The following is a 124,923-nucleotide window of genomic DNA, read 5'->3' as shown; positions in this document are numbered from 1 at the left end:
TAAAAAAATAAATGTAAATTTTTTATTTATTTAAAATAATTTAGTAAACAAACAGTATTTTAAAAACAAACAGCAGAATAAAAAACTTTGATAAAAATGCATTTCTTGTTTTTATTTCCCAACCTGCCCCCCCACTTATGTACATTTGAGCCCAGGCTTGTCACACTGCCTCCCAGATATGCCACATACCCCCAGATATGCCACTCTGCCCTCCCCACATATGCCTTATATACCCCCAGATATGCCACTCTGCCCTCCCCACATATGCCTTATATACCCTATATGCCTTATACACCCTGATATGCCACTGTGCCCCCTGACATGCCTTATACCCCAGTATGCCTTATACCCCCAGATATGCCACTCTGTCCTCCCCAGGTATGCCTTATAACCCCTGATATGCCTTATACCCCCAGATATGCCTTATACCTCCCAGATATGCCATAGTGCCCTCATAGATTCGCAGACTCGTTCACAGACTAGTTTGCAGCACACTGACACAATACTTTTATTAGACAGGATTATTCCTCACTGCCCCAGGATTAAGATTCCCCTTAGTTTACACCCCTTGACCTCTAACTGCACCTTAAGTTACCCTTATTAAATTAATTAAATTAACTCACAGTCCTCAGCATTAAATTAACCCTAAAGACCCCAATAACCATAACTGCCCCTAAATTAACCCTAAAGACCCTATTAACCATAACTACCTCTAAATTAACCCTAAAGACCCCATCAACCATAACTACCCCTAAATTAACCCTAAAGACCCCATCAACCATAAATGCCCTTAAATTAACCCTAAACACCCCATTAACCATAACTGCCCCTAAAGTAACCCTAAAGACCCTATCAACCATAACTGCCCCTAAATTAACCCTAAACACCCCATTAACCATTAACCTATAACTATGCTATGGTGATAACATCACTTTTCAGGATGCACTATAATATCTTTTTATACATAACTACCAAAACCGTACATACAGATAATTCATAACAAGTTATTGTTCATACAGTGTACTTTATGTGGACAAAGGCTCTTTAGACAAGACGTACTACTATAAAGAGTAAGCTATTGTCAATGTATCATTTTCTAGGTTTATGGTATATATGGTGTGACGTTTTAATACCTTTCTGTAAATTAGTGCAATAATGTTGCATTAGGACCATGACTTTGAATTAAAACCACTTTGGTTTATGAATGGCACTTGTCCATGAACCAGTTGTTGCCTGTTTATCTATTATGCAGATATGTATAGAGAATCTATTAAGCCTATTGTAAGTGTAACTAGGTGAACAGGAAAATGTTATTCAATTAAACTCATTAGTGCTTAATACATTAAATATATCCTATTGTATGATGCATTATACATACAGGTCAGCACTCGCTATTTTGGTGTCATACTGTGAGGTGAATTGCTACGTCAATCAGACAGTGTGTGATCTGTAGCTTTCCATTTACAGATAGAAAATAAGTGTGTGCTTTGATAAAATATATTAAAACTTTTTTTTTACAAAAAAACACATAAAAGACATATCTATAATAAAAGAAGAAGAAAAATGTAAGACATAATGGCAAAAACGCTTGAGAAATATGCACTGTTCCAAAAAACAGTCTCTTAGAATATTGCTAAATATTCTATTATTTTAATTTGCAGTTCTACCTATACCCATGAATATAATATTTTGATGATTAGGTATAGCATGAGCACCAATACCCCCTTTTATATTGAATTTCCTCAGAAATAATTATGACTGTAAAGGACAGAGAATGGCATCCAAAAAATATAAGCAGAATCAGAAGGAGGATTATGGGTATCTGTGTAAGATGAAACAAGAAAGGCAAATCCGATCTGGCACAGGCAGAGGTGAAAACTGCTCACTTGATAAAAAAAGATATCCAATATATTTTAGATGCAGAGGTGAAATGTAACAAGAAACGGCTGGTGTGGAGACAAACGAAGGAGGTTATGTTTAGCTGGCTGTCTTCATGAATGCTCAAACGTCACACATAGTAAAAGAAACTTTAATGGAATAGAGATGTATGACCACTCTAGAACATATACCAAGATACCTAATTCATTCTATCAACTGTCCTCTTAAAACATGTTTCATTTTTAGTGCAATGAGAAGAAACCGGGAAGTCATGGGACTTTATGAATTTGTTACTTAATACAGCAGTAGTTCTACAGGACTGAAAATTGGAAAATGCTGTAAGGCTTCAAAAAAAAAAATAGCAGTATGGAAAAGTCCTTTTTGAGGAGCAGTGGGTTTTTTGATTAGCAAAAAGTATTGGTGGCAGAAGATTAAGATCAATAAAAGGGCTTAGAAGAAGGTTACTAGCAGAATACCTTTGAGGTCTGGACAAAGATGTGAAATTTGGATTATATATGGAAGTATATGGAGTGACACCAAAAATAATGAATGGGATTGGTAAATGCTTTTGAACGTCTATAGCTTAGAATAAAGGTGAGAGAAAATGCACATTAGACATTGAGTGTTCATAAGTTTTTCAAAGTTGAGGACATTCCAAGTCAAGATGTCATGATCTACACATAAAAGTTTAACCATTTAGTTTTTAAGTGAAAATGTTACAGGTAACCAGCCTCTGTACATTTATGTAACTAAGAAAGGTATTTAGAAGAATATTATGTTTCATTCACACAATTTATTCTATAAACACATTGAATGCTGTTTCTATTAGACTTGTGCATTCGGATTCATTTGTTTTGGTAAAACGAAAATGAGACCAGACCCCTCACAAATCGGATGAAAAACAAAGCAAAAAGCTCCGAATTTTCGTCCCACATTAACTCATACTCTCTCACACGCTGATTCTCGTTCGCTCTCTCTCTCAGGCTCCCTTTTCTTCTCTCTTTTATCTTCAATCTTCTTTCTTTGGTTGTATCTCCATGGGAAAAAACTGGCAACTTCTGCCAAAATGGCGGCGCTGTGGCGATGTCCTCCCTGATCATCCAGCGAGGATGTCACCAAAATCGCCAACTGAGGGCACATGAGGGCAATTTGGCAACCATAGCGGTGATGCCCTTTCTTGATCCTCCAATCGGTTATCTTCTCCAACTGGAGGATCAGGGAGGACGTCACCACACAAACTGTTCCCACAAAGTTGGAAGCATACACTTTATTTTAAAAATGTTTGTATGCTGTAGCATTAACGTTACTCTTTACTGGAACTAAGGGGCCTAAACTCTGAAAAAACACCGCAGATCAGGTTATGTTATTGTTATTTTAAACACAGAGTATATTTCTATAGTGTCTGTATCCCACTATTTTAAAATGCCCAGTCTCAACTGCAGTCATGTGCTGACATCTGGTGGGTAAGCTATATAATAGCACTTCTATAACCATAAAGAATTACAAAACCTATAAGAGTGACTGCAGGCATATCGTACAAGTTATCAAGTGAAACTAGAAGTGGTGTGCAGTTTCAGCACTGGACATTATTTATTCCAAAACTGATCTATTTAACAATGTGATTATGTTTGAGTTAACTCACTGCAGACAGTCGAAAAGGTTTGTTTCATAAGATTTATTCTCCATAATGCTTTCTGTGTTGATATTTAGAATTTTGACTTCTACAATATAGTTGAGCAAAGTATCAAAATTATCCTTTGATATATGTTCCCCCTATATTGCTGTTACATTTACAGTGCAGGCTTTTATCTAGTCCTGAGTCACTGAGCTATATAAGACATGGCCTCTGAATATTAATACTAAAGCTCTGGCAATAATATTTATGAGCTTCAGATGAGCAGTTGGGTGAATGCCATCATATCTGGTTTTTTTTCCCCAAAATCAAGTGGTTTATTTTCCTCAAAAGTATAGGGAGAGGTACAGAATAAAAAGGCTGGGGTTACAAAAGGAGGGGGGATAAAAGTGCACAATGAACTCTCCGCATATCATTACATCCATTCATAAGTTAAATGCCATCAGCCCATAGGCTATATATCTAGCACCAATACATCATACATATTGTAAACAAATGCAATTCCAAGTAATATTTTTGGATAAAGGTACCCACACGCATGTCTGACACTCCCTATAATTAGCCACCCGTGTTTATTCACATGTCTAGTGGGGATAATCTAATTGTAGGCAAATAAAAGTTGGGACAGCTAAGGTTTATAGTAGAGTAATGGGGCAGGTCCAAGTCCAGTCAACAGAACCAAGTAGCTGTGTATCTCTCCCTGTCCTCTGTAGTTGGAAGATAAGTCCTCCAATTGCCAGATTTTTCCACTTTGGAGTCCCAATCCCTAATTGTAGTGACCAAAGTTCACCTCTGGGATAAGGCTTTGGGCCAGGTGTCTGATTAATGATGTTGTGTAGAAGGGTATAGAGTGTGGGGTATAGTGAAGGAGAATATATACCGCATGGGCAGAGGCTTGTCACTGAGTTGAGAGATGGCTCGGTAGACGCCTCTCCGGTAGCCTTGTGTTTGTGGGAAATCCCACCATATGCTGCCAGGCATCTCCAACCTACCCATCTGTCCCTGTAAAGATGCTTTGGAACAGTTGTGGGGTCCGGTACCAGTGTGACAGGAGTTTGTAATTTGACCATTGAGCTCCTTTGTGTTCATGTGAAAACTTTGGACCATTGGTCATCTGCAATAATCAGTACAGAAAAGTTGGATATTTCCTGTTTAGGTAGGTTGGTCCGTCAAATCCCGAAAAACATTATGTTGCTGCAGAATTAAAATGATGAAATAGGTGATTCAGTGAGAAGGGATCCTCTCCAATAACGTGGGTGCTCTGGGAGAGGTGAATGTTTCTAACTCTATAACCTGACTATTATTTAAGAGTCTGCTGATGGTACAGGTATATGGGAGAGGGGACCCCCAGCAAAGCAAATGACCCATGACAAAAACCCAGCAGAAAGTCCAGGCTGTCTAGGAGTGGTAGCATCAGAACGAGAGCTCACTGGGTAAGTAATGTTCTCTGTGAAACATTCTATAACATTAATATTGGCTCACTTTTATCATTAATGGTCTCTATGGAAATACACTTTCATGACAGAGTGATGAATATTTATAATAAAATGGTTCATAGTAATGTGGGTTGACAGACAGATAAAGAAAAGTATTCTATTAAACCAGAAAAAACGCATGAATTTTTTTTTTTAGGTGTGAAGTCCTTATCACGCCTCTGACGCTCCTAGGTTTCAGTGGAGCAGTAAATGGCATTCTCTATTTCATTCATGTACAGACTGTATTAGACTTGACTACATGGTTGACAGCACTGGTGAGGGTATGTATAAGTGAATGTAAACACTGATAAGAAAAACAATACACTTTGTCACCAAGCTGACACTTATAAACTTATGAACTCTCACAGAGGGCACTAAGAATTTTCTCCTTATGGGGACTCCTATTATAATTCCCTACCAACCTAGAGCAAAACATACATACATGAACCAGAAAATTCTGTCTTGTCCAGTTGTGTTGTTGGAATGTACCTATTTTGTGCGAGTTTACAATTCAAATCTCCCTAACATAATATAATCTCCCCAATTGGAATTCATAAAGCAGGGCCACCCTAGTGTGACCCATGACTGGCCTGCTCTGGAAAATGGAAGTTCAGATGGCGACGTTAACTTACCCTACAATAGTAATTTGGCAGAGCGCACGGTGCGTAGGCAGAAGCCCGAGCCAGGTGCCAGGCAAGGCAAGGGTTGTGTGTATGCAATGTGTGGATTTTTAATGAACATGTTGGGGTGTAAGCTCATATAGAGTGAGAAGGCACTTGGCTGTGCATCCTGGGCCAAAAGAGGCCATCCCTCCTGAGCAGTGACAATCACCAAATGTCCTTAGTCTATTGATCTCTATGCATCAGAAAAAAATTAAACTGTTGAAACTGAGCAATAAATGTCAATGAGCAAAGGCATTGCTTTCGTGAGAGAGAAATAGATTTTTATTTATAAAGTGGCCCTGGAGATTAAAATCCAGGGAGTGTCTGTTTTTTTTTTATTTCATATCAGATTATAACAAAACTCCATCATATGTGATATGTACATTTTTACCCTGGGGTCTGTAAGTTTTAGAAAATGTTCCTGTTCAGTGTTAGTAAGTTTGGGGCATTTAGAGAATTTTAGGTTGTCCTTAAAGTGACATGCAGGTTTGTACAAAAGATCCTATCTTATATTAGCACACAACCAACACTAGGTTAAGGTAAAGTAGAGGAACTGCCATTAACTGAAGCTACTGCTATAAGGTGGCACAAGGTCACTGCACCTCCACCCCATATTCTGAATTAAATGTGAAGGCACACAGAGGGTTAATTTATTAATATCCTGCTTAGGACCACAAGGAGTCATAATTTGTCTCTAATCTCAAATTAGTTCCTATATGTTAGGCTAACACAGGCATCTACTGGTAGAGACATTTATGTTATATGGCAAGTTCTTTGCTTGCAAGGAACTAGGTTTTGGAAAGCAATTGGATATCCATTCAAAACATAAACAGACTCCCTGGTTTCTAGTGGGGGCAACCGGTGGATGTCTGCGTGATGCGCAAAGACAACCTCCAATGGTACCTGGCGCTCCCGCAAGGTCATGTGCTCCATCATAGAAGCCCCAGCGGAAGTGCCAGGTTGTCTGCACGCATAGTGCAGATGTTTACCGGCTGCCAGAGAGAAGGATCCAGGTCCCCTGCAGCGCTGTGGGGGATCTGGATCTTAGTCTTATAGTCAGACCTCTATTTGAGGTTCGATTATGAGACGACCTCGAATATAACAAGAGGGGTATTTTTCAGAGCATTTGCTCTAAAAAAAACCCCTTGTCTTACATTTGAGCAAATATGGTATAAAGAACTTTCCTTTACCTGTAACATAATGTAAATTGTTAAACACATTTGTATTGTAGATCTCACCCGCCATGTGTATGTGGTAGGAAGAGCACAATAAGAGCTGGACCAATCATCGAAGATCGCAGGTTATTTAAATTTCCTTAATACAGAAATGCGGGTTCCCCCGATGAAGCCAGCAAAACACGCGTTGAGGTGTTTGTTATTTTTACATACAGCAAAGAGGCACAATACTTAAATTAGGAATAAAAAAACACTCTAGAATTCATGATAGCTTCATTACTATGCTTGAAACTGTATCAGATCTCATTACTGTTAAGGCAGGCAGGGTAGGGCCTACGTGAGGATATACTATTTCCAGTACATGCTCCTATGCTGCAGTTTTAGCGTTAAATTAAAAGTTACGTTTTTACTATATACCGTATTTGCTTGATAAGAAGACAAGGTTTTTTCAGAGCAAATACTGGGGCCATTACATGATAAATCAAAACTAAAGGGAGGGGCTGGCTGGGAGAGATTCACAAGGGGGCAAAAACACAAAAGGGGGTTAATGACAAAGCAGTGTGGCAAATACATTTTTATTTGTTGTAGCTTAACCTGTCCAGATGTGGGAGTCGGTATGGCAGAGCCTGTCCTGGTGTGTGTGTTTGGGTGTTGGTGTGGCAGAGCCTGTCCTGGTATGTGTGTTTGTGTGTTGGCGTGGCAGCGCCTGTCCTGGTGTGTATGTGTTTGGGTATCGGTGTGGCAGAGCCTGTCCTGGTATGTGTGTGTTTGAGTGTCAGTGTGGCAGAGCCTGTCCTGGTGTGTGTGTCTGGGTGTTGGTGTGGCAGAGTCTGTCCTAGTGTGTATGTGTTTGGGTATCGGTGTGGCAGAGCCTGTCCTGGTATGTGTGTGCATTTGGGTGTCGGTGTGGTAGAGCCTGTCCTGGTGTGTGTTTGGGTGTCGGTGTGGCAGAGCCTGTCCTGGTGTGTGAGTGTGAGTGTGTGTGTTTGGGTGTTGGCGTGGCAGAGTCTGTCCTGGTGTGTGTGTGTGTGTGTGTTTGAGTGGGTGTTCGTGTAGCAGAGCCTGTCCTGGTGTGTGTGTTTAGTTGTCAGTATGGCAGAGCCTGTCCTGGTGTGTGTGTGTGTGTGTATGTTTGGGTGTCGGTGTGGCAGAGCCTGTTCTGTTGTGTGTGTGTTTGGGTGTCGGTGTGGCAGAGCCTGTCTTGGTGTGTATTTGGTTACACACCAGTCTGTTTTCTGGCACTTTACTTTCTATAGTATTAAAATAGAACTATTTTTTTTTTACTTATCCAGAGATAAAACACCCCCCTGAATTTGTAGTCACTTCAGAGGACAAGAATTCTAGGCCCAGAAATCAGTGAGAGGAAAAGAAAAGGTTTTGTGTTATTTACTATATTTCAATCTGCATATTTTATTGAAAAGGATTAGTGGCACTAAATTGTGGTTACAGGTGTCCCATGCATGATGACTTTTTTTTGTGTACTGATTACTTCCAATCCCATCACATTAGACACCAGGGAGTCTGAAGCACGGTTCACAAGTAAAGGGATGCACTGGGAGTGTAAGAGTGGCATGCGGGGGTCAATGGTTTTCTGGAGGCAGAGTGGAATAAAGGGGGTTAAAATGCATGTCAGGGAGGCAGAGTGGAATTTATGGGCGTATAAGGCATATCTGGGGGGCAGAGTAGCAAATAGGGGGTTAAAAGGCATATCTGGGGCAGAGTGGCTTATTAGGGAGGCAGAGTGACATATAGGGGGTATAAGGCTTTTCTGGGGGGGCAAAGTGGCGTATAAGGCATATCTCGGGGGCAGAGTGGCAAAAAAAGAATTAAAAACAAAAAAAATGTTTCTCATAGTTTTTATTAAATATGAAAAAATAGTTTACATGTGAATTAAAATGTACTAGTAAAACTTTTTTCCTATAGGATAGTCTTATATTCAGGCTTTTTCTTTTTGTCCTAAATTAATATTCAAATTTTGTGGGATCGTCTTATAATCAGGGTCGTTTTATAATAGAGCAAATACAGTATTTTCCTTCCTACCTCAAACCCACCTTCAATAGGGCTTTGTAGTTTTACTATAGTCTTAAACTGCCACCTAGAGATTGTAGATGGTATAGCAGCACTTACCTGTGACTATTGGTGTAGATCAAAAATTCTGTTTTCTTATTATTATTATTTATTGTTTTATATAGCGCCATCAAATTCTGTAGCGCTGTACAAAGGGTAGACAGGGCATAACAAGTAGTATGTAACATAACAAATTGACTAACAGAGACAACAGGTGAGGAGGGCCCGGCTCAAACGAGCTTGCAGTCTATTTATCATTCTAAACCATCTTAATTCAACTGACAATCATTGAGGCATGGCGTCTGATGTCAGAAATGGGGTATATTTGGAAAAAGGGGATTCCAGACCTTCGTCTAGGGGTAAATAGTAGAAATCAGGCATGTCCAAACTTTTTTCGAAGAGTGCCAGATTTGATGAAGTGAACATGTGCGAGGGCCGACCATTTTGCCTGACATTTTCTGAACCATTAAAATTAAATGCAAATTAACTATTTTATGCAAAGTTTATTGAAAACGGCATACCACATCTATCCCTTTCTCACTATCTCCCCTCCCTACCCCCCTTCTCACAATCTCCCCTCTCCCTCCCTACCCCCCTCTCACAATCTCCCCTCTCCCTCCCTACCCCCCCTTCTCACAATCTCCCCTCTCCCTCCCTACCCCCCTTCTCACAATCTCCCCTCTTCCTCCCTACTCCTCCTTCTCACAATCTCCCCTCTCCCACCCTACCCTTCTCACGATCTACCCTCTCCCTCCCTACCCCCCTTCTAACGATCTACCCTCTCCCCCCCTTCTCACGATCTACCCACTCCCTCCCTACTCCCCTTTGTAGGTCACTTACCGTCAACTCCTGTGTTGGGAGCGTGAGGCGTTTGTCTCGGGTGCCGGCGCTCAGCGTGAAGAGCCGGCACCCGAGACAAACGCCTCACGCTTCCAACACTGCACTCTGGGCAGCGCAGAGGCAGGCGGCGAGCAGAGGAGTCCTGGATTTCTGTCAGTCAGGGGGGCCCAAGAGGTGCCGAGCGGTCGTTTTCAGCAACCGCTCGACACCCCTTGGGCCCCCCTGACTGGCAGAACTCCAGGGCCCGGTCGCAGTCGCGACCCCGGTAGTTCCGCCACTGCCTACAATTTCTTCATCAGATGCCCTTGTGGATGTGTGTGCCGGCGCAGGGAGAAGGAAAGCCCAAATCTAGCGACGTCCGAGATCGTGAGATATGGGCTTTCCTTCTCCCTGCGCCGGCACACACAGCCACAAGGGCATCTGATGAAGGAATTGTGTAGGGGAGGGTTAGATTTCAACCCTCGTCTACAGTCAAACATGAACCCTGTTTAAAGTTACTGTAGACGAGGGTTGAAATCTAACCCTCCCCTACACAATTTCTTCATCAGATGCCCTTGTGGCTGTGTGTGCCAGCGCAGGGAGAAGGAAAGCCCAAATCTCGCGCTTTCCTTCTCCCTGCACCGGCTGATGACGCCAAGTCCCGTGGCTCACTTGGGGGGCCGTATCAGGGCTGGACTTTGGACATGCCTGGTATAAATGTACCTGGCTCAATAACAAGAAAATATTTAGTTTTTATCAAATATGAAAAATAGTTTACATGTGAATTAATATTTACTTGTAAAACTTTTTTCCTATAGGGTAGTGTTCAGTAGTAAGGCTTTTTTCCTAATTCATATTCAAATTTTGCGGGGTCATCTTATAATCGAGCAAATACGGTACTTTGGTAAATACATTATTTGTGATGTAATTAACACAATGTAACAATTTTTATTACTAATAATGGTAAACATTTTCTCTTTTACTGGATTTTGCATCTTCTTGGATTCCACATATAACCTAAAACATTTGTGAAGACCCAATATTAATAAAATGTTTGCTGCTACCTGTGTAATCTGTTGACTGAGTCAAGGAGACATTTTTTTCCTGTAGACTGTTCTAAAGCAGAAGCAGTTTGCTATACCCTAAATAACCATAGGGCTAGAATAAGTAGATACAGATAGGTCTTCAAGACGCTTCAGACCCAACACTGTCTTTGTATGTAGTTTTCTGTACACCAATGTATAGAGATTGTTCGGGTAGTCTGGGCCATGTGTTTATTTTGGCATTCTTGCCTTTTTTTTATCTTATTCGGAATTATTTGCACCTAATCTGTTCCTGCTTTTAAATAAATAGACTACTGCTGGAAGCATATATATATTTAATAATTGTATTGTCACAGCTTTTTGCATTACTAATAGGACAGAGAATAGAAATCCCTTTAAACTAGGCCTTCAATATTGGGAGAAGCTGCATTTTTATTTTTTAATATACTTTAAGTGATTTGATGTAATTAACTGGCATGAATTAAAATTATAGATCATATTTTCTCTGCAACCTGCAGTTGTGTGCTGCCACATAGTGGCTCTGCTATCTAATATATATACAAACCTGCTAATATCAGGTTGTCTCCATTCCACATTACCTCAAGTGGCATGAATGTGTGTACATCTGAAATCTGAGGAAGTCTCCAACCACTCAATGCAAAGCTGTATTGCCATTTTGTGTATAAGCCGTGCATTGCTTGGCGAACAGGCCACTAGATGTTTTAAAGAAATAACTTTTGTTGATGTAGAAACTCCACAAATGATACAAACACATTTTTTTAAAATAATTTATTGTCAGTAAGAAAGACTGGCTAATGGTAGTTTTCAGTAAAAACCTTTACAAGACCATGGCATCACAAATATACAGACACCATAAAAACCATGTTATGGTGATTTTGGTTCTAAACACGTATGCAGGGGTCCCCATTATACTTTCCAACTAGGGCAAATCTTTGAAATCTACAATCTCAATTTAGATTTTTTTTCCAGTCCCAAATTGCATCAGAGTAAGCATTGTTAATTCACAGTTGTTACTGTCAATTTACTTGGAAATAACAATGTGGTTGGAAATACAGCCCAGAAGGTAAAACCTCAATGGAATTAAAGAGATACTGTGAAGCCGCGGAAATCGAAAAAAGATCTGCTTCCTGGCACAAAAGAGAGACCTTAAAACTGCTAATGATCAAAAGGAAAAGAATTCCAAAAATATCTACAAAATCTAACTAATGCTATTTAAATCAAAACTGTACATTGCATTTACAGGTGGAACAAAAGGTTAAAATTATATTTGAAACTTTATAAATACACATTACATGCTACTATGTTGTAGTGGTATTTTTTTCCTAAAAAAAATATATATTTAAAAAAAGTAGACAGAAAAAGACGTTTTAAAAAATGGAGTGGAAGCAGCCTATCCAAATGGTTTATTTGTCTTCATAATTCTGGGAATGGCATTGGCACATATGTTTTAAAATATCATGGCCAGAGGTAACCATGCCTGATATCACTTGCCACATAAAAAAAAGCATAAAAGCAATGGTACATATGAAACAGAAGAACAAAAACAAATATATATTGAAATGTGAGAAATTATTACGTTTAAAACTTGAGCAATGTCCAGGCACTTTTTATGGTGTCAGACTTCGGTGTGGTGCTGGGGATCCAGAGACGGTATTGTCACATCTTCAAAGTGACCATCATCTCCACTCTCATAGTCACTTATCATGGCCTCTGACTCCATCTCACAGCATGCAGACACATCAGTGCATGAAGCTGCAGAAGTGTATCCAGACATGGACATGTTGTCCACCATGGGGACTTCAAAGTCTCTGTTATACCCTAACATGTAAGAAGCAGCATAAGGATCTCTATAACTATTGCCATCTCCACTGGTAGCGTTTTGAGGTTCTGCCATACTTGCTGAATATTGGTGATGAGGAAGGTACTTATTCAGGTTATATCTCTGATTACTTTTTGTTGATGAACCCAAGCTGCCCACACTAGGCATTTCTCTTGGTGCTTGCATTGTATCAAACAGTTCTGAATACTCTGGTGGCAGTGGTGGAAGCTCATCTGGCAATGGGTAGTCTTCTGGTGGAGGTGGGAAGTCAGTTTCTATGTCGTAGCCTCCTGGGTAGTAATCTGTTTCAATGGAAGCAGGGTCTGTGTAGAGAGGAGCTGTTTCTTCAGCAACTTCATAATGAGGATATTCCTGAATATCTGGCAATTGGACAGGAGGCATCCAGTCTGAAGTATCCCAGTGATAACCTGTAAATAGCAAGGATAATGCAAACATTAAGAAACAAATGATGTGAATGGAAAACATTAACATGTTAGTCATATCATACATGATTAAGGACACACATATATACGATTTAGAACACCTCATGCAAAGCATTTGTTGACATTCGTATTACTTTCAACATTGCTGTGATATGCTAATAAGCTGCACATTGGGTACGTATGCTCCTTCAGTGAAAGTGATGTGATATGCATGAGAGAACGCATTTTCCAGATCCATCTTCAATTACCACTTCTACACAAAGCACAAAACCATGTTTATGGTTTATCAATTAAATGCATATATTTCCTCCAGAAGGATGTAAATGAAGTCGCTCGGCTCAGATTTTTGTCAGGTCATCTGCTTTTAGCATCAACTTCTCTTATGAGCTATGTTGTCTTCACAAAATATTATGTAAAATGGTATTGAATGATACATTAAGAGCAGCCCTGATCCATCACTGTCTCTCAATCAAAGACTGGAGATCTGTGTCACCATGTAGGTTAACATGGCAGTTCAAATTTTGGTGGCTTAATGAATAGACTACTAAAATGGGGCCATTGGGTTAATATGCACCATTATGCAGTCGACTTTACACACACACATATATATATATGTTTATAGACTTTGTTTTAATCCTTTGAGAGTGCTTTGTATGGAAACTGCTGGTTACTAGCACCAGGCTTGGAATGGTGTGCAATGGACTTTGTGAGTATATATATATATATATATATATATATACATATATCTTAAAATGAAACAGGATGTACAGACTCAACATGAACGTCTCTGCCATAGGGAAAAAAATGTGAGAGGCCATTATGCGGTCCGAAAAATAGGCAATGCACAATAAAAAGTGAAGAGCTACAGTAGATGAAAAAAGCCACACGTGTAGAACTGACATCGCAAAAGCAATAACAGAGCAGATGTGGTGTTTGGTGAACAAATGAATAGACAGGCATAAAGGATACTTGTAAATAACAGCAATAATTAGGGATTCAGTCTGTTCAAATTTAGGCACGCATAGTCATTTGCCAGGAGCTACAAGCAGGCAGCTGGTGTGTAATGCCCAAAATAAAATCTATGCTGTTGAAACAAGTCCAGTAATGAGAATTTTCTGACCCTGTCCACATAAAGACATGAGAGCTAAAGAAGTTTCTCTCCCACGTTAAGTTGTAGAGATGTCAATAATGTATTTACAATCACAACTTGAATAATGCTACTATCTCATTGCAAGCTTATTAAGGCTTGTTCAGGAACATTTATAAATAAAAAAGTAGTAAATGAATCAAAAACAGGATTGATATAAAAGTAGAATTGTCCAGATCTAATAATTCTGCATTCCAAAGTCTATAACCAAAAGCTCTTTTACTTTCAGATTGTAAACTTTTTATAATTTCTAAATTCTAATTCTTCCTAATTTACATTAATCTGGTTGCATCTATTCTTTAACCATACACCAAAGTGTGCGCTTTCTCGTTGGTGAGTTGAACACAAAGACTGACGTCACAAATGCTGCAAGTACAATTACATGTACACATGTATTTCAATCGTGGGTTAAACAGAGCAAAACAAAAGCAAAGCTATTAGTATCATTTCACAACAACATGCAGAAGTCACCTCGTGAATTCCTGACATCAGGAACTGCAAAAGAATCTTTGAAGGCAAAGTAGAAAAAAATGGAGGGAAAAAATCATTACATTAGAAAATCAGGTTAGCCAACATATATCTCATCTTGCATATTTTTTTTAAATATGGTAGAACAGATAGAGGCAGCCCGTAACTCTAATTTTTGTTAAACCAGAACTTTTGGGTGTCTAAAAGGTAACTAACTCAGTTACACAGAGTTACACAGAGTTACACAGAGATGTCTATCTCATCGCAACTGATGAGATAGACATAAATATAACAAACATTATGAAAAGTCCAAAGAATAAATCCTCTTATCATATGGGAAGTTTTTTTAAAAAAAAAAAACATTGGAAGTTGTGTATATATTTTTTTTTCATGGTTTGACAAATTGTAGAGCGGCTTTTTTTCTTTATTTTTTTTTTTTTAATGGCATGTATAAGCATGCCAAACCCAACAGTGATAAATGTAATAACGGCATACTTTATTTTGTACATATTAAATAAATGCCTACAACGAAGAAATAAAAAAATCACACAGACACGGAATATCAAAGTAAAGCACAGCAAACACGTCTTGCATTGATCTCCGCTTTCATTGCCTCGGATGTATGACATGCTGGGCAGGCGCCAAGTCAAGGCCAGCTGCGTTACTTGCAGAAATTTAAGATGCTGAACTGTAGGTGAATGACTGCAGGATGTTTCATTCTGTCAGAACGGTGCTTTCAATGTGTTTGCTGACAGCTAAGTATTTGTATCAATTTATTTCTTTTATTGGCTCAAAGCAAATTAACTGAGCATCTGTTACTTGATCCTCTGAGTACAGTTCTCACTTCGCGCTGATTTAGAGACATAACTTTAAATCTTGCTTGAAATTAAAATCCAATGTGGCACAACGCAGAATGAAAGCATGCGAACTGTCTCCTTACTAATAAAACACCTAATTTGTTTACGGACGCCACTTTCGATGCCAAACAGATGCAATGAAAGCTAAGCAGCATGGAAATAGACTAGCACATCTTGCAGGAGCCTAATGGAACACTTTCATAAAACAAAATTATTTTTGGGCTGTAAAATAAGGGGTGCATATGAAACACATACAAGGCAAGAAGGTTATTACATGTACAAATAGGTATTTTATAACTCCAAAGGCATGCACACTCATAAAAAAAACACACGATACAGAACGCAAAACGTATTTACATATATATATATACCTTCATTTTCCACCGAGTCAATTACAGCATTGACAAGGTGTATAACGGTCACAATGGAAGCTTGTAAAAGGCAAGAAAAGAAAGACATTAAAAGAAGTGTAATGCCTGAACATAGTATGTGAAGACTGTACATAGGATAACAGACAGCTTTCCAGCTCATTATCTTCTATAAACCAGATGATCATGTACTTTAATGTTCTGTGCACTTAAACGGTCTGGCGTTGGACTGATCGCTGCATCTTAAATTAAATAATCACACACTTCTGTTCCCATAAAGTTTTGAAATAGGGGCTAAGGTTACATCTATATTTATATACAAAATGCACCTGTATTTTTTATTTTTATTTTCTTTACTGTAGTTTACTTTAGTTACTGTAGTATGGACATAATGTGTCAATATACAGACACAATAATAAGGTCAAATATACACCACTAAAGTATGGCAAATACTACTTTTTAAATGTAATCTTTCAACTACTACAAGGGTGTATAATACAATGGCACTTGAAGTGTTAAAATGATGCACTGCCTTCACTGTGATAGTACATTCAATAATCACACTTCTATTTTGTCCTTCGTTTCACTCTTCTTGGAGACATTGACATCTTTACACTAAGGACTGCAAAGATTGTGGGACAACGGATATCAACAGAGTGAAATCAGGAGATGTCTCTTCCCCAGCAGCAACTGAGCTGTCTGTAAGAGGTAAAGCGTCTATCCCTCAGAGTCTTACATTTAACGTGGGAGACATCTAAAAGGCACTGTTTGGGAACAAAAGAAACATTTCTAATTCTAAAAATCTGTTTCAATAGGCAGCAGTTTTTATATATTTTTTTTTTTTTACAGATCTATGAAGCCTACAATAACTTAAGGTTTGGGGTACAATTTTCATTTCAACAAAGTCAAGCTTTTCCCTTATGCCGCGGAAAGATATTTTAGCAAAACACCACAACTCTGCAGTTCCCGTCACCAGCAGAAAACTGGAACTGGATCATTTGTCAATTTTCAACAGGGCCTAAAGACAACGCATACGTCAACGTATTTAGCAGGAGACAAGGAACTGATTATCCTACTTCATACCTTTATGAAGAGTGGAAGAGGTGAACTAAGAATTATACAAATGCAAGCATATGCATGCACCTACTTAAACTTGTTAAAGGCTTGAAGCGCTAACAAAAATAGCACACACGTACTTAACTGTGAACATTACAATTTGCATGTAATTTAGTGACATCAAATTTAACATACAGGAAATTACAACATCAATTAGAATACACACAAAGTGGGGTATTTTTCTATTTTTTTTTATCTATCTTGTTTGAAGTGTACTCCTCAACTGTTCCTTCTAAACACATGAACGCCACAAAACCTATCCAAGTACACAGTGATGTCATGAGCCTCCTTTCGTCATCACAAAGAAAAAATTGGAGGCATTAAAGGGAACAGAGGCATTTTATGTATTTAATCAAAAGGATGGGGATGTAGATTCAAGGACAACTGAGATCCAAGGGATACCATCTTGGGCTGTTTGCTAAACAATACGCATAATCACTCTGGAGAAGACAGAGCTTCCAGGCAGAGAAATTATTATAGCTTCCAAATCACAGAAAATTAAATGGCTCAAGGTCATAATATTCCGAATATTAATGAGATTTAACAATACTTTGCCTGGCGTGAGATAAAACATGTGTTGATAAGGATATGTCTGTTAAACAGTAATCATATCGATGTATGATTAAATATTTATAAGATTAATTAGCCTGTTTTGATGATAATGATGGTAAAAAAAGATTAATATTTAGAGATTAAAATATTTAAAAAAAAACATCTAAAAGAAATAAAAGGTATATACTATAATGACTGTGATGCAACTAACATGCCATTGCTTGTGATCATGACATTATATATTCACGATAAAGGTATGATAAACATGTATATTCACATGCCCACAATTGTGTCACGTATGCTACAATAAAACACATCACAATCACAAAACTGTACATGTAATAGTAATCCCACATTGTTTGTAAGTAATAAAGGAAGATCAAATTAATCTTTAATGGATATAACATATATTTGACTATAACTATATAATGGCAATGGCAGTTTTGGATTATATTTAATAGGATTTTTTTGCAAAGTATAGTTAATTATAAAACAATTTGACAGTTTTTAGGCTTTACCTTCAGAACTAAAGGTTAAGACAAAACTGGTCAAATTTTATTTTCCTGATTTACATGGACAATTGATTTACTACAGGTACATCCTAAATGCCATTTCAAGAAAGTAACGTAACTACAGTCACGCTGTTTAAGAGCAGAGACAAATAAAGATTAGCATTGTCCTTCCTTCATTACAGATGCCATCAAACTTACAATGAGACACATCTCAAACTCTGCTTTCGCTCATTGGTGATTTGATCCATATGGGAACTGAGGTAGCAGCAATAGAGAGAGAGGAAACATCACCCTTTAAACCCAGTTCAGAAAAAGCCTGTGAAAAACATTACTATCTTAACAAGTTAAAAAAATATATATTATTTTATTATCATCTTTTATTTATATAGCGCCAACAATTTACGCAGCGCTTAATACAATACATAAGTTCAAGGGGTCTGACAAGACGAGAATTGACAGACTAAGAGAAACCAATACATTAGGTGGAGAGAGCCCTGCTCGCAAGCTTACAATCTATATATATATATTACAGAAGTGGAAAGATTTTGTGCAAAGAGCGCAAAGGAAAAGTATGGTACGGTACCTCTATCAACCAATGGAACCCTCCTTACGACCACTTGTGAGCTTACAAGGGATGACTTACTATGTAGTTGTTTTGCCTTAAAATGTATAAGTAACCAATTCTAAATGGAAGCTCTCTACATGTGCACTGACTATGACCTCCTATGCACCAGAGCTATGCAATGGATTATACTGTGCAGTAAAGGATTGCATTGGGATGCGGGACCCGCGGGTCCTGCCTTCGCGCTGCTCCCTCACAGCGTCTCTTCTCTTGCTCCACCCAGGAACACAGCGGAGTCACGTGATGTGACGTCACTTCCCGTGACTCCGCCTTGTTCCTGGGTGAAACAAGAGAAGAGACACTGTGAGGGAGCAACTCGAAGGCATCCTTGCGGGACTGCGCAGGAAATCTGCAGTTCAGGTAAGGGGTGGGCGTGATTGGTCACATTTGTAGCGGGAGTGGGCGGGATTGACCACAAATGTGGCAGGAGCGGGCGGGATTGGGCACACATGTTGCGGGAGCTGGCGGGAGTGGAACACACACATTGCGGGAGCGGGATTAAAAAAGCAGTCCCGCGCAGGGCTCTACTGTGCAGTGCTCGACAGCACCTTGGAGCCAAACGGTCTAAGCTATTTACCCTTATTGTAGTAGTTCTACAATCGACAAATTTCAGTAATTTGGTAAGTAAACATTTTCATTTTTGCACTGATAAGGCTGCAATTCGATCAGTAGAAGATATTTAGAAATGTGCACACACTATATAAATAAAATTACCTAATCGTATCCATCATATCAATGTGAATAAGTATACATCTCATTTCTAACACAAAAACATGTTCACTTGAACAGACCCCCCTCCATTTCTTCCCATGGAACTCGTCACATTCCCAAATATGATTGAATATTCTGTACATACCATTATCATCACAGGATTCTGATTGGAAGGAACTGAGAGACTGTATTTCAGACATACTTTCACGGGGATTGTAGAGCTGACAAGGTTTTTCATCTAGAGACTTCTTTGAAAGACATGGGTCAAGATCAGCCTTAGCTAGAAGCGTAAAAGAAGATACAATGTCAAAATGTTAAGGACACTCAATTAACAAGCTGTAACTTTGATAGGCCCCCAAGGGATGTGCAGGACGTGTTCAGTACAAGCGGCGCAGCAATGAAATGTGTTTGAAAGTGGTAATCAAAGGAACTATCAGAAATTAAATGATAATTACAACGACAACATGGAAGCAGTTTGGCATTTAACATAAGGAATAAATATGAGATGAGATTTTATGAGAAATGCCAATATTAATAGGAACATTGCTTAAAAATGTAATAGAAAAGATCAACTGGAATATATTTGAGGTCTCGTCTGTATTTTTGAAGTGTGGCAGTGACAGATCTGCCACGTTTCCAAAGTAATGGTATTAGATACTGACTATAATACGCAATCTGTACACATTAAACTACCTACTGCGAAAACTACCATGTGGAAACTACTAAAACTACTATCGATAATCATGACCTCATTTTATCTGCATGATTATTCCTCCACATCATGTTTCCATTATCTTGATCCACAAGATCAGATGAATTTGTGGATTATAAGAACCATGTTTTCCTGCAGAGTAACATATCACCACAAAGAAATCAACTGGACATTACAGTCATCGGATCCTTTAACGCATATGAGAGCCGAGCGGTCTCTTTACATTTTCATGGTGTGCCCATGTAAATGCATGGCATGATTTTGCAGAGCCTTCCTGACATGTGTTGAAGTACCACTGAGGATGACTGTACTCTTCAGACAATAATATAGTTCTGAATGAAAGGGTTCCCACTTTAATAACATCCGAATGTCTGACACTGAGCTTCCAGCGTTTACCAGTGTAAAATGAGGACTCTGCATTGAGCTAAAGCAATAATGTATTTTATTACCTTCACTTTCACTTGGGATTGACTTTTTATATAAACATTAATGTAAGTGTTTGTTGGGAGTGGAATTATACAGAAAAAAGTATTGGAGGCTTTAGGGAAAATTCTTTATGCAATGCTATTCACAGATTAGCCTGGAAAGTCTGACTGACCCAGACAGCTTACTGATCACGCAGGAAGGGAAATTCCAAGCTATGGTATTTCCTGAATGTGCATGCAATCCATCTCCCCACATAACTTGTGGAATCAGAATTTGTAAAACTTAAAGTTAAATTTGTTAAACCCAATGCTTATGGGAATGACACACAACACGTACAGTTTATTCTTCTAAAAACACATTTTGGTTTTCATTGTTACTGGGAAAAATATATTATATTATTCTTTTTAGAAAATATTTAAGTGTACTTTCTCCCAGCATTACATACTTTTTTATGCTGTTGGGTGATATAAAACACATTATCAATTGCGTTTGTGGCAAACCCATGGGCACAGGTAGATTCTTTGGACTTTCGGGTGACGTTCAAAGTTATGGGTGTGCTCTCAAATAATCAGATGTGGGAGATGGGAGGCAGCAAAGCATGCCAAAGCTCCAGTCTGGTAACCATCACAAAAAATAAACACGCAGGTTTCCAAGTAACAGCACACAACAGTTCACAGTACTTTATACTGATAAGCTTGGTGAATAAAGCAGACGACAGATAGAAATATTTGAAAAGAGTAGGGGAAGAGGCAGTTGCAGTTGAGCTTTAATTTCATTGCCAATTAAACTATGTACCTAGTTGCATTGGTGACGCTACCATATAAAAAAATAAAGATAAGATGCCTAGGACCCCTTAGAGGACACAGGATGAGCAGAACACATATTGTTGATAAAATGTTATATCTCTATGTTATATCTAATATTCTCTTAAAATCCAGATATGTCCCTGCCTAAAGGACTATAGCAGTCAAGTACCCTATTTGATGGCAATGGGTCACTACGCTTGATCAACACAGCTATAGCCCTAAAGGCTAACTTCAAGGGAGCTTCAAAAAAGAAAATATGCACACACATAAACCTTCAAAATAAGTTGCTCCCCAGAGTGCTAAAAGAACTAATAACAACTGTGCTTACCATCATAGTCAAAGTCCCAGCTGGGCTTTTGTATTGAGTCACTGTCCGATGGCGAGTTTGATGGGGGTGGAGGTGGAAGATTAGGAGCTACGCTGCAAACTGCTACAGTTTTCCTATGTCCATGTATTGAGTCAGGGTTAAACGTGCTGAATTCTGGGTGCTCTGGAATGGTTGATCCTTCAAAGGAATTTCGATCCAGGTTGTTCCTGGAGTCACTAGGAATGCTTGGAGTATATGAAATCGGTCGGACAGGCACCTGAGGTGGGATGTCTGAATACACATTTTTAACTTTGGGCTCCAAAAATGTTCTTTGTAAAAATGCTGAAGAAGCCGACCCAGCGTGTTTGTCTTCTGCTTCTGCCTTCCTCTTCTTTTTCTTATTGACCACCACACGGCACACTACAAAAATTACAACTAAGCAGAACACTCCTGCTATGAATACAATTATCCCAATAACCTCAGCCAATCCAATGTTCCAGGATGTTGATACATATTTGTTGAGCGTGATATCTGTGCAGTGCTTTCCACCATATCCATGACTACAGTTACAACTGTAGGAGCCATAAGTATTTTCACAAAGAGCGCCCTTAGGACAGGGGCTTTCTACACACTCATCCACATCAATGAGGCACCTTAAAAAAAAATCAAACCGTGTGTTAACATTCTGACCATAAATCAAAATGATATGAAGAACACAGATGGAAGCCCTACCTTTCTCCTCTGAATCCAGGTTCACATTCACATACAGGACCATCCAAACTGTCAATACATTTTCCGCTATTCTTACATGGGTTATCTTTACAGTAGGGGCCAAGCTGACATCTGCAAAAAAAAACATTCACAAACTGTACAATGGGTAGACTGGACATAGTAAGTAGCACATAGCCTAACAATTTGACATATAGGAAAAACAGGTGAGAAAGACTCTAACTGTTCACATATTTAGCTTGGTTGACCTCTTGCAATGAAACTGTTTTTTATTTCACTTTTTCAAAACCTTGGATTATCCCAACTTGGTTACACTTGAAAACCTTAAACGTGTGCTTCCATGTACAACTAACACTATCACTTTACATTTTATAACAGAAGGAGGTACTAACACTGACCACAATACACTGCTGATTCTTTACATTAATTGGTAAAAAAAAACTTTACATTAATTGGTAAAAAAAACTTAGGAGTTTCTAAGAGAATATATCATAAAATATTAATATAATCTATAATTCATGGCTAAAAATACACACTGTATCTCTATAGCAAATGGTCAAGCCTATCTTCTTTTTCATACGACGCCTTAAACAGAGAAATGATTACACTAGGAGCTTTGATAAGCAGAATAACTTACCTCTGGCCTGTGTAATCACCTCTACAGTGGCAGATGAAATCATCCTTTACCACGATGCAGGTACCACCATAAAGGCAAGGGTTTGTTGCACATGGATTGATGCCAATTTCACAATGTGTACCCGAGAACAATGAAGTACATTTACAGTAGTAGCCTGTAATTGTAAGAATAATAATAAAAGAAATGTAAACACACAAAGAAACTTATGTACGTTCAATTTTATATATGATGCCCTACCCGTCTTGGTGGGGTACATATCTATATTCACTGTTTACTGTTCCTCCAACTATATAGCCAATTCACAGACTCAACTTTATGAAGTTATTGTTTTTGGATAACTGCCCGGTGAAAGAAAATAACCCCTTCGGTATCATAAAACCTTGTATATACACTTTAATAATCAGGAATCACGGAGTCATCCACCACAGCTTTTAATGTATACATCATTTTTATCAGGCTTTGTGAAACAAAGTATAAAAACATTTCTTATTCTAGAATAATCAAAGGGAAGCAGCTCAGGTGGAAAATAACTCACCTCCATTAGCCACCGGAGAGCAAACACCTCCATTTTGACAGGGATTTCCAGAGCAGATATCAGCACTTGTTAGGGAACAACCTGGATAAATATCCACAGATTCCTCTATGTGAGCATAAATCTTAGATTTGCTATTTAGAGGGAGCTCTTGTCCATTTAGCAAAACAGAGTCTATGCATCCTCGGAATCCATTGTTAACTTGAGGGCCTCTCCCGTGTTTTGAGCCATGTCGCATATGACCACCAAAATACACAAAATTATCAAGGTTGAGCGTTCTGAGTGTGCCGGGGGCAGTTCCAGATGCAGTGTGGACACGATCCAAGACCAGCCTTGCATAATTGCCATCCACTTCAAGAGACACCGTGTGCCACTGTCCATCGTTGACATGTATACTCTGAACAGACACTATGCCCGGGCCACTGCCACAATCAAATTTATACTGTAGTTTTCCACCTTGAATCTGAAATATACAATAATAAGTCATTAGTCTCTAAGGGTGTATAATGCAACATATATACGGTGGCTGTGTATTTAGCAAGGAATGAAAAGATTGAGAAATAAATTGTAACAAATGTCGGATCATGTCAAAATTGCTAATCAATATAGCAGGCTTTGCTGATTGCTGTGAATACACAATCAAAGATGCAACATAAGAACCAAACACAATGAAAGGCAGAGACAGATCAATGCAATGTCTTTATAAAACAGCTACTGGTATACAATGGGAAGTATAACAGAGTGCCAATTTTCAGATGTTTGTTACATTGCCTGAAGAGTTTGCGCCGTTAGGTTAATCTTAAAGTAAAACACACCTCAAGGATGCTATAGTCGGTTCCTCTTGCATACATGACAACTGCGTGAGCTGAATAAGTTCTAAGCTTCATTGAGAGTTTCATTTCTTCCTTGTTCTCATTTTCCAGCAGCCGGTACTTGATATAACTATTTCCAGTAAATGTTACAGATGAACCTGCTAAAAGAACAATAACAAAAAGATATATACATATTTGTGCTGTTGATGTTATTTTCCAGTATACTGATCCACAGCTATGAAAACGGAAGAGCTGGCATCTGTCAACGCTCTAAATTAGAACACAATAAGCAAAAAGCGGAAGAAAAGCACCGCAGATATTCCATCCCTCATTGACAGCGCTGAGTTGTGCCAAAGTCTATTCAACAACAGATCCATTGTCCTTCATTACCGGTATATGTTGTACTTACATGCCACTGAATCAAGAAAAATAAAGTTATCCTAAAATCTGGATTATAATACACGTGCTTAAAGGGGCACTCCCACTATACTTAATATCCTTTTGTTATTCTCCTATAGTTACACGGAGTATGTGTGTAAAAACTTTTATTACTAATTGTACTATTTTTTTTTATAAAATTGCAAAAATAGAAGCTTTATAATTTGTTTGGAATACTGGTTATTTAGACATGGTACAGGTAAACTCATTAATAAGCACATAAGAGAGCGAGATGTTCATAAAGCTATCCTATATATCACACGATTCAGGGCAGATTAGGTGGGACAAACTGCTTGTTTTGCATCTTTACTTGTTATGTATCCATGTTCCAGCCCTGAAACTAATAAAGAGGTAGCCCTACCTACTTTCTTTCATTGATCAGTGAAGCGAATTACATGTTAAAACCATTCTTCAATGTGTGATTAGCGACTATCCGAGCAGTACCCTGTTCAGTCATTAGAACGGATGCCATCAAGAGAAGTTGGGGAGTTGTTCATTTTGTATGTATAAGTCATAGATAATTCCTTGACATTTTTTACAGTTTTAGTTTTTTCCATATCAAATAAACTTGATATAATAATTATTCAATACTTAAGTTAATTAAGTGCTGAAAATGCTTCAGTGTTTCAAGTGCAAAAATACAGAATCAGTTCTTGGTCTCATCTTAAATTCACGATAGTCATATGATATCCCATATTATTTTGGTGTAAGAGCCTCTACTACTTCTGCTGGGATGTAGTTTTCCTCATCTACAACCCACTGAATAAAGTAAAATGTACTTAGAGTAGTAACACAGCCTTCATCATTATGCTGTTAACCTAGAGCATTTTGCAAGGTTCTGTCGACCCCCTGCTATAACAAAATGTACTATATACACAAAAGCAAAGATCATACCGCTGCATTGTCCATGTCTGTCATCTTGGCAAACACATTTGTGTTTTCCTTCTTTCACATCTACAACGCATTCAGTTCCTTCAGGACAAGGGTTTCCATCACACATAGTGTTTAGAATAGGACATTTTCCACCTAAAGCAGAAAGCATGTTAAAATAACCAAATACACAAATATAATATATACCGTATTTGCTCGATTATAAGACGAGGTTTTTTTCAGAGCAAATGCTCTGAAAAATACCCCTCGTCTTATAATCGAGGTCGTCTACTAATCAGACCTCAAAATGTCCGGTGGGGCCATGCTACTTACCGGGCTTTGGTCGCGAGCAGCAGGAGAACAAGAAGCTAGCAGCGTGTCACAAAACTCTGCCTCCCCCCTCCTTCCTCTGGGGGCGGGGCCAGAGAAGTTGCACGCACAGCGGGCCCCTGCAGAAGTCTTGAGTGAGAGATCAGCAGTTCAGGTAAGGGGGTGGGGGGCTGGGGGGTTTGAGCGTGTGTGTGTATATGTGATTAATGGAATGAATGAGTATTTAAATGTTTGTGAATGAGTGTGTGTTAGTATGGATGTGTAAGGGTGGTGGTGGTAGCATGGCATAGGGAGGCTGTACTCACACTCCTATCATCCTAGGTTCCAGCATGTACTGGCTGCCTTGGCTTGATAGGGGTGTGATTGCTGTTAGCAGTTATATATATATCTCCAGAAATGCCTTTTAACCCCCTATATGCCACTCTGCCCCATGATATGCCTTTTAACCCCCTATATGCCACTCTGGCATATAGGGGATTAAAAGGCATATCATGGGGCAGAGTGGCAAATAGGGGGTATAAGGCATTTCTGGGGGCAGAGTGGCAACCCTGGGGCAGATGTGCATAACTGGGGGGGGCAGGTTGGCAAATAAAAGGAAATAAAAAAATATATATTTTTCTCAATCATAGCTTTTATTAAATATGAAAATATTGTTTACATGAATTAATATTTACTAGTAAAACTTTTTTTCCTATAGGGTCGTCTTATATTCAGGCTTTTTGTTTTTTTCCTAAATTAATATTTAGATTTTGGGGGGTCGTCTTATAATCAGGGTCGTCTTATAATCGAGCAAATACGGTAATTTATTTTAGTTCTTAAATGTTATTCTTACCTTTGCACAAGCATACAGACTTCCGGTGGTGCCTGGGCATGACAAAGCTCAGCCTTGCGGTGCTGTGAGTTGACATCATATTTTCATCTACAGATATCTTCTCATCACAAAACCTCAAAGGGCACTCTACATCAATGCACAGCTTTTGGAAGACACCAATGATTTTAACGCCACTGAAGTCTTCGATATCAGCAACAGATGCGTTTATCTTCTGGATAAGAACTTTAGGAGCAAAAAGCGTGTTGCCAGGTTTATCTACCACCAGTAGAACATCAAGGTTCGATGGTGGTTCAGAAGGTTGCAAGCTAACAATCTGAATGTCGATTTTGCGCCCACCCAATAAGTTTCTTAGAGTTCTTTGAAAGTTCCGCCAGTAGTCTCCAATGAATTCCTCCGGAGTCAGATTTGCAAAACTGAACGTTATGCTGTTATTAAGCATCTCCTGAGTTACCTGTCTGACCTGCACAGAAATATCTGCTGCTGTCGTAAACTTCCCATCAGTGACAGTAACGTTTAACAGATACTGGCCAACATCCAGTCGCTTATGAGCAATCAACTTGCCTCCAGTGCTCGAAACGGAGAAAAGGTTTTCTACTTTAGAATCCAGGCTGTATGTAAGGGTATCGTAAACATCTTGATCTGTTGCATGGATTTTTCCAATCACGCCTCCAGAATATTCCTCTCCGAAAGTTGAAATGTATATCTCTAGAGGTAAAATTGCTGGAGGGTGGATGCTCTCCTCAATCACTCGCACTTCAATATTGGTCATGGATGATAACTGAGGTTTTCCATTATCTGAAACCTAAAAATGCATGGGGGAAAAAAAAGATATAGTAAAGTTTAATGAGAACGGAAAAGAGAAACTTTTTTATTTACTTATTTTGTTATAGTTCTTTTTGATCTTGGTTCTATAAAGGAGACAGTTTGCACAAATCAACGCAGTGTAATTGCACATATCCTACAGAAGATGGCACACAAACATCCAAAAAAACCTCATAATAATACAATTATTTAATGCATTCTACTTTAATACATTTAATGAATATGAATAATAATTTACGTCTGCCACATTTTATCATATAAATTGTCAACATACAAAAAAAAATAGAAAAAAGTACAGGGGAAAATACACTATAAATAATTGTAAGGCAGCTAAGCCATTGAAAGGTCATCTCAGTTATGTACTTACTAGAATTATTTAAATAAAAAGACAACAAAAAAAAAAAAGATAAAACTCATGTCGATTAATTTGGTCAGTAATTACATAACAGTTATGTGGGAGGCACAATAAAATCCCAACTTCTGACAAATATTTGCGAACAATGTTCTGGGATTACTTGCATGGAAAGAATTCAAAGGGTCACAGGACATTCACAAAAGAATAATAGGTCTTCTGTCTGCAGGCTGTTATATTCATTATTAATGAACCTATCAAGTCTGTGATTAACAGAGTGCAGTCCAGTGCAATTTTTTTGCCCTGGCACACAAAGGGTTAAACCCACAGGATGTTTTTGTTTGCTTGTTTTCACAGCTTATTAATTGTAATTAACCATGTATTAAATGCGTACTTCCCTGTTTTATCTTGAAAAATTGGAAGTTTACATGAGCTAGTAATCACGCAGCCTTCACACCGGGTAACAATCCAAATAAATGAAATAATGTTGAAATAACAAATTCCACTTGAATTTGAAGCGACTGCTAGAGTACTGCAAGCCAGATATTGGGCTTAGTAACTATTTATGTGTTCCATAAGGTTAATAAATGAATATACATTTTCTTATGGAGAGATCTCATTAATTTGAAGCCTGTTGGAACAGCGCAATTACTATTAATGATGAGGAATGCTCCCTGGAGGCTTTTCTGGTTTGCAAAATATGGAAAAGTTTGACACGAGTATTATTATCGCTCTTGGGCTAAAACTGCCACTTTAATATGCGGACCGAACTATGTGGTGCTAAATGCACCCCCTTTCTTCTGACATTTTTTTTTTTTTATCAGGTTTATGTATTTGTTTCTTGCCCTTGGACCATGCAAAGCATAATATGTATCAGCTGATATTGTCACAGTAAAAAAAAAATATATCTATGTGATAAATATTGGGATGAAAGTTAAAATATATAATTTGATAAGAAGCAATCCCTTGTGACTGTGAATGTCAATATAGCAGAGGAGTAGTGTGGCGGTTTCTTTTTTTATGTTATAGCTTGCGCTGGGGTTAGAAGGGTTAACTTTTAGCTTTCTACTCTGCATTACATTTCTTTAGATATGTGTATATATATATATATATATATATATATATATATATATACAAAAGCTAAAATATATATATATATAGGCCAGGTTTAAAAATGTGTGCATTGTAGATATGCTAATAGCCTGTGCATTTTTTGCTGTTGCAGTCTAGAAAACTGCATATTCCAGTTTAAACAGGTCATTTAACAGCAAATCTTGTATTTTTCATCACCGTTAACACCAATTAAGATTTAAGCGGGTCATGGAATTCGGCCCATTATCCTTACCCATCTAATACCGGCTCTTTTAGATACTTGGTCCATTCATCCTCTTAAATAGCATATCATCCGTGGCTGATTGTTTTGTAAATGTGATCACCATGAGGAATAAAGTAGCCAGATAACAATAAAGGTGCTAAAAACTTCCAATAGGGATTAGAAACAAACTGAAGCTCCAAAAAACCCATCTTTGGAGAAAAAGTGGAGCCATAATGCGACTGGCATTACTCATGCTCTGTGATTAGAAAGGTTAATAATAGTTTAACTTTGTGCCAACACACTCTAAACCCTGATGGTATCTGTGCTTGCAGTGATTGCAGACTGCCTCCTCCTGTTAGTACGTTTCTTCCTGCGCTAACAAGACTGTCACTGTCTGTACTCCCTGCAGAGGAGAATGTGACCAGTCAACTATTGCGTCTCACTGTCTCTCTCCAAATATTTTTCGCTTTCTTACATGAAAGCACGACACAAATCCTGTTAACAAGGCATTTATTTTCATTTTTATAAAAATCCTTTAAATGTATGAATAACCAGCAATGTATTGTGTATTCCACGTGCTAACTGTGTGCAGCTCAGATATTAGTTCTTCGAATGGTCATGCAACTTGCAGGGTATGCAGTTTCAGACTTCCTCTTGCTGTATATCAAGTTTTAACCCCTTAAGGACAATGGGCGGTCCCTAAACCCATTGAAAACAATGCATTTTTGAGGCCGTACATGTACGGGCTTTGTCATTAAGGGGTTAAGGTCAATCTATCACATTTTTATTAGAACCATCCTAAAGTTTAGGCTTGGTTTCTATGATTGCCAAGGTTGAAAAATTGGCAATCTATGTGGATTTTAAGCACCAAGTATCAAATCAAATATGTTGTGGGTGCAGCCTTTGGTACTGTCCTTTCAGTTAACCAGACCGATTCCAGATTTTGTGAGCAGTATAGCTATGGTGAAAATATTTCAAGGAACATATACATTAGGTATGGGAGTGGAATTCATGTGCTTTTAAAGCAGCAATGGCACAGCATACTAAATTCTGGCAACTTTTTCTTTTTTTCCCCAAAATATAATTTTTCATTGGTAGCTGCAAGGCCATTCCTGTGTTAAGTCTCCTTGTGTTAAGGATGTTTTAGACCGCTTTCAGAGACAACAGAAGCTCATACCTGGACTTGAAGCAGAAAATGATCATTGATTTTTCGATTTAAAGCTGTCACGGTGGTAACTACCCCTTGCTGGTCAATCTGAAAAGTGTTTTCTTCATTTCCACTCAAAATAGTGAACGTAAAAGGTGGGCCATTGTGTGAAGAATCCTTGTCTGTGACCACCAACTGCAAAATGCTGAAACCAATTGGCTTATTTTCCTGTAAAAAAAAAAAAAATAATGAAAACATTAAAGTTACGTTATTTTCCAACTATATATGATAGCATAAACAAACATGATGGTGTGCTGCTCCAGTTTTTTTTAGAATATTGTATAAAAATCTTGTCACAAGAAAAATGGTTCAATTCTACGTACAATCAGCTTGGAGAAACACCATAGCACCAACATAAAGCCTGACAAGTGCATGAGAATTATGTTTAAACTTTGTTGCCGTAACCTACATAGCGTACACCCATGCATAAATGAGCTTGTTAAGGTTTCAGAAGGGATAACAAAAACTTTGGAGTCTAAATAAAAAATGACAGAGCACGGTAAAATCCATATTTGCAAATGCTTACTTTGCTGATCCTGTAAAGTCGAAATCCTACATTAATAAAACCAAAAGTACTTGGGAGAATTGCTTGTTAGTCACTATCGTGCAAAACCCGATGCCAAACCAATTTACATTTTTCTATAACAAGGGGAAAAAATTAGCCCTTAGCATTTTTTCATAATAAGGCAATACAGACTAGCCAATGCAAAGCTTCGTGTGTCTGAGGAATCAGAACAGCATTACCCCTTGAATGATTTTATATATATATATATATATATATATATATATATATATATATATATATATATATATATATATATATATATATATATATATATAGTCCAAGGAGGACATATGTTCAATCCTAGTCTAAATTAAGTATTAGAAACAATTCCCAATACTGCTGGATGCTCAAAAAGTTTCCATAAAAAAAAAAATCAAGTTACATTTTTATGGGAATGCTTGATTGTCATGTTGCTTCCATACAAATTTAAATAATCTAGGTTGTTTAGGAAACAAAAAAAAGGCCATAAAGATAATTTGCTTAACATACAAAAGATCACAATGTTTAGTTTAACTGGGACATCATCCTTGTCAGAATATCATCACGCCTGAGTGGGTTAAGAGTTCACAACCCATCATTCTTGCTCAGTCAAGTGGATTTGCTTAATTTTTTTGTACAGCCAGTGCCTAGCAGTGGGCCGGTGCCAAACCATCTAGCATTGCCAGGTGAAATACCGGCCTTTCTGTAACGGAGAAACCCCCTAAATCTGTAGTCCACAGCATGGTTGGGCTTTAATATCCCATTAACCACTGATATATAAAAGCTGTCTCACATACAAAAATCTGTTAAAACAAGGCATGGCATGGAGATTCAATCCCAACCATGGAACTGCGGACTACAGATTTAGGAGTTTTCTCCATTAAAGAAGAGCCAATTTTACAACTGGCTATGTGAGATGCTTTGCTCCACTGCTAGCTCGCACACAAGCCATTGGGATGCTATTTCAGGGATACTCAAAACAGGGACAACATTTACAGGTTTATTTGGCTAGATGAGTCAAATTTAAAAAAATGTAATCTCACAGATTTAACTACACATCGCAGTGGCACCTTGGCAGGAGAAGCCTAGGGGAATGACCTTGTATAATGCACAGATTATGTTATGAATTTACCAGCGAATAAACCCTGTAGTTAAAAAATACCAGTATGTATCTATATCGGTGTTATGTGTTTTTAAGGGCAGTCGAGGACAGACTTCAACCCAAATAAGAGATGCGTGCCTTGCTTTCATAAAGTCAGCTACATTTCTAGGTCTCGAACAACTGCAAACCTATCATTTAAACATATATAAAGACAGTCCAAAGCAGTGACAGACTAGAATAACTGCTACCCATCAAAGCTTGTGGAAAATATAAGCTGCTGGGCTGCGTTAACGCATAGCTACGCTACAGTATGCATTATGTTTATATATGTCTGGTTAGAGAAACCATCTGGCCATCATGGTTACATTTACTGAAAAGCGACTCCGTTAGATCTTAAATCAATGGGAGCTATTGTTTAATTTTAATACTAGGCCATGTAAATCAATAATTCAGTGATATGGTGAAAGACTCATATTAATTATTTGTATGAAGGATTGTTTATCCCGTTTGGTTACTATTCGGTTCGACCCTGGTTTTGAAGTTCTGCGACACTGATAAAGGCCATGTTTACACAGTATTTGCTTTCATCATGGATTTTTCTTTCCTCATCTGTCATATTTTGACACAAGCACTTTCGCTTGCATAAAACTCTCTCTGGATGTGACCTAACTCTTTGTGAGCCAGGGGAGTGCATAATCTATTCTAATGTTTTCCAAAGGTTTTGCCAGAAAAGTAAACTGTGCATTGTAAAGAAGGAGAGGAATATCTGCAAACAAGAAGCAACCTTAGCAAGCAACATTAACTCACAAGTTGATGGCAAGCTGGGATAAAAGGTAAACTGCAAGTCATCCCTGTACAGAGCATTCCAAAAAAATCTAAAATAATGAATTAGAAGGGAAAAAGGCAGATCCTATTAACCAAAAGTTTGATGATCTCTCCTCCTTCCCATAGTCCATGTGCAGAGGGGTGGGGAGCAATTAGAAATTGTACCGAGTCCACCTATACCTCCCCGATATTCTCAATAGCAAATGGGTTAAATATGAGAAATAAACATATGGAAGACATAGGCATAACAATGATATACTGTTAATGCTCCCCAATCACACATGCGCAATGGATCATTGGGGTAGGGTCATGGTTGGATTTAAAACTACTTGTACTTCCATAACTTTGATGAATGGTAACAATCCAAATTTTCACCTCTTTTGATAGATAACACAAATACTCTGTTGTTCAGAATTGTTTGCTTGTCCTCATGGCAGTTTAAAAGATAAAAAAAAACGTTGATTCGATAAAGGGTGCTGTTTTTTTTTTTTCCTAACATATTGTTTACCTTAAACCGAAGTTTATGAAGAAAGTTAATATTGAATAATAATTGTACTCTTATGGAAGCTGCTTTTTAATATATTAGAAGAATCTGAAGTGGTGTTTTGAAGCTCACCTGTATAATAAGGCTATAATTCTCTTGTGAGAAAATTGGTGGGTTGTCATTGACATCGGATACATCGATGTTAATAGTCGTGGTGTTTAGTCTGGGTGGATTTCCATTATCTTCTGCTTGAACAGTTAAAGTATATCCGGAAATCTATACAAAAGGATAGGGGAAAAAATCAATTACAAGACATTCCGGCCAAAATGATGAGTTTATTTCTGTGATGAAAGGGAGACATAAATCTTGAGTATTAAGAAGAAAACCAATTAATTCCTCAACAACCCAAGCTTCAATTCTTGTTTTAGTAATGTTTCTTAGATAATTGCTAAGAATAAAAGTTTAATATGACTCACCTTTTCTCTATCTAAAAGTTTATTCACTTTGACTTCTCCTCTTACTGGATCAATGAGAAATGTATTCCCTTGGTTGCCATCCATAATTGAGTAGTGTATGTGACTGTTCAAAGGTCCATCGGCATCATCAGCAACAACCTAGATAAAAGCCCATTTCATTTGACACATGTAACAGATTACAAGTGAACGAGTAATTCCTACTCATATCCCAGTTCTAACTTATGAAGACAACTTCCCACTGGGCATATTCCCTTCGTTTCAAAGTTACCTTAATGCCTCCTCCGAGTGAAAAAAAAGATAAAGCTAAAATACCTGGGGGAACATACTACCTTGCATTATACCTTACAGTAAAAACAGGTGTGCATGACAATGTGACTATTCAACCTTTACAAGAAAAAGGAGAACAAATTATGCAGCAATGGAAGCTCATAACGCTTAAAGAGAGACTAAAATATGTATTATTTCAAAATATGTATGCAAAATACTAAATAGACGTAAATTAACATGAGAAAACAGTAATGGATAATGTATAGCATAATAAACAAATACTAAGTCTCCAAGTATTTGGAAATATGTTTAAAGTTCTATCCTTTGAAAGCCACTATAAGAAAAATGTACCGTAAGAACAGACTGTCCAGACACTGCATCTTCACCGACAACAGCCGTGTACGTGCTGTGGCTAAAAACCGGGGAATTGTCATTGACGTCGGTTACATTGATGTTCACTGATGCAACATCGCTAAGAGGTGGCGTTCCCCCATCTGTGGCTTCTACTGTCAAGTAATACTCAGGAGACGTTTCATAGTCCAGACTTTCAATGATAAATATCATCCCTGTGAAAATGGAAAGTATTAATGAGAAAGGTTACAAGAAAACAAATCGACAAAAGTGTTCTTTTCTATTAGCTATGTAACCAAAACACATTATATATTACAGTAGAATACAAAATATTTGGTACACCCTTGATTGCATGGAACTAAAATACACAAAATATAAAAACCATTCAGGGGTACCCATCAGCTTCACAGTCACCTTGTACACTTCTTGTACTTATATGCAGCATCTACTGCATTAACAGGTCTTCATGCGTTATGATTGTAGAATGTTTTCTACTACTCCATGGAGCCACACATGAGCTTTAAATGTTTGTACCATGTCACCATGACAAAATGGCATCATACAATTTTACCCGTTAATTATGAATGACTGAAAAAATTACAAAATATTTACCTGTAACTGGATTTATACTAAATTTTCCATGTTCGTTGCCACTGATTATTTTATAGGAGATTTCTGCATTGACTTCTATATCCCTGCTAGTAGCATATACTTGAAGCACTTCGGTTCCAACAGCAATATCTTCTGATAGAGTTGCACCATATTCTCGGTGTTCAAACACGGGTGGGTTATCGTTGATATCCAAGACCGATACGACTACACTTGCAACAGAAGAAAGCTTTCGAGGTAATCCTTGATCTGTGGCTCTGACTGTCAGGGTATAAACTGCCTGTGATTCCCGATCCAGCATTTTCTCCAAACTAATTATTCCAGACAACTCGTCAATTGAGAATTGACCTTCTGCCGAGTTGACTAATGAATATTGCACCTTATGATTAAGTCCTACAATACAAACCACAAAAGTTAATTTAAATATATAATGTGGAGATGCTCCTCACATTTAATCAAAAGCCATCAGTAAAAAAAAGCATTTATTATTAAAATATTTTCAGCAATTTACATATAAAGCTTTAAAATGCTGAAAAAAAGGATAAATCTGACATTTGAAACAGATAAGATTAAAACATTAATGTTGTTAATGCCAAACCATTAAGCTATAGCAATTAGGATGTGTTGTGTTTTATTGACATGCAATTTACTTCAAGAACTAGATAAATAACATGCCACAAAGGCAAATCACATTATTTAAGTTTATTTTGAAATATTGGTGTTTCCCACAGTGCTGGATGGACATAAAAGTAAAAGTGCACGAATAGTCAGCGCTGGTACAGCTGAAGGAAACTTAGCTCACAAATACTGCACGGATTGTTTTGTTTTCCAGTGCAGGCATATCATAATATTCATTATTAAATGACATATAACTCTGACTTGCACCTTAAAGGAGCAGCCATGCTTCCTTGTTATTTTCTATAAATATATATACATACCTGCATCAGCATCGATAGCCTGCACTCTTGTCAGTGGCGTTTTGGGCTCCGTGTTTTCAAACACAGTAACAGTGTAGGGATCCGAAGAGAATTCAGGAGCATTGTCATTTATATCTTCTAAGGTCAACTCGATATCCGCCTGGCAGAACCTGCCACCTCCGTCGGAGGCTTTTACCCATAGATGGTATACTTCCTGAATCTCACGATCAAGAGGCGATGATGTCTTCAGCTCACCTTATGGAAAAATAAACGGTGGTAATGGTAAGATGAGTAACGTTTTAAGTATGAGGTGGAAACATAAACTGAGTGCGTGGATAGCCCATGATAATGCTTTGGGAATTCAGGCTTAAAACCACAACTCTCCTAAAAACTCTTCTGCTAAGTCCAGTTTTAGGGAATAACCTCTGTAATGTGCTTCTAACCCCACCTGTCGTCTCATCTGCAGTGCTTTCTTTTCTCTAATAATGCTTTCCATTAAGCCATGACCAGGAAAGGACGGGAGGCACCTTTTGCTTGCTTTATTATTTTTTATTTGTTTTTATTTTTATAACCTAATGTTATAATATCCTACTATTCCACTGAATACACTTTAGTATTAGAGCAGTGAGTTGATTTCCTCTCTGGATATGCAACGCTTACAAGTGGGAGGTTAGTGGCACAAGCCCATAGAAGCAGAATGATGAGATCATTCTAAATGATTGTAAATGTTTAACTTCCTACAAAGCACCACCCACGTAAACGCATGGGAAATCTTCCTACATAGCAGAGAATTCCAATTTCACAAGAGAATTTAGCCCCTGAGGAATTTTGAGTTAGGGCCAGAATTACGTCTCCCTAAACAGCCACCGCAAGGACTTTATTTTTCTAGAGCTTTAAAAGCACACAAATAAAATTATACCAAATCAGGTATGGGGAAAAATGATAATTCTGTCTTCTTAACTTTCTGAATAATTGATGGATAACAAATGTCCAAACCCATCACTCCCCTAAGATAGATGACAATGAGAACAGCATCAGACTTAATGGGGTTTTTCCTAGTTACCGGTATATCTAGGGCTCTGTAGCTATTCATTACAATCTGGGTAACATAATGCCCAAAAGAAGAGTTTACATAAGCAGAATTGTTGTGTGACTATTGAACTTATGTTCTGATGACATTTAAACAACAGTAAAATGTCCATCTTGATAAATGATAACATGAGATCAAACTATGTGGCCAACAAGCTGGATAACTAGTTATACGCAGAAGTTAATTGCATTTTCTAAACTGACCTGTGGGTCACATACACACACACCCTAACACTTTTAGTAACAATAATGTTTATTGCTAAATGAGAATCAGGAATTGATAGTTTCAGAGCAATTTTTTCTCTTGAAAGTTTGGCAATGTTAAAACACTTGCTGTGATTCTGAATCAAAAGCTAACCGTCTTCTCTACATCACTCTTTTATACATACATAGATAATACCTGCATTTCTAAAGGGCTCTTTAATAATATAACAGAAAACCTTTGCAAAAGAAAGTTCATATTAAATTGGTGAAACTGTTTTCAGGAGCATAAACATGAGAATACAGCGTAAGCACATAATTGTATAACTTTAGACATTATCAGCATGTTTGAGAGATGAAGACAAAGCAAGGATATGAGAATGGAGAGCTGCGACCATTGGATTCAATAGACTATTGTTACGAATAGCTGAAAGGGTAAGAACCGCTATTTATTTTTTTTTGTATCATATTAAAAGCATTAAATATTGAACATATTGTACTGTTTTCGGTTTAATACAATATTTTCAGATAACCTTCTATTTTACATAAGTTGAATCTACTGGGCAAAAAACCCTAAATCCTTATCTTACTGCCTTGTGGGTGAGTTTTAATCAGTGAATGGGACACTCTGAGAAATTAAAGCCTACAGAGAAAATAAGTAAGCAGGACTTCATAAGCACTGCCGTGAATCGGCTCTGTGTGGTGTTTGGGCAGGTAAAGTCATCCAAAGTATCACATGACTTCCAGGTCTGCAGATAAAGTTTTGGAACACAATTAACGTAAACTAAGTTTTCTTCACTGCTAAAACGGCAAATCCTTTCAAATACTGAAGTTTCTCATTGATTTTACAAAGCACTATGAAGGGACATCCTTTATGAGATTAAGAGATGAGCTGGATTGTTAAAATGACTTTCAACAAAGTTTTCTTCATTTATAACCAGTATCCTTTTCTTTAAAGTGGAATGCTCATTAATGCATCCCATAGACAGTTCTATGCTCCAATGATCAGTGTAAAGGTCTCATGGGTGACAGTTTCTACTCTTTAGAAACAGTTGTCCATCTAGATGTGATTTTACTTTACTTTAGGTTTGCATAAACATCAATGAAAGCTTTTGGTGGTCAGACTATGTTGGTGCGCACTCCAGGACTTTAGGTTTAGGTAGCAAAATATATTAATGAAGCTGCCAATGCCCTAATCCTAATAAAATAGATTTAAAGCAACAGTGTCGGTTTATGTGACATCTGTGACATCATCCTCTGATACTATATGCAAATTTCCCATGCAGCCAGAGCACGACAGTCACAGTCACGACTCGGGTTGAATAAACACTACCCATGAAGCATTATTTTAATATCCATTTTATCATAGTCTGAAAATGTATGGCATTAATATAATTGTTGCAATTATGTGACTATTCTTGCAGCTAGGTCTGGCTTTTGCCTCCAGAAAAGAATTAAAAGTAATGAGTTCAGTAAGACATAATTAAAAGGTCAAACCTAAGCATATTTCATTTATTTAAATGCAGGAACTATTCAATGTTCAAGAGCTTACCTGTAATTGCATGGAGGTGGAAATTCTCTGCACCTGGTCCGTGCAAAGTATACGTGATCTCTGCATTAGAGCGAATGTCAGCATCGCTTGCAGAAACCTGCAGAATTATTTTACCGGGAAGAGCATCTTCTGTGACGGTTTCAGCATATAAATTCTATAGGGAAAAGAAATAAATGTATTTATATTTATTTATAATACAATATATATATATATATACACATACACACACACAAAAACATGTTCCACAATCAATAAACCACCTATATCATTTAAAGGTATATTCCAATGTCCCATGCAGTCTTACCAATGAAGAATGCATATTAAAGTACTTGGTATGTACTTTTTTTTATTATTATTTATTTTTTTTGAGTGCCCTACTCCCTTCCTTGGTCTTGTTTTTCATGCCACTGTTGGCTGCTTTAAGGTATGGAAATACTCCCATTGAAGTCATTGGGAGCACATTCAGTCTCATTAGACTCCCTGGATCTCCTGTCTAAGCTAGCACTGGCTGGCCGAGAGTACATCGCACGTGGGGTTTAGGAAGCAGGAGAATTGTTCTTGGCCTTAGAGTGCCTCTTTAGCATTGCAACCACTACATGCTCAGTGCAGTTAAACATACACATATAGCCTGGTGGAAACATGATGGAATGATAAAAATATTTACCAACATAAAGGGGTTAAACAAAGTACCAGAATGAACTGTATTTAAAGAATTAGAAATGATAGGAGGTGGCTCGAAATAAAAATTAGCGTTAAGAGGTTATAGAGAAGCTATTTATCACATTGTGATTGGAAAGCTGGGCTCCATTGTCTTGCATGTTGAAGCCAGAGTTCTCAAGAGGGTCTGGAGACCCTCAAGCGAACTTTTCCAACTTTGTTATTTTTTTTAATTGGCAAAATCACTCGCAGTGGCGGTTGTGACTGCTCTCCGGAGAGGTCACAGCACTCCCTTGGGTGAGTGTTCAATGTTCCTAAATGCCTCAATAGCGAGGCATTTCAGCAACATTATTGAAGTTTAGGAGGCGATAGTCGATCATCTCCTAAACTCTTTTAAAATGGCCATCCATGGCCACACAGTGTATGGTGGATGTTGATGCCCCAAGTAGGGGCCAGACATGGCCCCCGATGCCGATCTCGGTGTTGCTTAATGCCTCGACATCGAGGTATTAAAGCAAGAATGTTTAAGCGAAGAAAGTGATCCTAGATCACTTTCTAAGCTTGTTTAATGAAATAACATGCCAGACACTTCATTGGTCGTCACCTGACCGTTTTTGCGTGACGTGCCTGACTCATCAATGGATATTAAGGGGCTAATAAACCATTCAAAATATAAAAACAATAAAACATATGGCTCTTGTAAGTTTAAGCACAACATTGTCATATTTTTATATATAAAAAAAACCCTATTTACCGATTGTGAGGTTCACCATCACAGTTTTCTTTGCTACATGAAACAACAAATACATGAATAGTTCTATAGACACAAAGCCTCGGGATGCTTACCTTGTCACACACAGGACTATTGTCATTGGCATCAAGGACTTTGACTTCCACTACAGCCTTGCTTGCAAAAGTTCCATCTGTTGCTGTTATGTTCAGAAGATAATTGTCTTTGACTTCCCTGTCTAGTGGCCTTTTCACATAGACTTTACATTCATGCTGCATGTTTTCAATGGCAAATTGACCAAGCGGATCTCCTCCTAAAGTAGCAAAAAAACCAACAAATGTAACAGTGTGTGCAGCGGGGTATAAAACATGCATAGCTATATCTAAAAACAGAAGGTTAATCTCCAGATGCAATGATGATTGGTAAATATCGTTTGGAATGGTTCAGAATAACGAGAGTTGTAGTTCTACAAGAGACAGAACCCCTGATTAGGAGTCAGGGCTAACATCCTCAACCAGAGTGATAGTTCAAGAAAACAAATGCCGTACTTGCAGTACAGAAATTGTGTTGTTTTTTGTTATTATTTTGTTATTTATTTTCCTTATACTGCTAATAACTATATTGAATTAAATGCAATTGTTATGAAAGTGCTTCAAGTGCCATAAGATTTTCAACCGATTCAACAAAAGGGTATTGAACCTACGTTTCAATAGAGCTAAATTCCACTACAAACAAATGTAGTCTTAAAAAGTTGACATTTACGAAGGTTGTATCCATAAAATATAACCCAATGCAAAAATGCATTTGTGGCACAGGAATTATATTACACATAAAATCAATGAAACTTAATTTGATGGAGAAGGCACCATTATGCTCTTAATAAATAAACAAACTGCTTATATCTGAAAAGGAATCTCAATATTCTATCAAGTTACTTAAATGTACTTGCCTGTGATATAGTAGGTGACCTCTTTGTTTATCTCCTCCAAGTCTTCATCTGTGGTACTCACAATGGCAATCACACCACCAGGTGGGTCATCTTCACTCACTGTTCCTTTATAGATTTCAGCAGTGAATCGAGGTGGGTTGTCATTCACATCTATTACTGTTACATCAACCACAGAAGTAGAGGACAGAACCTTATCACCATGATCATACGCAATGACAACAATGCTGTATTTGTTGTTTTTCTCATGGTCAAGTTCACCCAGAGTGCTGACCCATCCAGTTTCCAAATCCACCGAGAAAAGTTGTTTAATTTCCTGTGGTTCTTGCAAATCTGCCAGCATATATGAAACACGCCCATTGGAGCCTGAATCAAGATCAACTGCTTTTACTTGCACAACCTTTGTGCCTCCAGGAAGATTTTCAGCGATGATTGTTTCATACGGATTTGCTTCAAAAATTGGTTTATTGTCATTAACATCTTTGACTTGAACATTGACATCTACAGAGTAAACCATGTCTTGTTCGTCATGAACATTTTGTGCCATAACTGAGAACTGGTACCATTTTGTTGTTTCATGGTCTAAAGCTTTTTCAAGTTTTAATCGGCCATTTTGTTTGTCAATAACAAAAATGTCCTCAACATTACTTTCAGGTGTATTTCCTTTCACCAGAGAATACATTATGGGATAGCTGCTTTCTGCTTTCATGACATCAAGTTCTGTACCTATGGCAGCATCTTCTGAGATACTTAATGTATAAAATGGTTCTGAAAATTTTGGCAACACCACTTCAGGTGGGATAATCTTAATGAAGACAGGGGCAATCGATTCTCTTGAAGGGGATCCTCCATCAGTAGCCTTAACAAAGAATGAATAGACTTCATTTTCTAAACCAACCAAGCTTTCCTTTGTAGAAATGGTGCCAGAAAATGGATTGATTTCAAAATTTTCTTCAACAGTTTCAGATTTTGCTTCAATGGAATAAGATATATCGGCGTTTGCTCCCTCATCACAATCGGATGCTGTGACTTTTACAACTGTTGATCCCCGTGGTACATTGGATGCAATGCTTACTTTGTACTCGGTGGAGCGGAATCTTGGATCATTATCATTATAATCTGTAAGTATAACATTAACAGTGCAGAAGCCAACTTTTCCTCCAGTATCCTTTGCCATTATGCTTATAGGGATTACCTTGTTGGTTGGGTTTTCACGGTCAGGCCTTTCTGTAGTAAACAACTGGCCTCTTTCATTAATGTAGAAATTGTCTTTTGCAAACTCATTAAGAATATGGTAACTGATCTGCCCATATAGCCCTTTGTCCTCATCAACAGCTTTAAGTTCCGTAACAAGGGTATGCACTGGAGAATTTTCAGAAAGCTCCACTTCATATTCATTTTGTCCAAAACTAGGGCTATATAAGTTGGCAAACATTACAGCAACGCGAACCTGGGCTGAACTTCTGAAGACGCCATCCGAAACAGACACATTTAGGGTGTAAAGCGGATGCAGAGCTGATTTCCGTAAGTTAGAAACTGTTATTATACCACTTTTACCATCAATGACAAAATTCATATCCTCATTCCCAGAAAGTATAGAATATTCAAGTTTTTCAGTATCTGAATAATCAGGATCTGTTGCTTTAACGCAAGTGACAAAGTGTCCACGTCTAGCAAGCTCACTAAATTTAGCTTCATAAAGTTGTTGGGTGAATGAAGGTGGGTTATCATTAATATCAGTTATGCTAACCTTTACTATGGTGTCACTGCTTAAGGGGGGAACACCATTGTCAACAGCCCTTATTAATAAACTATACTCTTGGAACTCCTCATAATCCAAAGACTTTGTTGTTACTATGACTCCACTGACTCTGTCAATGTGAAAATACTGGGAAGCATTGCCATCGTTCCCAACCAGTTCATAGGAAACAGCATTATTCTGTTCAGAATCCGCATCTACAGCATTCACTTGCACAACAGATGTCCCAATTATGGATGCCTCAGACAAGGTGGCAGCATATGTTTTCTCTTTGAACACTGGTTTATTATCATTGACATCCTCCAAGATAATGTCAACAAAAACTTCGGCATGTGCCCCAGTTAGGGAGTCCGTGGCTCGTACTCTTAGTTTATAGGCTGGATGGGATTCAAAATCAAGGGGAGCAAAAACATTTATGACGCCAGTGTTAAAGTTGATATTAAATTGACTGAATGGATCACCATCTGTGATACTGTAAATGATTCGAAGCCCTTCTGGACTATTGGCTTGTACATGGACCACAGGGCTGTGAAGCTGGGCATTTTCAGCTATTTCGGCACTATAAAAAGGTTTTTCAAAAACTGGCATGGCTTTATTCATTACTGTAATTGAGACAGTAGCTTCAGCAAAAAATGATGGGTTTCCGCCATCTTTTGCTACTACAGTTATAAAATATTCCTTATTAAATGCATCAGGATCAAACATCTTTTTTATAGAGATCTCACCACTTGGTCCAATCTGAAAGTTCTGGGAATGCTCTTTTAAGGAATAGTGTATTTCTCCATTTTCGCCAATATCTCGATCCACGGCCGTTACGTGTCTTATAACATGACCCACTTCAGCATCTATCTGTACCATTGCATAATAAGGGAGGTTAACAAAAACAGGGCTGTTATCATTTACATCTTGTATGGTTAATCTCACCAAAACATGTGCAAGCCTTGGAGGAATATGCTCATCTGTGACTTCCACCACCAATTCAAATAACTCCTGCTGTTCACGATCAAATGGTATTCCAGTAGTTGACAATACACCAGATGTATGACTAACTTTAAATCTAACATCTGGGTTAAGAATTCGGTAGAACAAGGGTTCATTAATACGGTTGCCAACCGGACTAATAATAGTCAACGTTTTTACTTGAGTTTCGTTTTCCTGCACTTCTGCAGTGTACGAACGTTGAGTGAATTTCAGTGGACTTTCTTTGCTTTCCTTCACGTTAATCTTAACTGATGCAAGGCTTGAAAATTTACCATCAGAGGACCGTACAGTCAATTCATATCTGCTTCTTAATGGGTTTGTGCTTTGAACAGTTATAATTCCTTTTAGGGGATCAATTGCAAATTTTTCTCCAATGTTCCCTTCAACAATGGAATACATGAGTTCTGAAAAGGATCCAGAGTCGTCATCTGTGGCATTCACCGTAATAACCCTGACTCCTTTGTATGTTGGTATCAAAAGTGAGGCTTCATAGACATCTCTTGTGAAAACCGGTGGACAGTCATTGATATCCAGCACGTATATGGTAACATTAGCAGCACGCTCTGCAAATAAACGCGGATAACCCATATCGTGTACCTGTACCGTAAAATGGAATATGTTTGTCTGTTCATAATCTAGACTTGCTAACGTACGTATTGCACCAGTGCTGGAGTCAATAGCAAAATATTTGCGGACAGACGGTTCAACAATCTGATAAACAAGCAGAGCATTTGATTCTCTGTCATCATCAGTGGCCCGTATTACTAACGGAACATTCTCCTCCGTGAGGACAACACTGCTAGGTGATGCGGATTCGCTAATAAGACCTTTGTATTCAGTTTGCACAAAAACTGGAAAATTGTCATTCTCATCTCTAACATGTATGACAACAGTTGTGTTTGTTGACAATCCAGCCATATTTGTTGCTTGAACAGTAAGTACATAAGAAGGAAGTGTTTCAAAGTCTAGTTGCTTCTGAGTAATGAGGATGCCAGAGCTGGGATTGATATCAAATGAATCTCCTATGTTTCCATCCTTTATCTCATATACTACAGAGGACTGACTGCGGATGGACAGCAGTTGCACAAAAGTACCGATGCGAGCAGCTTCACTAATTTCGGCAGAAAACTCTTTCGTCGTGAATCTGGGTGCTGCGTTATCAGAAATTGTAACCGTAATATATACTGATACTATCTGGCTCATTGGAGGAACTCCACGATCTGAAGCTTTGATGACCAGTTCGTACTGACTGTTGACTGTGCGATCAAGTTCTTTTGCAGTCTTAATAATTCCCATAACTGGATCAATGGTAAAAGCGTTTGCTGTGTTCCCTAGAGGAGAAAAAAAAGAAGAAAGTATGAGAAAATATATTGCAAAACAACACAGTAATGCCAACATACTCTTGGTACACACCAATGAAACCTGAAAGCTTCAAAATTAACTATTTCAAATGTCATATGTTGGAGTTTGTTTTAGGCAAAAAATGCATTGATTAGGCTATAACCAATGCATTTTTCAGACTATATATGAAACGTTACCACTTGGTTGGTAATATTCCTGCATTATGTTTAGATATAAGAGAAATACGAGGACATCTCCGGAGGGTTCATTCACCATTCAAAAATGGCCTTCTAATACGTTTAGTTAAAAAAAAAAATATTGGCAAAGGTTTTCAAAATACCATAAAGCATAGTTTTTTTTTTCTTAATTGCAACAATGAAACTTCAGAGGTCGACTTGAGGTGCTTAAAATCAAAAATATGCTATTACATAGCTCTTAGAGAAGAAAATGTGATTATAACAGTCTGGTTACACAGTGTGTATTTGAGCTGGCTGATGAAAAGTAAGTGATGTGTGTTAACAAGGGGCTTTTTGCAATGAATTCTACTCTAAGGATATAATTAGGTTCTTTCAGCAATTTTTTTAAATTAAAAAGAAGATTGTCAGAGTGAGAGAAATGTTTTTATACAATCAATAGAGACAGAGATCTCCTCTTGCGAGTTGGTGGATGGTAAGACCCCTGCATGCTTAGTTTCAAACACTCTGTCATTCTTGGAACAGAACATTAAAGAGCTGGGGAAATATTGCAAGCATTTCAGGAATCCCTCTGCTATTCTGCATGAATGACGGAGCGTTATAATTTATTCCTCCCAAAGATTGAATGGAAAAATCTGACATTTAAAGACATTTGCACTGCTGAAAAATACGATTTATATTAACCCATCTAAGGCCCTAAGCTCTGAAGTCCACAAACTTTCTTTACCTCTTGTAATTTTCCTCTATGTCTTAGCTTGCTTGTCACATCATTATTTGTGCAGTCCTGCGTATGTCGACAAAATGTGCAACAGAATTCTTCATTTTGTTCTATCAACAATTAAAGTGTTAAGTAGAACTGATGTTTCAGCATCAGTCGTAATTTTTCTAAAAACTCAAAACAAAAATAAGGCTGGCCGGTCAATACTACCAAAGTATTTAAAGTCCCCAATCAACCTTCAAACCGTTCCTTAAACGCCGTGAAATAATTCATGCGCCAAAATTGGTATATAAAGTAGGATGACCAGACGTCGCCGGCAATATGCAAGGGTCTCAAGATTCTAAGCTTGGCTCTCTCCACCTAATGTATCGGTTTGTTTTAGTCTGTCAATTCTCGTCTTGTCATATCCCTTGAATATATATATTGTATTAAGCGCTGTGTAAATTGTTGTCGTTATAGAAATAAACGATAATAATAATAGTATGGGGGCATTAACTTTTACATATTGCTGACAAGCCCAGATAAAATGCTGCCCTTCAGTATGGGGGATGTATGAACCCATGGAAGGGAACCAACTAGCCAGATATACATCCCCCATACTGCAGGGCAGTATTTTATCTGGGCAGGCGGCATCAATACACAAGCGGGCAGCTGGGGCCATTACATATATATCAATACTAAAGTGAGGGGCAGGCTGGGGGCATAAATACACATAGTGCTGGCTGGGTGCGATACACAAGGGGGCATTCCCAACTCTGGGCTTCAAGACCAAGGCTTACTCTTTCCACATGTTTACAAATCAATAGATATGCCACTGCAAAAAGTAGATCACTGGTAGACAGCCAGCCCCATCGGAAAACAGGACCGATCCATAGCTCATGCTACAGCCTTCTGAGAATTAATTAAAATGCCACTCATATTTAATAGCGGCGACCACACTAATGGCTCCTAATGGTAGAGGGAACAAAATGCTATAGAAAGCCAATATAAGCAAATGAGTTTATCAAATAAAATGTGCTCCGTGAATCCTAAATTCCTGAGACTTTACGGATTTAAGCATAAAAAATAGATTGCTTGCACACATTTCTGTTACTGTTTAGCCAGAAGGAAACAATGGAAAAAAAATATATTGACAGACAAACTTTGGGTGTTTAGCTGAAAAGCCCATTAATATGACAATATGTTACCAAAAATGACAACAAACAAAAAAAATGCGCTTTTACTCAACAGGATATAATATAAAGGAATGCTTATTCGGTTTCTCAAGTCACAACATGTAGAAGATGACATTTAAGTTCCACTGATTCCACTCAAGATTATATTAGGTGTATATTAGGAATAATATTTACATGTTCCTGTCACTGCATCTAAGACTAAACACATAGGGTTAGCACTTTGTCGTTTGCCTTTCCAGCAGGCAAATAAATGTTCTCATTTAAAACTAATTCGGATCTCCTAGATTTTCGGCAAGGCTGCGCTTCTGTCACCGCATGAATGATAAGTTCCAAAAAGAATGAATTGGGGAAAGACTCGCCAGTTCTGAACGTGCCGGCCCCCACCCCTAATAAATAAACATAAGATTAACTTTGAAAGCTCAGTAATTAAGTTAAAATAATTAATATTTTATTGTTTAATAGCAATAATAATAATAAATCTATTAAACCTATTATATATTGATTTAAATATATTTGTTTGTTAGGAATGATACATCTTAAAAGCAATATTTATCAATAATTGAGCAAAACTGTGTTTATATGATACTATTCTGTTCAAAATGGTTGAATCAGAATTATTTAGAATTTTCTGTAGGAGGAAAGTGACCAGGCATAACTAAAGTACATATGAACAGTGAACTGCTGTGGTCTCCAGGGTGCTAAGTAGCCATAGTCTTTGCCAGAGCCTTAATAATTGGTTTTCTAATTACCATGTAATAAACCTTGTTAGTCAGTAAGACTTAGGAGTCCTCCAAGTGGTCTATTCCCTAGGGGCTTGGGTGTAGCCCCAGAAGAAAATCTTTAGGTACTAACTAATGAGTTAGTCAGCCCTTCTTACACAAAAAATACTTACTGACAATCCTTTCTGCCTTTGATCTCAGCAAGTCACACAGAAATACATAAAGTGTATACACACAACTCAGAGTCAAAGGATCAAATGGTACATTTTCCAAGCACTCCTAGCTCAAGTTCTTGCAACTTTATGTAAGTTAACCCATAGTTTACTACAGATATGACTCAGTGGTCTATCACTCAACTTAAAGACATTTATTATTGTAAGATTTTGATATATACTTTAGTATGTGTATTCTAAGGAACGATATAGAATCATATCAGTGATAACCACTTTTGCCTCTCCCTGGGAAGGAAATCCAAAAGCATATTCCCATGTTTTAATTTGCACCTACCAGACTCAATAGAATAAACAACTTCAGCGTTTTTTCCTTTGTCTTTGTCCAACGCGGTAACCTGCAGAACAGCTGATCCAACAGCTGCTGATTCATATACTCGGCCTTCATAGAACGAGCTTGTAAACCATGGGGCATGGTCATTCGTGTCAGTTACATTAATAACAATTCTGGCAAAGTTGCGTAAAACAGGAACATCTTGATCGCGTACCTGAAAAATGAAAGAACGGTAGGGTCAGTGGTGCAGTCCATTTGCAGAGTAAAAATCCCTACCTTGTTAGTGGAGACAGAGATTAATGGGATTACGATTTACCATCACTGTGAGGATGTGCTGCTGCATAGTTTCATGGTCCAATTTTTCAACGATGTATAATGAGCCGGTGGCAGGATCAATTCGAAACTTCTTTAGACTGGCAGGGTCGGTACTGCTCTGCAAAGTGTAAATCAACTTGTTCTTCTCATCTTTGTCTGTAGCCGTGACTTGCAAAATTTCAGTCTCTGGATTAATATCTTCTGGGATTAGAACTTCATACTTTGAAGTCGAAAATTCCGGCCTGTGGTCATTTGTATCTATCACTTTAATGAGAACCTGAATTCAAAAAAACAGAAAACAAAAAAGATTATTGGAGAAAAAAATAACTCAATCTGTAAGTGTATATCCTGACACTGGACTGTTTCGGTTACAATAAGTAACATTCAGTATAGTCATTAATTAAAATTACATCTAATTATTTTTCACATTCTCCAGAAATATTAGCATGCGTGTCCCCTTGCGGCACCTTCGCCATCCTACAAACTTGCTGGCACGCAGTGGTGGAAGAGGAGACCAATGTTAGGACTCTGCGCCTAGAGAGACATGAGCCAAGACCCAGGAGAAGGATTATTGTATGTTGGTGGTCTGCTGCTTCTTTCGTGTAAAGGAATTTTACCAGGTAATTCATTGTTGGGTACTTCTAATTGGTAGCCTAATATCAGCCTAATGTCCACTTTTGTTTTTACTGGCTAAAGTGACTTATCATGTTTGCACTGTTCTGAGACCACTGATCGTTGCTGCCCGGCCATCTCAAATAACCCCAACACGTGGACAACACTCTAGCTGTACACAGAAACGGATTTACCAGCCACGATACGTTTCCTCATGAATATTGATTAGACACCATTGAGAATAATATTGGTTTCATTTAAAATTATATGTTTGTGTTGAATGGATTGATTCTACAGAAAACGCGTAGTGCGGCATGTGGGAACTACAGCTTGTAGCTACATCTGGAACCATAATTGCGTACACTTTTTGTAAAGATCTTAACTTTAATTAAAGCTGGCATCAGTTAAACAATAACACTTCCAGTGGTAAACTTTTTCTGGAATTGGAAATAAATGTATAGTTTACAAAGCTCGGCTGTCCAAATGTTACAGTGTAGCCACATTATTAAAAATGCCAGGCTTTGAAAGACCGTATTAAATGGATTATACAGTCCATGCGGAGAGATGAAAAAAGCTCGGCCACTTGACAGTGATAGGAAAGTCGTTTCGAATGTTCCGTTTAGTTACATTTAGCAGGAGAATGGTGCCTTTAATCTACAACTATCTAAAGCCAGAAGAAAAAGCTCCCAAAGCCAATTTTTATGGTATGTGACCAAAACACCACTGATTATATTCAAGGGCGATTGACTTACATAGAAGGGATCTATAATCAGTTAGGCAAGTGTGAAAAGTATGCTTAGTCAGATGTAAGATAACACATAGGGGAATTAAAACTGCAACTATATACATGTATCCAGACAAATTAGCACAGACCATAGGACATAATAAGTATAATTTATGGAGCATAATTTGCGTGCATTTTCTCAAAAATCTGCTGCAGCCATGACCTTGTGAATGTTGTGGAACACTGTGTCTGCCAGAGAAAGAAACTGGAGAGGCAAGCAGTTCTCCGACAACTAACATTACAAACTACAGCTACATATAATACAGCCTGGATAGAGAAAAAAAATAAATAAAGCTTGAGGAACGTGCATTTAGATTTTCAGACTCAACACATTCTCAGAATTCTTTATTGTGAAAAGCCCCAACGATTAAACCTTCAGCGCTGCAAGATATGGAGGTCCACTCACAGAATTAATCCGGTTTGTGAATACATTGCAAAAGCCTTTGTGTTATGTTTACTGTTATGTTACTTCTCTCTTGACCCCTTATCAAAGATGTACGGCTAAAAAAGGAAATCTAATGAAAAGTACAAATAGCTTTCAAATAGGATTCTGTGGAACCAAACGACCGACCCACCCAATGCTTTAGACCCTTTCCCTGCCTCCTAGTTTTTGTTGTTGTCCAGGACATTTGTTTGGTGCTCCAGCACCGGCTTAGCGGACATCAGGGGGTGTAATGAGACACTTATATACATGCATGGAAAGCTTTCCTCTTTATTTTAATCGGAGCTGTTTCCTGCCACTGATTGGTTGCTTCAAGTGGCCAATCAGTGGCAAGAATGATTGGGCCACAGATGAGGAGGGGAATTGCAAGCTTCTCCCTAAGGTGAAGTTTTGTTTGGTTTTTTTTTGGTTGGCATTTTAACCTTTTAAAAATGCATATTAAAATACTTTATTATGCATTCTTCTTTGGTGAGGATGCCAGGGACATTAAACTGTCTATTTATTACCTGTGCAAGAGACTTCAAAGGAGAAAAATATGACACAAAGTCATGGGGTGAATTGATTACATTTTCTTTACTGCATTAAATAGGTTGAATTACACTGGGACATCATAAAACCCAAGACCAAAGGTCAAATACTTTATGATATGTCACAATGACAAACAGATGAACAGCTTTACCCTGAACATTGACATTTCATTTATAATACAAAAGAAATGCACTGCTTGTGCTCCCTAGTCGGCTCTTTTTTGTTTTGTTTTGTGAACTGCACTCCAGTAACCCTGTTTGGCCCTCCACACTAAATCCCAGCCCCCATCTTTGCTTCAGTGATTTGAGAGTTGTACGAGTAACTCAAAAGTCAAGGAAAGCCTAACCAGGGGATTATTCTACACAGAACAGCAATGTTTCAAAGGATGCGTTATGGTCTCTGCAACCATAGCAGCAGTATTAAATTCAGGTTAAAAAAGGGCCCAAAATAGGCATGTTGCTTTCTTATAAATAATGGATTCCTTAGATTTCAGCAAAAAAAAACAAAAAAAAACAGGATAATATGAAAGGTATTAATGCACAAGTATAAAAAATCAAGTTAAAGTGGACCCTTGTGGAATCATTTACGGGCTGGCTAATTTAAAATAATTACTTTCTTTCAGCTAACGGGAAAATATTTAAAGAAGTACTCACTACCATGTAAAATTAAGACATTGCAAGCAGTAAAACAAAATGTTGCAGAGGGTTTCTCAGAAGGGTCCATAGGAAGTGTATGGAGAATTGCAGCCGAGATATCCTCTTTATATGATATTCGTTACAGAGAAGTACAGAACTTCTGCCTGCTGTAGGACCTCAAACACCACACCTGGTCTCTAGTTCTGCTCTATATTCAGGATAACATTTTGTCTTCCCCCCGTGCACGTTTAAATTCTCCCAATGTGTGACCACTTCAAGCTGCTAATCAGTGGCAGGAAAGTGCTCTCATTGACATCAATAGAAGCACTTTCCATGTGCCGGGACCTGGACAGACCCCATTTGCAGCATTGTGCTGGAGCCGACAGGCAGAAAGTACAGCACATCACATTCATGGAGATGCGTTCGGCAAAACCCATCTCTTGCAGAGAAAAGAGCTGGGCTGAGGAAGGGGGCCAATGCATATAGGGGTCACTGCACAATCTCATTATGCCTTTGCAAGGGAAGCACAAGTAATTCTTTTCCACACACATTTTGCTTCATATGTCACTGTCAAACAACACCCCAATATGTGTTCAGCAACATCGCCCGAGTGCAGTGACACCCCCATGAATAGGTTTGTCGGGGGCTAAAAGTGTGCATTTTTCAAACTGGAATTTTGACACCCCGTGGGCATTTCAAATGCCAGTATTTTAACTCTTTCCATGCAAGAATTTGTGTAAAGATTTAGCGCTAATTTTAGGACTTGCTCATAAAAATGAACTTTTTTTGCGCGAGTGCTCAAGGTTATAAATCTATTTATCTTCATATACATATATATATATATATATATATATATTTATATATATATTCGACATAATGTAAATTGGTGTTATGGTAACTTGCAGCTAGGATGCTTCAGCTTTCTTTGAACCAAAGCACTACAGCAAAAATCAGGAAACAGTGGGAGCTTTTAGGCAACAATATATATAAAAAAATACAAACAAATATGAAACTATATAGCAATTTAAAAAAATGCACTTAGGAGTTCAAAGAACTAGGCAACTAAAATAGAAAGAAAAATACAAGGATTAGCAAGAGACTAAAAAAGACACGAAACACTAAGCTTGAAGAAAATGTAATTTTAAAAGGGTAATTGAGAGGCCAGCCCACTTAAATGTATCGACTGAATAGCCTTTATCAAGGGGTGATCTTTGAGGCCCTTAAAGTCTTTTCTTTAGATATTGTGTATTTGTGAATGGAACTGTAAGACCCCACTGCATGATACACTAACATGTTAACAATGCAAAAGGCACAATGATAAAAGGACGCTCGCGACGTATAGTCTTTAATAAATAATTTAAACATAATTCACGTGGAACACGACTTGCCAACACAATCATATTTTGTACTCCTTGCCTTAAACTACGATCAGCTGGTACAGAATCCTCCGTGGCAGTTACCATTATTTATCTATCCCGCAAGTCAAGAATATACTGGGCAATGACCATCATTATTAAACACCCATTAGGCAAACTTGCTTTTAAACAATTTCACGCTAGTCCAGTGCATAAGTTATGTTATACAGCTACACGCGTATGAAATACTTCGTTTAAACACTTCATTAGCAATTCAATTACCTGTGTACTGATAGATCTTGTCCCATCTGTTGCCACCACTGTCAAGCTGTAATTAGATTTCTGTTCTGCATCGAGTGGTCCAGCGACAATGATGGTTCCTGTGCCCTTGTCCACATCGAATCTGCTGTCATAATTGCCACCTGGTTGAAAAAAAAATAAGCAAGGAGTGTTCATAGACAAATCTTGTCTGTTTGCAGAACAACATAAAGCTATATAACACAACTGCACAGGTGGCTACGTTTCATAAAAATACACAAAAAAATTAAAATGACCAGACGAGATGATGGCAGATGTGTACAACACCATTTCACATCACACTGACACAATCTAAAACACAGAAATGAAAACAAGCGAGGGCTGTTGAGCTCTGTATATTAATTGGACTGTTATACTGAAACTTGCTTTAATTAAATAAATTGTATCTAAATTGTTTTAACAATTGTGGATATTATCACAGCTTTTGATAGACTAAACGCTGATGAATTGTGCAATGTAATCATTTTCACAAAACCCTTCAACTGAGAGCCATTTTTTTCTAATAGATTGTATGGGTTTTATAAAAAGGGAGGTCCCTGCTGTCAAGTAATTTCCTTATTTTTAATCGTACCAAATTACTTTACATTTTAGTTTTTGAACATTTTTATTGCCGATGCTAAAAGCTCTGATAGGGCTGCACAACTGCCATTAGACAGCCATGTTAAAATGAAAAAACTATGCACAAAAACCACAATAAGAATATAAAACAAACAGCCAACAATACATACAGTTGCCTATTATCCCTACTGTAGAGCCTTAGCCGTTCCTCTAAGGCGAGTGATGGTGAACAAATATTTACAGCCCTAAAATATTTGGAGACATGCTGTATGTCTTAATCTGCAGCCCTGCTGAATATGATGGCGATACGTAAACCGATAAATAATGACGTTCCGATCACATAAACACAATGTTCCTTTGGAAATTAAATGCGATCTCATGTTAATGGTGACATGAGATCTTAGCAGATACCTTCTGCTATACAGTTCGGGTCACAGGCCATCTGAAAGATGTAAAACACTTCACTTGTTTCTCCTGGCAGCATTTATAACAAAGAGAGAAAGCACAGAAAACATGGAATGTCAATGCACACGTCCTGGTAACATAGAAGCATGCGGCGTGCTGGAGCAGCATTGGTTAAACATACCTCAATGCTCTCTATTAAACGAGCGGTTATTTTTGGATTTATTGTACACTTCTATGAATGCATCTATATAAAACTCAGATTGCACTGTGTACTTGCAAGCCTGTAACATTTACATATTTATGTGTATGAAAAGGCACAGACATGGAATGCTTTCAAATATTGTATACATATATACATATATATACATATATATAATATATGCACATACATAGAAAAGTATGTATATACACACACAGAAACTATATTTATCTATATATCTATATATAATATATCTATATAATATATATATATATATATATATATATATATATATATATATACACACACGTATATATACACAAGAGAGAGAGCAGAAAAGGGTTTTGAGTGTTGATGTGGACATCTACGTCATTTAATAAGTCATTATTACAATTAAGAATCATTTGGGGTAATTTATTCTAAAATTGGATAAAGGTGGATAAACACAGTCAGGCACACTGTTCCAAGTATCAGCTAAATGCCTAATGGTTGCTACATGTTTGGAATTAAAACAATACTATTTATCCTCTGGCCACCTTCGTTTATGTTTCCATTTTTCTTTTGTATTGATGCAATTTACTTTTGACTAAACCCTCTCCTATTCCCGATGCTAAGTGGAATAAATCATTTTTTACTGTGTGATTGTACGTATTTATTCTAATTACCTATAGCATGAGCTTTGTGCTCTTGAAATCAATATAACTGCTTTAGAGATGAGTTCAGTGGCTTGTGGGGCTAAACTTGCATAATTGAGAACTAATTACTTTTATGGCCTAAATTCCCATTTCTTTTTTTTTTAATACTGCTAGTACCAATCAGCCTCCACCTAAGGGGCATTACAACCTAACTGGGGAGGACTGGAAGATTTGCATCTGTAAAAACCATTATACAGATTTATACAATTCATCTCTTCCAGCCAACGTAACGGTGCTTATAGTATAATAATAAGCACATTTCCCAATTCCTACCTTAAATTGTGAGTACATTCCATCCAACCGTGTCATAGTGTTTACCGACATACACATGTATACGTATCAACAAAACAAATAATTTATTAAAATAGTCGAATTCCTCTTGCACTATTCCAGGTTTACCTTGCGGAAGCCACGCTCTGTGTCTTAAAGCGGCAGGACAATAATACTCTCAATACCTTGTACTGAAGTTCTCTCCCTTCTACTCGCCCTCCTTCTGCCTAAACTTATTAACAATATCCAGCAACTTAACAACAGGTCAGAGATGACATAATGGGAAGAATGATCATCCTGATACTGAGAAAAGGACATTAAGATCCTGGTTTACACATAAGTTTTAACGTTTCCAATGTATATATTTAATCTGTGAATACACTACACTGATTTTTTAGTACACAGAACTGGAAAATATTTGATTTGGGAAACTTAGCAGGTCCGCTTTAATGTCCAGGTAATTTGTATAGTCATTCCTTATTGCTAAGGCATTGTTTCCATTGAGTTAGTGTATTCCTACAACTGAATCCCCATTAGGCTAGGTTTCCACTTGGGTTTTTGTCCTGCGTTTTTTTCTTGATGAAAAACACCAGGAAAAACGCCAAGAAAACTGCCACTGCATTTACCTGCGTTTTGGCGTTTTTTCTGGAGTTTTTTCTGGCGTTTTAGCCTTTCTGTGGAAATTGCTTTTTTTGACCTTAGGCAGTTTTTCCAGCCTTTACAAGTTAGAAGTTTCACCCAGCTAAAAGGGATTAGGATAAATGGCAAGTATCTGCCCCCTCCTGATGTCATGTCCTTGGTAGAGTTCTACGCCCTGGCGGACCCTTTTGTCTCTTTTCTGTGGTTTGTAAGGCATGCTTTATTCCGAATGTCTGCTCCTCTAGGAAGATTGGCCCCAAATGATGGTGCAAATTGTTTTCTGTTGCTTTTGGCACGCAGGATCCGGTTGATGTGTCGCGTATGTTTGTTTGTAATGGCATGTTTGTTCCAAATGGTGTAAAATTCAATACGAACTTTGTTTTGTGTGAAACGGTTTGTTTCCAGCCTATTTCTCGTAGGACACACAGATACTGGGTCCATCCTCTGCATTTTAACTGCGGAAAAAAACGCCATAAAAAACGCCAAGGCAATAAACCCACATGGCTTTTTCATGGCGTTTTTTCTCTCCCATAGACTTCTATTGGAGAAAAACGCCAAGATTTCCTTGCAAAAAACGCCAGAGTGTCAACATGCTGCGATTTTGAAAAACTGCCACAGAGCCCAAAAAAGCAGAAAAACGCCAAAGAGGACTGAAAAAACGCCAAACAGAAAAACGCCAAGTGGATATGGCATTGTGCGATTTCCGATTGAAGAACAGCTAACATCTGGCTGCAGCTTTTTTCATTAAAAAAACGCAGTGTGGCTGAATTGGCGTTTTTATGGGCGTTTATTGCAAAAAAAAAAAAAAAGCAAGTGGAAACCTAGCCTCAGACAGTCTTTATAGGGATGAAGTAGGTAGGAAGTAGGAGACTTGTTCCTTATGCTCGTTATGCTGCCTTTTCCCTTTCCCAACCCTGCTTCATTGAGGCAAAAGAATAATTTGCTATTAATCTTATTATATATAAAATGACTACACACACTGAAGAACTATAAGCACATAATATAAGTAGTTGTAATTAATAAGTTCATTAAATGGTGCTAAATGTTGTGTAGGCAACATTAAGAAGGACTTTATTCAGTGCTCGCTGTGAATTTGCATAAAAGCTTCAATGCCATAAACTCCCAGCTTCCAAATTAGCAAACAGACGAGTGCAACCTTGAAGGAGTTTTATTTGTGCACACGTAGCCCTAGGCTGGGACTACGTTCAGTTATAATGCTCCTACCGGCTGTACTATCATACCACTGCCAAAGGTAGCTCTTAACTTTGCCTCTTATTAGATCGCCTGCCGAAATGGGATTAAAAAATACGACAGAACACTGACATGTGGTAGCGTATTATAGACTGCTATTATGAGGGCTTCTGTCCAAAAGTAATTTCCATGAAGAGAATCATAAAATTCCTTTCTCTGTTGAGTATAGTGCCGTGTCCCGAAGTCTACCTGCATAGCAAAATCAAATGTCACGGTTATTCATTGGAAATGCTTCAGTGCTCTAGAATCCCTGTTTTTAGAGTGCATTCTTCTGGCTTCCTTATTCAATAATGCCATCATCTTATTACATCCTATGTTTAATAAAGTCTAGGGCATTCACCAGAGATGCCCATCATCTCTGGGGATGACACACAAATCTTAAAGATTCACAGATCTGTTGGCTGGACCACGTGAATCTTGCATAAGGACTGGATTAAGAAATTTTATATAATTCTTCCCGAACAGCGTGATAAAAAGAATTTCTTTTGTGACTTGCTGGAGGAAAGATCGTTTTAAATACAGTTAAACGAGATGAGACTTTTAACTTACCTTCAAACTATTAATTTAATGAATAAACCTCAAAGATCAAAAATAGAATATCGGCTAACTTCATTGTTATTTTGCAAGAGTGAATCTTCATATGAGCCAATCCCATCTGGGTATACCAATGCTCCTAATATATTTCACCACCGAGCTGATCGGACTCTAAGTGGTTTCTACCGTTTGCCTTGACTTCCAATTGCATCTACTGCCTGCCAGAAAACTCAATATGGACATCAAGTTTACAGGATGATAAGCTTTATAAAATTAGAATTTTAAAGATACGCACTTTCTTCTCGTTTAAGATGATAATTTCCTGGCTGCCTTTCCAGGTTCCTGAACACTGCCAGGTTGTAATGCATGGCAGCTCCTTATGTAATCTGATCCACAAAGAAACCACTCATGCTTCGATGGCTTGCAGGCATTCATTTCACAAGGCACATTATTGAACTATGTAGAACCTCTCTAATGGGCTACATTCTAAATAATACTTATATCAACACAAACCTGGAGGTTATGGGTGAAACATACTAAATGCTAAGTATCAAATAGAAATACAATGAAGAGGTCACAGAGCACGCATTACAACACCAGCCTGGCCTTTAAAATAAATATTCCTTTAGTAATGTTTTTTTTTTCCTTTTTTTCATGGCCATGTGTGTTTTTATCTGTTTATGATATTGTCTTTATTAAGACTATTGATCCCCAAGTGGTACTATACCCAAGGCTTTATGTTGTTATTAAATCCTCACAAAACAAGTATTTCCTTCTGAATGCTGCACAACTTCAGCAGTGCCAATTTACACGTTTTAAATATTATGTGTTTAAAACAACAAAATGTAAATAAGTATCTGGGTCCATGGAGGTGGATAGACGTGTTTTATCAATACAATCTTGTAAACATGGCTGGACTGGACCACTGGTGCCGGTCTTGAGGCCGGCCATCTAACAATACATGTGGCTGTGGCTGCCAATGTAGCTGCCGGCGCAAAATAGATTCTGACGCCATATCTGGCACAGCGCTGACTGGCAGACGTGACCCTGCCCTAAAAGCAAGGCTGCTTGCACAGTGTGCAATAGCCAGAGATGAAAGTTTACAATCTTTACACATACATGCATACACACTAACAACTTAGACATACAATTACACACACACATATAGCCACTTTAGCACCATACACTTACACATACATACCCTCTCTCTACATTGTAAGATCGTTTGAGCAGGGCCCTCCCCACCTGTTGTTTCGGTTAGTCAAATTGTTATGTTATCTACTACTTGTTGTGCTGTCTGTCCATTCTACAGTGCCACAGGGTATGATGGCGCTAAAACAGTAAATAATCTTAACATCAACATACGCATACATACATACATACATACATACACACAGCCCCTCCAACACCATACACCTAAACATACAATATTTACATACACACTCTCTCCCTGATAATTCATGCAGCTTACACACGTCCCCTCCCTCATCATCCCCTTACACTTTTGGCTCCAAAGTTTTTAGGGGAGCTACAAGTTTACTTGCCATCTTAGTTTAAAAAAATGTTAATTCCATACTAATGTTTTTCTGCATTATATGAACTCTACCAGTGCTCTCTCAGTTGGTCCCAGCCCATTACATTATGTCATGGGACACTGTGATCTTAGGAATAGTGATTGCGTTTTCATACGTATTTTATTTAAGACTAATGTATTTTTTCAAATATACTTTAAAAACGCAAGGTTTGTCCCTGTTCTGAACAAAAAATATTGGGGCCAGAACCTGCCATGTGCACTGCACCCAAAAATGGCACCATGAAATATGGGGCCGGTTTTCAATTATTTCCAGAGCTGGGTTTTCTTCCCAGTCGGGCTATGCTTGTACATTCATCTTTCATTCCAATTTTCTAAAAAAAATCTTAGAAGAAAATCATTTTTACAACAGTATTTCTGTGAATTCCATAAATGCAGAAGCATTTGACAGTAAAATTAGTAGTTAAAGGCACAGGAAATCTTAAATAAAGTCTTAAATAGCTACTGTGTAACAAAGCAACAAAAGGAGGACAGCTACATACTAATCATCATTCTGAAAAGTCTTTTCTAAATTCAGTAACAATGCTTTACTATTGTGTTTCTCAAATTGCCCGGCAGATTGAGTGCAGCCTCCATGCGCCTGAAAAATAATTTTACGTGCTTACCGATAATGTCAAACCACAATGGTGAGCCCGCTGGTTCTGCCGTTATCACGCCAATCATATGAGCAACAGGATCACTTTCCATTACAGTAAAGGTGAAAAATGGTTCCTCAAAGGATAATGGTTCTATTAACGGTGTTGGTTTTGCAATCCATTCTATATGTAATCGAACACTTGATGATTTCTGAGGTCTTCCGTTATCAACAGCTTTAATCTACAAGCATGGAATATCATAAAAAAAACATATCAGTAGATGCTTCAAAAAACAGATACACTAGATTAATGGTTAGGAGGAGTCTCGGTGCTCCTTTAATCTGAAAAACTGAAAAGATTTTGTTTTAGATGTATGTGTTTATATTTATCAACTGATTAAATAGCAAAGTTCAAAATGAGTCCTTTTTGATTTCATTCATAAACATTCATTTGTAATATCTATATGCTCTCCGAATTAGACAAAGGCTGAGTTCAACTCACCGTCAGAATATCATATTCTCCTGCCGCAGAAAATTTCTTGGAGGAGACAGATCCTGTTTTGGGGTCGATGAAAAATTTCCCCTCATCGTTTCCATCCTCAATGCTGTATGATATTTCTGCATTGGGCCCAGCATCCTTATCTACAGCAATCACTCTGTAGATTGTCTCCTTTTTGGCATTCTTCTCTTTTTCGGGCTTTTCAAGCTCTGGAAGTCTAATCTTGTAGACTTTTTGCATAAACAAGGGTTTGTGCTCATTCTCATCTAGCACCTTCACAATAACTCTAGTAACCGCTGATTTTGGAGGATATCCGTTATCGGTTATAGTCACCTGTGCAAAAAAAGGAAAATCATAGCATTATTTCAATGTAAGTGATATTTGCCACCAAATCCAGGGCTCAACTGTCAAAGTAGCACCATAAGATGCTTCTACCATTTAACACATAATACAACTTGGAAAGATAATATTACAGTACTACAAATAATATGAATTTCAGAAAAGCATATCAATCTTTTATATTCTATATAAAACATTTACACGGTTTTATGTTCAAAGTGTCATCACTATGTATTTCTCATATTTCTGCAAGGAAATGTAACAATGTTATTTGCTGAATGAAACTCAGTCTCTTGAAATTCAACTGTATGACATCAGAACACAAATGCATATGTATGTTACTATTAGCTATTCACGTTCTGCCAATCACATGTCATTCCTGTAAAAGCATCCTGCCATCAATGTACCGTAGGAAAGGCGCGACGTAGGGACATAAAGAAGAGATCCACGCCTCTATCGTTTAACGGCATTTGTCAGCTGATGGCACATCATTAAATAATATTGCCACTATAAGTTTTACAATTGAAAGAAGTAGCAAGCAATGTTTACAGCAAATCATATCCAAGATATATGCCTTTCTGTAAATAAGCAAGAGGTGTATTTTAGTGAATTGTTTTCTCACCGACTTATTGTATATAGGAGGTATATACCAGCTGAGATGGTCACATTTCTCTGAGCTATATGGCCAGCCAGAGCCCATAGTAAATAGCATTCATCTATTTTATATCACAGTATTTGAAAATTAGAATTTTCAAAGTTGGCACTTCTAAAAACACATTGAAATAATAATAATACAACAATAATAAAATGATAATAGTAAACAAAAAAACTGCACTGCAATCATGGCGTATAAGAACCCTGCCCTCCTATTCAACATCATCACATCCGTGATTTGACTTATAGATCCCTCTATAGCTTTCCTCTGTCTGTATGACATGAAGTCAGTTTAACAACAACAACAACCCTGTGTGATATGATTTTCATGGAAAAGGGAGTCAATATAACATTTTAAGTATTTCCTCACTGTCATATGAAACCCACACGATCTGTCCTGCAACCTTCTCACTTGGCAGTGGAGATGATGAAGGAGACTGGATGGAAGGCTACAGTTAATGTGTTTCATTTTATGTAAGACAATAGTGTTGTTTAAGGGGCTCACAAACATGTGCACTCTGCTCATTTTCTTGCTGCAATTCTTCATATGACATCGGATGTTAAACAAGCAGGGCTTTCAACTCAAGTTTGATGATGACCAACATTCACCTTTAAGAGGTCAATTAGATGAGCAATTTCCTACACTGTTTAAGTTAAACATGAAAAACATGGGATTTGGGAAAATAATAGTTTGCATATACATGCAACATACACTACACCACTATATACTACTCAACGCCAAGCTGTGTTTATAATTAAAAGTAAGAACACGTGTAATGTTTGGTGAATAACTATATTTTAACAAATTATAGTACACCACAGAGGCAGGGAACACATTCATGTAATTAAGCTCTAGCAAAAAACTTCACGATCATTTTCATTTATGAAGTAAAGGAAATCTTTCACATGTTCGGAATATTGTGGTTTACCTCTTGTAATCCAGGTAAATGTAACACAAATCCCTGATTACATGGAATTTGAATTGGTGTTCCGGGACTATCCTATTCAGACATCCAGGATGTCAATTAACATTCCAGACCTCAGTCTCTGTTCCTAAACTCCAAGGAATGGGTAAAGGAGTCAAAATCAGTGTTCTGGCTCAATAAACGCCAAACTTTATGACCCAGGGTTCCTCAGAAAAACTGTGATGTACATCTGTTCATATATTATTTCAAGGCTGGCAATTCTGTGCCTGTTTAATTCGCGCTCGCATTCTTTTCTAATCCGGTTATTATTACAACTTCTGCTGATTACGTTGAACTCTTTCAAAAAAGGGAAATATACTTCATACACTTAAACCTCACTCAATTATCCCTACTCCCTGTGTCTGCCCCAGCGATGACACTTAATTACTCCAGCAAAATTAACAGATTAATGGACTTTAGCAAGAATTAACTCCACGTCGGCTAGAACATTTTTTTAAAGCATACACGTAATTGTCAGATTAGACACTCAACAACTATAAACAATGTACTTAAAACATCTATTTAACGTGATGCACCACCTCAAATAAAAATACATACTGTGGACATACATTTATAGCAGTTTAAATGATATATTTGTAATTTTCAGAAAGCATACAGCTTGTGAGCAGGGCCCTATGCAACGATTCATCTTGTCACCTTTGTCAATTCTAGTTTTGTTATACCCTTTGAATGAATGTATTGGAAGAAGTGCTGCCAAAAAATGTCGTTCACTATATAAATAAAAGATAATATAGGTTTTTAATGATTCCTTCTGCATGCCATCACAAATATTTATTTCTGTCATATTTATTTCTGACATCCAGAGTTCAGGTTCTCAGTTATAAAGGTTCAGGTGCCAAGTGTGCCCTACTCTTGTGTCTTTCTGCGAGGATCTTCAGCTTTCTTACATGCATTTGCATTTTTGGCCCTTGCTAGCATTGTGCCTTAGCTATTCCCTATCTCTGTCTGTTTCAGAAAGCTTCTGTTATGTTTCTCAAAAGCAAAGGAGATGGACAGCAAGAGCTTCCAGTGTATTTCCATGTGTTAGAATTCCAGGTGACAGTTTCTTCCAGAATCTATTGTCTTCAACAAAATGCAATTATACAGATGGGAAAATGTGTCTATTTTATTTTCCTAACATTACATTCCCGAATTAAAACAAAATATGGTATGACTGGAATAAGTCCTGGAATAAGTTTCACTTCTATTACTCTTTTTTTCTGTCTAATCAAGCCGTGCACTGTAGCGTCCATACATACATGTATTTTACATCTGTATAGATTAATTAATTTCCATTGACATAACTTAAAGAGCAAACATTTAATTTTTGTGATTTATGTAATGTTATTCTTCCACCCTAGACAGCTTCGGGACGCTTGTACAGAATGTTCTTTTATTCTTTTTTTTTTTAAGCCAGTGATGTCATGCAACGGCCAGGCATTACTTAGCAATGACTGGTAATCGTGCACGTTAGACAAACAAGGCAGAAAGAACGGAAGAGCTTACGGCCACGAGAAAGCAAAAGCGGTTTTAAACAAGCTACGCCCTTCAATTTAGTGGAGAATAGAAAGTGACAGGCTCAAAAAAGAAGACAGAGTCAAGAAAACCAGAGGGTGGGGCAGAGAACAGAACATTACAGCGAGTATTATCCCATCTCTATCATGCTGTCTGTCCCCTAAGCTGCAGTTAGGGCCAAAATGCAGCCTCAGAAATGTCCATCTGAGGAAATAAAGCCAAGTTTTGGAAATTGCCAGAATGTGAGGCATTCTAAATTACAGAGAGGATAATAGACGGTTTGACCTTTAGTAAGCATCACAAGGAACACTCAAGAAGACGTTGCATTGCTACTGTGGTGGGAAGAGAAACCTATATTCAGAGCCGGACGGGAACAAAAATAGGTCCAGGCATTTAAAGAATTTTATCCCACAAGTTATTATTACATGCTCTCTACAGCCCACCAGGCATTTGCACCATATTGATTGTGAACATGAAAGAAGATTGGAATTGGACTTGTAATGCTTGTTCATTTGCAACAAAATATGGAAGAAAACATCTACAATGGAAATGAGCACATTAGCCAACGAGTTGGCCATGAAAAGTGTTTTCAGACTTGGAGACCTGTGATGCGCCATGGAATAAGGACATGGGCACCTGAGGGGGCAAGAGGCCCACTTGCCCTCTGGAAATTCAGAGGCCCATGTCATGCAGAGCCTGTGTCGGACTAATGCAGGGGTTTGGCATCGGAAGGATTAACCTAGCCAGATGTGTTTTACAGCCAACGGCTTGTCCTCTTAAGCCACACAAACTGGAAGACAACTTGTACAAACCAGAGCTCTGCCATAAATGCATTCAGGTTCAGCCTCAGTGATCAATAGTGGTAACTCCCTTATGATACGGAATTTAGGGTAATGGTCTATGCTAAGTTTGAGTCATCTAGACGACACAATAGGATCTGTCAACCTTAAAAGATGTATGATAAAATGTAGTTGATATATTTCTGATACTAAGGTCTAGGCCTGGGGCGTCTCTCTGTGACACTGGAGGGGCTCAGATAAAAATGATTGTGTTTTAGAAAATCAGAGAACCTCTCCTGGAACTTTCTATGGATTTGTAACATCACTGAAAACTCTCAAACTCAACAAGGACATTGAGGTTCCCGCAGATGACCTATATGGGTTTGTATAATTATGTTTTTCTGTGTTTCTCCTTGTTTTATTTTTACAAACTGTGTCATACACTATGTGTCTAAATTGTCATCACCTTTGTTCAGATTATTTTCGTGCTGTAACCAAACTCTACCTTCCAATAAAGACGGAATAAACAATGTTACTGAATTTTTTCACTTAATACTTAAAGTGTATTTTATACATTTTTGTACCCCTTCAATGTGGTACTGGGCGTTACCGAACCATCCATAAACTGTAGGCAGCTTAAAACCTAACTTGGTGGTGACGGTGTGTTATTTGTGGAGTGTTCAGGGTTAAGTAACCAAAGGGCTGGTATCGTTAGCCAGCTCACACCCAGACCCTATGTGTCAGGTTATCCCATAGATAACTGTGACAGCCCACTAGAGCAGGGGAGGGAGAAACAGAAGGCTGTTCAGAGTAGGGTAGCTAGACAGAAAGCAGAAGCCAGGGAAGTGCAGGAAAAAAAGGTTTTATTTAATTCTGTAAACCCCTTGCTGTCAGAGTGGTTTGGTTAGATGTGTTCCACTCCTTCTAACTCAGGGGTGTCCAACCTGCGGCCCTCCATCTACTGCAGGACTACATCTCCCATAATGCTCTTTCAGCTAAGGGGCTGGTAGAGGAGTATGGGATATATAGTCCTGCAGCAGCTGGGGGGCCGCAGGTTGGACACCATTGCTCTTACTGATCTCATCCCCTTCACAGACACAGAGTACCTGCCTGGGAGACAGTTTGTATACTGCAGACACAAGGTACTTTTTTTTCAAAACTGTATTGCAGCTAGAATTAAGTTAATACTCTAGCAGTAGAGACTACATTTGCTATGACTCTTGGGGGGAGGTCTTAAAGTTTGCAGCTCCCATAATATACAGCCAGTCAGAACACTATAGGAATTACAGACTGGGGTAATTGCGGCTAATCTTTATCACCCCTGCTATTGGAAACTAAAGTTCTAGTTCTGTGCAGGTACATGCTGCTCTGTTAGCTACCACTACCAAGTTCTCATGTTGCACAGGTACACAATGGTCTGTTAGCTACTACTACCAAGGTCATATTATTCTTCCTATCAATGGGTAACTAACATCTGCCTCCCACCAGGAAACCCCTCTCCTGAGACAACAAAGGTAGGCAATCGAGAGGAGGCCTTTTTGTTATATTCAAACCTGTAGAGATTTATACAAGGTTTTAATTTTGCATGTATTTATTAATATATTTTATATTAAGAAGTTCAGAGGAATCTATTTTCTGTAAGTCTTGCTAATTTAACTATTGTAAAGTAGAACTAATTACAGTAATTGTACATTACAGTATATTCAGATTTCTAAGTGGTATTGCTACTGGTTGCAATGACTCAATGCATAAACATGAAGCAAAACCAAATGCGATGAATATAATTAAACATAAAAAAAAAACGTTTTTATTGTTAAAAAAAAATAAAAATCAATTATTAACTTCTTTTAGAAAATGACTCACACTAAGAAACATATTGTGTGAGAAGTGGTTTCAATAAAACTCAATAATCCTTAAATCTTTATTTATATGAATGCTTGATTTCTTTCTTTTCTCGGAAATATCAGGCCACAGTAGACAAACATGGGTAAATAAAAAGATAAGCTATTTCCGACGTAACATACAAAAGAAGCTCACGGGAAAAGGAAACTGAATTTAGATTGCACAAAGAAAATACTTTGTGAAATTGGAGTAAATATCTCCAAAACCATAATCCACAGAAGGATCAGATTTCCTTGTAAACAAGGCAAAAACCCACTAACCCATCTGGTCAACATTTCAACGTTAAATTAATTTGCCAGATGCATCCAACACTTGGCGGAAGAGACACTGAGCTAAATACCACTATGTTTCTGGGTTTCTTCCCAAACTGTTTTCATGCTTACCTCCATTAAACCGACAAATAGGAACAGGGCCATTAAAACCTTTAAAGCTTGTATTACACTGTATAACAGTCCTTTATGGTGTCTTTGCTATATCATTGAGCTGGTAATAAACATAAACGTGCAACAGAGACCAGCTTGGAGGCTGGAATAAAATAAAAAGGTAATGAAAAAAATAGGATTTGCCGAGCAAAGAAACTCTGTCTCAGCTCATTAACCCTCAAGTGGGACATCTAGAAGTGATTTTCAGCCTGAATATGAAATCTAGAATCTGTTGTATAATTGAAATCTGTAACTAAACTTCAAGGATGAAATGAACCTTCCCCCTTCCATGTTTTACAGATGTTGATCGTATTAGAATTTGAGACGGTATTCAATAGGTACAACCTTGTCATTTATATGCGTCTGCCGGAATAGAAAGGGTATGGACTGAAAAGAACTAAGAGTCTTCTGCTCAAGTTTGGTCTTGTGAAAGCTATTTACATTGTATCAGAATGCACTGAAATGAACAGAGAAATGTGCTGAGCCACACCTTGCTCAACTGAGCTAAACTCATAAAATTCACTAAACACTGCCCTGAGATTTACATCATGGAGAAACATCTTTTTAGCACCTTTAGGCTTTCTTCCAGAGTACTGCCCTGTGGTTTTTTTTTATAAAAAATGATATAAGTTATGATTAATTTGATTATTGATATATTAATATAGTGGCGTGATATTCTGCAGTGCTGTACAATAGGTAAAAAAGATATAACAAGTAGTAAATTGCATAATTTAGATTTACAGAAAGAAAAGGTGAAGAAGTAGATTACGTTAATCTAACTGGTATGTGGATAGCTTAGGTATTTAACTCCTTCGTGACCTTTAGGGCGTACCATTATGTCCTCAAAACAAGCGTTAGCCGACCTCTTCCATGCCAACAGACGTCTACCCTCTCAGCAGGAGCTAGCGTTTTTGAACTGTTTTTTTTTATTATTCAAAATAAATTACAGACTATACAAAAAAGTGATTTTAACGTGACACATCGAAAAAAATCACCCAAAAATGTTCATAAAGGGGTTAAACATAGCACTTTAACAATGTGTATAATTTCATTTGACCAATGTCACTGAAACATTTGATCATATATCCTGAATGATGACTTTTATTTTGTTAATTTATAGGAATACATAGTTCCTATCTCTGGCTTGCAGCTTTACATGTCGTAACATAGTAACTTAGGTTTCCAGCCCAGATAAAAGCAAGAAACCCACGTTAAAGTGACTTCCAACTGTGCCTTTAAAAGGGGAGGGGATCCTTTTTGTATCCAAAATGATCTAATTTCTCATTGGATTTACAAACTATAACTTTGCAGTATGTATGCATTCTAAGTAACACGTATTTGCCTACAGATGCTTTTCCTGTACCATATAGCAGACGATGTCTGACCTTGTGACCTACTGATTACGTAATGAACACATTTAGAAGAAAACGTGTAACATTTATTTTATACACTAAGGTTTGTACTAACAAATCACAGCAACAAATAAACAATTATATGTTAAGATTCATCTATGTCAGATTTATATTTGTTAGGTAAACGCTTCTAGAATACTAAATTGTGGAAGTCACAAAAATATCTTCCAATAGCAGCAGGAAATCAATATAACTCATAATATACAAATTACATACCTCGAGTATATGCTCTGCTTGCTGTTCTCGGTCTAGCTTTCTTGATGTAGTGGTGACCAAACCTACAACAACAAAAAATATATTTGTATAGGAGCATACTCATTTTTTCATTAGATTCACAATAGAAAAATCAATTGTGTTTATCTATCCAAAGTCAATAAAAGTTAAGTATATTGTAGGACTTTAAACTGAATGTCACAAAGAATTATTTTAAACACCACTTAAACAACCAACTGGAGGTTTACAATTTATTATGCGTCTTGACACAGAAACTGTATGCACACAGTTTGAACAAAATGACGCAAAACCATGAAGTTCACCTCCAGGGGTTGTTTCAGTGAAAATTAGTTTGACCGCTGTGTTCTAAAAGCAGGTAAAGATTTAATCCCAGGCACTTCTTTTAAACAAAATGTTAATTCACAAAAAAACATAGCTGTCGGGATGGCAGCATGGATGCTTACTCCATAGGGACTTAATCAGCCACCTGACACTGCCAATGAAGCAGACTTGGCAGGAGATGAGATCAGTCGGAGCAAGTGAGAAGCCCGGTAATAAGTGTTAAACAGAGACCCACAGGGCCTTTTAATTCCTCTGCCTGCCCACACTATAATCAGTATCTGAATAAGTGGACCCTACTGGCACCCCTTGTAAACAATTTGATGTTTCAATGCTTGGCAGGGGGACATCGCTGCACTAAACATCACCTGGCAATGAAAAACGGCCTCATGCAAGAAACTGCCTTAGCTCGAAAGCATTTACTAAGCCGTAAATTCAATAGAAACACAACGATATGTCTATGGACCAGCCCACAAATAAGAGCGATAACCAAATAACGTTATGAGTACTAAAATCTAATCATTATTCTCGTGTCACTACATGCTGCTACCCTTTACACCAACAGAATGATGTATTACAGTAGCACGGAATTCTTTAAATTGTAATAAAACAGAATCAAACTACATGTGATCATAAAACAGGCAATCTGAGGCCTTTTTAAGCCTGCGAGCAGGGCTCTCTTTAAATAATGTATGGGTTTGTCTTAGTCTGTAGGTTCTAGCTTTGTCATACCCTCGGAACGTATGTATCGTAAGAAGTGCTACATAAATTGTTGACGCTATATACATAAAATATAATAAATAGAGTGATATTAAGATAATTGTATCAGAGTTAAATACCTACCGAATAGTGAAGTAACACCGTGGATAAAACACTTTGAATGGATTCAATGGAGATAAAAGAAATCTGCCTTGGCACTTTAAGACCAGCAGCGAAAGCCTACTGAATACACATGGCTGCACACTACTATCTAACATCACTCGGCTAGACTATTAGAGAATGGCCCTTTAGTAACCAGAAGGCACAAAGGGTACCAGCCCACTAGGCATTTGCCCGGGCTAGTGTGCATAAAAACGACGATGCACCTAATGGTGAAAAAGTCACTTAGGAACACCCAACCATTTACCAATATTATCTCTACTTATACCTTGACTCTGCAATAAACTAAACATACTGCTACGCCATCCTTCACAACAGAGGGGACAAAGCTGTTCATCATGCAAAGCATTGACGACTATATAAACGCTTTAGGCTTTTTACGACTACAATGTATCTTGTCATTCAAAACAAATAGTTGTATTATGTTCACTGGAAATTAATTGATCACCAGGGATGGCTGGGGTAGATCAAGTTTTCATTTTATATTAATCTTGACAAATGTACTGCAATTTTTTAATGGAAAGTTCCTGCAAAAGTGAATTTCCATTTGATTAAGTTTTATGACTGCATCGAGGGGTGGGGGTATGTTTTTTTTATTCTTATTTTATTTGCACTTTTGCCCATCCTTCCCGTCGGTGGCATTTATTTCATATAAACACCGGAAAACACAGGTAGAAAATATCTGCAATATTGCACAATATTTCTTGGTTTACATGGTCGCTAAGTCTTTTTTCAGTAGGCAGGAGAAAGTACTTTAGCATGTTTGCCTGCAAATTATTTATACTCCTGTAGATAAGGGAACAGTCATTTTTCTTTTTGCTATTTAATTGAATTCAGTATTACATTTATTTTGTATGCCTTTGCATAATATTTCAATGTTCTGACCCTGATTTTGGCATTGCACGTGTAATGCTGCCTAAGGTCTCTATATTTGAAACATCCAACCATTGAGCACTAGGACATGAGACTATTTGTTGGGTCAACGCAACCTTGGGGCTCTTGGTAGCGTATTTGTGTGCGCATATACACTGGCTATTTAGCTTAAGCCAATGAACCTTTTGACTTAAGCAGACTGCGGCCAACAAAGAATGGTTCTCATGATAATGCTCATATATCTATCAAAAAAGGACAGTGGAATATGATTTGAGTCGCTGGTTCCATTATATTCAATGGTAATGTTATTTATAGCACAAGTATTTGCTTTACTTTCATGAGAAGTATCTGCATTTACAACAATATTAGAAAGACTGTTAAAAACGACATATGCTACGTAATACAGTGGTTTATTTTTTTACTACAAATCCAATACAGAATACCAAGTGGGAATTTTCCTTCCAAGTATCAGCCAGTTTTAATAAAGATCACTATTTACCAATTACTACCTAGCTGTCACAGAAGGAGTTCTTAATGCCTTGATAAAGAGACAATGAATATTTTACTAGTACAACATATTACACAATAAAAGGATTATATTCTAAAAAGTGTTTTGTTTTTCCAGTCCTAAAGGTGAATTCTTACATTTTTTTTTATTATTAGTATCAGAGAAATGTAGGCTTTCATATTGTGCCATTTCCATTATTTATAAGCAGTTCTAGTTTTTGGAGAATATGTTTTCAGACAGTTGCATATTTCATGTGTTGTTCTTATATCTTAAAGTAAACAACAAAATGGCTTAAGCCTGAGCCTGACTGATTAAAGTCTATGGAGGAATGGACTTTATTAGCATTGCCATAAAGAATCAGCTCAGTGTGGTGGCAGAGCAGGGAACAGCACTTAAAATATCTCAGTCATTGTCGACAGTGGCAGCTTCTTGGTATGCAGATAAAAAAGTTTATTGGAACAAAATTAGGTAAAACCAGGCTTTTGTCACACAAAAATACACCGTCCAGAGTAACTGACAATAGTGCAGCAATATAATATATATTTTCCATAAAAGCTTCCTCTTTAACCAATGCATGGTTACTTTAGGATCTTTCCTTCAAATCTGTATTTGGATGACATTGGTTTGACACATTTTATGGATACAGCTATGGTAACATTATTCCTTATTATATGGCATGATGCTTACCCGCACAAAAGGAAAAAGTGATACTATATCTTTTTGGGAGTTGTTTTTTACTTTTACAATTATTTATATAGGAGTGGTTATGTAGCGCTTTAAATCACTGAAATAAAACAGACAAAGCACAAGGTAATGCCCTTGTTTGCATTATTTGTTGTGGGTTTTGATCAAGTCTGATCATTCTTTTCTAATAGTAAGTTTATTTGTAGCACAATGTTCTATGGACGACATTAGGTGATAGTTTATAATCCTGATTTTCCACATTATATTGCACAGTTATATTGCAGAATGTTAAGCGGCATCCGTTCACATCATTAATCAGCAGAGAGTTGTCTGATTAATCCCACAGAACGATAAACAGGTAGTTGTTGAAGAAGGGCCATCTGCATTGTTTTGGGCTACATATTAAGTAAACCATATAAACGGATAAATTCCCATTAAAGTACTTTAACAAAGTATAGGCGGGGAGTTTATTTCAGAGGAGAAATGTTAGAACAAGAGGACATTACAGTAATCTAAAACTAGGGGGTCAGAGGCTGTGATATAAGAAAGTTGTACTTTCCTGATAGGATGGTAGATAAATATGACATCATTCCAATATAAGGGGTAGAGATTGAAACAACGAGGGAATTGGGAATTTTACCCCTTCAGCGCCAGGGGTTTTTCATAACCTAAGAACTAAAGGGTTTTAATTTGTCATTTTTACTACGTTTGTTAAGCTAAGATTCCCCTTTTCCATGTTTGATGAACCCACACACATTATACATTTCTTTATATTAGTTATATTTCTTTATTTTCCTCATTTTTCCTTCGTTTGGCCCTCTCCTCTCCATCTGCCTGTGCTGATCATCCAGTAGGGAAGCAATCATAAATCCCAGCAGGGTCCACAAAGACCCTGCCGAGTCTCTCCTGTCCTTGAGTGAACTTCCAGTGCGCATCATCATTGATAACCACAGGAAAGGAATGCCCGTGATTGGGTATTCCTTGTATAATGTTGTACTGGCGCTAGCGCCACGCGATGTTACACAAGATCAAAAGACAGCCCAATCTCCTGTGTAGCGGCAAGGAGATGCCCCTGCCTCTGCAGCAAAGTCATGCGTTATGTCCTAATGGGCATCACGACACAGCTTTTAAGGACCTACCTGTATGTCCTAAGAGGAGCAAAGCGGTTAAACACACATGGTATTGGCATAAAGCTATCACAAATCCTAACACCTAGGACTTAACGTCAGAGTCTTTTTATTATAAAAAAATGGGCCTGACGGGTTCATTTCAAGCCTCAAATTCTATCCCACCAATTAAATAAAGCTTCTACATTTGGTTACTCAGTTTTGAGGAACACCCTTTCTGGAGGCTACGTGCAAAATATTTACATTTTAATTATTTTCCTTTCACTAAAAAGGACAGCAAGAGCATTAGTCCTATTCTAAAATACTGTGTTTTCCCTTCAGGGTTATCCTACTTTAAATGAATTATTCCGTTCAGCTGATGAATTTTCATTTTTTTTTTGTTTCACTAAAAAAAAAAAAAAAAAAAAAAAAAAAAGAGAAAAAAAGTTTAATGTTCGAGAACAGAAAAGGGGGAGAATGGATGGCCCCACGGGCATTAATCATTTTAACAATACAGTTAGCAAATAGTGGGTATGTAGCCTGAGTCGGACAATATGAATTCACTTGGGGTGGGGTGAACGTGCATGACAAGCAGCTTAAAACACAAACATATCCCAAGGAAGGATTCAAGCTCTTGTCAATGGCCACAAAAATAATTTAATTGTTTTTCTGGTGAGGATATCTGCATGAAAAGGGTTACTGCTGCCAACAAAAGCTCAGACTGATAGTTTTATGTTTTTGGTATGTCACAAACTAGACCACATACTAACGTTTTATCTCCTACATTCAAAGGGCAATAGATCTGCAGGCAGACAGAGTCTGAATTAAAGTCTTAAATCTCATCCTAAAATAAACGAGTAAATAAAAATGAGTAAGACAAGACAACATAATCTGCAGACAATTTGCATTAAATCTTTCTCCATTCTTTCATTTTGATTTGTTTTATACCTGCAGCTAAAAAACAGACTTTTTCCTCCTTTTAAGTAGAACTCAAGGGAAGTATTTTCTGCCACAAAAAAAAAAAAAGTCATGGGCTTTAAATCTCAACATGATGAACCCGTTCCCAGCTGGAGGTGTGACCGGAGTTGTAGTCAACTGAATCTGCCATGTCCCAGTCTGCAGTAGCAGAATATTGCAGCAAGGAGCCAAAATGTGTTTGTTTTTCCCCATATTGTCAGAAAACTAAAATGTGTTTAGGAGAAACTGACAAATGGAGTGGAAGAATGTATCAGAGCCCCGGAATGATAAGAAAATAAACACCATAGCTAGAATATAAAAGAATATGTTTTGTCATGTTTGTTAAGCCAATCTGAATAAGTTTTAAGAAATTCAAGAACTTACCAATAGAAAATATTAATTAAATAACTTATGTTTTTTTGTATGAATTGATTCAAGTAAAAAATGTAAAAAATTAAGAATTCCTGATGTTATCCTCTCTTTGGCTTGTGTTAGAATAGCTGCCTATGACCGTCAGTGGATGATGGGAGTAACAGTACGTTGCATTTGGGTTGATGCCCATGAATATGAATGTTGCATATGAATGATGCCGGTCTCTGCAATGTTAATTAAGCGCTACGATAAAGCGTGTTTGTGTACCAGTACGACTGACCTTTGCCAATATTAGTAAGCCACACATCTGAGACCTGATCCATTAAATAACTACAATAAGAACTTGCATGAAACCAGAACAACTACAATGAAACACTTCACTTTCCATTTTCCGTTTCTCATTTACTAAATATTTGATTACATGGCAGGCTGTGCAGCACTTCCAATACATAGTAATGAGGAATGCAATTATGTCTGGATATAACCTGGTCCCAGAATAAACAGCTTTAGCCTGTAATTGGTTTTATGTTTGGATGGAATCAGAGATTTGAATTGGCCAGGTCTTCCCTTGTAATATAAGGGTTTTTTGAGGACAGACCGAGACAGTTTTGTCATACAAAACACTTTAATTTGAGACCAGGTGGTCACCCTACTCGCAACAAAAGCCAGCACACTGTGCAACTTGAAAGTGGCGCAAATGTTTTCTACGGCATCAGGATATTGTACTAAGAACAGACTTCACAGACGATGTGATTCCATAAAGGACAGATATAGGAGGCTATGAAAGCTCCATGCAAGGCACTATATTTCTCTTAAGGAGGCTTCCAGGCACATCACAATTTACAACCAATCTTCACTTGTCCAGCTCAAGGTAGCATAAAAGATAATGGAACAGAAGCAGAACGAGTGTAGTGAAGTGTCAGAGCCTGATGGAAGAGAGAGGCTGTTACTTTTTAATAAGGTGGGGGTGTTGGGGTTTGGAGATTAAGTCAGGTTGGCATAGAGGGCATTGATTTTACAGTAGTCCATACATTTAACCCCTTCGGGAGCAATGAGCGGCTAAAATTTGCTGTGCGGGACTCTATTGAGCTTTTGGTCCTGTGACAGCCCAGGCTTTTAAAAACTAAGTCCAAAAGCCAGGCGTTATAAGCAATTTTGCCGATTACGAATATCCGCATAGTGGAACTCACTCTGTCAATATGAAAAGGGAAGAGACTCAAGATGCAAAAATGATTGTATCCTGTAGGACATCAATTTAAAAAGGGCTACAATGTACAGCACATTTACTGTAACGTCCAATACATTCCATCCACAGAAAAGGGACATGAAATTATCCTATCTGGTTAACATGTACAACATATAGAAGGATTTCATATCTCTACCTTGAAGCTGTAGGTGAGGAAAAAAAATAAAAAAATGAATATATATATATATATATATATATATATATATATATAAAATTTTATATATCTTTATATTTCATTTTAAAGATTCCATGCCTAAAAACTATTCAGTAACCGTATAAACTTTCCTGTGGTCCATACAGGACTAAAACTAATAAATGCAAAAATATTCCAGTTCCATTTACATTTTTTTGTATAATAATATATTTATATAAATTTAAATGCCAGTAAGTGCTTTAGGGTTACGCGATCGCAACAACGAAGGTATCGGCCCACGCATCCCAAGTGAAATATTCTCCTTACAAAATAGAAACGAGCTGGGTTTTTAGGCAGAATACATCATCAAAAATACAGAGGGGCTTACTTACTTCACAGAGCAACGTAATGCTATGCCGTTACACTTCTGTGGCGCTGCCAATTCCTAGGACAATCCATACTTTTGTTCTGCGCATTTCTAAAACGCCATAATCTTTCTTCCCGTTAGAGTGACACACACGTCTTTCCTAAGGAGCTATCTTTCTGAAACTTGCTGAAGGCCTGCTGTTTTACCGGGACCAGGGCAGCTTTAGAGAAAGGACTATAAGCTTCACTTTAAAAGCTGGAATAACATATTTTCTTGTGAGTTCACTTTGACATTTTGTAACACAGAGCCATGAGGCCAGTAACCTTTCCATAAATTTCAGATGATGCACTGCATGTATGAACATGTAAAAAGCTTCTCTTCTAGAAGCCCAGTGCAGGAAATGCCAGATGGAAGAAATTAATATATTCTAGACAGGATTTTTATTCTTACAACATGAACTGTCTGTGAGTCTCAAAAAAAGACATCGACATAGAAGAGGCTTTAAATATAATTATTACTATAATAAAAAGCCACCCTTAACTTTCCTAGCTCGTAGATCAACTCTCTTTGTGTTATAATTTACTTTTTTTGTTCCACTGGAAGCAAGTTTTTCTGCTTACAAGCCAAGAAACTTCAGAATTTGCAAGACCACACAGAACTAACGCTTTCTATGTTTTAAAGGGCCAGTTGGCACTCATTCTACTAGTGCCCTAATACTTGAATTGAGCAAATCTGTAAGTGATATTTTCCAATCTCAGAGGAGACTATCCTCACGCAAACAGATTCTGGCTTGAATACCAACAAGTAGCAGCACTGATAGTAAGTAGTTAAGACAAGCCCTGATCCCACCATATAGGCAACCAAGAACATTGCGTGTTACACTCAGCCCCGCCAAAGTTTTGCTAGAACCCCTGGGGACATCAAGGGAGAAGTGAAGATAAAGGATCACAGATCATCAAAGAGGGGCAATATAGTAATTAGTATGAAACAAAGTATATACGTATGGCTGCCATTATACTTGGTTTCCAATGTCCTAGCTATCCATCTATGATAATAAAAAAATACTGCTTAATATACAGAAGGCATCTTAAAAAAACATTTAATTAACCCCTTAACGACAATCCCCGTACATGTACGGGGTTGCCGTGCAACGTGTTAACGACAATGCCCGTACATGTACGGGCTGCCGTTAAATAGCTGCATCGTCGCGATCGCGGCGTTTTTTAACAAAAAATCCCCATATTTTATCATTTTTTTATAGTAAATTAGATGATATGATAAAATGAATGGTATCTAAAGAAAGCCCTGTTTGTCCTGGAAAAAACAATATATAATATGTGTGGGAGCATGAAATGAGAGAGAAGAAAATCACAGCTAAACAGTAACACTGAAAAACGTTAAAAGAGACATTGTCCCGCAATATACTACGAGTAAAAACCCCTATTGTCCTTAAGGGGTTAAGAAATTACATTCCCACAACTCTATACTGTAGATAAAAAGAAAATCATCAGGGATGACTCTTGCACATGAAAAATTCACAAGTTCTGGCAACGTAACCACAACTAATCAATGTCCTGAGGAAAAGTCCGTTCAGAAATCAATGCTAAGAGCAAATTTCTCTTGTGTGACTAAGAGATGCTATTGGCAAATGTTATGTTAAAAAATGTTGTCTTCTTATTTACACATTTATTCTCAGCAAAAGCCAAAACAATTCTGCCTTTTTCAACTTTTCAAAACTTTGTTGTGTTTTTTTTTTTTTGTAAGCATTTCTAGGTATGTAGTATTTCCATTTTTTTGTCCTTTTCTAAATAATTTGAGCAGGCCCACTTGCTAATATGTCCTTGAGACTTGGCTGAAAAAGCAGCAGCAAACTCATATATTCACAAATGCTAGCGCACTTTCACACTTGCAAAGAAAAGAAAAAAAAAAGTCAACTTGACAACAACTGTGAAAGCTGAAAAGAGTAACCAACTCGTGTTGCTTGCAGTTCAGAATCAGAATCATTGATTACATTCATGGAAAAAAAAAATCTCCAAATAAATCTAAAAAAAAAAAATCATAAAGGAGTGTGTACATATACTCCAGTGCATCAGCGGCCCCAAGTGGATGGAGGAGGCATTTCCTTTCAAGCCAGTGGAGTATGCAGGGCATTCATTATTCACTTGGGGCCACTCGAGCAAAGAAGTATACATACACAATCCCGTGTTCAGTGGTCATTTTAGAATCTGCAGCCTTTGGGCTATGAAGCATCATTATCTTTTCTTTTTTTTCTGTTTAAACATCTTTTTTTTTTGTTTATCATCTCTGGAGAGTCCCTTAAATTAAGTGTTAATGTCCACCCCTCCCCCTACAGTGCCAAGAGAGTAGACAGTGATTTTTACTCCAAGAAACCGAACATAAATTGATAAAACAACCATGATAGCATTCAGAAGCTTGTTAGTAATGCTACTAGTCAGGTAGAGTAATACTCCAGGGAGCTCTTCTGAAAAGGACAGAGAATTATGACCCGTAATAACAGGTTGAATGCAAAGAGTAAAACAACATTTATAATTACATTCAACAGAATAATATCGTTTAACCACAATGGCAATATTGGACATTTGTGATTTTCATTTTTAATACGTACACATTTGGGGGGGGGGGGACAGGATAAGCCTCATAAAAAAGAGTAAAATAAAAACGCACTTGTATACACATATACGAACAGCTAAAACAAAGAAAGTGCAATCACTGCAGATAAGTTCTGACATGGAGTTTTACAGTGACTACTCATCATTGTGCAAACTGTCTGAGAACTTTAATCCTGCAGGTCCTGTAGCTGGCAGTGACAGACAGAGAGGAACCAAGAGTTGGAATTTTGAACAGGGCAGGATTTGCAGGCCAATTAAGTTGCAATTGGTAAATTGATTTTCGACAACTCCATTGTTTTCCCCAGACAGAAATTCCTTTTGCGCTTTATGACTCAGGAACATCAGGGACAACAATTAAAGAGCAAAACCAACTGCTAGAACTTCAGGGAATTAAAATGAAAGGATAAAAAGAAGCAGAACAGGTGTTATTTCTTTAACAACAGAAAACGCGGTTTATTGGAAGAACAGTAAAAACAAAAAAAAAATGAAACAATGGAGCATTTTCTTGTAACTCGTCCTAAATCGAATAAATCGAATAAATCAAAATATATTGATATTACATATATTATTTAGCTAGAGTTTATGATTGGCTCATTGTCATTTTCAAAAGTGACAGTAGTCAATCCACAAGACTATAAATAAATGTCTAATTTCTGGGATAAAAGAGAGGCTGAAAGAGTGAAGCACCAGTAAGAACATGTTAGGACACAACAAAGGACTCCGTTTTAAAGATGAGCAGATGGTACTATGTGTTATTCAAGAGGAAGTGAAGCCCTAAATATCTTGCATACCTTTTCACAAGCACTGAACAAGTTGTGTCTATAGAAACCTAAGCCGGGGTTAATTGTGGCAGAATACGAGCATAAGCCAAAATGAATGTTTTCAGTGTCGGGAACCATGTACGCTTTCAACTAAATGTTTGTAGCACCGCAGGAAAAGACCTCCTGTCATCTACTGCGACTCTCACAAAAGCAGGCAAGGGTGGCAAAACGTACACAAGTAATTTACTTCGCTGTACAGAATCCAACTCTATTCTCCACATTTTTTTTTTTTAGTATCCAAGGTACATAATAAAGCAAGTCTTGCGACATGATGGGAGCTCTATCAAGGGAAAATGACAGAGTGACTTTTATGGATGCTGAAATTGTTCTAATAAAAAAAAAACCAAAATACACTTCAGATGACAAATCATTTGGGAAACCAAATGCCTACCCCAACAGCAAAAAGGTACATTAATACTATACTGCGCAACAGCTAAGAAATAGGTCTCCGGATTAACCAGTAATCAATATAGATCTAAAAAACCACTTTATGTCTGTGCCATTTTGTATTTCTAACCTTTAAAATACGAGATTTCCTTTATATTTATTTGATACAAAAATTATAACAGTTAAGCATGCTAATAAATTCTGCATTAAAGTAGAAAGACAATAACAGATGCTGTCATGAATTATAAATAGATGAATGTCCCTGACACCAACAGACTTCTGGATTCAGATTCTTGTCAGGTATGATTACCTGAATTTACCCCCAAATGTCCTTGCTCCGATTGTTAGTAAATCAAGCTGTTCAGACACACACTGACTCACAGGAGGATTGTACTCACAGGGAAGCCATAAAAGACCTTACACAGGATTCTATTCAGCTGTCTTTTTGTTTGTTTTTTTAAGAAAAAAAACTGGTAACTGGGAAAAATATATATTTTTCAATATAACTTATGAAGCTCCAATGTAATATATATATATATATATATATATATATATATATATATATATATATATATATATACTGACCAATACTCCGATATAATATTTGTTGCCTTGCCCCAAGCCTCGCATGTACTTGTGATAATGGTCATGTGCATTAAGCCCACCAGGATCTACTCTGCACCCTTTAACTTTATCCTGGCTACCTAGACAGGCATTGTTCCCTACATAACAGGCATTCTATCAAGGCTAGAGAACACAAAGTAATGAACCCTTAGTGTTGATTTTCAGCAGAATAACACCAGGCTGACAACCTGGTTCCTTTTAGCATCAACCTGGAAAGCACTTCACTTGAAGGATATCAATGTCTTTCTCTGTATCCCTGCTAGAGATTACTGTGTACTATTCAGTTTGTGCAAGATTTTAGTACACGTGGTATCTCATGATCAAGCAGGGAAACTAAGACAATGGAACACTGTGTGGTGGCCTAAAATATTGTAACATGGTACCTTATACTGTATGTTGCAGAATATGCAATGTAAAATTAAATGTATTGGTTGTTAAGTAGAATATCATTATGATAATTAAAGATAATCACACAAGGGTAAGATTTGGTTCTGCAACTGATTTGTATGTTATATTCTAGTCTTGCTATATTGTGAGAGTTAACATTTTTGGGGAATTGGACTTTCTCTGTGCAGGATTAAAAGCACATTTAGTCAAGTTTTTCAAACCCTTCCTAAAATAACACATTCACAGAAGCCTTAGAAATCACCCTGTAGGGCTCCTTTCTAGTCAACAGATTACAAACCAGCAATTAGCATCTGTGAGAACTTTCACAGGTTATTGTTTACCCATGAACATTTCATGACTTGCCAATCTTGGAAAGAGGAAGAATTAATGATCTGAGACCAAGTAACTGAAGAACAATATTCTTGGCAGCTCCGTACCGCTGTTTGAAGTGCCTAGGATTGCCAGTGACAGTCTTTCGTTTTGAGTTTCATGTCCCTAATCTGTCTTTTCACCGGTTAAGAAGGTATGATCTCCACCAATATTGATCCTGTAAAGCTCTAAGATATAGAATTCTAAGCAGAGTACTGGCTGATCCAATTGATACTGATCAATTTTGTACATCAGCTCTATAAGATTTTGTATGGATTGAAATACCTGGAGACAACAGCCAAATTACATCCCTGATTAAGGTCAGTTTAGGGCATATCTTCCACTATTGCTAGTTAAAAGTTAATCCTTAACAGAAAATGCGAACAACTGATTTCTCAACAATTCAACAGCTCCTGTTCAGCTTTATCCGGCCCTGGAGACAAAGAAGAAAGTATCTGATGGTTGTCTCTTATATATATTTCTTATTTTTGTGTTATGCAGGCTATGATTAGCTCAGTTTTTTTAAAGTCATAACAATGGGGTAAATACAGTGCTGCTAAATATGATAGTGAGCATGTAGATTAAATAATGATAATAATGGAAGCTGTGAATTTCTTGACAAATGAAAGATCTAGGCAGTCGTCCAGAGACCGATTTAGTCCAAGAGTAGCACCATCAAAGGGCAGCACAGATCACTATGATTTGTTTACTCTGATGGTAGAAGTATTCTAGGTGATCATGTCTAAAACCTCTTAAATCTCTTCACTATTCATCTGAACAAGGGAGAAAATAACACATTGGTACTTCTTTGCTCTGGGGAAGGGGGCTTATAAAAAGGATTATATTGCTCGCTCCCTTGTTCAAGACACAGGTACACAGGATACATGCATTGCGGGAGACCCCACCATCGCCACAACCATTACAATTCTTTTAATATCGGATTTCAAGTTTGGAAATAAATGCATCCTTACCTCAACTATACTTAAATGGTTAAACTAAATGTTTGCTTTAGTGTGAAGAAACAAACCTAATGTTTCTAGGCAATAAAACTGCTTTCAAGAACAGCTCTACAGCAACTGAAAGAACACATCTTAATTAGTATTAATGTCACAGTTTAAAAGGCATACTACTGAGAAAGGACATTTTATTTAATCTGTGAAACTATGGCGAATATACAGTGATTAATCCCATTAGAGCTGCACAACTGTGTAAATACCAGCCAGATTTATCCAAATAAGCATTAGTATTCCACGTCATCAGTTTTAAAGATAAAAACGAAATACCCCACTTTCTAGCAGCTATATATTTCCAAATTCACAGATCCCATCTTGGAACGGCCAGTGTAAGTGCCAAAAGAAACTGCAAATTGATCTCCTTCTCAACAGATAACAATGAAAAGAACTTCAAGAACACGATCTTATGACTGGGGTATGCTCTTCATGCGTATATTTAGGTGTTTATCTTTTCATATATCTAATTAAGATGTTATAATACTGAATATTGCACGTGTAGCTTGTATATTGTAACTATTAAAGTGTACCGTGCCGCATGTACTGTAAGTCTTGTGCTTTAAGACCTGCAGAGTGAAATTATATATATATATATATATATATATATATATACACACATACACGCTAAATAAATAAGTCATATTACATGTTGAAATGTATAGCATTAGAAATGTTTCAAAGCACCATGAAAATATAAAAATAAAAAAAAAAATAAAAAAAGGCTGCTACCGAACATCAATAAACAAAACAAAACCAGTGTGTCATCTCTAGCACAGGAGATGGACAAGAGTAATATTTAACCTATTTCACAAAACTAGGTTTTCTAAATAACTTCTATGAGTTTCCTTGAGCAGTATGTCTGGGCTTGGTTAGGCTTCTGCTTTCTTCCTCTTGCGAGCCTGTAAATCTCCCAATCAATTACTTTTACAAGGTTCCTTGTTTGTAAAGAAATTTATGACAACCTAAGGCATAAAGCTTTATCACCATCAGATGGCATTTCTTAGAACTTTAACGGTAAACTGGATTAAATATAATTGGTTATAATAAGGTGAATATTTTGGTGGTAAGACGATGCCAGCAGATGAAAAAGTCATCAAAAACCACTTCCTAACCATAAGGCATTTTTCATCAAATATCTATATATTATTTCACCTCTAAACCTTTAAAAATAGTATCATTAGCCCTTTTTTAATAAACTGTCTTGAGCTTAAAAGTAAAGAGCTTCTCCATCTTGCCATGTGAACTGGTCTTTTTAATCGGAGGCCTTGCAATTCAGATAGTGTGTTCTAAAACATCCATGTCTCGTCACACTACCATGAGGTAACCTCTACACCCACATCTGTTCTGAGTTATGTTGTCAGGTCTGCAAAGTATCTGTCAAAGTGATTGGGAGAGATTATACTCCCCTGTCTACCATATGATTACACATACATATATAGTAACAGGAGCCAGGGGGTCTACCTTTCTCGTAGCAAAAGACAGCTACAAGGTTGGTAGCCGCTCTGCTTTTGAGACCAGAGAAAGGTATGCCAAAGAACCGCACCACTTGTCGCGACACGACAGTCAGGTTAAAAAAAAGAGAATACATTTTATTGGGACTGGGTATAGTTTATATAGTCACTTTCACCAGGGGAAGGGAAACTGACAAACACAGGAAACAGGGATGGTTTAACATAACGAATACATAACACAATGGCATGGATTATGCAGACAACACCAAACATATCTCCTCAGACATTCAACGATGGAGAATACACAACAGAGGTGAAGGGATTAGGAAAGTAACACTTGAACGTAGACTAGACAGTGACTCATTCTTAATTCACAGAGAAATGGAAACAAGAGGTGAATATAAAAATATTACAATTTAACCCCTGTAAGTCAATGTAAATTTGCAGTCCCAATACAGGGGTCCAGCATCTATAATACTGCATATACACACGTACATGTATATACATATATGCACACACAAGAAATCAGAGCACACGCAGCAAATACTCTGTCAGGTCTGATTACCTGAGGCATTACTATTTGCATAAAACACATTTCCTTTCCACCCCTGCAGACAAAGCATTGCATAGACTACTTTACAAAAGAAAGAATGGATATAGTGTATTTTTTGGTAGTAACCGGATACAAAATGCATTCAAACTAGTTATGTTCTGTGTATTGTTATCACTGCTTTGATTTGCTCTGTGTTAGGCCTCCAAGACAGGAGATATAATCGCACAACAGATGAAGGACAAATACAGAATGGAAGGTCTTTTAGTTTTATTTAAAAGGGAACAAACTTGTGACATCTGGCCATTAGGGAAATCATGGTGCCGGCATATACTCTATAATATAAAACAGGATTGGCTGGCGGATAAACATTTAGCCCGCATAGTCTGCCTATTTATTTTCCTGCTTTAAAAGCCTCAAAGCCTTCTTGGCCCTTGGTTTTCTCTTATAGTCAGATAATACAAATACATTGATAGTGACAGCAGAAAAGAACCAACGGACCCATCCAGCTTGTCCTTTTTTTTTTAATCCATCTTTAAAAACAACCAACTGAGCCCCTCCAGTCACCCCCTGAATCATCTTTTACTTTAACTCTTTAGCTCAAATGCACATTCCACGCTTTAGCTTCAAACGCTATAGAACATATTTTTATATTTATTTATTGATCTATATAAACTAGGGCTGCAACTAACGATTATTTTAATAATCGATTAGTTGGCCGATTATTTTTTCGATTAATCGATTAATCGGATAAAAAAATACATTATTTTAAATTGAAGAAAAATTGCAATAAAAAACGTACAATTTACACTTTCATCTCTTTATTGCAATGGCCTCTCTCTCTCTATTCACCTTCTTATTTTACTGACATAATAAAAGCTACAAGAACCCAAACACAGTGCTTCTCAAACTAGGTTTTAATACAAAGTTATTAGTAAATATTAATTCATATGTTAACTATTTTTCATATTTAATAAAAACTGAGAAAAAAGCCTTGTTTAAATTTTTTTATTTACCAAACTGCCCCCAGTTATGCACATCTGACCCCCAGCTTGCCACTCTGCCCCATATATGCCTTATACCTCTTATATGCCAGATTCCACTGTGCCCCCTGATATGCCACTGTGCCCCTGATATGCCTTATACTCCTTATATGCCAGTGATATGCAACTGAGCCCCCTGATATACCTTTTACCCCCAGATTTGTTTTATGCCCCCCTGATATGCCTAATATCGATGTCTTATACCCCCTATATGCCACTGAGCCCCCTGATATACCTTTTACCCCCCAGATATGTTTATGCCCCCTGATATGCCTAATATCCATATGCCTTATACCCCCTATATGCCCTAAAAATTCATAATACCCCCCATACACCACTATAACTCACCCATACACCACTCTGGCTCCTCCCCCTCCCATACACCACTCTGGCTCCTCCCCTCCCATACACCACTCTGGCTCCTCCCCCTCCCATACGCCACTCTGGCTCCTCCCCCGCCCATACACCACTCTGGCTCCTCCCCTCCCATACATCACTTTGCCTCCTCCCCCCATACATCACTCTGGCTCCTCCCATACTCCACTCTGCCTCCTCCCATACATCACGTTGGCTCCTCCCCCTCCCATACATCACTTTGCCTCCTCCCCCCTCCCATACTCCACTCTGCCTCCTGTGAACCTCCGTTTCTGACAAGACACCAGGGAGCCGGGTAGAGAGGCAGAGTGGCGTATGAGAGGGGGAGGAGCCAGAGTGGTGTATTGGAGGGTGGCTCCCATACACCCCTCTGACTCCTCCCCCCTCCCATACACCGCTCTGCCTCTCTACCCGGCTCCGTTACTGAAGGCACTTTCATTGCAGCTTCATAGAAGCCACAGTGTAAGTGAAGTGCAGTAACGGAGTCTGTCTGTGCGATGCAGACCCTCACCGGCCATCAGAGAGGATGATTCTCTGTTAGCCGGTGGGGGTCTGCATCGCACAGACAGACTCCGTCACTCACCTTCACTTACACTGAGGCTTCTATGAAGCTGCAGGGAAAGTGCCTTCAGTAACGGTGCCGGGTAGAGAGGCAGAGTGACGTATGGGAGGGGGGAGGAGTCAGAGGGGTCTATGGGAGGGGGGAGAGAGACGGAAGTGAGAGACCGGCCGACAGTGAGGGGAATCCAGGTCCCCTGCAGCGTTGCGGGGGATCTGGATTCCGGTGTTATAATCCGATCTCTGTTTGAGGTCGGATTATATAAAGAGAGGAGTTTTTCAGAGCATTTGCTCTGAAAAAAACCTCTTTTTATAATCGATAAAAATCGATCCGATTAATCGATGATGAAATTCGTTGACAACGATTTTCATAATCGATTATTATCGATTTTATCGATTAGTTGTTTCAGCCCTAATATAAACCAAATTATGCCATGCAGAAAAGAAGACTACCTGTGGCAAATCTGACTGTACTTAGATATAATTCCCATGGAAAACAGACGAGGAGGTAATTGTATTCAAGAGGAGTGTTCATGCTCAGTTTGATTACTCCCTCGGGTACTTTACGTAGGTGGTGAATTTTACAAATTTCCTGCAGAAAGGCAAGTTCAGTCTCAGACTCTCTTAGATGTGCCTCACCTCCAATCCTCAATCTGACAACTACAACCAGGAGAGGTGGACAAGGTTCAGCGAATAAATCTTATGATACATGTACCATCACTCACGTCAGCCCCAGAGAAATGTTGGCAAGCGACACATGCGTTCTAGGCAAACGTTAACAATAAAGGTTGTGCTGAACTTCCTTCCTAACTGCGATAGTATCTCAGAACGCACATGCTCCAGCACGTCTAGCATAAGGGGGGCAATTCTGCACAGTAGTCATAGACAGGCTGCTAATTCCAAAACCCACAAAGGCTAGTCTCAGTGTAAATTAAACAGTTCATTATTAAATAGACAACCGAACAGGGAAAAAAAATGTATCTAACGTGGGATGGCCAGGTGTCTTAGTTTTAAAACAGTAGGAGATAAATGTAAAAAGATCAAAACTATTTTTTTATTCTGTATTTCAACTGTTATAAAGAGCAAAAGAGCCAGAAGTGTTATAGGCACTGAATTGGGGGATATGTGTAGTAGGTGTGGTAATGGGTAGGGCCCGAGTGAGAAGGAGATGGGACCGATCACCTTAAACGAACAGCCATACAATCAGTCTATCTTTCCCATGACTATATATTATATAATAATGTGTGTATGTATACATATATATATATATATATATATATATATATAGAGAGAGAGAGAGAGATATGTGTGTGTGTGTATATATATATATATATATATATATATATATATACACACATACATACATACATATATATACATATACATATATATATATATATATATATATACACACACACACACACACATATATCTATATATACACACACATATACATACAGTATAGAGCAAGAGCATGCCGTATGGTGCACATGGAGGCAGTTTATCCAGATGTGTTAACAGATGTGACTTAATCTTAATTTTACTGATTGACAGATTTCAAAATGCTTAGAATCATTGTTAGGAAATACAATAGAATCTTTGTGACGAGCTATTAAAAAGTTAAAAAAAATCAGATTTATTTCAGGGTCAAACCACTAATTGAGCTCTCTGGCACATTAGGTTTATAAACATTACTGAATCGGTAATTTCATTGTTACACCTAAAGGTTCAGTTACACGAAATCACAAACCTATCAGTGGCTGTCAAATGACAACGACGCATTAGCTGAAAATTTATAAATGAAGCTTTATGAAATGCAAAAATTGTATGTGACAAAAAAATGTATTGTCACAAAGATTTGGACAGTACTAGATATGAAAGTGTTAAATTCAGCTAAGTAGGTGAATCAACACCTTCAACCCTTTTAGTTTTTAGAATAATGCACTCCTCAGTCATACTTACAAAAATTCTATGGAAAAACCATTCACTTTATGTTGAATGGAGTATGCAGCACCTGAATTTCTGAATATATATGTATTTAAAAAAAATTGCTGCATGCTTTGCAGCCGAAAATTAAACCCATTTCAATGTTGCTTCAACAACCCAAGCACAGCTCATGTAGAAAACGAGTTTACTATACTCAACAAAGCTCTTATCATTTTCTTTTCTCCATCAAACATGCTTCAATCACAACACATTTTCATATATGAATAAGCAATTCCTTTTAGTGCACACCATTAGACCGTTTTGGAGAATACAAAAGACTGCAAAGACCTACGTTTAAATAAAACCTTATTGATCTCGGATATAAACCTTTCAACCATGAAAGGTTTTAACTCAAAGAAACCAGAACCTGAAACAAATATGCATGAGAAACATATTTTGAGGTCTGAACTGGGTTAACATAGTTATTCAGAAATTGAATTGGGTAGAGTCCTTTACATTCTAATCTGACCATTCAATGAATTAAATGCATTTTAATGCATCAGTTTTTCTAACTTTAAGTCATGTTTATGCATCCAAAAATTGTCACATACTTAAGGATACTAGAACAAGAGGCTATAGTCTGAAACTAGACGGTTAGACGTGTAGATGTAACGTAAGGAAGTTTCACTTTACAGACCGTTGTAGATGAATGGAACCTCAAGTGGCGGGGCTAATACAACAAAGAAATATAAAAATACATGGGATAGGCATTGGTAATCTGAATGTAAGACAAGACCAAGAACTGATTAAGGTTTGAGTCTTTACATCAGGAAAAATGGGCGGACTAGAAGGGGCCAAATGGTTCTTTTGTGTTGTCAAATTCTACGTTATGTTTTTAATTCTATATAACGTAACATAGTTGAGAAATAAAAAAGACCTGTGTTTGCATTGTTTACCAAATAATGAAATGTTTAGATTTCTCTTTTAAGGAAAGAAACAGAAATTAAATTCAAACTTCCCAGGCCTAGCTGAAGGGATTGCTACCAGGCCTGAAATATTTCTCACACTAACTTATGATATAGAGAGACCTGGAATGCTCTATCTGATGTTTACCAGTTGGAAGGAAAAGAAGCAGAATGTTTTTTTTGTATATTTGTATGTTCTGTACGTGTGTGTTAAATAAAAAGGCCTTTCTTTCACATCTGGAAATACTCTATATTTGTAGAGGTCAAGATAATATAGCCTCAATCATTCATGTCAGATAGAGAACAAACAGCAACCATTACACAAAGCTTTCTTTGCAAAAGACAAGCTGATATTTTGCACACTTTCCACTGTGTACAAATGACATAAGTGACCTTTAAATTTGTGTGTTCATTGAGCACGTTTTCTAAACCTGGCTCTAGATTGTTCTGAAACATTTTACACTCCGGTACCCCTGTCAGGACTGTATAGAAAATCCATTCCTTCCTTTGATTGTACTTGTGCGACTTCCAACCTCCAAGCTCTTGCTTCTCATAAAGACAGCCTTAATGAAATCCCTTCTCAGAATCATTTATATTTATATATTTAAAAAAAACAAACAAAAAACATTTATCCGAAAATGAATTTCCAATCCAAATTCAAAGTAAATACCATATAAATTCTCTGAATGTTTACCTGACTAATTACATTACAGCTGGATACACTGGTGAGATAATGGGGTCAGCTAGGTCGGTTCATTTGTCTTTAATCATTTTTTACTTTGAGCATTTATTTAATATTTCCTCCGTGAGAAGTGGAAATTAAAATACTAAGAGAGAAAATCTCTGGTGCTAAGAAAAACAAAACTATACAAAAAATACTACAGGTCAGAAAATTCTATGTATTTTGAAGATGGGAACAGAATAATTAAAAGTTGTCAGCTTTTGTTTACATGACTGATCCATCACTGTTTTGCACTATTAGGCCCTTTTCTCTTTCATTAAAAACATCTACCCTAGCCATAAAAAAAACATCCTAATCAAAGGATGAATGCTTGTGTTAAAAAAAGTTCAGAGATACAGGGTAATAAATATCTCTCCACACTATTTTTACAACTGATATTTCGCAAAAAAAACCCCAAAAAACTATAATTTACTTCTTTTTTTTTTTACGGGTGTGATGATGCCAGCCAGCTCTAAGACAGGGATGGGATAACAAATGGAAAAACGTATTTAAGGATAACTGAAAACTGGATTCAGTATTTATTGCAATTATTATTATCCCCAGAATGGCTTGGGGTGAGGGGAGTCTCACTATCATAGAAGTAGGAGGGCTACAGTTTACCTTGCCTTGTGTTAAGGCATAAGGATGAGGTGTCAGTAAATAGCCAGCATTAAAAAGCACTCCGATTTTAAATGCATTCAGCAACCATGGAGTGTGCAAAGAATCATTTTTACAATCTGAATGGAATGCTGGTTTCTTTAAGCAGCAATTGCAGTTTTTACCACTTGTCACGTGGAGGACAAGTGGGATAGCATGAGAGCCACTCAAGCAGAAAAAAGGATTGAAAATTAATAGCTGGAGATATGCCATCTCCCTTATTACGGTATAGATTTTTCATTAAAATTAACACATGCACATTTTACATCCTGACATACCTGTCTTGGGATTTATTGCAAAGAATCCTTGCGGGTTACCACTTGAAATTCTGTAGGTTAGCTTGTCGTTGGAACTGGAGTCTGGATCAAAAGCTGTAATCTGCACAACAGATACATCCTTGGGTGAATTTTCCATAATTTCTGGATGGTACACGGGTTCGGTTGTCTGTGGAGCATTGTCATTAACATCTTCTATCTCTATGTATACTTCGATGAAAGATGAAAGGGGAACCACACCACGGTCTGTAGCATACACAGTCAACCAGTAGTGAGAAGTAGTTTCACGGTCCAGAACATCCACTGTCCGTATAGTACCTAAACCAAAAAAAGATAGAGTTTAGAGCAAAACTAAATTCATTTTAAATTACAATTCAATGAAATATAAAAAATCAGCTACCATCTATTTATTTAAATCAGCAAATGTAAGTATAGTGGGAAACAAAGTTACAGCATTATAGCATTGCTAAATAGCAGAATCACATTACAAATGACTAGAACGGGAAAAGTCATATCTTTTGGATCACGTTTAATAGATTATCAAACGAGCAAAGAATGTGAAATACGAAACCTGGTCACAGAGGTGGGGAGGGGGGGCTGCTGGGATACATATGCATACTTTTATAGTGTATGTGAATTTGGTGTACACTAATGAGTTAAATAGCTGCCAAAGCAAGAAAGAAGAAGCTGCATGGATTGATTTAAAAAAAAAAAAAACGGCCAAAAGCCATAATATTATGTCGTAAATGATAAAACACACAATCCACTGCCATTCGTATGGAAACATTATGTGATACATATACAGTAGGCAAACAATAACAGGCTTGCAAACATGTTCGCAGAATTCTTATTTCTCTATGTGTGATGGCTTTTTTAGTATTATATACATCAGTATCATCATTCGATTGATATAATAATCATAATATAATTCTAAATCCTCCAAATATGTAAAATGGCCTGTACAAACGATGTAAAAACAGAAGGTGAAGTACTGGGTTTATATCTCTAGATTATAAATTTGTTTGAGCAGGGCCCTCCTTACCTGTTGTTTCTGTAGTCAAATTTTATATTATAAGCTACTGTTTACCCATTGAACATTGCTGCGGAATATGATGGCGCTATATAATAATTAATAAGTAATAAAAACATATTTCAGCATGCTTGAAATTCTTCACCTAGGTTTTTACTATTTGTTCTGGATTGAACTGCAGTCAAGGAAACCCCCTGGTGTGTGAGTTGTATCGCCATACATACTGAAGGACACTTTCTGTATTTATGTAACTGGCTTTTTTTGAATTCTTGCCAAACAACTTAGTACATTAAGACCATTTTCTCCCTGGGATTTCTTGAAGCAAAAGGGGAAAGAGACTTATTCAAAAAACCGCAAAAAAAGTCACTTGGCTTTAAAAGGGACAATCAAGCCATCATATGCACGCTAATGCTTATGATACCTGCATGGTCCCTTTACATTTTCATGCTGTCTCTACAGAATCACTCCATCTGCATTTGGCCCTTTCCCAGCTGCTTTGATTGCGGGAGATTTGTTCTGCAGAACACTATTAGTCAGCTCTAGCGCTGGCACAATTATGGTTTGGGAGAAGATCTAACATGACCTCTGTATTCATGAGCGGAAAGCGATCTCTTTTCTGCCACTGATTGGCCGCTTCAAGCAGACGTTGCTGTGAAGAAAACAAGACCATTCAGAAGTTGTTGTGCTGCACATTATCCTACAAATAAATACTTTTTACCATTTTGAAGAGTTAATATTAGGCTACATCGCCCATTTATATGCATTATTTATTGAGGAGGGTGCCTGGGGCACCTCTCAGTCCACTCTGTTCTTTACTAGCTATTCTTTCTAACCAATCTGCATCCCATTCTAACTTCCATAAACATGACTGCACATGCTTATTTCCATGCGCAATTATGCAGAAATCTAGCTCTCCACCACATAACCCAGCAGCAGACACTTCTTAAAGAATTAGCACAAGCCTTAAGCCAGTGATGTTTCCTGGACATGTCATGCACAGTTATAAAGACATGCTTAAATCAAAGCGACAGCGGAAGACCAAATTTACTCAATACTTTCATAATTAAAGCATATTAAAGCTTATTTTCTGCGTGGGACGATTGTTGGCATTTCATTAATAGAAGTAATATTTTAGCAGACATTCTACAAACTAAAAAAAATAAAACAAAATTAGTTTAAAATTGTGTCCATAGAGTCAAATTATTTCCATTTTTTTCTTGAGCGCTATCACCACAAAACACACAATTTTCCAATTCATCAGGAATCTGTTAATGTGGATCTATCGGCACCACAGAATGACATTATATATAGCGTATGGCCTTATATAGCACCGTAATATTCTGCAGCATTGTACAATGGGTATTTAAAGTATATGTAAATTATTTTAATTCAATGTTAAAGCCCAATTGCGAGACATCAATCCTTGAAGAACATGCTTGTTCATTATGAAGCTGTTTTACTATAGAGATGCTCTCCTTTATGTCTACTCACTTTTCAACATAAACATGATGCGACGGTGTGTGTCGCAGTGTTCTCGTTCTGGCTAATTAAACTACGTCCAGCACTTTCAACGGGATCATATCTCTCAAACTATAAAACAACCTGATGGACTTCCAAAATTTCGCATCTGCATCGTTTAGCATATAAGTCGAAAGGTGTTTATTTAAAAGACAAAGCTGTAAAAAGCTTTTATCTGGAATGTGTCAACTGAAGGACTTTTGTAGAGATTTTTTTTTTTTAGGAGCGTTTATCTGTGTCTAACAAAAAGCAATTGTCCCTGGGTAAAGTAATGGCCAGTGTGCTTATGCTGCAGATAAATGAGATGAGATGATGCAATCAGAGGAGCTGTTCTCAATAGGATTCAGCATGTTACTTCCAGATCACAAAACCTTTTTTTCAGAAAGAGAAAAAAAAAACAGACAGTTTCCTTCATCATCCCCATTTATTCCTACTTTAATAGCCTGAGCTTATTTTGTTATCTTGCTGTATGTGTCAGAACGTTTGAATAAGTGCTGTAATTGGTGTACATTGGGTGAAAAAAAAAGAAATGAAAAGAAGAAGGTGTTAGATTGGCAACGCATTCCCGTGCTGGATTGCCTGTAATAGCTATGCATTGTGATTAACACGAGATGTGTTTAATTTTACTCCTTGAGCATTAGTGAAGTGCATTCTTATGTATTGTTTATCTAAAAGGGATTTTGTTTGTGAAGACTTCAGTAAATATGATTATTTAATGAAGGTTCTAGGGAGCCCATCAAGCCATTTCTAGATAATGACCAACGCCATCAATGGTCTGCTTTATTAATTATTTAATATCTGACACAAAAAATCTACTTGACATTTTTTCATGGTAAAAAAAAAAGCAGAGCAATGCAGAAAGGATGCGAAACTTCACTATTCTTATAACTATTTAAAAATACATATTAAAGACAGTCTTAGGCAAGGACACATGTAATATGCGAATAGTATGAACGTGGCTTTGTATACTGAATTTCATCCTCTTTCAATGCAATCCCACATAAATGAGGACTTCACACCCTGGCCCCTTTCAAATACTTTCAAAGGCTGTGCTCTGGAAATGATGTTACCACCTAACAATAGTCCAGACATGCAGAGACCTGTGCCAGCTAAAACACATAGACAGATCATTAAATTCTCTTGTCAACATTTCTACAAGTTTTTTGAACACCTAAATGTCTAAATAATCTGGAAATTCCTAGCCCAATAACAATTGTGTGCGTTATCCTCATTTTCCTGAACCAGTTTGAGTTCTAGGGCTCTAAATTTACAAATCTCCCTACGAGTGCCTATAAGCAAACATAATACACTTGAATGTACTCCAATAACACTATATGTAAGAGCAGAAACCAAAAAAAATCAAATTAGTTCCATCTAAATACTAAAATGTCTACGTATTTTGTCTGGCCTTGTTATGCACAGTATGGAAACGAATAGCTGAATTTTAAAGTAGCCATTTTTTAGGTGACAAACAGGTGACAGAGCCATTTGTTTCCAAATTACTATATAGTGTCCTGGAATTAATGTCAAATGAATACAAATCCACAGGGAGATCTTGCCAGACTAATCGAATAATTTTTTTTTGCCTGGAAATGAAAACAATAGACTAGAGTGGCAGTAGGTATAGAATATCTGATTTCAGTACCAACACTTGACACTGCCCATCATGGAAGTGCAGCTCCAAGGGACTTCAGTGGTTGTGCTACTGAACACGTGATGGGAACGTACTTAAGTATGCTTCCTGCTTGCACTTCCTGGTTTCAGTAGCAGCAGCCAGGGAGAGGAGCTAAATGAGACAGACGTCTAATATTCTAACCACAGTAACAAAAGAATGAGGCACCTGGTACACAGGGCAAATGCTCAGTGGCTGGTGGCCAGGAAGGATGTATATTTCCGAATACAACTAGCAGATCCTGCAATGTGATGCCGCTGGTTTGATACGTGCAGTCACATTTTGCACGTGTGTTAAAATGCATCATGCGGCCACCGGCCTTAAATTAAGATGACGCTTGGTCATCCCCAGTCCGGCCCTGGAGTCCATACAAAGCGGACTCTAATTGCATTACAAAACAAACACACTCTTAGCTCAACAGACTTGAGCTTTCTAAAAGTTTTGTAGGTGACAGGTCCACTTTAAGTGGTGACTTTTACAGCACTAAAAGTTAACAGGAAATACGCACCAAATTTGCTGTAAAATTAAAATACATATATATAAAAAATACATTGTGTTAATTTCAGGTATGAAACTACCTTAAAATAACATTTTACCAAACAGGCAGTCTGATAATTGTCCTGTGGACAAATAATTAAAATGGAGAAATTGAGAGATGCCAATGTACATTCTTTCGGACTATTAAAAAGAAACGTCTTTAAAAGAGCTGAACATTATGGATTTGTATTCTTTCAGCCTAATTAAACTATGTAACTACTCCTCCCAAAAGATCTGTTAAAAAAAAATTTAAAAGAAATGAACATTTTGTGTAACTATTTTAAGCCATATAGCGCAAATGACTTTGGCTGTGAGAAAGGTGTTAATCTGAAAATTCTCACCCACAAATCCACCACACAGGACTATAAACATTCCTTGGGTAACTAACTGAACATTTGTTAATCATTAGACAAACCCAGCGCGAGTATTCCTACCACGCAAATTAATTCAGAGCTGAACTGCCTTGCGGACAGCTATGTGAACACATATGAATAAAAAACAGAACATACATGGAATATATTATCGTATCTACGTCAGAAAATTAAAATGCCAACCTCGATTGCCATGGTAACCTTTCTTCCTCTAGAACAGTAACCAATCCAAGGTGTAAATCCAATGCAAGAACAATGCAACTTGTAAAATACATAAATTACTCAACCCTTTTAAAGAGGGTGAAAGGACAGCTCTTTTTATCTACCACCAATAATTCTAAAGATAGCATGGACATTCCAATCTTATCAGACAACATTGATTTAATAAAAACTACCCTTTTATTACAGGAAGGAGCCGGTATGGGCGTTGCTCAAACTATTTCAGATTTATCTTTGTACAGATTATACTCCTACATAAACTACAAAGCAACCTTACTTCCAGCTGTACAAGAAAATCCCAAGCATGGCTGAATTTACCTGTTTACAGTATGGGAAGGTTATCTTGCAACTGCGTCACCACAGAAACACTGCATTCCCTAAATACTAAACAACTTAAAAACATAGCAAAATAAAGCGCATGTGTTGTATATTCGCATATCTGGCTATGCAGGGCAAGATATCGGGATTAATACAGCACAAGCCCGAAACAGCACGATTTGTCAGCATCTGCCCAATATTTATGAGTAAGAGATTAGATAAGGATCTGGAAGACCAGTTAATATGTGGGTGGGCTACGGCTGGCCCAATGGCACAGCTAAGCACTACGGGCAGTCATTTGGTGCAACTCGGTTCTCTCCTACTTCCAGAGTATGCAGGGTTAAATAAAAACACACAAATGATTCAATTTCTCTTGCAACTGAGATGGTGTGTACATAAGCAAAATAAAGTAAAGGAAAAAAATGAAACATCATCTTTCATTTATATAGCGTCAACGATTTACGCAGTGCTTCTGTACATACATTCAAAGGATATGGCAAAACTAGAACTGACAGGCTGAGGCAAAACAAAACTGGTTAAGAGGGCTTGCAAGCAGACAAGCTTACAATCTAGAGGATGAAGTTAAAATTCTTAAAACACAGCAACCTCCGCGTAGTCCACCTACAGACTAAGAATGAGAAAGATGTTCCAACAGCACAACAAACTTTATACAGCCAAAGCATGTACCTATCTACCTATCGCAAAGCAGTATCGTTCCAGCCTTCTTCAGCTTGGGCTCCTCCGATGACCCTCATCCCCAAAGGACACCTACCATGATTTTAACGACAGGCACATCACATAGCATTCCATTTTTTTATTAAAAGGAAATAGAATCGGAATGTTTGTTCTGATGGCTAAGGGGGATTTGTCACTACGTCGGATCTAACAAGTTGCCATCTTGTATCAGCAGCCAGTTCTCGGCTGGGAGATGTTAGCTAGGCCAGCAGACTGATGTCATATTGTGGTCAAATACTTTGGAAGGTGGTGTGTACAAGATCTGATGTGCAAAAACAGTAATATAAGTAATGGGGAGTTAAAGTCAGGGTGCACTGGGAGTACTGATATTTTTGCAATGCAGAGGGGTACGGGCCAGGGATAAGAGGCATAATAAGTAGTCATGGGAGAATCCATTAATGATGGACATCTGTATCATTGTAACCTTTGCCAATCACCTTGAAAATGTTTCCCTCTTAATAGGCGTGTTAAATCTGTCTCTTTAAGCAGGTGAAGCAAACAGTGGAACTCAAACGAATATCCTCAATTTCATGTTGTAATCATTATGAGAGCTGACAGGTATGCGATGTCACCGCTACATCTTTCATAACGTGTTAGTTATCTCAACTCTCCTTGGCTCACACATGCACATGCGAACATCTTTAAAAAAGACTGCAGTGCAATTTCAGTTAAGGACCAATCATGAAAACATTTTATTTTATAGTTAAAAACAGACTGTCACATGGTCATTGTTACAAAAATACAATGATCCTTTTTTGTCTCTGAAATCGGAAATCACTAGGTGTAGGGAATCATTTTGTTTGTGTAAGAGCTCAGTCGAGGGCAGCTGTTATTTTCATATACAATTGTAAATCAGTTGTATTACTGCCACCTTTTACAACACAGCTGAAGACTTCCTCGAAAATGCTACAGAGAAAGGAATTTATGGACGCACAACTTGATTTCAAAGGTGGGGGAGAGAAAACCAAAACGTTATGCAAATTGGAACCTGCATTAGACAGAACATTACGGAAAATGACTCACAGATACAGTGTTGAGTAGAAAAGTGACTGACGTGCAAAACTACTCAATGGAAGGAGAAAAACATAATTTCGCATATTTTATATATATATATATATATATATATATATATATATATATATACACACACACACACACACACACACACACAACACTGAATAAAAAATCATCTCTAGCTATCCTATAGCAAAATGGCTTTAAAATTGGGACATTCATTTATAAAGTCCATCTACTCAATGCCACGGTAGAACAAAAGTATACTGTATAGCTCACTCTTAAGAACAAATCTTTCATGTTTTCGTTACATACGCACTGTTCAAGATTTTATATTTAGATCCCACTTCAATAGGAGACAAGGATGCTAAATGCATGCGTTATCTACAGCCAGGAAGTCATGATTTCGCTATCTGCTGATACAATGAAACTGGATTAACAGATAAACTGCTCTGGCCTGGAACCAATGCCTTAGACCAGGACGACCTCCCAGTTCCATCACCTGTAAAATACTTGTTTACTTGGCTAATCTGGTCCCATTACAGATTGAAACTTCAATAGAACCTTGATTTCAATTTAAAATAAGCGTAAGGGCCTAACTTCCCACCTCCCTCGGCATAGCAGCTGATTGAAAGTCATTAGTGTTCCAAACAGCTTTGTGTTTTTAATTAGACTGTTTTAATTTCCATACGAATACAAAAGCAGAATACATATGAGTGTCCGCTGCCCTTACATGTTGCTCAATGCTCATTGAAAGCTTGCTAGAGGCGGTTTGTCTATTAACTACTCAGTCACACACAAAAAAAGTAAAATCAATTTACTAGGATAGAAAGTTGTGCAGGACGGGACTGAATTACTACAGCAATTAAACTATCAACAGGTCACAGCACACTCACAAAGAGCATTAACATATTTAGCCTTATACAGATATAAAACAGTCAAAAAAGCCTATGAATATTTTAAATATTTTTCCAGGTAAAAAAACAATTAATTCCATTGCGCACTTAAGTCCAGAATTTTTAAAAAGGTCAAGTAAATTAGGTTATAAAATATGGAAAAAAAGTAAAACTATTGAATTAAATTGTGAAGTGTTTGGGTTTTTCCTTTACTTGCGGTTATAGATTTTTAGGACACACTAGGGGTTATTTGTAAAACTATGTGTTGCAAGTGATTTGAAATATGCTAAAATGTTTAATTTCACCAATTTAACTTCGCTTTCTAAAGAGCCTCAGCCCGGACAGATTCCTCTATAAAGTAGCCAAATTATAAGAAACGCAGATTACATTGTAACAAAAAGGCCATTTTTTTTTTAGTCCCCCCCTCAAAAAAAATAAAGTTATATTATGTTTCGAATGTCTCTTTTTTGCATTAATTGACAATAAATATTTATTATATATATAAAAAGAAAACAGTTATATGCCCGGCTACAAGCTGCGCAGGCATAAAACCATGGAGTGCAGCCTTGTACGCAGCTGTTGTCTGTGCCTTAAAGTGCCGGGACGCCTCGTCATAATAATACAAAGCCCTGGCTTTTGGATTATGCAAAACTTTTAAACTGGATTGTTTATGCCATAGAATATTATTATTTATAACAAAAAAGTATGTCAACTAAATTATGCATGCATTTTTATTCTTGGTTTCAAGAAGAAAAAAAAAAAAGCCCAGCTCCGAGAGATTCTTTGTTATACATCCGAATGCAGGTGGGATCAAAGCAAAGTGTAAACATTGTCTAATCATTTTCCAACTCTTCCCTTTGACCTCAGAAAGAACGTTTAAAACTCAGCAGATGTTCCAGATCTAAACAAAGGCAAAAAATGTGGACACACATAAGAGCTGTACCTGTTCCTTTTTTCTTTTCGTTAATGTACTTTTCTAATGTTGTTATACCAATAACAAAATAACAACAGCTCAAAAATATGCTCCAGACAGGTGACCTATTTTTATTCAGATTTTTTTTTTTCAAATATTATTATGACTTGTTATTTTACATTTTAAGGTATAATATATAAGCTTTGCAGCAGATGGCCTTTGGTTTCAAGACTTCTTGGCACCAAAGGGTTAAATGGTTCAATGAAATAGCTGACCCTAGCCTTAATGAAATGATGTCCTAGGGAAAGGGTTGGGGCAAATCTACATTTATTTACCTGTCAGCATGGCTCACTCAGCAGGATGTTACAAAGTGCTTAGGCTACTTCAGCAGATTCCCAACCCATAGCAAAACAAACATGTTTGCTTAAGATCACATTGGACTGAGTCATTAGAACAGCCTACTGGACTTAAAGGGACACGCCAGCCATCATATGCACTTTATATGATAGCCGAGAGGTCCCTTTAAATTAAATGAGAGTTCTTTCCTACCCCTGATTGGCTGCTTTCAATGGGGGGGGCAGGAGACTGCAGCTTCTCCTTAAGGTAAGTGATATGTTTTTATGTTTAATGAATCCATATAAAACAGAGTAACACTGAAAAAAAGAAAGCACCGCAGCAGCAGAGGAGGGGATTTAATGCTACACAGAGGAATCCCGTACTGGCGAGGGCCCCACTCATTGCCCTTCAAACTAGTGGGATTTAAATAAAATAGGCAACTGGGAAAAACAGAATTTTTGACAACATGCCAGATGAGACTGCTACATAATATGCAGAGTGTCATTCAAAACCACAATAGAATCTAGTACATAAACAGCAGCCCTACATATTTACTATTTACAAACATAATTTCCTGAATGCACTATTCCCAATATATCAATATTCCCAAAAAGGCAAAGCATGAGCAAACACCTCTTACTTAGAAATAGGCAGCGTTCAAAAATAAGCATTATTGCATAGTCCGCCTTCTGTGGATTTTCATACCTTCCACGGGAAGTCGGGAGTGTGTGTGTGTGTGTGTGTGTGTGTGTGTGTGTGTGTGTGTGTGTGTGTGTGTGTGTGTAACACTGACCTTTAGCTCTATTGACATCCATCAATTTTCAAGGATTCTGACCTGAGGACAACCTAATTATGGGCCTATGTAAGTTCACCACGCTGGAACAATACTAGAATTTAACCTTTTTATGTGGTAGCTGTTAATAACACTTACTTAGAAAGTACTTAAAGGGACCTTTTTGTTTATACAGCCATCTGGGGCCAAAGGGCCACAGTGTTTTATGCACCAATATACTCCGCAATTTAGATTTGTTTCTTCATCCGTAAACTCTAGTCTAATATTTACCAGTTAAGTTGAATTAGTTCATGGATTATGCTTATCATTTGAGTAAAACACTTGCTTAAGAAACCACTGACCCAGTAATTTAGGATATGGCTGATTTTATGTACATGTGGAAGAAATAGTCAATTTTTAGGGTGTGAAGCACAGTTGTGTTCTAAATTCAAATATCCTTTAATGAGAAGCAACCATTGAAAATGTATTTGGCTTTTATGTCCATACCCGGACCTAATCTACAGATGCCAGTTAAAGCAGAATTTACCGAAATTTGGAAAGCTGCACTAAGAAGGAGAAAAACTAAAGATTACATTTCCCAAAGTAACTGCATTTTCTAGGGATCATGCATGCAAGTAATGTTTTGCTTTTTTAAGCTTGACCTTTAAGATGAAAGGTAGAACATGAAAACTATTTTATACCTACATATAAAAACTAGCCAATCACCTACAGTGTCAAATGGCAGGGGGCCACGGAGAAGGCCAGTTGAAGAGATCTATGACCCCCCCCCCACGCATTATCTGTCCCTGAAGTAGAGAACTAAACAAAAAATGCTGGGGACTGAGAAGATGTGCATTCAAGACACCAGGGCTCCCTCAAGCTATGTGAACACTGGCGATGCTGGATACTGGATATCCCAATGGAAGCACCAATAAGAAGGCAACACAGGCCTCTTACTTTACCACCTTTTTGTTTAAATGCTGCAGGTTCAATAAGCAGACAGATCAACCCCCCATCGTGCTCCATGTGGCTCCCTAGAAGTGGCATCCCTAATGGATTCTGTATTAAGGGAAGATGAAACACTTACGCACCTGCTCTGATAGTAGATGAGTTGGGTGTCAAGGTTGATGAGTGGAGTTTGGCCCATCCTACTGAAACACTGATCTAGTTGAAGGAACTCTATCTTGAAATCTTTGGGTTTTTGAGTGTTTTCGCACATGAACATGTAAAGAACCTAGTAAAATAATTAAAGAGATGTCCCTAGATGAATTTATTGGTTTTGTTAAACTAGCTAATAGCCGATTCTGTAGCCCAAAACGTTAACTTTCTAAGTACGGCTCAGAACTCAGAATTCTTCTAAATTAGATAATCTGGCTTTGTTTAATAAATAAAAATATGGGGTATTTTTACAGAAAGAATCATGATCAAAGTTCTATTATTCATTTTTAAATCAATGAGTGTTGTATTTATTGATGAACATATTTTTGAAGATCTACATCAGACAGAATTTCAGATACTGCATTGTTTAAATTTAATTTAAAGGTAAAGCATATGCATTTAAAAAAAATGAACAGTTGAGCTGGAAATACATTGTTCTCTGGTGCATTCTAAATCATCAAGTAGATAAAATAATATTACTAATTTTGAACTCCATGTTTTAGTGCCTGTTGGTGACAGGTAAATGCAAATGGTACATTTATTTCACATAAAAGGTAATAAAAGTTAAAAAATAAAAAATACCATTATTTTAAATGCATGTAATACTGTGCAATATGTTTTGCTAAGATGAAGAAAGGTTTGTGCTGTATTACATTTCTCTTAGAACTTAGTCTCTCTGAAGCATGTAAAAAACACACACACACAAAAAAACAGTCCACAGTCTTACCTTTTTCTTCATTTATAGTGAAGACACCAAGTCCAGATCCATCCCTTATTGAATATCTGATTTCCCCATCCCGTCCTGTATCCTCATCGTGAGCTGACACCGTCAGCACTGGAGTTCCAATTGGGGCATCTTCTCTTACTAAAGCTTTCTGTACAAAGTTTGAAAACCTTGGCGTATACAAGTTCTCATTCACATCAATGACTTCAATTTCAATGTAACATGTAGAAGACAAGGAAGTGGGTTTGCCTCTGTCTTTTGCTCTTGCAGTCAGGTTGTAAATCTGTTTTTCCTCGAAATCTAGCTCATGTACTATACGTACAGCTCCACTCAGTTTATCTACTTCAAACTTTCCATCAGTATTTTCTAAAAGACTATAACGGACTTGACCAGAGAGACCTACATCTGGATCATAAGCTTCTAGCCAAGTAACAACTGTTCCCACTGGAAGATCCTCTCTCACTTTCACATGGTAGTTTGAGGGAATGAATACTGGATGGTTATCATTTGCATCTTCTACCAATATTTTTAAAACGATAGTAGAATACATCTGAGGCTCACTATCTGCTTGGTCCCTGGCTTCTATCTTGAGCAAATGCATTGGCTGTGTTTCTCGATCCAGTGGTGCTACAGCTTTTACCACCCCTGTTGTGCTATCAATGGTAAATAGATCAGTGTCAGTAATTATAGAATATTTCACTTCGCCATTCACTCCCAAGTCTTTGTCCATCGCTTCTATTTGAATTATTGCCTTGTTCTCTTCCTCGTTCTCCTTAACTTCAACCGAATAACTGTTCTGTAAAAACTCTGGGGGGTTGTCATTTACATCAAGAATACCAACGTCTATTAGACGCCACGCAGATTTTTGTGGTATTCCAAGGTCGTACACTGTAATATTCAAAGAGTACTGATCTTCAAGCTCTCGATCTAGCGGAGATAAAACCTTAAGCCAACCATTTTCCATATCTATGCTGAAACAGCTATCGTTGTTTCCTGAAGAGAGAGCATATACTAGTTTTCCACTGAAACCAGTGTCAAGGTCATTGGCCTCGATTTGAATGATGCTGCTTCCTACAGGTACATTTTCCTTAATTACAATTCTACTAGGAAGCATATTTTTAAACTGAGGAACATGAAAGTTTGCCAAGTGAGTGTCAAAATCAACCTCCTCTGGTGTCCCACGATGAAATAACTTATTTGCTTGTAGAAGTTTCTCTGCTAGCATTTTGGCAACTCCAGTTTCCTCACAGTCTAAGTGAACAGTTTTTCGGCTCGAAGTCACAGTAATATTGATATAAATTGAGTTGGCTACGTTTTCACCATCTGTAGCTGTAATCCTCAAACTGTGAAAAGACATTTTGCTCCCAAGGCCCTCTGAAAGAGGTTGTTTCAAAGAAAGCACTCCTGAATTAGGATTCAAGTTAAATAAATCAAACTCATTACCAGATTCTATTCTGTACCTTACCAACTGAAGTTCATCAGCATCAATAGCAGAAACGGTGGTTATTTGTTCCCCAACTCTAAGGTCTTTGGGGATTGTGCCTTCACAATTTATCTTCTCAAACAAAGGCGTGTTGTCATTTAAATTATTCAGTGTGATCGTGGCAGGAATTTCAACCTCTCTGCGATAAGGCAAACCCCAATCGGATGCTCTGACTTTTACAGTATATATTCTTGGCATCAACTCATAGTCTAATTCTTCAGCTGTGCTAATAACACCAGAGAAAGCATCAATGACAAAAGGCACTGGATTCAAGTTAGCAATGCTATAAGTTATATATCCATTCTCCCCTTCATCGTGATCAATAGCATTAACTCGTAGTACACTGGTGCCTAGTGGCACATTCTCGTCCACCACTGCTTTGTAGGAGGTCTTGGTAAACTCAGGGGCATTGCTGTTTGTACCGAGCACTTTGATCATCACTTTTGTAAAAGCCTTTTTGTCACTAGTCATGATGTCTAGTTCGATATGCGATGCTTGTTTTGCTTTGATGGGTAATAAAGTGCTAATCAGGCCTGTGTTAGCATTTAAGGTGAATCTGGTTTGGTCTGCGCCATTTTTAAAAATATATTTCAGGCGTGCCTGATTAGATATTGCTTTAACCATAACTATAGGTGTATTTGGAGGAGCAAATTCACTTATTTCAGCCCTGTAGACCTCTTTTTCAAATTTAACTGGACCCTGTTTAACTAGCGGAGATGTCAAATGTATGACTTTGGTTTGAGAGTACTGTGGAGGGGATCCTTTGTCTTTTGCCTGGAGAGTCAAATTGTAACCATATGGCTGTTTCTCCCAATCAATCTCTCCAAGAGCCACAATTTTATATTCCTTACTTCCAGGAGCAGTCCTGACTGTCTTAAAGAGCTGTAAAGGGTCGCCAGCAACAATGCTTAGAGAGGCGATTTCTCCATTGGATCCTTGGTCATAGTCATCTACTGATACAGTTGCATATGTTAAATCTTTATCATGTTCTGAAGGTGTCATTGTAATAGCGGAGATAACCGGTGCATGTTCATTTGCTTGTTCCACATAAACAGTAAGTCTTGCCATACTACTAATGCCACTGGTTCCGTACAATTTCATCCCGCGATCCACTGCAAGTATTTCCATATCATACTTATCAGTGTCGGAATAATCAAGTTTTCCAGTCAATATTATAGCACCACTGGTTGGATGAATAGCAAACATATCTGTTCTCTCTTTAAAACTGTAATAGAAATCACCATTGGTTCCAATGTCTGCATCTGTTGCTGTGACTTTTGCAATGCTGGTCCTTATTGCTTTGTTTTCCGGCAAGGAGACACTGTATGAGGTTGGTGAGAACAGTGGTCTCAGGTCATTTGTATCCAGTACTTGAACACTAATTTTTGTGCGGGCTTCAGAGTTTGAGTTCCTCTCAACTGCTTTAACATTGAGGAGATAGTGGTCTTTAACTTCTCTGTTAAGAATCGCTGTATTACCCCCCTTGGTTCTTATCCTCAGAAAGCAGAAATCTCCCAGGACGTACTCTTCAGCTTTGAAAATGTTCTCATTGTCACCAGAGACAATTTTGTACTTTATGTCCCATGCAGGGTTTTTTAAGAAAATACCCATTTTTGCTTGGTGTCCAACATAGGTTTTTGCGGCTGAATTTTCGTGTACAGTGGCATTATATTGGTGCTGAGTAAACTGCATTGACGCAGGAGTGTGCAGCCCATGGCTTTCTTCACAGTTCCCAAAATGCTGCACCAACAGCAATAAAAGCAGCATGGTCAAGTATTTTTCCATGGTGGTCAAAGAGCACGACATCACCTAAAGAAAGTGTGAAAAAAAGAAAAGGAGCTTATTAGTAACGATAATAATAGACATTACTGAACGTGTGAAATAGTAAGTAATAAAACACGGGATCTGCGTGTAAAATGAAAGAATTCAAGCTACCCTGACAATAAGCTACATACTAGTGTGTATAACGGTCTACATGTTATATTAACCCCTTAATGACAAAGCCCGTACATGTACGGGCTCAAAATGCATTTTTTTTCAATGGGTTTAGGGACCGCCTATTGTCCTTAAGGGGTTAATCAATGTTAAAAGGGTATTTTTGATTACACATGCTTAGTCACATTGTATCTATGAGCATGTGCCTGTTTCCATCAAGAATTTAAAAATGTATAACATGTTAAATGGAAGTTAAGGCTACAATACGTTATTTAAAATATAATTCCACTGCAAGATAGTTTTAAAGGGTCTGTAAGGCCTCATGAAAAAACATTCTATAAATGACATTTATGTGCTCTTATCTTAAGGCGTTTATTCTCTAAAATCCAAAGTACGCAAGTGAATTGTAATTTCAACTCACTGACTTTACTATGTATTGCTCCTCCAAGAAGTGCTGAACTGGATCTGTACGATAGTTTATTTGATGAATTGACTTTCAAGAAATCTGACTCCTTTAACTATGCATTGTATAGATTCACCCAGCTGGCAGGAGACACTTACAAGGGTCGTCCCTTTTAATGAGTAATGGAATTAATTAATGACGCAGTGATAAACCAACTTTAACTGTATCTTTGGGGTCTTTTCACTAAAAGGAGAGTTATCAGGAGACTTTGCTCTCGCGTCAACTGTCTCTTTAGTGAATAAACACTTTCATTTGTTAACGTCAAGTTTCCTTGAATGATGTAACATACGTCAGCATATGATACTAACCAACAGTAATGAATCCTGGTATTAAAATCGCAAAACTAGATTAAAAAAGGTATATGCAATTAAAATGTTTGTCAATTTGTATTGACTATGGCTCCCAATGACATTAGAAAAACAGAAAAATTCCCGGAAGAGCTTAGCACCTCCTATGTAGCATCTATTAACCCCTTAAGGACAATGGGCAGTCCCTAAACCCACTGAAAACAATGCATTTTGAGCCCGTACATGTACGGGCTTTGTCATTAAGGGGTTAAGAATCAATTTCAAAAGTCACAAGTAATAGCCTCTGAGCGCCAGACGCACAACCGAGAGCCATGCTGCAAATCAGCTAATATCATTAGGCCAATAACGTGCTAGCGCCTCAAAGGCAATCATTTAATTGCTGTACAATCCATTTGTGCTTATAGAATTCATTTTGCTACAAATTGCCAGCTAGCATAAGTACCAAGCTTTAAATATATGTCTTATATCTTGACACAAGTACACTACTATTAACCGTTTTCCAAAATCCATGCTTCAATTTGAGAATTAATTCTTCCGGTACAAACCAGCCGCTTAAAAAAAAAAAAAAAAATCCAAACTGCAAGTTTAAATATAAACAGCTTATTAAAAACATTCTTGGAGACTGCATGCAATATTATGCGGCTGTTTCCATACTGACAACGCAGACAAATTCTAGATTTCTGCCAACTGTATGTTTGCCAGGCTTGTAACAAATTATCACAATGCCAAAATTTGAAATGACATGCTCATTTCATGCAGAGCTGTCATAAGGCAGAAATCCTTTTGTGTTTTACGCGTTTGCGTTTAAATTAGATATTATAACTGTGCTCAGATAATCAGGATTTTTAGAAAAACATAGCTATTTGGCAGGGTTAAAGTTAAATTTTAATTTTTTTTGCCCTCAAGTCAAATTGGTTGCTTCTGCATGTTGCAATCAGGTGAAAAGAAATTTGAAATAACAAAATTTTGTAAAAGAAATACCGAATGCAACAAATAAAAGAGAAAAGTTTGCTCCGGGGGTGAATAAGGATGACATGTGTAGGCAAACATTGCGTTCACAATTATTTAGAGAAAGAATATCTCAAAAACCATGAAGCAATTCTTGATTCATGGTATATATTTATATGCACATTTCAGAGTCCCTTTCATTTTAATCAGTTTGTCCTTGTTCTTCACCATTTCCCTTTTATTTTCTTTCTTCCCTCTGCCAAAAGAAATTTTAAAATCTATAATATATTCCGTAACAGAGAGAAGGATATTAATATAAAAAGTTAAGTTGCACAGTGCACTTTTTATGTTTCTCAACAAAATCATAAAAGAAAAAAAAAATATAGCATTTAACTACATTTTGGGGAACCAATTTCAGCTTAAACTATTTAATGGTTCAGGTTCATGTCATTTTAAATATTTTTTATGAAACGGGCTTAGTTGATTAAATGTTAGCCACATTTAAGGGGTATTGACGCAAATCTGAGTACACTACATGTCTACAATGAGGCTAAGAAACTTTTGCACACCAGCCAGTTGCTAGTACAAGTTGAGAGGGCAAAGGTTGTGTTCAACTGAGCTAAATTTCCCCAGCATAAAAAGGTTTAGATACTATTTATATACAAAAAGGCATCTTTTGCACATGTGTACAAGCTGGAAGTAGACAAAAAAGAAAAAACTGGACGATTTACATACTTTCAAACTCATTTTAAGTTGGTGTTGATTTAAAGATTGGCAAACGGCTCTGTTGCAATGGTTTCCATCACTATAATAAATGTAAGCATTTTTCCAAAGTAGGTTTTGAAGGCATAATACCCTGTGTATACTTCTTCATTGGCAAGCAACACAGTTACTTCATATGTGAATCTGTTGCCCACCAACATTAAGAACCACCTCTACAGCAAGACATTAGTGCCAGGAGACATAGAGTAACCTGGAACAGTGAACTGCATGAGGCAGAATATCGAATCTCAGTATGATTCAGTGCAGTTTCAGTTGGTGCCGGGCACAAAACTTTCTTGCAATAAAGAACTTTTTACTACAATGCTGCATCTGTTCTAAAGCTATGACATTATCGCTCAATTTTTAAATGTTCCAAAAACGGTTTAATACAGGGGGAAAAAACAGATATAGCTGCATTACCCCAAGGGAATATGGAGTCTTTAGCCAAAGTTTATACCTTTTAGTGGGCCAACATAGAAAAAAGATGTAAAGTTCCATTCCACTCAAAAGCCTGAGGTCCCGAAAGCTAATTGTTAGCCCAATAAAAAGGTATCGACTTTCTCTAAAGACTTTAATGCAGGGAGTAACTAAAGGGAATTCTGTCTCAAATGGGTCCTATAAACTAATCTATACATTGCAAAACTGCTAGCAACTGTACTAATTGTGACAGTATTTAATAGTGTTATCTTCATATCTGCACTTAGCGCTGAAAACGTGATGTGGAAAGGCCTCATTCGGGATTTTCATACCGATGTACCCTGTGCAATGTATTAAGAAGAACCCACAGTGCATTACAAGGTGGGCAGTTGGCAAGCATCAGTAACTGTGGCACCAAACCAGAACGCATTGAATACACATTAAAAATGTATGTATTTGCTACAATGTATGGATAGAAAACAGCACGTTCCAGATAATGTGTCAGGAATCTAAAATTTAACTTGTGATTTTTGTTTTCATTGTTCTCTTCCTTTAGGGTGTTCTTTATGCAAACATAAAAAATAGAGCAGTGATATTCATCTTTGTTTGAGATGTACCTTTTGTATGTGAATCCAGGGCAACAACATGTTTAATAATACAAAAGCCCCATCAAATATACAAAGATTCATTTGCGAGATCTCTCGGGCAGAGATTTCTCTTTCTAAAGTACTATACGGAGAAACTTTAAGGCAGCTGGTGGTGATTATAGCCTCATATGCATGAGACATGAGAAACAAATTACAGGTAATGAACATTTTTGTACAGTGACATAGATTTAAGCTTTGGAAAGAACTCACAATGTGCCTCTACAAAAATATACATTTATTATCTTCTAGTTGTTCTTTAGCACAAAAAATATGCATAGTTTGGTGTCCTCATCAAATTGAACAGTATTTGTTTCCCATAAAATTAAAACAAATATAGTATAGATACCATGCAATGATTTTTAATCCTGTCTTCAAGGTATGCCAGTGAAAATCCCTGCTGTAACCTAATGGAGGAAAACCCTAATTCATAGACGGTTGGGAGTTCTGCGCCCTGAAGCTTAGTGCAGGAGCCAATGGACTAAAGACGATAGAGATGTATTATGATAAAATGTCAGCAGGACGGTATCTTCAGATAAATGTATACTATCACAAGACAGGGACATAAATGCAGTCTAAACATTCATTTAAGATTAAAAGGGCATCATGTTGGGGGCTTCCTGGAGAGACTTCAATCATTTCCTATCGCATAATGAATTGCACACTTTACACTTTCGGCACAATACTGTAGTGATTCTCTTTCAACAATAGCTTCCTACGACAGAAAGGCTACCTCTACAAAGTCCACGGCCCCTATGCGTCATTGTTTTAGTTTTTTTTAACATTAAAGTACTATGATTAAAGGCAAAGAAGAAACAAAGAGAAGCATCGATCTTCAGAACACTGCATTATCATTATTATTCTGACTGGACTGTTCCATTTCCACATAAACATTTAAATCTCATATGTACATTGTATGGGCAGATACTCAGAATAGTGAACTCATTGTAAACCATATTTAAAGACTTGTGGTGAAATCCCAGAATTCCTCCTAACAGCGAAAAACAACTAATTATGGAGGATTCAACATCTCGCGTACCTCTAAACCCAAAATGTACAACCAATTTGCTGAGATCACTTTTAGCCAGGTTAAAATTATGGTACTGAAACACATTGAGACACTAATTACCAGCTAAGCGGCTTCCAAACCAATATAAGAAAACATTATGAATATTCCGAAGTGTGTCTCCAGAAGCAAAGGCCCCAGCGTTATCTGTGCAAGTGATTAGCCTAAAAAAATAATACAATACTGAGGAATTTACAGTCGATGAGTTCCCAAGAAGCACACTGGGCCATTTTGCAGTAAAAAGAGTTGTCATTGTACAGCGCTGCAGAATGTGATGGCGCTATATAAAACAATTAATAACAACCATTGTTGCGTCCTAACGGCTGCATTAGATACGAATCTCAGCTGCTGAGGCTTTTTGGTTTTGAGCGTAGAGCCCCCAAAATGCGTACATTCAGAAAAGCTGCTGTTCCGCATTGGCAAATCATAAGGTTATATAAAAACAGTTCTTTTCAGTCTCTATGGCAACAACCTGCCAGTGCATGTGACTTCGTGACATGATAAATGTTTCTTGACAAAAATTATGAATAAGACAAGACATAACAAGATTAATAAAATATGAAGAGGCCTTGGGAATGGAACAGTATTAGGAAAGATGTTTGTAATGCCGACTTTAGTCCAGCAGCAACGGTGGAACTCCACCTTTAAATCAATGTATTTACAGCGTGAGGAACAAATAAGATAATATAACTGCAAGTACAAAATTTATTTTTCCCTACCTAACTTATTGCTAAACTGCACTACCAACAACGGGGGAAAAAAAAGTTTCTGTATGCTTCATATAAACAGATCAATAGCATAACACTCCTCAGGATGTGCGATCAATTATTTGTTTTCCCGGCAACAAGAAAACTATGTGTTCTCAAGACAGATGCAGCTTTACCTTATTTGGACAAAGTACAACAGAAAAATGTATTACAAGACTATAGTCAAAACAAATGTGGAGTCAAGACGGGGGGAAAATATGCACGTTTTATTATACTGGGTTTAAACTTTAACGTTTCTGGAAATGATGGGAAAAGATTTAAAGAAAGTGGCATGGCGATCCACAGACACAATTGGTTTTCAGGATGGCTGGCATATTTCTTGGAGATACAGTAGGGGGTATGTATAAAGAGCAGACCTGTCGCAAAGTGAGCAAAGAGGTGTAATTACCATAGCAACCAGTGGAATGTCCCTGCCGATTACTCTACTTTTATCACTTTATACCAGAAAAGCTCCTTTGGACATAATTCCCTTTTGTGTTAATTGGTTAATTATGTTAATTAGATGAATGCTATCCGGTTGTGCAACATTGCAGTAAATTCATATTTTAGCCTATACTTCAAAAATAGCTTAATTTGGCCAATGAAACCACTCCTCACTGAATAAAGTATTCTAAAATATGGCATTAGGGTCACATCACCTAAACAAAATAGCCTCCAAGTTGACCTAGGACATGCAGAGGTGCTGGTTTTTAAGCATTACAGTAGTAATTAAAAAAAAAAATTAAAAAGAAAATAAATACTATAGGCCCAGAGAGCAACAAAGCAAACTGAGATTGATCAACAAGGGCTTTAATATTAATTTTTCAGATCTCTGAGACGCATAACTACTACCACTATGCCACTTTGTGTTAACACTTTAAGTGGCAGAAGGGCTTCAAACAAAACAAAGAACTGCAGGCTCTTCTAGAGGGCACAGAAAATGATCCTTTCAACAGCTTAACCTCATGTTTTTTCAATAACACAACCGCCCTGTGCACTGAAAAGGTTAATGTTGCAATTAGGCTTCTGTCCCTTTACATTGTTCACAGAATCTTGGTAAGACAGAGATCGAGTAACAGCGATTGTGGTTTCTTTGTTAGCAGCAAAGCAAAGGTAATAAAATTTTTCTTCCCATCTACCCTAAAAGAGCCTCCTGTGCTTTTCCAAGCGCTCACTCCCCTCTGGCTGCCTATTCCCTGCCCCCATTCACTGGGATCACAGCCACCCCCTCCACTCTTATATACAGCTCTGTAGACCTGGCAATTTACTAGACCCTGCTAACCCCCCCTTTCTCCTTTCCTGGTCCAGCCTCACTTACTTTAAACATCACATATCCCAAAGGAATCCACCAACACTCACCCCGCAGTGCGTTAGCAGGGAGAGGGGGCCAGTGCCTGAGTCTTTATGGGACAATAACTTTCCAGCAGAGACTGTGTTATGTCTCTGCTGCAAACTCCAGCCACTTAACTCAGTCTGGAAAGTTTGTGGTGAGCCCAAGCTGTCCCTGATCTCTGGTCTACAGCCCATCCCTGTTTGAGGGAGAGATCTAGAAGAAGCCCATGGATTGTGGCTCTTGCATGGTGGTCTGGCATCCCCCTTCCTCCCTTTCCCAAACCGTCCAAACTCTATTGCCTCCCCTCCCCCAAGCCCTGGGATAGCCACATCACGCTCCTGTTGCTGCCTCCATGTGCTGGGGCCCAAGACAGGAGCTGTACAGGGAACTATTTTCTCTTGGCACAGTAAAAAATGTGAATCACAAGTTTAAAAAAATAGGAAAAATGGATGTTAAGGGAGCTTTGTGGCAGCTGGAGGATTATAGTCCCCTGAATACAAGCACAGGGATAAAATACTGCCAGGGGCAAAGAAACACAACTAACCCATGCATTAACCCCTTCATAACAAAACAACCTTACTTAAGGCTTACTTTTATCTTTCTTCTAAGGGAAGGTTAGCTCATTGACTTCGCTATAAATTATGAAGGGCCAAGACCAGTGAGCTTTTGCTGCAGGAAGAGCTTGGGGGGCCTGTATAATACTGAATTAGTGAGATTTACACAGTGAAGTATGCATTTTACAGGGCCAGCTCAATCCTTTACATTGGAGGAACTTGAAAGAGTTAAAAAACACAATGCTCCATTTAGCGAAGGAAAAAAAGCAGTTTCAAATTCAGAGACCTACTAGTTAGACTGTAAGTTCTGGGGGGCAGATAATAACATTATGTTTAACATAGTATTTCACAGGGCACAAACTGGGTTGACCTGTGCCAGTTAAATGACAGACTTGCAGACATGATCCATATGCAATGAGGTACTTTCCAGACTCTCAGTAATCACTCTGTGTCTGCTCATAGGTTTATTTTTCTTCTTCTCACTAATTAACAGACCTCTGCCATTGACTATACCACACTAATGTTCCCTTGGATATTTCTGTATACACAGGTGTGGCCTCCATGTAAACTAAATCAACAGCTAGGAGGAAAAAATATCATGTGCCCTGCAGCAAAGGACTCTCTAACCTCACCATTACTGGCTCATAAATCAGGGAGGGGGTAGGAAACAAAAAAAATAGTGGTTTAACATTGAGAGCTTGGAAACGGCACCATTTATCATACTGCTGTGTCGAATCTTCCAGGAAGGTCACTGGTATCTCCAGGACACCTCAGTATTATGGGGGCCCAAACAAAAATCCTAGGAAAGTAAGTGACCTGTCGGGTATCATTCTTGTGCTGGACTCACTTATTTAAACAGTCTATCCAATTCCCAGCTCTAGGGGATACACACAGCTGTGATTACTGTAGGCAGAGGCATTACTTCAAAATGTCACCTCTCTGTCCACAAGTACTACATCTCACCTATCTGCCTTTAATAAGAATAAATCAAAGGTTGGGAGATTATGTGGGGAGGGAGAGTTCCCAGCCCTTAGATTTCAGTAAAATGCCATGTAGCTACTTTATCAAGTCAATGGAGAACTAGATCTATACCACTTAACTATTTCAGTACCAATGGGAACCAGAGCAAACCTCTGGGTATTATTTTCCCCACCCAACATTTTGCATATTATATATATATCTATATCTATATCTATATCTATATATATATATATATATATAGATATAGATATATAGATATAGATATATATATATATATATATATATATATATATGTGTGTGTGTGAGTATATATGTCTCTGTGTGTGTGTCTTTATTCTGCAATAATCTTGCAACATTCACTTAATAAATCTGAACTTAAAATAACTATTCAACTAGACATTCTGAGAATTTCCCAAGCCAAAGAAGACCTTATCATCGTGGGAAAGCTGGATTTCTTGATATAAATATCCATGTGTGTTTAAAGCAGTGTTAACTGCCTTAAAAAAAATAGTGCTTTCAAGATGAGATCTGCCTCTCCCCCATGCATCAAAGCCTCGCAGCGAGAACAATGCTTGGTTGTGCGCAGAACACAAGGTCGCTTTCCACCACCTCCTGCTCCTTAGGGAACCTTCTCAAACCCAGGACACCTACCACTAAAATTATATATATATATATATATATATATATATATATATATATATATATATATATATATATATATATATATATATATATATATATATAGTTTTGGAGCGCCCTCCACCAGACACAAGGGGTTAAAATAACCTCTAATGCCACCATGCATTCTGGAAACATAGTATCACAATGTATTACAATGAAAAGACCTGTGAAACTTTTGTTTTCCAATTGTTTGTCATCTGTTTTTACACAACCCACTTGTTTAGTAATCATAACTTACTTTGTTTCTTTAGCAGTCCGCGCTCCTGTACTGATCCCCATGAGATTCGCCCCAGCCAAACTGTATCAACGTTTCGAGCTTCACCTCCTCCGTTTCTTTTTCAACATAGCCACAAAACGGTGAACCGACAACAGGACCCAATCGCCCAATCCAGTGTTCTAGCACCATCAAAGTGTTGGAAAGTAGATTTTTCGAGATAAAGTAACAAAAAAAGTTCCCGGACAGATAAAGGTGATGAAAATGTGGGAAATGAGCAAGTTGTCAGGACATGCCTAGGCAGGGCAGTCACAGAGGGGCGAGAGCTGCTCCGGAGGAGTGCATGGCTCTGCCTCTCCTCTCCAGCGCTGGAACACGGCTCACCGGAGGGGCGGGGACATTACTCGCCCCTCCCCCTCACTGTGGACTGGGGACAACTTCAGACTTGAAGGATTGTCTTCAGAAGTTAGTGCCTTGGCTTAGCAGGAGAGCACTGGCAAGGGAGACAATGATACTGGGCCAGTGCTGGAAGTTTTATAAATATACCATTTTATATATAATTCTATAACATATATTATTTATTTATTTCTTTTTCTGCACCTCTTATGGGTTCTCTATGCATTCCCTTTCTGGACGGGGTAGTGCACATGGAGGCTGACAGATGTGCTTTGGCCTGCTTTATTACTGGACCATTTAGTTGCCCCCCCCACACACACACACAAGTCCTCTCCTGTCTATTAACCCTTTAAATCTGTTTGCCAAGGTATCATATATACCGTGATTTGGGAAGTTGAATAAATCTCTGCCTGAAAAATAAAGTTGCTTTTTACACAGCAAAGAAAATGGATGGGTAGAAGGGCAAACTAACAATCATAAGCTTTGCTTAAAGTCCCCTGCAGACACAAGCACTGACCAATAACACTTAATACTTTGTGTGTTCTTCCTTTGCTTTGTTGTATTTGCTTGCCCCTGCACCCAGACAATTGTTTTTAACACAATACACACGATGTTACAGAAATCAGAGGTCCAAAGATCTTTTATAAGTTTACATCATTTTTCTTTGTTGGCCCAATAAATGTATCAACAGCGACAAAAAATGTTGATTTCTCTTGTGTTAATATTACAGCTATAACCATTCTTTACAAAAATAAATAAAAAGCAAAATGAGCCACATTTAGAAGTCTTCATAGAGGCCTTCTGTGTATATTGAAATGTGGAGCACTGTGTATTATTTAATTTATGTTGCACTAAGGTATTTGTTCAGCATTTCCTGTCATCCATGTGCCTAAAGAATACATACTGTGCAATCCTATCCAAAATACACATAACTTAGGACACAGGTGGAGCCTATCATATAAAAGTATACACTAAATTGCCTGTATTTAAAAAGTTTTTTGTTTTTAGTGTGTATTAAACAACTGTAAGTACTATACCTATGCTTTTAAATACAATATGTGACTATTATTTAATATAAAATCCCAGAAAAATGGAACCTCCTACCATGGAATGATCTAAGCCATCATACACATTTTGTTTTAGGATTCAAAATAATCAGGATATCTTTGGGTAGCGTTTTGTTTTTTCAAACAAGACCCCCTGTGTCCAAGCCTTACATTGTAGTCTAAACTGTAAGCAGGGTCTCTTCTCCGATATTTAACTTAGTGACATATGGAAGTTCTCAAAGTCACCCACAGGCTGCAAGTGTGACAGAACTCCAAATGTGCCCCCCTTCCCCCAGCCACACTAAAAAAACAAAGTCCTGCACCCTTAGGCAGCATGCTAGAGTCCACTAGAAACATACAATGCATACAAGAATCATGCTAGAGTGACAAAAGAAACATACAACGCATACAAGAATCACGCTAGAGTGACAAAAGAAACATACAACGCATACAAAAATCATGCATTATGGCCTACTTTACCCAAGCCTAGTTCCCCATGATTTACTTACAGTAGGTGTGCAGGGGTATCACTTAAGCAACATGTAACCTATTTTACAGGGCTCATGTATTTTTGATCCCTTTTTTAAAATATTTATATTATAAGACTACGACTGCATTTCTGAGAAAAGAAAGCACATTACTTATAGTTAATTATCCCTCGTGTTTATTTTGGATATAACTCAAATACAATACTTATTGTATTTACAGTGAAGATCTAACCATATTAAGTTGGATGCATATTTTTAACCACATAATTCACACCAAATATTGATTTGATTTAGATTTTTCTTCTGTTCACTTACTTTGCATTTTGTTAAATTATAAAAATAACTTTTTTTTTCACACCTGCCCAAAACTTTTGCTCAGGACAATCTATTAGCTATGTTGTGTTTTATCTGTGACTTTTTCATGGAGTTTGGTTATGTTTTAAACTCCTTATGGTTTGTTCGGTTTAGGCAGTCCTTTAAGTAACTTCCTAATTCATGTTCCCATCATCAATTAAAAAAGTTACAAATAATTTAAAAAAAAAAAAACTATTTAATGTTTTTTGCAAATATCTTGAAATCATTCACATGGCGTTTGAAATAAGGTTAACACAACATAAACTATATTACCTACATATTTTTTAGGGGATAAAAGTGTTTGCAAAATAGAGTAACCATATTTCTCTACATTAGTGTACATAAATTAACTTGAACACATGCACTGCATCAGATATACTCACAATAAGGCTTATTCGATGTGTGAATTGCATGTTAGTTATATATTTGTTTTTCCCATCTGAGTAAAGGAGAAGGTTGCAGGAATACCCCTCTAATCACGGGCGTAGGAACCGGGGGGGACGGGGGGGACAGATCCCCCCCAGGAAATCATGCGGGGGGGACCGATAATAGAGCAATCCCCCCCAGTGCCCTCGGTGCACAGCTGCCCGATCAGCAGCTGCAGCGTGCAGGACTGGTTGGGGATTTCCCTAACCAGTCCAACACTTACCGGTGTGCTGTCTGTCACTGAGTGCCGGGCGATGGGATATGATGTTTATATCCCAGCCCCGGCGCTCAGCAGAAACAGCTCTGCGCAGCTGCACTGCACTAGAGCGGCAAACCACCAGAAGGGGAGGAGGAAGAGCAAGCAGAAAGCAGAAGAGAAGAAGAGAAAGGTAAGAGATGTGCAAAACGAGGGGGGGGGGGTGTCTGATGTGCAAAACGAGGGGGGGGGTCTGATGTGCAAAACGAGGGGGGGGTCTGATGTGCAAAACGAGGGGGGGGTCTGATGTGCAAAACGAGGGGGGGGGGTCTGATGTGCAAAACGAGGGGGGGGGTCTGATGTGCAAAACGAGGGGGGGGGTCTGATGTGCAAAACGAGGGGGGGTCTGATGTGCAAAACGAGGGGGGGTCTGATGTGCAAAACGAGGGGGGGTCTGATGTGCAAAACGAGGGGGGGTCTGATGTGCAAAACGAGGGGGGGTCTGATGTGCAAGACGAGGGGGCGGTCTGATGTGCAAAACAGTGTATATGTGTATGGGCAGTGTATATGTGTACGTGTGTATGGGCAGTGTATATGTGTATGGGCAGTGTATATGTGTATGGGCAGTGTATATGTGTACGGGCAGTGTATATGTGTACGTGTGTATGGGCAGTGTATATGTGTATGGGCAGTGTATATGTGTACGTGTGTGTGGGCAGTGTATATGTGTATGGGCAGTGTATATGTGTATGGGCAGTGTATATGTGTACGTGTGTACGTGTGTATGGGCAGTGTATATGTGTACGTGTGTATGGGCAGTGTATATGTGTACGTGTGTGTGGACAGTGTATATGTGTATGGGCAGTGTATATGTGTACGTGTGTATGGGCAGTGTATATGTGTGTGGACAGTGTATATGTGTATGGGCAGTGTATATGTGTACGTGTGTATGGGCAGTGTATATGTGTATGGGCAGTGTATATGTGTACGTGTGTATGGGCAGTGTATATGTGTACGTGTGTGTGGACAGTGTATATGTGTATGGGCAGTGTATATGTGTACGTGTGTGTGGACAGTGTATATGTGTATGGGTAGTGTATATGTGTACGTGTGTATGGGCAGTGTATATGTGTATGGGCAGTGTATATGTGTATGGGCAGTGTATATGTGTACGTGTGTGTGGGCAGTGTATATGTGTATGGGCAGTGTACGTGTGTATGGGCAGTGTATATGTGTATGTGTGTGTATGGGCAGTGTATATGTGTATGTGTGTGTATGGGCAGTGTACCGTATTGGCTCGAATATAGGCCGCACTTTTTTCCCCCACTTTAAGTTTTTAAAGTGGGGGTGCGGCCTATATTCGGGGTCTAGCGCCCGGGCAGGCAGCGGGGTTAAGATACAGATCCCCCGCAGCGGTGCAGGGGACCTGCATCCTACTCCCCGATACGCTCAGACAGCCTCCCCTGCCAGCACTTCCCACGGGGGGGGGGTGCCGGCACGGGAGGTTATCTAAGCGTTTTACCTCTGCCCACCCCCGACTTACCGGAGCAGACTCCCGGGTGTCTTGCGGGGCCGGCGGGAGACATCTACGCAATACGCGCATGCAACTTCCGGTACCGGAAGTTGCATACGCGTATTGCGTAGATGTCCCTCGCCGGCCCCGCAAGACACCCGGGAGTCTGCTCCGGTAAGTCGAGGAGGGGGGGCAGAGGAGGACAGCGGCAGCGTATCGCGGGGAGGGAGGACAGCGGCAGCGTATCGCGGGGAGGGAGGACAGTGGCAGCGTATCTCGGGGAGGGAGGACAGCGGCAGCGTATCTCGGGGAGGGAGGACAGCGGCAGCGTATCTCGGGGAGGGAGGACAGTGGCAGCATATCTCGGGGGGGGGACAGAGTGGCAGCATGTTTTTTTTGGTGCTTTTTTAAAGAAAAAAAACTTTTTCTTTAAAAAAGCACCAAACTTTTAGGGTGCGGCCTATATACGGGGGCGGCCTATATCCGAGCCAATACGGTATATGTGTACGTGTGTATGGGCAGTGTATATGTGTATGTGTGTATGGGCAGTGTATGTGTGTATGGGCAGTGTATATGTGTACGTGTGTATGGGCAGTGTATATGTGTACGTGTGTATGGGCAGTGTATATGTGTACGTGTGTATGGGCAGTGTATATGTGTACGTCTGTATGGGCAGTGTATATGTGTACGTCTGTATGGGCAGTGTATATGTGTGTGTATATAAGGAGTGTATTTGTCTTATAGTGTATACGTCTGTGTAAGTATGTGCAAAGGCAGTGTATATTTATGGGGAGGCGTGTGTGTGTGTGAGCAGTTTATGTATGTTTGGGCAGGCGTGTATAAGGGTAGTGCATATGTGTGAGTACTGGCAAGTGTGTATGTGCAGGCAATTGCAGTGTATGTGTGTGTTTTTGTGGGCAGGCATGCGTAAGGGCAGTGCATATGTGTGTATGGATAGTGTATATGTGTGTATGGATAGTGTATATGTGTGTATGGATAGTGTATATGTGTGTATGGATAGTGTATATGTGTGTATGAGCAGGCATGTCGTACTTAAAGGGAAGATTATGATTCCCTGTAACACATGTTTAACTCAGGGGCACCTAGGGTTAAATCCAGGCCTATTTCTGGTTAAAATGAGTATGTGTGTCACTGTATGTCACAGCATTCGGACACAAGAGAATATTTCGGGGTGCTACTTGGTCTAGGGCATCACTAATACAAAGCACCACGAGTTAATCTAGGGGTAGGCAGAGTAAGTGAAGGATGTGTTTGCGTGTCTGGGTGTGATAGCGTATGTTTGTGGGTTTGTTATTGTGCACATCTGTTTTTATGGGTATGATAGTATGTTTCCAGGTGTGTTATGGTGGGCATGTGTCTAGGTATATTAGGGTGGGAATGTTTTGGGGTGTATTATTGTGTGCGTGTGTATGTTATTCAAGTGTTTAAGTGTGTGGATATGTTCCTGTGTGCATGACGTGTTAGGAGTCTTAGATGGATCCTTCAATACATCATAGTAGTCTCTGTGGCCGTGTCCAGTGGGGTCCATCTGTGGTTGTAAGATTTTTCTGTTTCTGTGGGAATTTTCTCCCATTCATCCAGTAGAACGTTTTATGAGCTGTAGGTGATATACCTTTTTGGACAGCACTATGCTTCTAACTTTGTGGGAACGGTTTTGGGGAAGGTCCTTTTCTATTCCATCATGACTGCCCCAGTGTACAAAACAAGGCCCATAAAGGCATGGCTGCAAAAATTCCCCACAGAAACTCTCCAAAATCTTGTGGAAATCGTTCCCAGATGAGTGAAAGCCGTTATAGCGGCAAAGGGGGACCAACTTCATATTAATGTCTATGTATTTATAATGTGATGTCATAAAGTCCCTGTTGGTGAAATGGTCAGGTATACCCTACCAGAAAAAATGCTATCCCCCCCAGATTTTTAGGGGTTCCTACGCCCATGCCTCTAATGATTTCAAGCATATTGTCCTATCCAGATCTTTGCTAATATAATGAGTTTTTAAGGAGCATGGGTTTAATTGGATCTGAGTGAAGATTCACTAAGAAAAGTTAATACAGCTTTGAGACTAAATTGTTTTGCATAAATTAAAGAGAAGAAGCCCACCTTTAATGAAGATTTCTTCTCTCTTAAAGGTGCTGTTCCTCTTAAACAAAACCAAACTCCTAGCATATTGAAGCAAATAACAGACCTGTCATTTAATTATTTCCTCATATTTTTAAGCACTTTAACTTTCATTATTTACCAGTACAAAAGTAAAAAAAAGGTGTTTATCTTGTGAAAGTAAGTACGCTGGTGCATACTGGTAAGGAGGCAATGTGTATTGTGTACATCCAAATGCAAAAAGGAGCTGGAAGGCAGGGATGCAAGAATGCAAGAAAATTGTATAAGGTGCATATGATGACTGGAGAGTCTCTTTAATGCTACATTTAGTTATTCAAATGTGAAAAGAAAAATGTGCTTTTAAATTTAATACATGATGGAGTCTCTTTCCCATGGTCTCCAATGTATTGTGCAGCAAGCAAATTAGTGCCTGCATTATTTAGTTACTGGGGTTAGAAAATGAGACTTCTGTATATTTTTCCCCCTCCTCTGGGCACTGCTGAAGCAAGGAAGCATTGGTATGTAAACTTCTTCCACATGTTAGGTAGCACTCCCAATCAAGCCACGAAAGCAGCACACAATCACACGTATGCTAGAAAAACATCAGTATTTATACAGCATGCATGCAATTGGCGCCTGCCTCTCTCATTGACTAGAATGGGAGGTCAACTGAGCTTGTGCAAAAAAGCATACCTTGGTTTGCTCCCTTTTCACTAGAGGACATTGAAGTATTAAATGATACAGAAGAACCCCCCAAAAAAAATAATACTAGGATCAATTTGCATGTAGTAAAATACATTTGTGCCTATGTGAAACAGATTCCAATATGTATTTAGCAAAAGAGGGCTCAAGTGGCCCTTTCAATTTAACAGATAAGTGGCATAGCATCTTTAAATAACATTTATTTTCTTATGATTTAAAAATACAATTCTCTATTAACATAGCCCAATGAGTTGAAAAAAATGCAGGTAATTTATAAATTAAAGGTAGTATTATTTAGTACCTTCATTGGTATAAGAAGTTTAAAATTACTGAACGCAGTATTATCAATATGTTGGACAAAAAAGTTGGTAATACTTTAATCTACAATGTAATGAGTAAAACCCTGTTTTTTTGCTCAAAACTTTGTTAATTCTAACAGCGGAATGTCTCTTGATTTTGGGAATACCCGTTTGTCCTTCCCCTGTTCATTTACCATATCATTTTATATGCTAGGGAAAAGGGTGTATCCATATAAAGTTCTGCAGTTTTAAAAGAATCACATTCCATTAGACTGTGATACAAACTGCCTTTGGGATGCGGCGCTTAATGTTTTGCAGACAGGATACCGGTAATGTAGATGAGCTCACAAGCAATTTGAGTTAATCCTTATAAGAAAGACAGAGTTGGTAAAGCAACAACATGTGCTTAACCAAATGATTCCTCTGTTTTAAGGCAGCATGGATTTTCTTTATATTTCCATGGTATGAAAACCCCCCCAGTTCACTTAATACATTAAACACTTCCCTAAAATGTTGCGTTTCTTTTATTTGGAGAAGTAGTGGTAGCACCCTCTCCAAATCTGAACCTAAGCCGCCTTAATTCAAATACTGGCCACAATGTACTCAAAGCCTTTCTTTATGTATTTGAGAGACCAAACTCTTTTGCCTGTCTTTGTTACAACTGTGCAGAATATATCCGAAATACTTTTTATTAAAAACATCTGATTGTGATGCTTTCCACACAGTTACAGATAAGCATAGCAGAGTAACAAAGAAAATCTGTTCTGAACACACATTCACCTATACAGAGGATAGATCGGATTGACTATAACATTTAAGTACATAATAAACAAAGAACATATTTTCTTGTAAAACAAACTGTCTAAAGATTAATTATACTACATGTCAAGTGTTTCCTTCCATGATACCTAAAAAAACACCTATACCTATATGACCTATATGACCTTATGACATAGTTCTACAAGTAGGAACTTATAACTATTCTCCTATAGCTCTTTAGTTATTGAGCTCTGATGCAAATTACATAGAGTGCTTAATTCCTTCACACACACACACTCACATACATCATATAATGCAAAGCGAATGAATACATTTGTAAAGCAGTGTTTTTATTTTTAAAAGATATTTTATTTTTCTCATCTATTTTTAATGTACTATTAGCATTGGTTCAAGTTTTAAGTTCACCTGGTAGACTTACTTTTCTGTAGATGGACTCACATAAAATCAACCTTTGTAGCCAATGGTTACTCATATTTGTCAAGGAAGCAGTAAAACAATTTGTATAAATACTAGACACAGTATATTGATTCTTGTTTTTTGATCCTGTACCAAAAGGTGTTAGTGGCAGTCTACTTAAGGAGAC

At 37.8% G+C, this 124,923-nt stretch overlaps 1 protein-coding gene across 1 annotated transcript; it reads right to left on the bottom strand.

Moving 5' to 3' along the window:
- Window positions 1-11,418: 11,418 nt before the first annotated feature.
- Window positions 11,419-116,387, bottom strand: FAT1 (FAT atypical cadherin 1). The gene is made up of 29 exons (XM_053459055.1): window positions 116,047-116,387; window positions 103,491-106,779; window positions 91,278-91,592; window positions 69,065-69,126; window positions 60,864-61,193; window positions 60,393-60,603; window positions 53,610-53,749; window positions 48,973-49,248; window positions 48,660-48,870; window positions 41,269-45,336; window positions 40,436-40,632; window positions 38,933-39,086; window positions 36,112-36,345; window positions 35,177-35,566; window positions 34,565-34,779; window positions 33,947-34,084; window positions 33,603-33,746; window positions 30,486-30,683; window positions 26,820-27,621; window positions 25,682-25,813; window positions 24,353-24,510; window positions 23,541-24,000; window positions 23,006-23,159; window positions 22,372-22,482; window positions 21,661-22,292; window positions 19,534-19,668; window positions 15,879-15,938; window positions 14,654-14,689; window positions 11,419-13,020 (listed from the first exon to the last, which is right to left on the bottom strand). Exons 2-29 carry the CDS (start codon window positions 106,774-106,776, stop codon window positions 12,389-12,391), a joined length of 13,881 nt encoding a protein of 4,626 aa, XP_053315030.1. The 5' UTR covers window positions 106,777-106,779; window positions 116,047-116,387; the 3' UTR covers window positions 11,419-12,388.
- Window positions 116,388-124,923: the final 8,536 nt, after the last annotated feature.

This window comes from Spea bombifrons, chromosome 1 (genome assembly GCF_027358695.1).
Source record: "Spea bombifrons isolate aSpeBom1 chromosome 1, aSpeBom1.2.pri, whole genome shotgun sequence".
Taxonomy (NCBI): domain Eukaryota; kingdom Metazoa; phylum Chordata; class Amphibia; order Anura; family Pelobatidae; genus Spea; species Spea bombifrons.
This window is presented reverse-complemented; position numbering and strand designations above follow the sequence as displayed.

Coding starts and splice junctions, on each gene's coding strand:
- FAT1 (XM_053459055.1), bottom strand. CDS start 106,776: ATGTCGTGCTCTTTGACCACCATGGAAAAATACTTGACCATGCTGCTT. Junction 53,750..60,392: donor ATTGTGGTTTGACATTATCG/GTAAGCACGTAA, acceptor TTTTTCAACCAG/GTGGCAATTATGACAGCAGA. Junction 27,622..30,485: donor ATTTTCTGCTTCAAGTCCAG/GTATGAGCTTCT, acceptor ATGCATTTTTAG/GTTTCAGATAATGGAAAACC.